A 144179-nucleotide genomic window follows, 5' to 3' on the forward strand; every position below is an offset into this window, starting at 1 on the left:
CGGCCCCAGTTGCCTCTGCTGGATGTCGTGAGCATCTTGAACTGATGTTTTATTATCTGTTGCTTCTATCGCCTCCAGGCTATTTAATGTCTTACATTTGCTTATTGTATACTTAACAAACTCATTTGTGGCTACCGTAGATCACTCTCCAGACCTCCCTCACAGGTGTCTAGGTAGAAATTCACTTTCTGGGACAATTTTTCCTCCGCAAGGAATGTTTCTGGGAATCTAGGACTTTGGGTGATGATGAGGGTGTTGGAAGATTTAATTCAACATCTATATAGTAAATTTAAGTAAAAAGCAAAATAGACACTCTTGGTAGGAATGTAAAGTATTATAGCCATTGTGGAAAACAGTGTGGAGGTTCTCAAAAAATAAAATAAATACTGTAGTATTCACTTTGGGGTATTTATCCAAAGAATATTAAATCAGTATGTCAAACAGATACGTGTACGCATATATATGTATAGTATATATATATATATATAGTATATACATATCAAAACATCACATTGTGCAGCATACATATGATTTTGTCAATTAAACCTTAGTAATGCTAGACCAAATCTCATGCAGTTCATAAACTTCCAAATAGATGAAAATTTCCATGATTAATAAGAACATAATACACGAAATTTACATTTGGAAGAAAACCTAAAAAGTGCTGCCATTTCCGGCGAAAACTCAAGACTTTGAGATACTACTACTTTTCTACGTTTTTAGGAACTTAAAAGAAAAATGCGCCAATTTTGTGGTTGCCGTTCATTTCTTGCATTTGAAGTACTCTTCAATGAGATCTTTGGCCTGAGAGTCTTTCCCATAGTTCTTCACCACCACACAGCTGCAACCTATCACTTTACGGGGTCTCCCCTTCCGATCGATTTTGCAGAGGCCTGCCCATTCCCCTAGTTTCCGGCTGTCATCAACCTTCAGGAGGTGGATCCGGTGCTCCGCACAGAGGGACTCCACCAACTTGATGTACATCGGTTTATCACAATTGGTGGCGAGCACGCACAGACGGGCTTGGCCCTTGCCTAAGGCTTTGACAGCTTCGTGAATGCCTCGCGCGAGGCCATCGTGGACCAGGGCGGTCTTCAGCACCTCTCTCAAAGCCGTACTGACGTCCATTGCACTTGCAGCCGCCGCCGCCGCCGCTGCGGTGGTGCCTTCCTTGGCCATGGCGGTGGGTTACAGGTGGGTCCGGCCCCGGGACGCGCGCGAAGCCTCCGAGCCCGTGCGCAGAGGCAAGGCGCGTTGCGCGGGATGTCCGGGGCCACTCAATCCTTCCGAAACCACTCGACAGCTATCGAAAACGACGTTAACTTCCGACCTACGTCGCAGGAGGCAAGGAATTCCCAGTCCTGCGGAGGCGGGAAGGCGGTCAGGTGACCACCTAGGGGACAAAAAATTAGGAGACCTCGGGCAGAGGCTGCTCCGTGTGGGGGGCAGGTAGGGAGGATGGGTGGCTCGCGGGGAGCAAGGGTGAGCTTTCTCGTTATTATTACGTAACCTCGGCTGCTTCTGCGGGAAAGCATCTGCGGGGGGGGAAAAGTGGACGGCCTCCGCCGACCGCACCGGGACCCACAACCACCGCGACGCCGCAAGCTTGCGCCAGCATCCTGTGCCCTCGCTCCATCGATCTCTGCCTCTTCTTTTGCGTTGGCCGATTCGCCACGACTCGGTGTCAGAACTTAACACTAAAACGTGACGGTTTTAATATAGGAGAAGGGCTCACTGTTCAGAAAAGTGGCATCAGGAGACACTCCATTTTGGTTTCTAAAAAAAAAAAAATTTGAGGGGGGCGGGGGAGGACGGGGGTTATCGTTGTGGAGCCCACTTCGGCTCCGCTCAGCACGCTGAGGCTTTGCGTCGAAAACGCCGACGCGGACGCCCAGGCCCGTCGTGCCCCGGCGGCGCGCAGGCGCAGTAGCCTCTCGCCCCCCCCAGGTCCCGCCCCCCCTCCCCCCCTCCGGGTGGACGACGTGGAAGTTGCTGGCCGACCTGGCTCGGAGGCGTCCGCCTGGGAACCCGAGGCCCGGAGCGGCGGAGGTGGCGGCGCCCAGGCTCGACTAGGACTCGCTGCCGAGTCCCGGCCTGACTCTGGGGATCGGCGAGGGCGCGGCGGCGGCGGCTCATCATGGGTGAGGAGCGTGGGGGAGGGCGGCGGGCGGCCGCGGCGGGGGGGGGGGGACAGCCGCAGGCCACGGGCGACGGAGCCACCGTCACCTGCCCGGGGGACCCCGCCCCCCCCGGGGCCCGGGTCTCTCCCCGTCACCCCGCGCGTCCCCGGCTCGGGTGGCTGGGAGGAGCGGGGGCGTCGGGCGCCCGGCCCCTCGGGGGTGGCTTCTGCGTGGGCGTTGGGACTGCGTCACTTTGAGAAAAGCCCAGGCCAGGTGCTGTCGTGGCTCCGGGCGCTGCTCGCCTGCTCGCCGGCCGGCACGGTTGGTGGCATTGCGAAGTGGGAGGTCAAGAGCCGGCCAGTGCGTGGGTTTTTTTTTTTTTTTTTCCATCGCGATTCGCCCGATTTGCTGTTCCCCGGGTGAGGGAACGCCAGCAGCGGCCCCAGCGCACCCCTAAGGTGACGCCCCCAGGACAGCTGGAGCCTCTAGGGAGTTGCTGTCTTTCAGTCCTTCCGCAGTTTTCTCACCAGTGACCCCGAGCATCCTAATTCTGTTGGGTTGCCTGTCTGCCTTCAGTGTTGGTTTTCCGCCTCCCTTCTACGTGTAAAGGGTTGAAAGGACTTTGTCGGGTCACACCCATTCTTTCCCCAAGGTTCTGTGTACAGTGTGACATCTCTTCTTCCTGTCTTCGTCCCTTCTCCTTTTCCGTGTGTCCGTGTGCGTGTGCGCGCACGGGCTATGTGGATTGAAGTCTGCCTTGAGCATGCTAGGCAACGCCCTGCTGCTGAGCTGAAGGCCCAGCCCTTTTAAAACTTTGAGACAGGCTCTCACTAAATTGTTTAGCCTTGAATTCAACTCATGCTGTAGCCAACTCAAGACTCACGGTGCTTTAGCCTCCTTAAGTAGCTGGTACTATTACAGGCTTGGACCACTAGCCAAAGGCCTTGCCTTTTATTTTTAAGATTAAATATATCCTGTACGTATTGCATATTGAGCATATTCTCCTTTATATTCCTCCACTTTTCCCTTTTCTCACTTTATATTGTGAATCTTTTTTTTTTTTTCTTTAGTGACTTTTGAAGGCAAAGAGTTTGTGCCACAAATACTTTTATGTTGCAGGGTGACTTGGGTACATAATGTTTCCTGGAAATATTTCATAAAATATTGGATGAGTCTTACTGTCTCAAATGAGTTTTCTAATGCATTCAGGAAACAGAGGCAGGTGGATCTCTATGAGTTCAAGGCCAGCCTGGTCTACACACTGATTTCCAGGTCAGCCTGGGCAACAAAGTGAGACCCTGTCTCAAAAAATACTCCCCCCAAATAATAATAAAATGACTTTTCCACAGTAGCTGTTATTAGAAAAACAAATCAGCAACAAAATGTATTTTGTCTTGTGTGGCCATCAGAGTCTCTTGTGGTAGTTTTGTGGGTTAGTGGGAGTGCACCAAAGGCGCTGGTACTGCATGTCCTGCATGTCCTGCATGCCCTGCATGTCGGATTAGTGTATCTTCTGCCTCCTGACAGTACTTGGGACCTGAGAACATCACTTAGTACTTGTTTGCTGTTGAATAATGTATTTCATTGGAAGCAAAAGTGTCTACCTGTGCATCCAGGGAGATGTTTTGCTATTCGATTAGGCATGTAGCTTTCAAAAGGCAAGGTTAAATGTTCTATGGCCCTAATTTAAAAGATGACATTAAGTACGTTTTTGTTTTTATTCTCTTGTAGGTGGCTTTTTCTCAAGTATTTTTTCCAGTCTCTTTGGAACCAGGGAAATGAGGATTTTAATTTTGGGATTAGATGGTGCTGGGAAAACAACAATTTTGTACAGATTACAGGTTGGAGAAGTTGTTACTACTATTCCCAGTAAGTACTGGTTTGATAACTCATTATAGAACTTTTCTGGTTTCTGTCTAATACAATTTTCTGAATAGATTAGTCATATGATAGGTTGATAGGGGTTTGTAAATTTTTTGTTAAAAAATGATACTGACAAAACTTTTTTATGAAGTAAGAAGCATTTTGATGTACTTGGTTCCTATCCAGGCAGGCAAACATGTCTGTTTAGAGCTGTAGTTGGCTTAAGTCACTAAATCTTTATGCTTAATGAAGATACTAAATATCTACTGGCTTTGACCAGTAAGTAAATGAAATGTACAAGGTACTTTGCTAACTTTGTAATGAATATAGAGATGTTAAATTGGTGTTGTTGTATATAGAGTACATTTTTCTGCATCTTTTTTTTTTTTTTTTTTTTTTTTTTTTGGTTTTTCGAGACAGGGTTTCTCTGTGTAGCTTTGTGCCTGTCCTGGAACTCACTTGGTAGCCCAGGCTGGCCTCGAACTCACAGAGATCCGCCTGGCTCTGCCTCCCGAGTGCTGGGATTAAAGGCGTGCGCCACCACCGCCCGGCTATTTTTCTGCATCTTTTTATTACTTGAATCACAGTGTAGTTTCTCCTGAGTAATTCTGTAGATCACTTTTAAAGATGGGAATTGTAGAGGCTGAATGTTGAAATGACCGGGTTACCTGAAAACTAAGAAGAAACACCTGAACTTTAACTCTGTTCATAGCCTTGTTATTCTTGCTGTCTTAGAAAATTATTTGCAAATAGTCCTGTCTTACTACATAGGGATGCTGTTGATGTTTATACTTTTTCCGTTGTTGAACTAAATTTATAGAGTAATTCATTTAAATTAAATTGAGGAATCCATATAATTTGTTCAAGATTTTTTTTTTTTTAGATTTATTTATTGTGTATTATGCATACAGTGTTCAGCCTGTGTGCCAGATCTCATTACAGATGGTTGTGAGCCACCATGTGGTTGCTGGGAATTGAACTCAAGATCTCTGGAAGAGCAGCCAGTGCTCTTAACCTCTGAGCCATCTCTCCAGCCCATTTGCTCAAGATTTTAAACTGTGTTCTGAATGACTGTCGTTTTGTCAGTAACCCTTCCAGGATTGTTTGTTTTGCGTTTATGGAAGAAGGTTTGGGTTCTGTAGCATCCGTTATTTCCTTTTGCAGTTTTCTCTGCCCATTTCATTTCCTTTGACTCGCATTTCTCAGACTCTCCCCTCTCTGTCTGGGTAGCTTTTGGTGACGTCACTTTGCAATCCCAGTCCACACAGTGGGTGGACTGCAGTGTAGGCTGCTGTCACCCCTGCCCTTTGCACATGAACACTGCTCTTGATGGTGAGGAACAGAGCTGCGTCCGTCCAGTTCTGAAGGAGAAGGAACTTGGTTTTCAGTGTGTTACGTTTGCTGTGGTTTTATTTTTCCGTTGTAATGTGCATACTTGCCCACCAAATACATCATCTACCAACACAACGTTAATAGGGAACAAAAATCAGTGGTTACTGGAAGTCGTTTTTCACTCTGACTTTTTTTTTTTTAAAGCTTAGGAAATGTGAGCAAACTTTGTACATGTCCAGGCTAAGTCTTTTAAGCATCATTTTCTCCCTCGTTTAGACTCCTTTTCTCTGAAAGTAGTATCTGGTCTCAGCCGTGTGGTGCCAGAGCTATACCGAGGAAGGATGGTAGACAGAAGGGGTGAGATATAGACCATCCCAGTTGTGACCTTGTTACAAGTGAGCTGTTGAGATGTCTGCAGAGGGTCTGTAAGGTTGCCACCCACAGAGAACGTGGCTCCTATAAAGTCATTGCTGTGTCCTCATTGAATTTTAGTTTTTAATTATAAGTCTTTCATTATAATTTTAGTTTTTACTATCTTCCAGAACTTCAGCTCTTATATCTATAACTGTACTTTTCAAATAAAACTTTCTGAAGATGCTGGGCGGTAGTGGCGCACGTCTTTAATCCCAGCACTTAGGAGGCAGAGGCAGATGAATCCCTGTGAGTTTGAGGCCAAACCTGGTCTAAAGAGTAAGTTCGAGGACAGCCAGAGCTGTTATATACAGAGACCCTGTTTCAAATAAACAAACAAGCAAAAACCTTTCTGAACACTTGTATGCTAGTACTCAGGGAAGTTTAATAGACCGCTAGGACTGGGGAAATTGCTCAGTAGGTAAAATGCTAAGGACAAGAGTTCAGTCCCTAGGGCTTATATAAAAACAGACTGCATGTGGTGGATGCCCAGGGCTCGATGGCCAGCCGGCCTAGCCTCCTTGGCTAGCAAGAAACACTTGTCTCAAAAAAAAAAAAAAGGTGGGCAGTGACCGAGGAACAGCACAGTGTTGTCTTTGTCCCCTGGCTTACATACTCTCACACACATGGGTGCCAGCAGTTGTGTTAATAACATGCACAGAGTGGTCACGAGGTTTTTTTGTAACCTGAAGGTGGTGCTGATCTTGTTAATTTTGTGTGTGTGTGTGTGTGTGTGTGTGTGTGTGTGTGTGTGTGTGTGAATATGTGTATCATAGTATATTGTCTTAAATGTTATAATAACCCAGCCCATAATGTTTGAAAATTAACAGCAGTTGCTAAAACTCAGTGAAGTTGGAGACTTTGTAAAGGGAGAGTGTGTTAGTCTATAGTCTACATCTACTATTGATTTGATTTCTCTTTCAGCTATTGGATTTAATGTAGAGACGGTGACATACAAAAACCTCAAATTCCAAGTCTGGGACTTAGGAGGACAGACAAGTATCAGGTATGCTGTAAACACCAGGTCATTTGGTCGTGCTTAACATATACTGGCTCTTTTTAGTGCTGACAATACTAAACCAAAATACATCTCTGTTGCAGATTAGATAGGGGTCCGGTTGTTTAAATGAAGTGGGATTTGAAACTAGGAATTTCCTTAGAGCATCCAGTAATTAAAATCTAAGGAAGTCAGTTTTTCAGATAATCTCTTAAGTGAAAATCAGAAACCGGCCCCTGGTTTACGTTTTGTCTTGACCCTCCGAGGATGTTGGGCACCCATACACGGCCACGCAGCGGTGACATGAGTACAGGTGCCCCGTGAAATTCAGTGCTCGGCAACTGGACTGCGTGACTGACTGCCAGTGGCTTAGGGGACCGCTCAGAGCAGTAGTGAGGTTGCTGTTAAAAGATTGATAGTGTGGCGGGGCACACCTTTAATCCCAGAATCGGAGTCAGAGGCAGGAGGATCTCTGTGAGTTGGAGGCTGTTCTGGTCTACATATCTAGTTCCAGGCCAGCCAGGGCTACATAGTGAGACTGTCTCATAAAAAACAAAAGAAATATTTCTTTTGTCTTTGTAATGCATTCACTAAATACTCTCCCATTCAGTAACTCATTTAAGTCACTTTTGAGATTACTTCTGATTGTAGCCAATTCTACTTCTGGTTGTCATCAGTGATTAAGGACATATAAAGTCACATTAAAAATTCCAGGGAGTGGTGGCTTATGCCTTTAATCCCCGAACTCGGATGTGAGTTTGAGGCCAGCCTGGTCTACAGATGGTATTCCAGGCCAGCCTGGTCTACACAGAGAAACCCTGTGTCCAGGGGAAAAGGCAAACAAACAAAAGCCATCCTTTTCTTGTAAGGGGTTCCTGGTTAAAGACTTGTAAGTTACAGTCATCAGGTCTGTGTACAGTTTTCCTATCGGGGTAGTTAGTATTCTTTGTGGATTATATCTCTATCTTCTCAGCCTGAAATTCAAACTTACTTTGAAACTGTAATTTTGGGCCTATAATTTAATATTTATCACTCTTCTTTCAACCTAGTGATACCAAGTGTGATGCAAGATGCATTTCTATCAGAAACAGCAAATCATAAGGCATTATTCTGCATGGAGTGGAGCAGGGCTGGCATGTAATCACCATCTCCCTGTCCTTGACCCAAGTCCAACTTGGAAATTGACAGGTCAGGTTTTTTGCTCGGGATAACATGTTTTCCATTCTTGGACTCTTTAGGCCGTACTGGAGATGTTACTATTCAAACACAGATGCCGTCATCTATGTAGTTGACAGTTGTGACCGAGACCGAATTGGCATTTCCAAGTCAGAGTTAGTTGCCATGTTGGAGGTAAGCAAACATTTAAGTATTAACATTAAACATTTAAATGAGGAACTGGAGGAATCACTGACATTTGTTTACTTTTTCCTATATATATTATCATGTGAAATAATGGAAAAACACGCAAGGGTAGTTTTCCTCTATTCTTTTCCTATCTGTTTTATTTCTTATTTGTATGAATGTTTTCTTTGCATTGTTTGTGAGTACCATGTGCATGCTCGGTGTGATGGAGGTCAGAAGAGATTATCAGATTCCCTGGGAGTGGAGGTGTAGATGATTGAGCCAATATGTGGGTGCTAGGAATTGAACCTGGGTCCTCTGCAGAAGCAACAAGTGCTCTTAACCACTGGGCTAACTTTCCCCACCCCTTTAAAGATTTATTTTAAAAAAATGTGTGTGTGTGTGTGTGTGTGTGTGTGTGTGTGTGTGTGTGTGTGTGTCTGTGTGTCTGTGTGTCTGTGTGTCTGTGTCTGTGTCTGTACGAATGGTTCTCCACTATCTGTGTGTCTGAAGAGGCTGGAAGAAGGTGTGCCTGAAACTGGAATTATAGATGGTTGTAATCTACCATGTGTATCTGGGAACCAAACATGGGTTCCCTGCATGAGCAGCAAGTGCACTTAACCAGAGCCCTCCCTCTATCCCAGTCAGCCAGTCAGTCAGTCAGTCAGTCAGTTGGTTAGTCTGTCTGTCTCCCCCACTTTCTTTTCTTTTTAAAAAGTGCACATTACTTCCTATTCCAGAAGTACAGTTGGAAAGATGATGGATGGAATAAAAATCCAACCCTATAGCTTCCTGTAAGGTAGATTTCATGATTCCCTGAAAGTTCAGAGCTATTAGCTTGTGTGTGTGTGTGTGTGTGTGTGTGTGTGTGTGTGTGTGTTTGCATGTGTACACACTTGCACATTGAGGTCAGAGCACAACTTTGTAGAGCTGGTTCTCATCTACCTTTGTGTAGGTTCCAAAGATGTTTATCAGGTTGCCATACTTAGGCAACTTTTACCTGTTCAGCCGTCTTACTGCCCCAATAGTATGACTTCTAAAGGATTTATTTTTGTCTGTGGTTTGTGTCTGCGTGCACATATATGTGGGTGCATGCACATACATGTGGGTGCATACACATACATGTGGGTGCCTTCAGAGGCCAGGAGAGGGTGTCAGCTCCCCTCGGGCTGGAGTCCAGGCAGTGGGGAGCCACCTGTTGTGGGTGCTGGGAACCGAACTCTGGAGGAGGAGCAGTGCTTCTGGGCACTGAGCCATCTCTGCAGTTCCTTCTTTTAAGCTGTCTTACCTTTGGCCAGTTTGGAAACGTTGTGCACTGAGAAGTGCGTGTTTCTGGGTTGGCAGTTGCGGCTCTGCCCTGCGTTCCGTTCCGGAGTCTCCGTCACTGTTTGCAGCCCGGCAGCGCGCTGAGCGCCTCTCTGGACCTGCGCTTGCTGCACCCCAGCGCCAGCTCCTCGTTGCTCTGTCCCCATGTCTGCACTGGTGCCCTCTCTAGTGAGGCAGGTCTTGCTTTGCATCAGTTTTGTTTGCTTGAGACAAGGCTTTGCTCTGGAGCCCTGTCTGCCTTTGAACTCACGGACATCCATCCACCTGGCTCTGTCTTTTAAGTGCTGCGATTAAAGGCCATAAGGCCTTGCAGTTCATTTTTTTTTTTTAATGGTATTGGGGGTTGAACTCAGAGCCGTGTACATGCTAAGCAAGAGTTCTACCCCTGAGCTGTGTCTCTAGCTCAAAAACTCAATACATTTACTGAGATCATCAAATTTAGAGCATTCATTAAATAAAAGACTCAAGTAAATATGCTTCGATTCACTAATAACAGCCCAGTAACATTCGCTTTCAAAAATTAAATGGCTATTCCCTTTTCTACAGTTCTAACGCATCCAGCTATGGATGCTTAAATACCAGTTCTGGCTCCTTGGTCCCGAGGTGCATTAGTTACTGTTCTGCTGCTGTGGTGCGGCAGCACAGCGGAGGCCAGTACAGGAGGGTCAGTGGGCTCGTGGTTCCAGACGGTCAGATTAGAGTCCGTGACGCTGGGTGGGGTGAAGGCATGGCAGCAGAGGCAGGAAGCTGAGGGCTCACAGCCTCAAGTGCGCCTGGGAACCTGAGCGAACACACCTCACTTCCTCTCAAAGCCAGCCCCGTGACTTACCTTCGTCCATCAGGCCACACCCCTAAGCCTCCTCAAACACCCCCAGTGGGGGCCAGTGGATGCCTGAGACCCTCCTTACACTTCTTGCTCTCTTTAACTCTCATGACCGGTTTCCATTAATTAATTACTGTTACATATAATGGATTTTTAAAATAGCAGCTTTATTTAGGCCTGGTTCACATTATATAAAGTATTATTTTGGAGAAACTGATAATTAACTTTAATTTATAATTCTGGAGTTGTGCAAGATTGTTAGGAGTCATTTGCAACATTAGGATTTGGTTTATGAAATCTTACAGAGATGGGCCTGTAATTACAGGGACACGCTTCTGTTCTAGTACTTGGGAGGCAGAGGCAGAGGATCATGAGACAAGACCATCCTGGACTACACAGTTCAAAGACTTATTCAAAACCAAGGTGGGGAAGGTGGGGTGTAGCTCAGCAGAGTGCTTCCCTAGCTCACTCTGGAGAAAACAGAACCTTACAGAGCAAGAACTGGGAGTCACGTTGTTAGGAAGTAGCTTTTGTGTCCATCAGCAGACATTGTTATGTGAAGTGTAGGTCTAGTGCCAGTTTGTATTGTTCACATTAAAACATACACACAAAGCACTAAGTTCTTACCTTCTTTGTGTACATAAATACATTCCAAATGAAATAACTAATGTGTAAAATACGGAAATTAGCTACATGAATGTGTAGGTGGATAAGCCTGAGATACTTGGATTGAGAAAGACTTTCTGAAACAAGAGATTTACAAAATAAAAGATAGGTTTAATTGTAACTCACAACTCTCAAAGTTCAGGTGTGCTAAATACCAAAAAATAAAATAGGAAGTCAGGACTGACTGGAAATCAGTGAGGATTGATTAGTGGTCCTGTTTTTTTCTGAGATGAGATCTTGCTTTTAGCCTCCGCTGGCCTGAACTTGTTTGCCATGTCCCCAGGCTAGCCTCGGACTTGACTGATGCCGTCCTTTCTCTTTCTCTGTGTGGTTGGATGCGTCTGTCTCCTTAGCACGCGTCAGCTGTATCCAGCAGTGGGTTTCTTTACGTTGCCCTGCATGTACACACTGTGTGTGTTTATGTGCACTCCCTTTCTCTCCTCTGGTTCTCCTCTGACTCCACCAGCCCCTTCCTCCCAGCGGGCCTCCCTTCCATGTTCTTGTCTTTCTTCTGTGACCCAGTGCATTTCATTAGAGATGTTTACAGGAGTACGGATACACCAGCACACACACTCTTCAACACAATTTAATGTTGGTGTTTTTTCCCAATTCAAGGGTACAAACTGATGAAAGGATTTTTCCTCTATTTTATTTTTTATTATTTTTTTAATTTATTATTTCCTTCCATTTTGTTTAGGAGGAAGAGCTGAGAAAGGCCATTTTAGTGGTGTTTGCAAACAAGCAGGACATGGAGCAGGCCATGACACCCTCAGAAATGGCCAATGCACTTGGGTTACCTGCTCTGAAAGACCGGAAGTGGCAGATATTTAAAACATCCGCAACCAAAGGCACTGGCCTTGATGAGGCGATGGAATGGTAAGTGTCTGTGTTTGAAGGCAGCTGCTCGTGCATATGGTGAGCTGCCTATAGGGTAGTTTTTATTTTTTCCCTGCTTCAGCCTCCTTAGTGCCGGGACCAGACAGTGTGCGTTACCACACTGGCCTATGAGGCAGTGCTGGCTTTCTTGGGGATGCCATTTAGATAGCAGTGAATGAACACCTCTTCCAGCCTTTTCTCCCATTGTCTGCCTGAGCAAATGTCTTCATTCTAGCCACAGCCCCTCTGCTTTACGTCCCCTTCCAGTTCCGAGTCCTTCAAGAATTAGGATAAGGCTTGCTTCTTGTCAAGAAGATTCTTGACAGGCATGGTGGTAGCTCATCGCTTTAATACCAGCACTCGGGAGGCACATGCAGGAGGATCACTATGGGTTTGAGGCCAGCCTGGTCTACTTAGACCAGCTGAGGCTACATAGTGGGACTGTGCTGCAATCCTCTTCCTTCCCCCCGAAAAGATCCTCAAGTGCATCTGTGATCCCACTGTCTTACCACACAAGTGAAGTTATATGCCCTTGTCACAGACATGCTTGCTCCGTTAGTATGTGTGTCTACTCCAGATGCTTGAGACTAGAGGTCAGTTTTTACCTCTGAACTGTGCATGTACACATCCCAGCAGTAATAGCAGACTATAGATACCTGAGATCTATATCAAATCAAATTTGGTGGTGCCTGCCTATGATATCAACACTTTGGAGGCAGAGGCAAGAGGGTCAGGAATTTAAGGCCATCTTTGGCTATGTGGTGAGTTCAAGGTTAGCCTGGGGCTACTTGAGACTCTGTCTCAAAAAAGAAAAAAATAAATAGAAAGAACAGAAAGAAAAATTAATAGATACTTGGGCTTTTTCTTTAATCTGTGTTAATATTTGTAATCTCAATTGTGAAGTTTATATTGTAAAGTTCATGTTTTATATCTGGAAGTTAGTTTTGTTAAACTATTGCATTTTCTCTGTGCAGGTTAGTTGAAACATTGAAAAGCAGACAGTAAGTTCACTCACATCAGTTCCTGTGAACCAAACGCTACATCACATACTCATTGGAATCAGCCGGATGTGCTTCTGTGACTGTTAGGACTGTGATTGCTGGCTGTACAGAACTGACTCCACTATTTGTAATAAATATAAAAAACAAGTATTTGGCAAGAGGGTTAGCTTGATTGAATCACCCAAATGGTTTATGTAATGTAAAATAGTCTTCCTTGCTTTCTTGTGTTAAGGTATATATTCTATTTGTATGGAATTCTTACACAAATACAATTCTATTAAAGAATGTACACTCTCGGGGGGAACCCTCCTATTTTTAAATTAGTGGTTGCATTTTGTTTATATGAACACTACTATTTAGCTCAGACTTTTTCTCCCTTAAAATGAATTAAGGCTTTCCAAAGATTAGTCTTAGCAAAGTAGATTAGAAATATAGTGTGTATAATATAATCATCACTTGCCTAACTGACTAGTTTATATAAGCTATTCCACTTAAGAGTTTTTGGTTATAGGCATGAGAATTATTTTGTTGGCTCACTTTACTGACGTCATTATTTTACAATACTTTATACTTGTCAAAGAATTTTATATATGTTGACCTGAACATTGTATCAGACACCCTGTGAGAAAGGCAAGGTTCTGCTGTGTTGCTTTCCCAGGCCCTATGTGACGTGGGGTAGAGTCCAGAGTCAGGCTTCTGGGTCAGAAATTTGTGTTATAAATCATACTGTATCTGGAAGTACCAATATGGGAATGCAGACACCCAGGTGTGGTGGCACACACCTGTAATCCTAGGACTCAGGAGACAGAGGCAGGAGGACCAAGAGTTCAAGGCTAGCCTCAGCTTTGTGGTGAATCTGAGGCCAGCCTGGGCGCTTGAGACAATGTCCAAAACAAAAATAACAACCAACCAACCAAATTATGCTAAAGTAGTTACAGACATTCAAAGTAATGTTTATATAAACTCTTGTCTATGCTAGTAAAATGATAAATGATACAGTCAAAATGATCCCAAATGGCTGTATTTCATGAGTTCACAACACAATAAAAAACTTAACATGAAAGGAAATAAAAAGTAATTTTAATAAGTATTAACAAGATGTCTTTACTGTCTTCCATTCATTTACCTTTTTCAGTATTAAATTGGTTAAAAATAAGGATCTTACTGGTTCTATAGCAAAAATTAAATATTCCTAGCTTTAAAAATTAGACATAACTGCAGACTTAAAATTGTCTTCAGAGGAGGTTTCCCAAGCTGATAATCTAGCACGAACTTAGCAGCAGTGTGACAGTAATAAAATAACATAGTATTACTAACATTGGGAGTTCTTTCAAACATGGACAACTGGCATTTGAAAATCAGATATTGCTAGAGACATGGGCTCTAGCCTCCCTCCCATATACGGTCGTTTTTGTGGAGGTAAGTGGAGGAATGTACTTTGCTCCTGAGGGATTTTTATTCTTTGGAGCTAGCCCAGGCTGGCCTCAAACTCCTGGCAGTGCTGAGGTTGTGACTGCCTACTGTCATGGCCAGCTAGGAATTCATAACCTTTTTGTTCCTGCTTCTGTTTAGTTTGATTTCTTTGAAGTCTTTTTAGGGACCCTCTTCCTCCAGGCACAGTTATTTCCAATACAGCAAAACAAAAACAAGGCTTTTGTTTTCCCTTGAATTCTAGTACCCATATACATGGACATCCGCTTCCACTGGAATATAGTCATACTTAAGGCTGGGGAGGTGGCTTAACTGTTCGCTATGCAAGCGTGAGGATCATCGTTGGATACCCAGCAAGCATGTAAAAAGCCAGGCATGTCTTGAACCTCAGTGCTGGGGGCCAGTCTAGTGAAACGGCAAGGTCCAGCACTGAGACCTTTATCTCAGAAACAAGACGGAGTACTAGATGAAACTCAAGTCACCCTCTGACCTTCACATCTGCACACGCAGACAAGTGCATCCCTCACACCCCTTACACATATACCACGCAAAAACGTCTAAAGTTGACATAGGATTATATTTGTCAGCTAGACAAGAGGTGCTGCAATGTGTAGTTTCCTTCTGGTCAATGGCAATAGCACATACGCTGAGTTACTAGGTTTATTCTTAAGGTGTTAAGTACTCCCCTATGATTCTGGAACACTGGAAAAATGGTGTGGCAGGCACCTAATGCCTGGCACACAGGCCCCCCCCCCCCCACCTCAATCTGATCATGATTCTGCTGATTTATCACATATAGGCTAGGATATATCCTGAGTTCCGATGCTGATGTTTACAAAGTCTATCTGAATACTAGAGTGTCTGTGTGTATGTGTGTGTGCACAAATCTGTGTAAGAAGCTTGGCAGTGTGTGTGTGTGTGTGTGTGTGTGTGTGTGTGTGTGTGTGTGTAAGAAGCTCGGTAAGGGAAGTATTTTGAATCTTGGTTCTACATTCCACATCTCCTTAGGTTATTTACTGAATGTTTCATCTATAAAATAGAAACAATTTTGAATCTCAGAGATAGTATCAGAATTTAGATGTTTGCCAAGTACCTAACACACAGGGTGGACTGTTTTACAAATACACTGGGCACTGAAGAATATCTCGACAACGTTGAGTGTGATGAGCAAATGATGTGGCTGGACAACTAAAAAGTTTCCTTCAAATGTGAGTCACTGCAGACTTATGTATATTCGACCTTAGAATCAACTGGTAGTTTCAGTGAAAGCACATATTAATATTTGTTTCTTGTTTGCCCCCATTTAAATTGAGGCATTTGCATATAAGCAAAATACGAAAACCTGGAACTCTAAATCTTATGAGTATTGCTAGTACAATTTAAGACCTCTGCCACCAACACTATGGGTTTAAATCGTGTTCCTTCTCAGGACTATCTTTAAACACTGACATCATTCTCGTTATCCATATGTGTGTGTGTGTATGTCACACACACACACACACACACACACACACACACACACACACACACACACACGTATATATGGATAACAAGAATGGCTTCATCATATAGTGTATGTGCACATGTCCAGATTCTTAAGTTTATTATAACACAGTGGTATTCTATTTTGCTATGATTCGCTTTCCCCGCTAACAGTTTCTAAGACTCGCCCATATTGATGTAACTAGCTCATTTTCTCTACTGCATTTCTGTGAACAAATATACCTCTATTCATCTATTCTCTTGTGTAACTCCTGTCTGTGGTACCGTGGTTCTAAGTTTCTCTAAATAGTGGATTACTGGGCTGGAAGCCCACTCATCTTCAAGTTCATAGTTAATGCCAAGCTGTTTTCCAATGCGCTGACTTCTATTGCTCCACTAGGTACCTAACACCTAATGGTCAACCTTATCAAATATAGGTTCATAACAGAATTTCCTCCTACCAGTTTGGCTAGGAAATACTCCTTTATTATATGGGGAGTAGCGGGTGAAGGAACTCACTCATGACCCAGGGTGGCAGTTGGTGGTGGTGAGGCTAAAGGCAATGATTACTTACCAACTAGCATGTAAGTTCTAAGGCACTGGTACAGCCATTATCAGCTGACAGTTAATGGTAAAGATCATTTCTGCTTCTTTTCTGTGGACCCATTCTTTTGCCACGTTTTCTATAGGATCACCAGCTGATCCATAGAAATCCACTACTCATTACATATTCTGGAAGCAAATCCTTGAACAGTGGTATATGGAATATGCCATACCCCAGTGTGCACCTCTTTAGAAGCACCTTTAAAACAAAAACTTTTATTTTTGTGTATGTGCGTATGCCATGTTAGTGCAGGGGTCCTCAGGGACCAGGAGAGGGCATCAGATGCCCTGGAGCTGGAGTGGCATGGCTGTGAGCTGTCCGCCATGGGTGCTGGGAACTGAACTGGAGTCCTGGGAAGAGCAGCAACTGCTCATAACCACTGAGCCACCGGAAGGAAAGCTCCTTATCCATACAGTAGAAATGACCACGTTCCGATACCGATAGCATTTTTATGTCTTTGAGACATACAGGCCAAGTCCTTATTTCATCCTTTTCTAAAGGCACCTTGCTTTGTTGGTTCATTGTCTTGTTTTCCATGTAGATCTTAGAATTGGCTTTATTAATTAGCTTAACATGAATTTTTGGAGTTTTGCTCCCCTGTGTAGTCAACCAATGGGATGAGTTTGGGAAAACAGCATTTTATACTAATCCATCAGCATGGCTGTATCTTTCTGTTTCCACAGACTTCTCAATGCCTTCTGATAGTATTACAAATACTTTGTTTTACTTATTTATTCCTAATATCTCCTTTTTTGCATATAGATATGTGTGTGTGTGTGTGTTTTCCCCATTTTAAATGATCTTTTTGTAAAAAAGCTAAGCTTTAAACCATGTCATTTAGTATCATATACTTTTTAGACAATGAAGATACAGGAGTAGCATATTAAACATTTTAATTTAAAAAATACAAGCATGATTACATTAAAATATACATTACATATCTATGCCAAAGTTGAACTCATTTTCTTTTCGTTGAGACCTGTTCTCAGTAGTCCAGCTGGCCTGAAACTCACAGGCAGGCCTCAAACATGCAGCAATCCTCCTGCCTCAGCCTTCCAAGTGCAGAGATTACAGGTGTGAAGCCACAGCCACCTTCCAAAGTTTAACTTAGAAAACAATCTGCTGGGTATTCAGTCCAGGAGAATGAAGCCGGAAGTTCAGGTTTTCACCCCAGTTGAGACAGTGTGAGTTTCTGGTATGCACACAGGGAGACCTCACTCCACGATTGCTAAATCTCTCAGGCTGTGGGATTTTTGTCTCTTGGCCTTATAGCCTGGGCGCAGGAACTCTATCTTTCTTTTCTTTGCTTCACTTTTATTTTTATGTTTCTTCAACTTTTTCTTGGCAGCGATATCAGGATTGGTTACAAACTACAAAGAGAAAGCAGAGATCTTTCATTACTTTTCCGGTACACATTAAAAGATTCCAAGACAAATGCAGAAGATGTCATTACTGACAATCCTTCTCCTCTCCAGCCCTCCTCCTTCCCCGGGGAACAGCAGCACACGTGTGCGCACAGCACTCCTAGCACTAATGCTACCTGTGGCCCAGCCAGTCACAACAGCAGCCTCACTCACCTCCAGGGCCTTCCTCTTCTTCCGGAGTGCCCTCTTTTCACTAGCCTGCTTCTGCACAGAGGCAAAGGCCAATGAGAAGCTCTCGAGCCCCACCAGCTTTCTGAGTAATTCTATGATTTCCTGGGATAGATTCTTCAGCAGAGGATCTAGTCACACAGAAAAAAGATGAGAAGCAGTCACACGTCACAACATTTAAACTCTTGTGGCACCATGACTGTTACCATTCAACACAAATCCACTGGCCTCTGAGCTCCTGAAACGGGAGGGTGTGGCACCTGTAGTGCCCACCTCAGGCAGAAGGCAACAGAGAGCCGACTCTAGGGGCCCACCTCCCAGCAGGAAGCTGCCTTCGAAGAACTTGGCAGCATTTGGGTTTGGGTTTCCTCTGCGAGCCCGCTCAGCTCTGCAGATGTGGAAGAGGTAAGACAAGATGTTTCTCTAGCCTCCAGGGCACAGGTCAGAGCCCAGCTGTGCGAGGGACACCCCCCCCCCCCGCCCCCGCCCCCCCCCCCCCCCCCCCCCCCCCCCGTCTCCTTCTCTTTATAAAATGCAAATCAGCCACACAGTTGCTTATTCCTCAAATACCGTGGGAATTAAGATGTATACCCAGTGCCTAACACACAGACAGGACCTTTCCAAATACCCTGGGCATTAAAGACTATCACTGCAAGACTAAGCGCAGTGAGCATAAGATGAATGGGGCTGAACAGCTAAAAACAGCCTCCTCAGCTGGGTGGGGACAAGCACACGCCTTTAATTCCAGCACTCAGGAGGCAGAGGCAGGCGGATCTCTGTGAGTTCGAGGCCAGCCTAGTCTACACAAGTTCCAAGATAACCAGGTCTACAGAGAGAAACCCTGTCCTGAAAAACCAAAGCAACTCCACAGCAACAACAAAACTCCAGCGTCTTCTAAGTGTTACTTACTAGAGCATCAGGAATATCAACCTCAGGACCAACTGCTAAGGTCTCATGAAATCATGGACTGTTTCCTTTCTATACTTAAGCCACATATTAAAAAAAATTAAATTATGAGGTATTTGTGAATAAGCAAGATATGAAAACCGGGGAATCTAATGCCAAATCTAACACAATTGCTCCATTTCCAACCTAACACCACATCTGCTCCATTTGTCTTATTTTTAAACTGTTTAAAACTTTTTTTTTTGTTTTTTGTTGAGATACTCTCCCCATGTAGCCCAGGCAAACCCCAAACTCCCAATTCTGCCAGCACCTCCAGGTGCGCACGGCCTGTCCAGCTCACTGTGAGGTTTAGGAATACCTTAAACTTGCCCCTGGGAGTAGAAGTAAAGCATTCTCTCTCTTTTTAGATAGCGTTTTACTGTGTAGTCGTGGCTGGCCTTGAAGTTATCAAGATCTACCTGCCTCATTCGGCACACCCAACAGAAGGTTTGTTGAATAAACGGAAAATAAATGTTTTCTTCCTTAAACTCTAGGAGGGAAGGGGTCATGCAGCAGTGTTCAGGAGAGAAGCCAGGGGTTCCATTGTGCACTCAGAGGACGGGGTCACCTTGCTCTGCATAGGTGCTGTTGAGTTCCCGGAACAGCGGGGCGATGATCACTGGGAGGTAGGGCTTTACCCCGGTCCACCCCGAGGTCCACGGCCACTGCGCCCAGGAACTTAAAGATGCAGGTCCTCTGCAAGGAGAGACTGGTCACTGCAAACGCCTCTGCTCAACATCCAGCCATGCCAACAGTGTGCATGTGAAAAGCAGAGTTCTCGATTGTGAGACAGATATTGATGCTGTTTTAGGTTCAAATTACAAAATAACGGGGACCTGAAAAGTCTCACCCATAACATAAAAACATTCAACAAGAAACCTCAAGCCCCCCAACACCCCAAATCAAAACTCCCAAATAAACAAAACATCAGAGTTATTATTACTCCCATAATAAATCTAGCACTTGGGAGGGTGAGGCAGGAGGATTATTACAAGTTTCAGACCAGCCTAAGATATATAAAGTGAGCACCAGGCAAATGAGTTAGAACCTATGTCAAGAAATCCTGTCTCTAAACACTGGAAAACAAAAACAAAAAACAGACCCACGTCAAAAAACAAGAGCCAGCCTTAGTGGCACACACCTCTGACTCTCCAGCATTTGGGAGGTAGAGGCAGACAGATCTTTGTTGATTCCAGGCCTTCCTGGCCTAGCAGAGCTCCAGGTCAGCCTGGGCTACACAGTGAGCTGAGACCCTGCCTCAGACAGCAACAACAAAACAACAAAGCTTGAGTCGCCCTGCTGCACCTTTAAGGGGTTTCTAGGCGTGTAAGCAGCTTCCAGCTTAGCCGTCCGGGACAGCTTCTGGATCAGCCACAGCAGTGTGGCTGGCCTGCTGGGTTCTTCCTTCTCTTCTCTGTCAGGCTCCGTCTTTCCATCTGCACCAGCCTCGTCTCCTGCCGCCTCTCTGGCCAGAGCATCTTCCAAGTCTTTCAACTCTCCTCGTTTGTTCCCAGAATCGGGTTCCAGTAAATACAAGACTTTGGCTATGAACAGTAAGTTCTTAACAACCTTAAAGGGGGAGAGGGAGGAGGTTAGATTTTGAACAAGCAAGGTTTCTGGGCTCTAACGCAGCGTGCGGGAGCCATGGTGGGCACCCAGCACCATGACACTGATGGCTGTGTTCCTTCAACTCTTAAGTTCCTCCATAAAGTATCCAGATTCATTCTCACGTAACTGTTAGCATCCGGCCTAGTTCTGTCTTTAAAGTCACGGAAGCAGAAAACCTTTTCCCATGGAATAAGCATTGTCATTTATCTTGCACTAATTCTTTGAACCTAATTAGGCAGAAATAATCTGAACTGATTAGCTGTTTTCTATCCATGTTGATTCACCTGTGGAAGATCTCTCTGAGGTACTATTTCTAGGAGGGAAACAGTTGCTGTAAGTTACACTAATATAAAACATCACTAGTGGTCAACCAGGATCCAACAGTCTTTAGAATTCAATGCCAAGTACTTAATTCGGCCATCCACCGAATGGCTGTCCACTCCTTCCCTGACCCTGCCATATGCAAAGCATGTTACCATTTACTTTTTAAAGATAGAGACCCTGTAGCCCAGGCTAGCCTCACACCGATGGCAACCCTCTCGCCTCAGCCTCCCACGTGCAGGGATTACAGGCCCAGCTGTAGTTGTGCTTCATCTATGGAGTATATAAACTGTTTTTAATCATGGAATGACGTATCTGCTTTTAGGGACAGCCAGTTTGTAGGTCAGACTGTGAATGATATTCTTTCTTTTAACTTCCAGGGATATGGGAAGAAGAGTCAATACCAGGTTTTACTAGAGTACTTAACCCATCAACCAATCCCTTTAAAGCTTTAGTCACAAAGTAGAACTGGTATTTTAAGGTTAAAGGCCAACAGGTAAACAGTTTCCCTACCCTATCATCTTTATTGGGAATGGTGATGAAGCCACAGTTATTCCAATATTGACCCCAGAGTCAACTAGACACATATGTATAATAACACACATACTGCAGTGGATGTTTACATTTTACCAAATATTAAAGCTGGTTGAAAGCAGAAGAAAGCAAGTAACAGTCAGGTGGTGGAGGTACACGCCTTTTATCCCAGCATTCAGGCAGCGGAGGCAGGTGGATCCCTGAGTTCAAGACCAGCCTAGTCTATAGAGTGAGTTCCAGGACAGTCAGGGCTACACAGAGAAACCCTGTCTTGAAAAACCAAAACCAAATAAAACAACAACAAAACCCAAAAGAAAGTGAATAACAAATGTAAGCCGATTTAGTGTGTTGGTAGAACCGTCTGTCGGCTGTTTCTCTTATACTGGAGACTACACACACTCTTACCTGTTCTCCTAGGGACTCGTCTAAGAATTTGGAATGCAGCTGATGGCATGAAGCCAGAGCGATGCTCTTCATCTGTGAAAGAAATGGACATCAGCAGACAGACAGCACACCTGCTGGTCATACACAACAGCTGGGTGTGGTGGTGCACATCTGAAATCAGGAGCACACCCGGAGCCTGAGCCAGAGGAGCCCTGTGAACCTGGGCTACACGATGAGTTCCCGAACAACGTTATGTCACACAGTGGGATCATGTCTTATACTCCTACTGATGACATATGCAAGTCATCAGCTGGTGCGTCTCCCACCCCACGACAGCCGCACAGACCAGAGGACACCTCACACAGGTCAGCAGGGAGGGACAAGGTTTAGAGACACTTCTTACGGACACACAGGCAACAGCAACCAAACCCAAGCCAGGCACGGAGGAGTTCAAGTCCTAGGACTTGGGAGGCCGAGGCAGAAGGATCCCAGTACATTTCAGGTCAGCTGGATTTTAGTCTAGCCAGGGCTACACAGTGAGACTCCGTCTTAAACAAACAAACAACAAAAACAACAAAAAACCAGAAGCAAACGGTACCTTTTGGTCAAGGTCACTTGTTAGGAACCTGATTGCTACAGGCTCCGTGGGTTTCTTTTTGCTTTTCCATTTTTGAATGAGTTCTTCTGGTTGGCAAGATGCAAAGAGCAATCCAAAAATCTGGGCTGCTGTGAGCCACACCCAGCTGTGCGGATGTCTGAGGTGAGAGTGTACATGACCTGAAAGAGCAGAATGCATCCTCAGACGCCTGCCTCACACTGTCTGATTCCGAGGTAGACGTGGTGAGTGCAGGCGGCCAGGGAGCCTCTCGGTGTGCTTGGACCGAGGGACCAAAGAGGAAAACAACCGCCCCTGCTTTCCAGGCCACAGAAGCCAGGGACAGTGCGGTAGAAAGACACAGGAAACAATTATAAACTGTCTGATGCTGAGGAAATAGTGAAATGCCCACAGTTCCCTATGAGCTGGTGCCACCCGAGCTAGTTTCAGAATCCAGTGAGGCAAGATGCTGTGAACGACACGTTTTTTAAGGTCAGCAGTGTAAACATGTACACAGGCACCAGCTTAATCCTAATGGTGAATTGGTGGTCGGAAAACGATCGTTTCCGTACTGACTTCTTTCTACGAAGTGTGTGCTACAGTCACCTCCTCAGACCTCCCAACGGTGAAGCAGAACCGCAGAACCAGGCGAAGAGAGAGAGATGCTCCTGGGAGGCTGCTGTCACCTCACCCGGAACTCAGGCTTCAGCAAGAGCAGACAAGGTCACTCTCCATGCCCACAGGTGGCAGGTAAAGTGACAGGTCTGATGTGACTTGTCATTTACCCACAGCATTCTATGTAAAGACCCACGGACCGACTACTCTAAACTCACACGCTAAATTACATCTTATTACCCCCTCTCTCCCTCTACTTCTTTTATCAATAAGGTCCCAAAGATAGTTCTTGTCTGTAAGTCACATCTTAACAGAGCCCTGGGGAGACAGGGAGGAAAGGGGAGGAAGAAGGAAGGGAGAGCTGGTGGAGGGGGGGTGGGTGCCAAGCAAATCGTCACGCAGCAGCCGGACTTCTGTAACGTCTGCCTTTTCAAAAATTTACCCCCAATGAATACCCTTTGTCTCATAAATGAAATGTATTAGTGGTGAAGAAATACACCCCCCAATAACACTGCAGTGTAATAATCTGATGGGGTCCTTTTTTTCCTTACAGACTTTAAAAAAAAATAACGTTTATTTTCTGTAGTGTTCTTATTCAAATTTCAAGCATTTTCAATAATTCTATCACAGCTACTTTGTCGTTAAATAAAATACTTACTCCAGATTTTATTCAGAGTCTCGGAGGGCTTGGTAAAGCGAATAATGTTACATTCCTTGATGAGTTTACTTATCAGTGTGAGAAAAGCAAAGAGCAGGCGATCCGCAGCCTTTTCTTCCGTCTCCTCTATGATCTAAACACAAGGTGAATGCATGCAGTTAACGTCATGGCCTGGAAGCGCCCAATGAACGTGTCTTTCCAGCACGCATGTCTCCACCAGGCTTCCCAACCACAGCAACAGTGATTACCCCACTCTCTACCACGATGCCAGTGCAAACCACCCCTCGGCTGTGATAACCAAAAATGTTTTGGGATACCACCAACCGTACCCTGTGAGGTAAGACGCCTTAGCTGAGTCTCTGATCTTCACATACCATGGAAGATAACTTACTTTAGAGACAGCATCTCACTGCGCATCACCACAGCAGGCTGCCCCTTGGGATTATGGGTGTGCATCACCACAGCAGGCTGCCCTTGCCTGTTTTGGCAGTGCTGGGGCTTGGGCATGCTGGGTAAGCACTCTATCACTGAAATAGTCCCTTAACCCCTAGGCCCCATTTATAAAAGCTCCAGCTGCACTGAATTCTCCTTTTCACTAATGAAAACTGCACTTCAGTACTAGCTATACCAACTTGACCAAGTGTTCTCATAAACACTTCCCAAGTTTTAACCTAGCAATTTACTTACATCTTTAAAGTTTTCAGGATCAATCTCCTTTTCAATCACAGGAAGAAGAGTCCCAAGCCTTCTCTCAAAATCAACTCCTTCACTTTCCACGAATAAGCCACAGGTCAGGGCAGCTAGCTGCCTGTTTAATCGCTACGAAAACAAAGCACACCACGCCGCAGAATGACGGAAAGGCCGGCGTGGTCAAACCAGAGGCAGCTGATAAACACCACGTGCCACCCCTTCTACGCAGCCCTAGCTTTACCCGTGTGTTTACCTGGGAGTGAGTGTGTGTGGATGGCAGGGAACCAGAAAAGGGAGAAGAGGTAAGGGAGAGGGACAGGAGGGGAATGAAACGTCGGAGGAGTGCAAGGGGAGCTGCTGGGGTGGGAGGTTCACCTCAGCTCGGGGCCAGAGGGGGCACCAAACCAAGCACGGATGAAACTGTTTTTCAAAAAAGAGAAGAACTAAGTGAAGTCACCGCTGAACTCAGCAGGGACGGTGACAGATCAAGTGGGAAGATAATGAGAAGTGCGTTCCGGAAGCCGACGAACCAAAGTGGAAGCAGAAGCGTTGCTGGGTGCTGTGCTTGGTCAACACTAATAACATCTGCGCACAGCTGGGTTTCCTGTTACTTTCTGTAGCGCCTCATGCTCTGTGAGACTTTAGGAGCATACTGTTTACAGAACCACACACCAGGGCTGGCTGGGGTATGTGGTTTCAACAGTATATCTATCTATCTAGCAGGTACTCTGATATAAACTATGTGCCAAAGCCAAAACGTGTCCCTGAACTATGACCAGGAGCAACACCAACCTTTTTTGCTTTGAACCAGGAGGTGACCAGACCAAATAGCCAGTCCTTCTTCTCAAGGCTGACCTTGCTGAGCAGGGATTTGATGGCCATGGACGCCATCTTCTTGCACATGGCAGAGTCATCGTTGACCATCATCAGGCAAAGGGGGATGAAGAACATGCCGCAGTTGTCATGGAGCAGTCCCTAGGGGAAGGCAGGCACCAGTGAGAACAGCCAGGACGGAACTGTGATGGGTGTGTAACGGCGCAGAGGCGGGGCAGCCGGGGCCTGGGTAAGCAGTACCTGAGGGAAGGTGTCAAAGAGATAGGCAATCATTTCCAAGGTGGACTCTCTTCCAGTCTCATGTTCGTAACTAGGGCGAGAATGATAGGTAGACTCAGTATCCTGTGACTGTTTTTAAACGAAAACATCAGTTTGTCGACTCATTTCTTAACACACTGGGCCTGCTCCATCCCCCAATGTCAGTGATGGTGTGGACCATCGGGGGCAGCAGCACCCTTGAGGAACCGCCACCACGCTCAGGCCTTCTTTTCAAGACGGCCACCACATCCAAGGCAAAGATGAAGCCAGCCCTTTGCGGCTATAGTCATGGTTGCGCTTACTTCAGTTGAGCGAGCATGAATTCCAAGTTTGGTCTCAATTTCTCACCGAGAGGATAGTCAAGAATGTATTTCAGAAAAACCTAGAACAAAACACACAGCTGATTATATGGATCCTGTCTGTCCACTCAGGAAATGTGGCCCCTTCCCACCTCTCCCTTGTTTCCTTATGAGGCAGGAGACTGACGCAGGCTCACTGGGCAAACACTACCACTGAGCCATGTCTCCAGGACTCCTGCCTGCTAAGGTGCTTTCTGGGACTCACAGCAGGGTAAACCTTCCCCGGGGAAGAAGTCAGGCTTTCCCACCAACTCCAGACTGACCTGTCTACTGACCTAGATCTGTGCCTCTTTCGGCAGTCATGGCACTCATTGATGCCAGGCTCCATGGAAGGTCCTGCCTGTCACCACAAGGTCAAGCTCCAAACCTAAGCCTACATATCCAGAGCTTCTCTGACAGGTGGCGTGGTGACTGAGCTGGTTCAACCTTCTATCTTCCCTTGGGTATAATAAGCTAACACTGGGAGTGTTAACGACTGCACCAACCAAATACCACCTACGTGCCCAGCATCGTTAACCCTTGGTCAGTTCTTTTCACTTCCTTGGGCAGCAGGTGATATAACAAAGCGACGGCACAGACAGATTAAGTAGTTTACTGGTCCAGACTTGAAATTGTTTTTAAACATTTATCCATTTAGTACGTGTGTACTTGCTCACGCATGGAGGGAGGAGGCTAACTTGTGGGAGTTCTTGCCTTCCACCATGTGGGTCCCAGGGATCAAACTCAGTCATCAGGGCTGGCAGCAAGTGCTCTCCTTGATGAGCCTCCCAGCCTGCTAGGCTTCATCTTTAAACCGCTAGAATAGAGCCTTAGTTGAATCCATGGTGAGAATGAAGGCATGGCCTTAAACTTTCAGAGACTGCTTTTTCCTAATGCTAAAATGGAGATCCTACATGCCTACACCAGGCTGTGCAGACTGTGTAAGTGGCTGAGTTGAGTAAAAAATGTGCTGTGCACAGCCCACTTTGGAATTACTGTGTACTCCTTATCACAGCAAATAAGGGCAGACCAGAAGCCAAACTGAAGATCAGAGATCATGTATGTCAAGTCCTGTCTCCTGGTAAGGAGTCACAAGAAACGGATCTTAGGCTTTGTACACAGTAATTCCAAAGTGGACTGTACACAGCACATTATTTATTAAACTCAACCACTTAACAGCAGCTGGCCCTCCATTCTGCGGTCAAGCAATCTTTTGTTTCTAGGGACTTGCTTTCTCTCTACCACGTTGGCCTCTGGCAGCAGCCTAAACCATCCCTGTGCAAAGCTGCAACTCTGACGTCCATCTCTTAGGTATGGTATGTAGTGTTCCTAAGATTAGAGATGGACAGATGTATAAGCAAATATAATCCTGTCACTCCTCTGCCTAAGGATTACAATGACTGCTTACTGTTCTTAGAACAAAGACCTACATTACAAATTATATATAATTAGAAAGAGAGAGAGAGTGTGTGTGTGTCACAGAATTGTATGGAGGTCAAAGGATAACTTGCAGGAGTTGGTTCTGGGGGTCAGACACAGGTCATCAGGTGTGGCAGCCAGTGCCTTTACCCACTGAGCTCCCACGAGCCTCAAGGCCCTCCATCTTTAACCAGATCACAGGTTCTGCCTAGGCACCAGTGCTTTGCTCTGAAGTAAGCTTGGCTCCAGATCAGCCTGAAGGTTACTTTCTGAAGGCATCTACTGCCCTTCACCTGAAGATTAAGCCTACTTTTCTTCAGATTTCGGTTTACATGGCAATCCTTAGGAAGGCCTTCCCGACCTTCTGCCCTAGAAGCTTGAACTCAGACCACAGCAACATCACACAAAGCAGTCTTCAGAATCCAGTCAGAGGTGACCTCTCTAGCTAGAAAAGCCAAAGCTGGCAGCTGTGGCCCAACCTACACTGCAGTAAGAAGTCCTCTCTACGCACCTGTCTGCACTGTACCCTGGCAGGTTCATTTTGTGCAGAAATTGCCAACTTGGATACTTTCCGCATGATATCATCAATTTCTGGGACCAATAATTTCCTTGATAAAATAGCCTGAAATATAAAGGGGAAAGACATATAAATTTCATCCACAGATGATCTCAGTAGGCATGACATTAAAGCGTCACAGGCAGCTTTCAAACACAATGAAAATAACCAAAAGAAAAAGTACGCACTTTGATTTTACCACAGAAATCGTGTGGTATTCATCCAAAGTAAGCACAACAATGAAAGACCCTCCACCATGATAACCCAGAGCAAGGCATCTGTCCAGGACTCCCCGGGCTTAGGTAAGCATGTATGTACATATGTGCAGACGTATGTAGGCATACATGCAATGCTAGGGATCGAACCCAGGGCCTTTCCTAGTCTGGGTAAGTGTTTCAACACTGAGACAATCCCCAGCCCCTCTGGGAAGATTATCACAGACCTCATGTTTCAGTACTATATTAGGGCTGGAGAGATGGCTCAGAGGTTAAGAGCACTGGCTATTCTTCCAGAGGTCTTGAGTACAATTCCCAACACCCACATGGCGGCTCACAATGGGATCCAATGTCCTCTTGTGGTGTGCAGACATACATGTAGACAAAGTAGCCATATATGGAAACAAATAATTCCTTTTAGAAAATACTCCATTAGCTTGTATCTGACTATCAAAATCATAATAACCTTTATCAATTACTTAATTTCAGAAGTTAAAGTAGTATGCTCCATTTGGATCTGATGTGCATACATAACCATCCAAATCCAACATCTGGCAACATCATACCTTGAGAAGACCAAATGCAGTGGCTTGTCTTGTGGTATCATAAATGTCTTCCTCAGCATATGCCAGGAGAACCTGAAGTTGTTTCTCAGTTATCTTATAGGACTTGACCTTCTTGACAACGATGGTCACACACTGTAAGTCACAACAGTGAATCAGCAGCAGCCACCCCAACGTGAGGGTCTAATGAAATGAAAAGGCCTTAACAACAACCCAGGAAACCCATCTGACCAAGGATGGGATGTGGATCCCGGTCCTGGCTTTCTCTCTCAGGGTAACTGTTTCTTCTCACCTTGAAACAATTCACTACCAGGTGGAAGTTCTGGCCCCGGGCAGCCCCCAGTCTTGCATAGTTCTTCAGCAAGAGGAAAAGGTGCTTCGTCAGCTGTCCTGCTTTGCTTTCTATGGAAGGCAGAGGGAACCGCAAGACCCAGATCAGGCACTGCAAAGCCCCTGTGATGACCTGAGAAAACAGAAGCAGAGCTATGACCCAGGACGGGGCGGGGAGGTGAGGAAGTAATGGGCTGTGTTGGGCCAGCTTTGGGAGAACTCCCACAGACCAGAGTTTCTCACTTCTTAAAAAAAAAAGTTTTTTATATTTATTTCTGTTATTATGTGTATACGTGAAGAGCATCAGACCCTCTAGAGCTGGAGATACAGCGGGTTGTGAGCTATGTGGGTGCAGGGACGGAACCTGGGTCCTCTGGAAGAGCAGTGCTCGTAACTGCTGAGCCATCTCTCCAGCCCCAAGCCACTTATTTCTTGCTGTAGAAGAAATGACTCCCTGTCACAGCAAGTGAAAGCAGATCATAAGTAAAAACAAAGGTGCTCACTTACCACGTTCTTAAGGATTTGTATAGACTGGACAATTGTATGACTTTTGTCCTAAAATTCATTTAAAATAGCTCCCTGTTTTCTAGAAGGACATTTCAATGTAACCCATCTTTGCTAAGTTTGTTTTCTATATACAAAGCACTCTACTGGGTATCATTAGAGCTGCCACCAACACTACCACCTTTTTTGAAGTCTTATGTGTGGGAATTTTGATCTTACTGTGACACTCAGAGACTGTTAATAAAGTTTACCTTGAGTCAGGGGGCGAAGCTAGCAACTAGCTGACCAGAACTGGCCATAGAGATGCCAGCCATCTGGATAGAGAAGATGCACAGGGAGCAAAGGGGGGCGGGGGCGGGGGAAGAAACGTGAGTTTGGGCTTCCTTTTTGGTTTTGGCCAGAGACTCTTGCTGGGTCTCTGGCCAAAAATCAAGGTCAGATGATTGCTTTTTGGCTTCTCTGATCTAGGTTTTCACCCTCACATCTGACTTCGAGTCTTTGTTGGTAAATAGAAGGATAGAGACTTAGTTTAAACCTACATAATCAGGCAGCGGCAGAGCTGTGGCTGTGGGACCAGAAGGCCTTCCAGGCCGTGGCCAGAGTGGCTAGTGGGTGCTAACTGCGGGGTCGTGGGGTTGCAGACATAATTAAAATATCAGTAGATTCATGTGCAGCAGCTACTAAGCTGTCAGAAAAACATCAGTCCTAGGATCAAATCCAGGGCCCTTCACATGCTGGGTAAATGTTTGGCCACTGATCTACATTCCCAGTACATTACTGGGCATGATAAATACCCAGTAATAATATTTTAAAAATAAAGATAGCGAGGCATGGTAGTGAAAGCCTGTAATCCCAGCACTTGGGAGGCTGAGGCAGGAAGATCTTGAGTTTGTGGCCAACCTGGGCTACACAGTTAAAGAGTCTGTTTCAAAAACCCCAAATAAACACACATATAACCTCTTGTTAAGAAGAGACAACTGGCTCAAAATCAGGCTGAAGAACAAGTACCATTTAATACAGTGAAGTGCAGGAAGAGAGAGAGTGTCGGTGCTGTGATGGCAGACAGAATGCCTAAGTTCCCGGGCTCAGACAGCTCTGCAATTCCCGACACACTCCCTCTAGCACAATGCACCCTTACTGGGCTGGATTGTGAAGAGAGAAGGAGCCCGGGCGCTGGGTGGCGGTGGTGGTGGTACTCGCCTTTAATCCCAGCACTTAGGAGGCAGAAGCAGACAGATTTCTATGAGTTTGAGGCTAGTCTGGTTTACTGAGCGAGTTCCAGGAGAGGCTACAAAGCTACACAGAGAAACCCTGTCTCAAAAAACCAAAAACCAGCCTGGTCATCTGAAAGTTCTGGGCTTAAATCTGAGCTTTTGAAATGATGGCCCGTGTGACTCTGGAGATGTGGAGGCTCTGGAGTCTGGCAGACAGAGGTTCATCATCTAGATCATGAGTAGTTGCCAGCCGTACCTTCCTCATTACAATCTGCCTCGGGCTGGGAAGAAAACTCAGTGGTACGGCACTTGTCTAGGTGCATAAAGACCTAGGGTCATTACAACAGAAACTGGGAGCTGGAGACAGAGTCTGCTGCTCTTCAGAGGACCCAAGTTTGGTTCCTAGAACCTGCATCAAACAGCTCACAGCTTTAACTCGAGTGTTTCAGGGGATCCAATGTCCTCCTCTGAGTTCCTTGAGCATTCACATGCATATATGCAGACATATATACAATACAAATAAAACTAAGATGAATCTTTACAAAGAAAAAAAGTCTGCCTCAGGAATTTGGAGGGTGGGCGGTGAAGTCATTACGATAATGGCAAAAGTGACCACGATGCAGATGAAGCTCACTGGCCTGGGGGCACCACTGAAGCTGTTTTGAGAATCAACGAGATCACGTACCTATAAGGACTTTCCAAGATGTGAAGGGCTATCCAAACAAAGGACTTTGTGTGCTGTGGCTGTTGTGTGCATGTTGGGACCCAAACTCAGGTCCGCATGCTCACACACCATCACTCTTCTTACTGAGTCTTCTTCCTAGCCCCAGTGGTTATTTTCAATGAGGTGGACGGTGATGGTTGTACCAAAAATCCCTTTATAAATCTGGTCATCTCAGAAGCGATAGCTCCTGAGGTAAGTTCCAGTATTCCACAGTGCAGCCCTTGTGAAGGAAGGGATGATCCAGTACGGACCAGTACTCACCTTCACATCCCTGGCACCCAGGCAGTTTATGAGGACCGACACAAAAGGGTCCAACATTTCCAGCACATGCTCATTCGAAGACTGGATCTTGGAAGTCTTTAGACTCAGATGCAGCAGCTAAAAGGGTTGAAGAAGATATTTTACATTATTTCCCATAATGCCAGGCGGGTGACCTGCAGAGATGAATGTGACATTTCAAAATGCTCCTATTCAAAATAATCAAAGAAAATGAAGGAAATCTAAGAAGTGAGTCTCAGAAAGTGCGTGGGAGCTCAGCCTGCGGCTGACATGCTATTCACAAATGACCACTTAGCATCTCCTGGGATTCCAGGCACTGGCCCAGTGCACAGGGCACAGCAATGACCAGGACAGCCCTGGTCCCTGTCCTGAGGGCTCTTAGAGACTCAAAGAGAGTGAGGTGACTTTAGAACCGAAGGGAAGCTTGGCTCACTGCAATGTAGGTTGGGATGGCGCAGTAGGAGCCTGCAGCCTTGCAGTCCAAAAGGACCAGGAAGACTGTGAGCCACAGGAACTAAAATCATCAGATTTAAAGAAGAATCTCATCAGCTTAAGAAAAAAAAGACAGTGAAACTCTAATAAACAGAAGACTCAGAACAGTAGCTGAGTCAACTCTATCATCGAGGAAGGGGCCAAGAGTGGTGGTGCATGCCTATTACCCCAGCACTTAGGAGGCAGAGGCACGTGGGTCGCTCAAAGTCTCAGGCCAGCCAGGGAAGCCTAGGACTGAAAGTAGGTAGAGACAAACAGTCACTTAACAAATGCACCCCTCAACACCTCTGTAATGACTTCACAGCGCAGCATTTCTACGGAGGCGAGAGGCACCTGAGGTTCTGCAGATGATTTAACAGGAAACAGGATGTAAGGAAAGAAAGGCTCACCCGAAGCCCAGACTCGATGAATATGTGCATGTTGGTTTTCTTGCTCACAACAGCTTTTGGCCCACCTCGAACTGGAGTTGGGGGGAGCAAAAGGCAGCTCTGGGGTGGCAGTCGTGCCTCAGGTCCTGGGGCTGCTGGCTTTCTGTCAATCACAATGGAAGAGAAAGAGCATTGTCATGCGCTTCAGAGACATCCCGTCCTGTGGCCTGTGGAGACCTGAGCAGCACTGAGAGGCCCGGCTGCTCTAGAATGGTCTTCTCCTGTCCTGCAGATGACTGAAGGCTGCCCAGAGCTATGGCAACCCCTAGCAACGGAGGCCAAACTAAAGAACGGACTGAACGGAGACGGACACAAGAGGACACTTGGGCTTGCAATCTGAAAATAAATGCCAAGGTCTCTTCAGAACACAGAGCAAAATCCAAAGGATGTGCATGCAGTATTTTCAGATCACTTAAGTTCTACACCTGTTTTTATCAGAACAGGAACACATTTCAAATCTATCCTTCCATTCAGTAAATATTTAAAATAAACTGGCACCAGAGAATGGTATGAAAATAACCGACTGCTGTCTTTCTTTTTTTTTTTTTGTTTTTTCGAGACAGGGTTTCTCTGTGTAGCTTTGCGCCTTTTCCTGGAACTCACTTGGTAGCCCAGGCTGGCCTCGAACTCACAGAGATCCGCCTGGCTCTGCCTCCCGAGTGCTGGGATTAAAGGCGTGCACCACCACCGCCTGGCCCGACTGCTGTCTTTCAAGCTAACTCAGAAAGAGAAAAATAATCTTTCAAAAATTTATTTTATTTTCTGAGACAGGGTCTGTATAGCCTTGGCTGTCCTGGTACTCACTATGTGTGTAGCCCAGGCTGGCCTTGAATTCAGAGATCCCCTGCCTCTGATTCCTGAGTGCTGGGGTTAAAGATATGCACAACTACACACGACAAAAAACAATCTCAGGTTGAAATGATCACTTGGAAGGGTCTCAGCCCAAACAGCACAGAGCTAAGAAGAATTCTGCTATCTAACCTGGGCCAGCATCAAACTCCATTCTCCTGCCTCTGCCTTCCGAGTACTAGGATTACAGGCATCCACTGACGGGCTTAGCTAACTTTTTGTTTCACATTACATCCGATTATTAATTAACGCACTTGAGAGACAACGACCGAGGGCTTGCTGGAAAAAAGCACAGGGCCCATGTTTATCTTAAGGTCCCCCTACTAACTTACTTTTCCTTTTCTCTTAGCAGTGGCAGATTTTCACTGACCAAACCATAACTGAGCAGTAGAAGAGATTCTGCTGTCATGTCTGGATTCACAATTAATCCTGCTATAATCCGGCGTAAGGTTTCGTGAACTTTCCGGGCAAGTTTTAAACTCGTGGTGTTTTGCAGGATCTGAATTAGCAAAGAGAACAGCACACAGATGAACAGAGCCACACTTTCATTTGCTGTAATGGCTCTTACACAGACTTGCTTCCTAGTGTGTTCTTTTTCCAATTAAAGAATGTATGTACTGCATCTTCAAATAGCTACAACACATACAGAAAAGTTAGGCACCACCTTGTGAACCGAAGTTTCCGAAGGAAAACAGTCTACAAGGCTGACTGGATAATTAAATCCCCAGTGACTGTGGAGAGCCGGAATGCTGCAGGCCCAGAAACAAATGATCTCAGGCTATCTTTAGCCCACAAATGGTCATGCACTGTGAACCTCTGCGTTTGACCTCACATCTCTGGGGCTATCTAGTAAACCCTCTGGGGAATGCAGGACAAACCTCCAGCTTCCACCAAGACAAGGCTAAGATAACATGACAGGGCTACTACAGAGACTCTCGCTTTACTGTAACTGACCTACCCAATGTTTCCACAATGTATTTCACTCATTCATTCATTTTTGTTTTTTAAGACAGGCTTTCTCTCTGTAGTCCTGGCTGTCCTGGAACTCACTCTATAAACCAGGCTGGCCTCGAACTCACAGAGAACCACCTGCCTCTGCCTTCTGAGTGCCGGGATTAAATCCGTACACCACCACCGCCTAGCCTATTCTACAATGCACTTTTAAAATGCCTTCATTTATTTCTTTGTTTCTTCTGCTACTATAAAAACTTCATAAATCTGTTACCATGTTGGAACATAGTATTTGGGGTGATATGAATTCATGGTCACTCATGTTTGGCTTCAGAATAATAAAAAGCATAAAAATCTCGTACTCCCTTTGAGGGGAGAGCTGTGTTTTCCCGACAGTCTCAGCTCTAGAGACAATCACTGTGATTGGTTTCTGTGCTTCTGATTTCTTCCATTCCTGCAACCTCTTTTCCTGTTGGTGAGGCTCAGGGCACAAACGTGAAGGTATCATCTGCCAAGTGCACTGATAGGGGTGACTGGTAGGCGTGTGTGTGTGTGCATGCACACACTCACACCCCACACCCACCTATCAATAATAAAATGCACAGCTGCTATTTAAAAGGAACCATGTGAATTGAGGACTTCGATGGTCAGGCTTTAGGACAAATTCAAAGAACTTGGTGAGAACTTGGGATCATCATCAACCTCAGCCAAAGCTCAGCACTTCACTGTGTGAGACCCTTTCCATCTCAAAGCAGACCCACCATTCTTAGGTCCGTGCACTCTAGTGACAGCGTGACCTCCCACCGAGACACCTGGGACTAAAAGTAACCTGTCACTCCACAGAGCGCGTGTTGCTCTAGTTTTACTACCCAATATGCTGTAATAAAGTGATCACTGACGTTACTGAGTGACTGTCACTGAAATGGGCATGGAAAACAAGAAAGAGGGTGACTTAGAGTCCCTATTCTCTAGCAGCGAAAACAAAACAAAACAAAACAAACAGCAGAAAGCATGTGAGCTCTGGATCAGAGTGGACTAGAACTAAATCCGGAGTTCTTGTAACCACGTTCCTTCCTTTCTCCCAAGCCTGTAACAGTGTTGAGAACATTTTTATTTCTTTTTATGTGCATGAGTGTTTGGCCTGCATGCATGCTTGTGCCTTCAGAGGCCAGAAAAAGGTGTCAGATCCCTTGGAACTGGAGTTACAGAAGGCTGTGAGCTGCCATGTGGGAGCTGGGAATTGAGAAGAGCAGCCAGTGTTCTTAACCACTCAGCCATCTCCCATCTAAGCCCCATGCTTAGAACATTTAACAGCAGCATTCTTCTGCTTGTCAATATGGGAGTTGTCTTACCTCCAAAGACAGAGCTGTAAAATGCACTCACACTCCAACTCTTCCTGCCTTTCCTTTCACCCCTTGTCTCTGTCAGGGACCGTGACTGGCTGATCATAGCACCTAAGTCAAGGCCGCAACCCAGGCCCATCCGGGACTTGTCTGTTTAGCACAAAAGGCAACCCTGGGTGACCACAGACAGTGTTTCCCAGTAAGACTTTCAGGAGCTCAGAGACAGAACGCTGGGTATTCCTGGATCTCACTCAAGTCCTTACCTCTTTTAACGGAAGAATAAGTTTTGTAACCTGATCTTTTCCGACAAACTTGCCCAGGATTTCATAAGAATCATAACTCTTGCTCCTTCGTGCCTCCATGACTTTGGACAGAATCTGCTTTACTTCCTTTTCTTCAGCAAGGGCACCAAACAATTCATGGTTAAAAATCTTTGAAAGAAAGAAAGGACAAATGGTAGAGATGAGCACTCAGCAAGACACGCCCACCTAGCAGTCCGTGACGGGCACCACAGGACCCAGTCAAAGTCAGACTGGGCTGGAATGGAAGGAGAGGAAGTTCTGTTAGATCTCCCACCTCCTCAGTGCACTTTAGAAACCAGTCTAGAAACACAAGGAACAACACAGAGCAGCACACTGAGATCCATAAAGCCTCATATTTGCAACTTAATGATTGAAATGAATATAAATTTTGAAAATGAGCTCAAAACTTAGAGCCCACATTCTAAAAATAAGCAAACAAAAGGTGTGTCAAGTTTATTATACTCCTAATCCTACCTCCCAATCATTTGAGTTATTTAACTTGAAAAGTTAAGTATTTCTTCATTATTATAAAGCTCTGATTGAACATACTTTTAGCTTTTTCAACAAATCCACGACATATCTCTGATTATTCCTTTAACCAAGATTATTGGAGATAACTGGAAATTTTTGTTCAAAAATTTCAATTTTGTTTCAAAAGCTGTTGACATGAAATGCCAACCCTCTTTTGAAAAATAAGGTTAAACTAACTTTGAGATACTGGCAACGACAGAATGCCATGGCAACGGAGTCGTAGCTTTTCTAACATCTGCTAATCTAAAACATGAAGATAGTAAATTCTTTCTGTGTGTGTGCATGTGTGCTGAGGGTTAAACCTAGGGGTCTTCTACATACTAAGAACCCACCACCACCGAGTGAAACCTGACCTTCTACTTTCACTTTTATAGTCTATTTTTATTTCTTATTTGTGAACTGTTAAAATGATCATTACCCACTTAGGGAAAGCAGAATTGCATTCTATGAATCTTACCTCAGTCATTATTGGTAGACAAGGGTCTAAATCCCCAACTTGCAGCTTGCTGCTGAGGCCTTGTAGCAATGTGTAAACGGTGAATGTGAGCACGTGGACCTAAGATGAGATACACAGTCAGAATGCAAATGGCTAAGAGCCCTACACTTGAGGGTGCTGCCCACAACTCAAAAGAGTCCGTGAGTTAGTTACTGCCCAGAGCAGCGTTGAGACATGCTACCACATGTCACCATTTAAGGTCCTTTGACAGAAGCATGGCTTGTACAAAATACAGTGTGTTCAGAAATCCAATGGTATGCTTAGGTACTATGATGATTTATGAAGGAAAGGCACTCACACACACACGTAAACTACTGAGAAACACACCAAAGTCTTTTAAGCAGCCAGGAAAGACATGTTACTTGGAAGGGAACCAACAGAACAGCTCACCACAAAGGGTGTCCAATGCTTTTGTCAAGGTAGAAGTCCGTATTTAGGAGTGATGTCCCTTTCAGGAAGGAAGGTGAGATAAAGGCCTCCCAGAAAAAGGGAAGTGAGACCCCCACTGCCTCCAGCCCCACATTCACTAGATGTTATTACTAGAGAAGTTCTTCAGACTGAAGGGGAATATTAGCAGACACACCCAAAGAAGAAAGAAGCAATGGTAACTCCCCAGGGCAGGACTACTTTCCACCTTGGACTATTAAAGTTACAACATTACCCTATGAAGTTCCCACTCCTCAAACACAGAAGCAACTATAATACAGCAGGGGGAGGGGAAAGAACCCACACGGCAGTGAGTTTTCACATTTCACTCGAAGTAGTAAAATACTGACCTTCATACACTGTTAAAACATATATGCTGGCAACAAAAGCCACATAAAGAAGGAAGACTGGAATTGTACTTAGAACATGTTCCTTACACATCAGTAAGTTAAGACATGCAAGGAACGGTAGCTACTGAACTTTAAATGTATCTGAACACGCTGTAAAGCTTCCTAAACTTGACCCAAGGATCCTGGTAGATGCAGGTTCTTTAGGCAAGTGCGGGTGGGCTCTAGTTTGCACCTATCAGCTCCTGCGTGCTGCTGTCCAGGCCCACACCTGGAGCTGTGGCAGGTTAGACCACCATGCAACTGCTATTGTTTCATTTCCTGGTAGCCTTACTAATTTTATTTATGCCAAGTTTACAAAGTTAAACACATACATATCTTCTTTTTTATTCACTCAGTTGGCAATGCCTTCAAATAAACATGACCATAAAATTTTATGAAGATCTACAGACTATGAAACAATGTTAAACAATGTGAAAGAAAGAAGACCATGTAATGTAGCCTATGAGGAAAGTAAAGTAAGTTGGAAGGTCTTTTGACCTAATGGATCCTGATGAGAAACTTTGGTTTTGCTGTTAGTTTGAGATAGGGCCTCATGGAGCCGGAACTGCCTTTGACTTGCTGGCGCTCTTTTTCTCAACTCCCCAATACTGGGAGGAGAGACATGGGTCCCCAAACTTGGCTGTGACTGGAAACGTGACTGTTGTTGACTGCTCGCTCAGTCGGCTTCACTGAAGAGAGACACAAAGTACTACAACTCCCGTGTGATCAAACACTAGCTCACCTGATACCCACGGACAAGGGTCGTCTGTAATTCTTTGAGAACATACTGCAGAAAGTGCACCCCCAGATCTTCGATTATTTTGGTGAGAGTACTGCGTGCAATGTCTCTGATTTCCTGTGCTCTGTTCTTGAGGAGGACACACACTTTCAGCAAAACACTAGAAAATGCGAAGTTGAAAAATAATCAAGAGGCAGCAACATAAAAACACGCCCGTCTGTTTGTCTCTTACTTAATAATCAAGAGGCAGCAACATAAAAACACGCCCGTCTGTTTGTCTCTCACTTATTCACAACCCGAATTCCCAGTTAGGATTTGGAACTACAGCAAACCATGGCAGTAGTTCTCTTCCTGACAAAAGAAATTCCCAAGCCAGGGGGCAAAGGAGCAAGTCCTGAGTTTCTCTGAACTCCTCTCATGTCTTACGCCATACCTGGGCAGATTTGCCTCCATCACCTCCTGTGGGAGGGACCGCATCAGCTTCACCATGGCAAAAGCCAGGGGGACTCGGACCACTTCCTCCTCATTCACGACCTTTGACTTGACCAGCTTGTGCTCTTCTTCCCTTTTGGTCTGCAAGCAAAGTTTAGGGGAAATTTAAACACTAAGGACCACAAAGGCCTGCTAATGCTGCATCCTGCATCTGATTGTCCCCTTTTCTCCTGACTCGATCCTGGCCAGTGACTGGTCTTGGGGCTTGCTACACTGAACTTTCTTGACCCCCTAACTTTACATTTGAAAGACAATTATTCTATTTTAAGCCTATTGCTAGTTTACGTGTGTGTGTGTGTGTGTGTGTGTGTATACACACTGGGAAGTCAGAGGTGGGAGCCCGATGTCCTATTGCTCTGTCTTATTCCTTTGAGACAGTCTCACACTGGATCTGGAGCGAGGTGGACAGCCAGCAAACCTCAGCCATCTTCCTGTATCTGCCCATGCCACCCTCCCCACAGCACTGGTGTAATGGCATGTGGCACAGCCATTCCCAGGTGTTGAGGTGGAGGCCAGGGGTCCTCATGCTTGCACAGCAAGTGCTCTTACTCTGCTTGTCTCTGTTAGAGCTAGTTAACTCTGCTGCTATAATGCAAAACAATGGCTGTGTTCTAATAAAACTTTATTTATTAAAAAGCCCAAGCTGTTTTATACCAAGAAAGAAAGGCCCTGGGTATGTGAGAATGCGCTGTTAAAGGTTACCCTTGTCACCCAGGAGAAAGACGGACCTGTCTGACCACACTGCCTGCCCAAGATGACATTTACATAGTACAGAAGCAGCCCAAGAGCAGAAAGGGAAATAGCTTCTAGTGTTTAGTTAGTTTTCTTTGGCTGCAGCATGTGCTGGCCCAGTCCTTACCGCAGATGCCAGGCACTTGTGGAGCCTGGGGAGGATGTCCCCAGTTATGGCTCCCTGGATGGTTTTAATGGTTCTTTCCAACTCTTCCTTAGTCCGAGGAAGGAAAGAGACGGACTTTGAGCTGCACTCTTGCTCCGTAGCTGCTGCCCCACCAGACTCCGCTGCCTCGGGGGCTTCCAGCGGCTCCCTGCCATCTGACAAACTCTTACAGGTTTGTTCCTTCTCTTCCTCCTCCACGGGCTCCAATTCCATGGCTTCATGTTCCAGTAACTCAGTCATTTCAACTGTGTCTGTAACAAAAGTCACCTTTAATTACATAAAGAAATGTCACAGCCAGCTGTGGGGCTCACACCTGTCTACAATCTTCACCAAGCTAACAATCCTAACAGTGGTACTCTCAAGAGGCCGAGAGAGGAGGATTAAAGTTTGAGGCCAGTCAGAGCTACATAGTCAGCTTCTGTCTGAAGAGGAGGAGGAGGTGGGGGTGGAAGAGGAGGTGACGATGATGACGATGACAATGATGATGATGAAGCTGTGCAGCTGTGACAGGCTGCCTGCTCTTTCCATCAAGATCTATCGTTCAGTAGCTAATACTCACTTCCAATTACAGGCAGGTAAGGTAAGAGCGGAGGAAGAGTTGAGAGTCCAGTGAGGGACAGAGACAAGGAAAGGGTGATGACAGACACATGTGTCTTGGCCAGGACGGGGTTATTTTCCAACAGTCGGGAGGAGCACACTGCAATTAGGATTCTTAGCCAAGAGAAGGTTTCCTAAACAGAGTGGCTAAAGTTTCCTTACAGCAGAAACTCCCATTTACAAGAACGAGAAACAGTTATCAGCTGCTGGCTCTCACGTAGAAAAGGGCCTTCTGGGATTCAGCTTATTTATGTACGTTTGCTGTGGTGGGTAGAACCCAGGGCCCAGTGCTTGAGTGCTGCCCCACTAAGCTACAGCACATTAGAGAACGGAGACAGGGAAGGACTGTGAGGCAGGCCAGTCATGACCCTGCTAACACACTATCTCAGTGAATCATCTCACCCCTGTGCGCTTCCAACTCACCAGTGACAGGGAAGCGGCACCCATCCTGCAAAACTACTGTGAGAAATAAATTCTATAACTATCTAAAACACGTTTGTTATTCCACCAACTACCAAAAAAAACCGAAGTCCCTTCTTTTGTCATTTATTGACTGTGAAACTTGGTTATCTTATGAGCCAAAGCTCAGATTCTATTATGAAAATCCAGGTAACTAGTGGGTTCTTGAGGGGTGCCTATCAGATGACAAGATATATCTGCTCACAAAATTCCATTTACCATTTCATTGTTGTTGAGCATTTTTTTTAAATTTCAAGACAAGGTTGCTCTGTAGACCAGGCTGGCCTTGAACTCACAGAGATCCGCCTGCCTCTGCCTCCCCAGTGCTGGGATTAAAGGCGTGCACCACCGCTGCCAGTCTTATTGAGCACTTTAAACTAACATATAGAATTAAGAACTAGAAAATGAAAACTCTTGGCTCAGCATCATAAGGGACTGTAAGTCAAAGATGCTCTTCATCCTCAACCTGGATGTGAAGCCCCCTCCACCTTGGGCTGGTCCAGTGCTGATTCAGGCTACCCTGGGGAGATAGACAGCTAGTAGGTCAAGAGTTTTGCTGTGTCTCAGTGGGATGCTGCTCTGTCACAGTCTGATGACAGTACAGAGGAGGCTGCCGCAGAGGAGACAGAAGGAAGAAGGCTGTCCTGAGCTGACTGGGCCCAGGATCTCACTGCTGGTACCCACAGATAGACTGCCATACATAGGGAATCAGACCTCTAGGACAGAAACAGCAGCCCAGGTGTTTGCATTATACAACTGTAGATGTGTCTTCTATACAGGTAAGGAAGATTTCCTAAGAATAAGCCTTTCATTTATTTCAGTTTCTTTCTGACTCAATAACTGGTCCTTACTACAAAGAGAAGAAAAATCAGTGCATTTTGCCATCTTTAATTATCACAAATTATCCAGGAATAAAATGAGAATCTAATTTAAGAAGTTTCAAAACGTACTTTCTTCATTCTTAACACTTCCCATTTGTTCTTCAAGAGTTTTGTAGTCAAAATGGAACGCTTCCAACACTATCACCAGCAAACTGTCAAGAAAGATAAAGACATGCCCTTTGATTAGCACTATCATCGATGACGGGGAGAGGGACTGTGAGGATAGCAACAGTATGACTGTTTACCACGTGACACTACCGAGCATGACTGTAACCACACTCCTACAGTGAGCATATGAGCAATCTCAGAAAGACCCCCTTTAGGAAGCAATGCTTAGGTTACACGTTAAAGACAAAAAACAATTGACTATACCTGACGCCCAGTTTCTGGTTGATCTGGCCTGTCTGCAAGACGTGAATGAAATGTTTCAAGTAATACACATAGGCTGGCCAAGACAGGTGTCTGCAAATAGCTCCAATAACCTCTGTGGCAGCAATGGTTATGTTTTCATGCTGTAAACAAACCGAGAGCATCAATGTACAAGTAACGCTAATAAAACACAAGGTTAATTTAGTAAAGGCCATAGGGCAATAGGCCGCTGGGAATTACAGAAGGAAAGAGACTATCCATTCTTTCACAAGGAAGTTTACCAACCACTGTCACAAATACTGATTTGGACATTGTGTATGCTTGTCAAAAGGATGGTATCAACTTCTTTAAATTCTTTAATTTTAATACACTCTGAACTCCTTGTTACCCAGATCTTCCAGATGGGTTCAAGACTCCTGGTAGTGAATGAGAAAGAAAAGCAGTTGTGACCAATGTCAAAAACTACATACTACTGCTCTTCAACTAGAAAAGTGGACAAAATAAACCCAGCTGTCAGGCTCTGGATGTTCAATACAGCAAGAGAACAGTGTTACCGAAGAGGAAGGACGGGAGTGAGCGTTGCCATGACCTGAATTTTCTGTACACACGGGAACTGTGGGGTTCCTGCACAGGAGAAGGACCCCCAAAGAGTCAACTGGTCTCTGAGTTAGAGACAGACGCTGCGCGTGGTAGTTGGTCTCCAGGGAGTAGTAGCCTATAGTCCATGGAGACGAGAGAGGCCTGCCTGAGGAAAGGCTCCTTGATTTGAACACGACACTGAGTTGGTTGTTCTTACTGGCTTTTAAAACTGGGATTTAAGGAAGCAACCTTTGAAGGCTGGGTATGGTGGTACATGACCACAGTCCTGCTACCAGGAAGGGAGGAGGGCTATAAGTTCAAGGCCAAACTGGGTAACACAATGAACCACCCCCACCCTCAAGAATATGGACAGAAGGAAGGAAGGATCTTGCTAGGCATGGTGACTCTGGCCTACAGTCCCAGCTCCTGGGGTCTGAAGCAATAGGATCGCTGTGCGTTTGAGACCAGCCTCTGCTACACAGTGAGTTCTAGGACAGCCTCAGTACAGAGTGAGTCTACAAACCAACCAACAAGAAAACCAATGAACCAAACACACCTGTAAGGACAGCAACTGGAGAGCTGAGATGGAAACTGAGAGTTCAAAGGCACCATGTGGCCACACAGTGAGATTCTTTCTCAAAGAACCAGAAACCATTTTAGAAATCTAGAAATTTCTAGAAAGGGGAATTTCATTTTTATTTTGGAGATTGGCCCATATGTGCAAATAATAATAAAAATAGAAAATATATTTACAATTTACACAGAATTTCCCATGTGCCAGGAGTGGTTCTAAAAAAACCGAACCACATTCATCTCAATCTAGTTATGATGATAAAATTAGTATGGTTACTAATGCTCATGCTTCCTATACCCAGTGGTTTACCTTGAGCAGTTTCTCATCAAGAATTGGAGTCATGGCGTAAGGCATGATGTAATTCTGAAGAGATTTAGAAGACAGCACAACCTGCCCTTCCAGGAGTTGTTTGGCCAGTTTCTTCAGGGCTCTCGCCCGTCTGTGGATCTAGATAAAACACGCAGTGGTCACTGCACACTCTCTGCTAAAACCACCTCCGCCTCAGCCCTATGTGCTTTTCTCTGAACCGCGTACAGGCGGGAATCCCTGGTCATGGACTAGGCGACCAAACACCCGGGCCTTGCTTTGTTTTCAGAAATGTAATGCATAGCACCTAAAAATGGACCTGAACACTTAGGAAAACCGGAGAAAGTCGACACTGTTACGATTTGTCTTTGGTGATGCCACCAAGAAACGAGACTCCCAGGAGATGATCGTCTCACATGCAAATTTGCCCGATGGCTATGCAGAGCAGGGAAAGGAGCTGGGGACCTCGGGCCGTCTTTGCCAGAAGAAGAGTTGTTTCAAGTGTTACTCTGAATGCATCTACCTGAATGTGCTTCATGTTCTCAAAGAAGTCCATTTCTGGGTCAGTGTAATGAGTGAGCTGCACCAAGTCCTTAAACTCCAGTTGATTGGGAAAAGTTTGAATCAAACAGGAAAGGATCAGAGTATAATCATGTTGAACACTCTGCAAACATCAAGATGAGACAACAAGAGGATTTTAAACGTACCTGCTTCCTAGATAATATAAGGTAGATGAAAAAGCTATTGCGATTTTAAGTAAATCATTTCTTCCCCGGTAAGAAAAAAAATTATAAAATAAAAAACCAAGTCACGTCACTCCCACCCACCTTCTCCTCAAAAGACTCGGTAACTCTGAATTATTTACACTGAACCTGACTGCTTTTCAGCAGCAGAAGAGGGGAAGCACTGCAGACAGTGGTAAGGAAAGGATAAAGTCACAATACCTCTGTCTGGCTCTTCAGTCCTTTCCTCAGTCTCTCCAGGAGAGTGCGGTGAATGACCTCCTTATAGTCTTTCTCTGTGACATTCAAAGCAGCTAGCCTTTTGATGATACTTGTCAAGCACATGCAGGCATTGTCACTTAAAGACATGTCTCCTAACTGAAAGTAAGAAAAAGCCCAAGTTTCTACTGTTAATAACTGTTATCTTTTGAAACAATACAGACTATTATTTCCCCAAGAAAGCGAAACCCTATCAAAGCTACCTGCAAAACCCTACTAACAAATGCCTGTGGCCAGGTGGTGGCGGCACACGCCTTTAATCCCAGCAAAGGAGGCAGAGACAGGAGGATCTCTGTGAGTGTGAGGCTAGCGTGGCCTACAAAACAAGTTCCAGGACAGCTAGAGTTACACAGACAACCCTGTCTCAATGCCCTCCTCGAACTCCAAAAAAGTCAAAAGAACTTAGTGAGTCCAGAGAAGGTTTTCCCAACTCAGCTAGCAGGCAGATGCAGCCTCCTTGTGCTGAAATTTAACATGAAGAAATAAATGAAAAAATAAGCCCTGAATAGAAACTCCCTTGTCCACATCCCAGATAAACTCTTAACCTCAGACAGAGTAAGAAATGCCAGTTACTTGAGGCCACTGCAGGTTAAAAATGGTCATTGTCTTCATTTCCTGTTTCAGATTTCATTCCATCAAGTAATATGGCACTTACTACAAACAGCCTTTACCTCTAGTAAAATCTTTAATAAAAGCAGATAAACCTTCTGTAAAGTAACAGTTAACCCAGAGATCAACATATTGAAATGCCATAAAATTTATCCTTTTAAAGTTCAACCGTTTTAAAATGTTTACTTGTGCGCGTGTGCGTGTGTGCACACACATGTGTGGAGGAGGGCAGAGGACAGCTTTTAGGAGTCAGTCCTGCCTTCCACCCTGGCAAGGCAGAATTTCTACTGCTGCGAGTACTTCAGGTTAGCTAGCTATCAAGCTTTGGGGATTTTTTAGTCTCCCTCTTCCATCTTGCTGGAATTACAGATGTGCAATACCACATTTGGTTTTTCACATGTGTTCTGGGGACTGAACTCAGGTCATCAGTCTTGACTGGCCCTCGTGGGTTTTAGAATATTAAGAAGGCTGTGCAACCACCATTGGAACCTCCTTCCCGGAGGTTTTCATCACTGTTGTTCCCTCCCTATAGCTCTTGGCAACATTCAGCTCTTCTTTAAGACGGGCCAGTTGTGGTGTTCCATGATGGTAGGACGTGCTGAAGAGGTGGAGGCAGGAATATCTGTGAATATGACGTCCGCCTGGTCTACAGAGTTCCAGTTCAGACAGGACCCCACAGTGAGACTCTGTCTATATGCAAACACTAACCAAACCAAATAACAAACCGACAGAAGACAGGGGCCTGCCCTGTAGACCAGGCTGGCATCAAACCTACGATCCCCTGTCCCGCCTCCCCAGGGATGAGACTGTGGAAGTAAGTGTGCCACCACTCAGGCAATCCAGAACTTGTTGATTTGATCCCAACTGCTTCCATGTATTTACTACATATTTACTACATTACTTCAAATCATGAGAGTAGCAGAAAGTGGTTCACAAAACAAAAAGTCAGCATTTCAAAGAAAAATCTGCCCTAAAAACACCTGTCCTCGCTCTGACACAAATTCAGGAATTAAGTCACTGTATTTAGTGGTGTCCTACCCAAACAGTCTCAACGTCTGCCATGAGCACCCACCTCCATATTATAGAAGCAGTTGTGCATCACAGGGACCAGGTAGTCAGCATCCACCGTCTGCATCTCCTTTATGGTAGAGGTGATGGTCTGGAATGCTGAGAAGCGGATGTCAAAGTTGATGTCATCCAGATGCCTTTTGTCAAAGGCATTAAGCTACAAGAAATGATGGTAAAACCATATAAACAGATAGATATTAGGGTTAATAAACCAAAATGATAATACTTTTGAAGCCAAAAAAAAAAAAAAAAAAAAGAGCTTGCTTTCTTTCTTACCTTTACAACGTCTGTAATATATTTTAGTCCACTTTCAAAATCAGACAGACTCTGAAAGGAAAGGGCAATACATTTATTCTTTGAGTTTTAGGAGACAGTTTCTCACTGTGTAGCCCAGGTTGGCCTTACCCTCCCAATACTGGGCTTGCAAGGCTGTGGCACCATTCCTGGCTCTGAGCATCATTAGTAATGGATAAAACTAACTTTTCTGCTCTAAACGCCTTCGTCCTCCAAGCCATTCAACTTCATGTATCGTCACACTAGAACAAAGGTGGCTTGCCCCGATAATTTAGGGGACAGAAGGAAAGGGCGATCTGGGATAAAAATGCCTATCACATACCTGGAAAACGGTACACAGCAACTGTCTTGACAACTTGTTCTTAATAACTGAAAAGAGTTTGGCCAGAGGTCTGAGGAAGCTAGTGGGGTCCAGACAATGCTGTAACAAGTTCTGTACTGTCACCAGGATATCAAGCTCTGTATCCTGAGAATCAGGAGAAACTGCATTTCAGTATTTCAGAGAACTGTATTTACACACACGCACGCACGCACGCACGCACGCACGCGCGCGCACACACACAGTGTTTATATATTTTGAGATCTGGCTTTGATACTTGCAACAATCTTCCTGCATCTGCCTCCTAAAGTGCGGGGATTACAGGTGTGTACTACCACATCTAGTTCAGTTTCTATTTTATGATAGCATTGGAAATAGTCTAAGAATTGGAAAAGATTATTTCATGGCATTTAAAAAATTAGCATTTTAACTTAACACAAAATCTATGGTTACAGTTTTTTCCTTCAATTCTAATAGAGATTGTATGTGAGTTTGAAGCTCTCTCTTCGGTTGGTTAATCAGAGTGGAGCCAACAGCATGAGCATGCTGAGAAAAATGGATACAGATTTGTGGTCTTACAGCTGAATGACTGTCTGGTCATTCCTGATACCTGATAAATGAGCCACGAGAAGACCTCTTAACTGGACTTAGTTAGGGTTTTAGAATTTGATCAGAAACTCTTGGTTGAATATTAAAAGAGAGATTTTTCACTCAATTTTGCCAGTGTGATCTATACTCATGACTCCACAATGCACAATGAACTTCTTGGGCTCTATCTGTTGTTAAAGAGGGAAGAATCCAGGAATGGACAGAAGTAATAGGAGGGGGTAGCAGGTGATGACTTCTCTCCCATCTATTCTAGCCCAATCCCCCTCTACTTCAAATGTTTGACTTCTATACAGCCTTAGGTTTTCTGGAACAACTACATCACAGAGGTTAACCAGTAAAATCACCCACACAAACAACCGAAGAGGACAGCAACCCTCTGTGGACAAAGTAACTGTCCTGTGAACTGTACCTGAGCAACACTGCCCCGGAGGAGGAAGGGAAGGAGAAGTGTAATGAGGAGAGAACTCTGCTCTTTGTCTTTCATAAACTTGCTTATCCTAAAGAAGACAATGGACACGTTAGGAAGATGCACCAGGAAGAAGAATCGCTAAGCCTTAAGGGGCAGGTAACCGTCAGTTGGGCAGCGGGCACTCTCACTCCCAGCTACTGTTGTGTCGTTTTCACAGTATCTGGTTGTCTGGTGGGTTCGGATGTCAGTGCTGTAATCAGGCAACTCATGCTTCCTTATTTTGCAAGGAAATAACATTCTTAAGCACCACCACTAAGGTTTTACACACACTATTTCAATGCAATTCCATTAACAATGCCACAGCAGAGGAATTATTCAGCCCCATGTTGCTTAGAGAAAACCCGACACTAAGAGGAGCGGCTGTAGCGTGGCTGGGAAGCATCAGTGAGGCTGGAACTCTGGCCTCCTGCAGCCTAAGGGCTCATCATCTTTCCACTGCCACATCGATGACCCGGGATAACTTAGCCAACACTTAGAAAAACTTAGAAACGTAAATAAAAAATTCTAGCTTCTATCCTAATCATTTTTATATTGTTGAAAGTAATATTAAAAAGTTGTCAATGTTTCATAATGCTTACATTAAAATTTAAGATAAAATCATTTCTTATTAACTTTGCCTTTAGAGAACCCGATTATATATTATTACTTTTACTGCCCAAGTCTTTGAAAAAACAGGCTTGAGCCTTCAAACAGTTTGCTCTTTCTGGTATTTTTAGTGATCTAACAAAACTTGAGACTGATTAAGCAGCTTTGCAAAGGAGTAGCAAGCAAGTCTGACCAGGGCCTGGAAGCCTCAGCAGGTGCTCGGCCCCTCTCCCCCCTCCCCTTCTTCTGTTTGATGTTTAGTGCTGGAGATTCAACCCAGCATCTTGCACATGCCTTGCACATGTTTGTTTTTTCTTTCCTAATTTGTTCTTTTTTTCCTCATTTGTTCAGTTAAAGGTTTTAAAAACTTTAAGCCTATGAATGTTCACTGTACCTTTTAAGGACGGAGACGTCACTTACTTTGAAAGAATGCCGAGCTCCTTACTGACTTGTGCCCTGTTCTTCTTCTTCTTCACCTTCTCTGCACTTATTGTGCTTTTGCTGAGATACTGAAGAATGGCAGGCACATGAGGCAGAATCAGTCTCCCTCCCACAGTGACAGGCTCTGAAACAGTTATTGCTTCAATTAACTCTCCTTCATCATTATATATTATCCTCTTGATGACAGATAAGGAAAGTATTCAACTATTAATGAGCATTTAAATTTCAACTCTAATCATTAAATAACCTTTTCTTCCTTAAAAGAGACACCAGTAGCTAAATCACACTTATTTATTTATTTATTTATGGTTTTTCTTTCTTTCTTTTTTTTAAAGATTTATTTATTTATTATGTATACAGAAGAGGGCACCAGATCTCATTACAGATGGTTGTGAGCCACCATGCGGGTGCTGGGAATTGAACTCAGAACCTCTGGAAGAGCAGTCAGTGCTCTTAACCTCTGAGCTATCTCTCCAGCCCTATTTATGGTTTTTCGAGGCAGGGTTTCTCTGTGCAGCCCTGGCTGTCCCCAAACTCTCTCTGTAGACCAGGCTGGCCTTGAACTTACAGAGATTCGCCTGCCTCTGCCTTCCAAGTGCTGAGATTAAAGGTGTACACCACTACTGCCTGGCTCTTAAACTACCAATTCATGTAAGACCTTAGGGTACATAACTCATCGCTTATAACAGTGCAGGAACTGTTGGGATAGTGAAACAGAAGAATTCAGGTACAACAGCGGAAAACATTTCCCGGTGTCCCGGAAGACAGCTAAGAACTTCCTGGGAAGAAGTAATCTACATGTGCAAAGAATTTCTGATTACACACTTCTCTGGGACAAGAAACCTTTCCACACGGACTGTTAAGAAAGTCAAATGCTACTGATTCTTTTCTGAGAGTGACAGCTACTTTGAAGTCTGTGAACCACCCGCTTTGCACAGCGCACACACCTGTGCTGTCTGCCACCTCGGCGTACACACAGCCAGTAACCGGCAAGCTCGGCACTGTTTCTGTGGGCTCAAAATCTGGAAGGTTGAGAAGATCATCGACTATGTCCATTATAATGCTAGCTGTGGCATCGGACAGATTCTTTGCGGAGAGAACTGCAAAGACATTGGTCAGGATATCACATTCTGGGTGTCCAGGTTTCTGTTTAGCCAGAAGAGGGAAATATCTGCAAGGAGAAAGGCATTGTAACAATTACCTTATTTCTCAGTATCTTTATGTCTAAAACATTCCATAAGAGTTTCTGCATGGACTTTAACAGGTGTATGTGTATATGAAGAGAAATTACTTTAAAATCTAGAACCCAATGGCTCATTCTAAGCACTCTATAAACATTCTATTACATATATAGTCTTCATGCTATCTCTATGAGGTACCACTATTTCACATCACAGATGAAGAAGGGCTGACCTGCTAAAGCCACTGAGCTATCCTATGAAACAGCAGAGCTGAGACTCCAGTCACTGCTGGACTTCCAGTCTCAAGCCCTTTCTAACGAGCCTAGGAAGGTTCGGTTTTCAGTGATAAGGTTTCTAAAATGCAATGTCTACAAACTTATATAGAGATCTATGGACGACAACATAGTGTTGTATTATGTATGTGGATATATAGAACTCAGAGAACATGATCACTTGGAGAGGACAAAGCCATCCTAATAATAAAGCACCCAGGAAGAAGTAGAATATTCCTCCGTGTAGAAACATATCAAATACTTTTTAGGAAAAAAACCATGGGTAGATTAACTTTATCATTGGAAAGAGTTCAAGTACTTGGCACCGGCAAACTAACAGAAGTTCTAAGGAGTTCTGTTTCTGTACCTTTTGGTCCAATTAATATCAGACACGGTATGGACAGGCTTCAACCCTTCACACACATATCATCATCACCATCAGCAGTTATTCTGTCATGTCTATTACGTCAGCTACGTCTGTTATTTCTGCCTGTGCTAACGTGCGGTCACATGTGCGGGAGGGAGCGTGTGGAGGTCGGAGGACAACCGCGGTGTCTTCTTCCACTTTTGTTTGCAAACAGATTCTCACTGGCACGACCTTCGCTAAGCGGGCTAGGCCGGCGGCAGTGAGTGTCCACACATCTGCCTGCCTTTACACGGTCCTGCAAACAGAACTCCGGCTCTCACCTTGCCCAGTCAGCTTCACTGACTGATCCATCTCCCAGCCCTAGGCTGTTACGTCTGTCTTACAGTGAACAAGCGGAGGATCCGAGACCCACGGTGCAACGCACATGCCCATGCTGAAGGGTGTGGCTTAACCAGAAACTTCAACCACCCTCTGGACACGCAAGGAACTGTGGAGGGGACACACCAGGAAGGAGAAGCGGTCTCTGCCCTGATATTTCAGGTAGACAACTAGAGAGTACAAGCCAGGAGTGACGGCAGAGACTGGCAGGGCCGACAAAGCTCAACGGCAGAGGTGAGTACCATGGGGACATGGGTGGATGTGGTGACTAGAATCAGCGCAGCTAAGTCAGTGTCACGGCTCCCAGACCACAGTGCCTGTCCTGGCTCATCATTACTTTTTTAAAATTGCATGTCTCCATCCACAGTAATGTTTAGTTTGTACAACCAGACAGCAAACAAGTGTTAGCTGGCTTGAGTCCCCCGAAGTTTTCAGACAATTTACTCTTCCTTGTAAGATTAAGGACAGTGATACAGTTCAGCTCTAACTGTATTAATGCAAAAGCCAACTGTTAAACTTTTCTATAGTTGGAAAAATCAATTTTAACATCTGACTGATACTATGTAAGTGGCAGCTTTACTTTACATTTTTTTACATTGATTTATTTTTGTGTGTGCACATGTGTGTGAGTGAGTGTATGCTACTGAGCAGTCCATGTGGAAATCCAGAGGGCAGCTTGTTGGAACCGGTTCTCTCCTTCCACTATCCTTGTGGCCCTAAGGGATCAAACTCAGGCCCCGTGCCTTTGCCGATGAACCACACCGCTGGCACTAGGTCTATGCTAACGCTAGTTATTCTGCCCTCGAAAAGAGTACCATCCATCCTCATGAAGTAGTTTTTGACACATTTATTCATTAATTCTTTCACATACAGCTTCCTATGTGTGTCTGTGTTTACTGGGATTCTACAGTCAGTCAGGCCTCCTGGAAATACTTCTCAGGTGAGTATACACAGGAAAGGAAACAGCTGGAGTTGCAGCACTGGACGAGCATTCTGGGAAGCAAGCCTAGGTCCTCGGAAAGAGCAGCAAGTGCTTGTAACTGCTGAGCTACCCCTTGAGCCCATCATCTACTTCTCAGCAAAGAAAGAGCAAGAAATTTCAGGATTCATGAAGAGATGTCCAATGTGGATGTGCCTTGACTAAGGAACCAAATAAAGAAAGACCAAGCTACCCTGCGGCACCTTCCTGGACTAAAGCCTTGAGTGGCCTGTTTGTATATGTGGAAATCCTTACACACAAAATGGAGTGGGAATAAGTTCCACTACAGAACTTGTCTTAAATACGACTACAGAACACTGCTTATGCTGCTCAAGAGTAAGACACAAAATCGCCATATCAAATGAGGAAATAAGTGAAGTGAGGCCTTCTCCTACCAACCAACAGGTGAAGAAACGATGTTTCTGGGTTTTAGGGAAATCTATTTAACAACAAGAAAATACTCATGCCATAATTGTAAACGATGAAAAACTGATTATACAATATGGTCCCAATTTTGTAAAAACCAATGCCATGTAAATACACCACCAGATCAATGTCAAAGCATTCCCTGACACAGAAGCTGCATGTTTATTTAGACAGGAGTTTTAATTCTCCATTTTAAGTAAGAACTGGAAAACAGATACAATCGACTATCAATGAACAAATAAATGAGCATTTATTTTTTTGGGAGAGCAGGTCAAAACATAGTAAGTTATGTGACAATGCCACTCCTTACACGATCTACATTCCTCTCCCTTGGCCAGGTCAGATCAAATGACTGATGCAATTATCACACAGTGGAGGAAGGTACCCATCGACTGCCATGCCTGGGCATTGCTTTGGACTTTATATACAATTTTCATTTATATCACATTGCAAGATGTAATTTTACCATTTTTGTTGTGAATGACTCAAATATTACAAAGGACACAAGCAGTCCAGAAAGGTTGGTGATGTAGAGGCTGAGAGCGAAATAGTAGTTACTAGAGGCCAGGAAGGGCAGGACAGAGGAGGGACAGAGAAACACTGGGCAGCAGGGACTGCTGAGCTTTGGACTCTACTGCACTGTAGGGTGACAACAGGCAAGGTTAAGTGCACTGCATATTTCTAAAGGATGGAAGAAAGGATACTGAATGTTTTTACAAGAAAGAAAAAATATTTGAGGACATATGTTCATCCTGATTTTTACACTATACAATGTACATAATATACTTCACAAACATGTAAATTTTATATATTTATTTTTTAAAGTTTCTCACATATCCTAGGTATTTTTGTTTTATTTCATATTCATAGACAAATATATCTATGAACATTTTTCTTGGGGATACATCACGCACATTGTTTCAGTCCATTAGTTTTCTTAAATTATGTATTTTGAGTTCTTCCCATGTTTTTATTCAAATGCTTTATCTGTTTTGACTGTACTTAAGTAACTCCCTACACAGCAGACGGCCTTAGACCAGTTCTGACTAGACTAAAACACTGCTCTTTTTCAAAGGAAGGAAAGTCTTACCTTGCATTTCTGCTCCAGATACTAATTAGCTTCAGCAGAGGAGTAGGCGAATATTGACTCTCAGATCCAAGCCTGCAGATCTAGGAGATCAAATAAAGGCAGTATAAAACAGACTTAGAGAAGAAACAAAAGCAGCCACTAAACAGAAGAAGCACCACAGGGGAGGATGGACAGACCAGGGCAGAGAGCACACAGAAAGGGCAGAAGCAGGCAAAGAGAAGGGCAGCCAGGATGCCAGCAGAAAATGGGAGCAGTGGTGCACGGAGCATCTAGATACCAGGAGCAGCTGCTTGGGGTTCAATGATCAGAAATGAATGAGTTCACAAAGCCAGAAACTGTTCTCAGGATCACGTCCCCCACAGTCCTCTTGGCTAACTACACCAGTTACCATAACAACTGGTCACCAGCAGAGAAATCAGGAAAGCAATGCTGGGAAACACATGCACCTCCCCTGTGTTTGTTAGTACACGGTGCTATGGAAGTCAGATCCCATTTCTTTAAGGCATACAGTCACAGTCAAGTGAACCTTCAGTATAAATGCCACGACATTTAAAAACTGACTTTTGATCTTTAGGTCTAAACGTTCTATCAACTTGCAGAAATAAAGAGTCTTGATGCAAGAAAAAAGAGCAGATAGCATCCATGTCTGGGTGGTGGGTTATGCTGGTGAATTAAGAATTAAGTAGAAGTCGTCAGGTAGGATGTAGAAATCAAATCAAGGTTTACCTGGGGCCAGACTGCACCATGAAACACAGCATCGATTTCTTCTGCTCTGAACTGATAGGATTCCCAATCCAAAAAGATATCGCTCACCATTTTGATTCCCAGACGTCTTAAATTTTTCAGTGGGTTAATAAACCGTAGCTGTATCTGCAAACAAAGGTCTTTTTCAGACAGACAGACAGACAGACAGACAGACAGACACACACACACACACACACACACACACACACACACACACACACACACATACACACACACAATTCCTTAGAGGCACTCTTGCTCATGTGGCAGGGGAAAAAGACTCAGGGCTGGAGAGGTGCTCAGTGTTTAACAGCACTGGCTGCTCTTGTGGAGGACCCAGGCTCAGTTCCCAGCACCCACAGGGCAGCTCACAACTCCAGTTCCCCAGGATCTGATGCCCTCTTCTGGCCTTCAAGGGCACTGCATGCACAGGCATACAGTGAAAACACTTAAATGCATAGAGCAATTATGTCTGCTTGGAGGCACAGAGGCTAGAGAGTCACAGCAAACACTAAACAGACATCACATCTCCTTCTCTACATGGTGTGAAACCGTAACAATGCAGGCCATCTGTTCAGGCTCAAAGCAGACTTATTTATTGAGTCTCCATCAATGGCATTATAGCCATAGTCCGTATTTACATGAGGGACTGACAATTCTGAAGAGTTCAGTATGTGGGGGATTTTATAAACCTGGGAATGACAAACATTATGCAGAATTCCCACTGATATTAAAGAATGAATGGGTTTAGCCCCAGAGAGGAGAGACAAGGGCTTTGGAGTGATGTTCTCCAAGCAAATAATGTTAAAACCATCAGATCAGAGATGACTCAAACCCTCACCACCTTTCTACCTGATCAATATATTGGGGGTGTTAGCATTTATATATATGGCCTTATTTTCCTACAGCTTCACCTAAAAACCATCCTGAAACATAGGGCAACAAGGGAAACCCTCTTATGTAGTGAACGTCAACTCTATGTCCAGAACACAATGAATAAAACCACGAGGGAAGTTCCTTGCCATGAAAAGCCAATACTCTGACCAACAGAGAGGTCTAAATCTGAAATCGCTCATTTTAAATTCAAGCGCCTATGAACAAGGATGCTCTTCATCTGCCACATGAGCTCAAGGAAGCCTGGATCTCACACATCACCCGCCTTTATCTGATCACCTCCTTAGTCAAGGTACAGAGGAAATCATGCAAACACAAGAAGGTGACACAGTGACAAGCCACTCTGATCTGCTTCCAGTCCACTGGGAGCATCTGGGCTGTCCCTGGAGTCAGGTTTGTAGAAGACAGAAAAGATCACAAGGCATTGTGATGGTCTAGAGCAAATGACAAACCAGCGTTAGGAATCAAGACCTCAAATAAGACGCCCCACCATTCTCCATCCCCGCTTCTCCCCATGGGCAGGGTAGGCACATGCTACCATTTCTACAACTATAGTTCCAGCTGTCCAGTTTACTCCAGTACTGTTGACCAAGTCAGAGGAAAACCCGGAAAATAAGCCTTTGTAGACTTTATGTGTATTTATACACGGCCACTGCTTTAATGTACAAACACCACAAAACCATTTACTGCCTTAACAATACACACTCATGACAGCCAACACCCCAAAGGCTATCAAAGTCATAAAGAGCAAGTGTGTAACTGAGCTCAAACACATATTAGGACAAATCACCATGGCGTGATTCATGCCTCTTAGGGGAACTCCTTGGACCTGTGTAAAAGAGCAAGAGGCTCCACATCCGTGAGCAAGCCTAACACCTCAGGAACTAATGAACCATGAAATTGCACAAATGATCCTTTGAGTTACCAAATGTTGGCTTGGGAGCAAGGCCCATTACTGAGTAACTTCTTAGTTAATCAAAAGTCCAAAGGATACCTCTTTATGAAACTTGTCACCTTAGTGATTTAACACCAGTGGAGACACTGACTTCGGTTTGCTCTGAAGCACCAAAGGAAACGCTTATATTCGCCTTTAAGCTTGCACATAACAGAGAATTTCCCAAAACATTTTTTGGCTTCTCCAAGCCTCTTTCCTACAAAGCAACCAAGGCAATATTTTTCCGTTTTTTTTTCCTTTTTTTTTTGAGACAGGTCTCACTATGTAGTTAGTCACTTGCTGTCCTGGATTGCACTATGTAGACTAGGCTGGCCTCCAACTCAACAGAGATCAACCTGCCTCTGCTTCCAGAGTGCTGGTACTAATGGTGTGTGCCAGCACACCTAGATAAAACAGCATCTTTTTTTTTTTAACGTGTAGCCCAGGCTGGCCTCAAACTCGTGATCCCGTTGCTTCTGCTTCCTTCAGCAAATCGTAGCTACTGGTGTGCCCACCACACCCGGAATGACTCCCCTGCTTACGGTTCGTCAGGAATCTCCCAGGAGGAAGGAAGTTTCCATCCTTTCAAACAAACACACGTCCTATCACCAACCTCACTTACTGGGCACTTCCACTCACTGGGACACTCTCTCGACACCCTGCCTTGTCTCTTCTGAGAACACACTGCAGATGTGCCACTGCAGGGGGTCAGCTCTGGTGACTCACTTCATCATCAAGGCCAACCTATGTCTATCTTAAAAAGTAACCAACTTGTACTTAAGACTGAATTCGAACGGCAGTTCACTGGGTGTGTTATGAATCAACAGAGACAATTTCTTTTCTTTTCTTTTTTAAAAATTTACTTTTATTTCATATGTGTTGGTGTTCTGCCTGCACACACATCTGCAAGAGACTGTTGGATCCCCTGGAGTTGAAGTTAGAGATAGCTATGAGCTGCCATGAGGGTGCTAGGAATTGAACCCAGGTCCTCTGGAAGAACAACCCATGCTCTTAACTGCTGAGCCAACTCTCTAAGCCCCAGAGACAATTTCTTGACAAACTGAAATTTTTGCCCATTTGCCAGAGTTCAAAAGACAGAATCGGAGCCTGGGTCTTTACTTCAAATCCAATTGCTCTCAGGAGCCTTCTGTACATCTAATGTACAAACTATTCCCCTAGGTTCCTGAACGTAAGCTCAAGGCCATGTTCCTACTGCAACAGAACAGGTCTGGAATACAACTCAGAGAAAAATCTGCAGGCTCCCCTTCCGGCAGTGGACCAGCTAACTAACCAGTCCTGCTCATCACACGGCTTACTTCCTCAGAGCACTGACTGCACTGGCTTCAGCATGTATTTCCGAAAGTCTATGCGACTCTCAACATAACAAGGGATACAGACGGAGGTTTAACCTTGAAAGTCACTAGTGATCAGATGACAACCCAGCTCCCAAGAAGAACACTCTTTCAGTTGAGAAGAAAGCATCTCTGAGGCTCTCACCTTCTCTCGCTGGTTGAGGATGCGTGAGACGGTCGCTGTCATACACAGCAAGATCTGCAGAATCTTTGGAAGGTACTCGCTGATGAGATGACTGATGTTCTTCAATACAACCTCCATGCTATTTAAGATGCCATGCTGACGACCCACGGGAAGAACCTTAGACAAATCCAAGTCCTCTACTGCCCGAAGGACTGCAGAATGGCACTCCCCTAGTCAGAGAGAGGATGTGGTGTTCAGAGAAGTGCTAGTCTGTTGGGATCACCGTGTGCCTCCCACCTCCCTAAATGATGCAGCTTGCCCAGTGCTGTGTTACTTATAGGTGTCAATGCACTTTTCTCATATATCATCTCCCAATTTTTACAAAATGCTCAGTGAGCTGATTAAGTAGGGTTTGCTACTCACATTTCAGATAGGGAAACTGAGGGATAAAGAAAGATAAGGTGGCAGTTGGAGGGCTGACTCTTAAGTGTAAATCTCATCCAACTTTATTTTATTATTATTTTCTTTTTTGAGATAGTCTCTCTATTATGTAGCTCTGGCTGTCCTGGAACTCACTCTGTAGCCCAGGCTGGCCTCAAACTATCAGAGATCCACCTGCCTCTGCTTCCCAAGTGCTGGAACTAAAGGTGTGCACCACCACACCTGGCTTACCCAATGTAATAAAAATACCATTCCTGAACACTGGACTTACTGAGCGATGCTGAGTTTGGCAGAGTCATGAAACTGCTAGAAGACTAAGAATAAAATGTCCTCTTTCTCATATAATTTCAGGTTAATAAATAAAAACGACTCTATAAACAACTGCTACAATACTGATTGTAGAACTTGCTAAAAAGATCTGAACTGGGTACTGCTTAAGCTTTGCATAGCCATCTGAAATCAGATGATGAACTTACTGATGCACACATTTAACTACAGCACCTATAACTGTATTGTTTGTATCCACCCACCCAACAAAACCTTAGTACTCACTAGTGCCATTCTCCTATAAAGGACAAGAATATACTAGATGGAAATCGATCTGGAACAAAACAAACTGTACTACAAAATGAATATTTATGTTGGGCTAAAGCCAATCTATTTTGGAACTAGAACAAAGGATTTTATAATCTGAAAGGTCTGAGTTCAAATCCTATCTCTACCAGTTTTCTCATCTGTAAAATGGGCAATTACATGAGAGTGCCTGTGTTTGTGCAAAGGGCTTTTATAATGTTATGTGCAGAGTAAGTGCTCCACACATCTAGTCATGGCAGTGATCACCATGACAAACTTCACACGCTATGACAGAAGAGAGCACCGACCTTAGCCTGTACTATTACACTTCTCCACAGCTCTTCAACTGAGCCCAGCATCTGGGCCACAGGAAAGACGGACAAGCTACTACTCACTGCTCAACAGGTAAATGATTCTGTGAATAAATACATGACTAAACAGCAAGAATTCCAGTTAATTCCTGCAACTTGTTCTTAATCTCTCTCTCTCTCTCTCTCTCTCTCTCTCTCTCTCTCTCTCTCTCTCTCTCTCTCTCTCTCTCGTGTGTGTGTGTGTGTGTGTGTGTGTGTGTGTGTATTCTAAAATACAGTCTCAGTATGTAGCCCTGGCTGACCTGGAACTTGTTATGTAGACTATAGTCTGGCACGTTTTTTGTATAAGGAGTAGTATTGGACATTTTTCATTGGTAGAAATGCACACCAACAAAATGCACAGTTTCTAAGCAGTCTTCTAACACAAGGTACTGACAACCCGGGGTCAACTGAGATCAGCAGTTTACAGTGGACTGCATTCCAGCAAACAGACATCAGTGAGGTGGGAAGAACGAGCCCCATTGGGAAGCCTTCTGCCCTGGAATGTCAAGGGTCACCACAGGGTGTGCACTGGTCAGAGAGGCAGTGGGTGGCTACCGTTTTTGAAGTGCTTCACAGGTTCAGACAGCAGGTCTAAGAACAAGTGGATCTCTCCAGGTTCGGTCCCAGCGAGGAACCGCAGGACAATGGCCATGCGGGTGCCGGAAGCGGATTTCCCCTGGGTTTTACTCCCTGTCTTATTCTTCATCCGCCCATACAAAATTCTGAAACGTCAAAACAGCATTATCCATAAGCATGGTACACGTATCACTAGCTGCCTGCTCTGCTACAGGCTTAAGGGGCTGATCCAAAGACTTCAACGGCTGGATTATAAAGTGAGGAGGGAAGGAAAACAGGGGCCACGGAAAACAATGAGACAAGGCCAGCAGGAAGCAGGAAACAGAAAATAGAAAGGCTCGAAGGGAATTCACCTTATGACAGAGGGAAAAAAGCAATAAAACAGGCAAGTCAAGGGTAAGTTAAACCAAGGATAAATGAAAACAATAATATAGATGCTAAAAGGAAGTGAAATAAGGGTCTATAAGGAAAAAAAAAACATATAAACCAGCAAAAGGTATTTAGAAAGAAAAAATATATCCTAGGCCAGCCAGAGCTATACATGAGACCCTATCTCAAATCAAACAAACAAAATAAACAGAACAAAAATCACATGGAACTTATCTAGTTTTATATGCAAATTTTTAAAAGCCTTTAAGGAAAAACATAATTCCTATGCTACAGTTTCACAGCACAGAGAGAAAAGGGAAAAGTATTTTTTTCCTTTATGGAAAGTGATAGAAGTAATACATGGATGAGTTAAAGAGTAAAAATGAAAACCAACAGGAATTTTGCTTCTAAACATAAACCACCATTTCCCACTCCCCTCCCTCCCAATAAACCCATACACTAGACTAACCCACAAACATAAAACACGGCATTTGTCCCCTCTCCCTTCCTTGTACTGCCGACACTGGCCTCGAACCCGGCTTCTAGGATCACATGCATGCAAAACCACACTAGACTCAAATACATTTCTCTTTTATTTTTAAAAGATTATCATTTATTTTATATGTGTGTTTTGCTTGCAAATATGTGCACCACATGTGTGCCTGGTGGCCAGAGGTCAGAAGTTACAGACAGTTGTGAACATCTGGTAACTGAAGAGGGTCCTCTGCAAGAGCACCACATGTTCTTAGCCACGGAGCCATCTCTCAGCCTTCACATCACATTTCTAAACATAGTATCAACTGATGCTTTCAAATTGAGTAAGGATCACCCCAGGAAATGCAGCAAAGAGCAATCAGTACATGTATGGGGATAAAAAGTTAGCATGACCATTTTAATACATGCTTAGTAACAGTATTCAACATCCATCTCTCATAAGCCTTTAGATACTTAATAAAAGCTATTTTGTTTGTTTGGGGTAAGGTCTCACTGTGTAGCTCTGTCTGGCCTGGAATTTGCTACATAGACCAGGCTGGCCTGGAACTTGCTATGTAGACCAGGCTGGCTTGTAACTCACGACATCAGCATCCTCTTCTTTCCTGAGTGCTGGGATAAAAGGCATGCAACCCAGCTAACAGCTTCTTTGTAGTATAATAAAATTTACTGACAACACTCAAAACTTGAATATATGGTTTAAAAAAATATTAAGACACCTTTAAACTATTAGAGGCCTAAAGAACTTTTGTGTGAGTTTACCTATGGTAGTTATGATTTTTAGAAATTAAAATAGACCAATTTTTAAAATATTGTTTTCTGAATTCACTTAAGCAAAACATGTTTATTACATGTTAATATAAATAACTTTTTAATGAAAAAATAATTATATCTCAATACTCGTGAGACTGAAGGCTGTTTTATTTTCTGACTGGTTTAACAAATGATGACCAGATGTTCACATTGCTTTTGTATCTAACCCACTGGAGTGGAAGAAAAGCCCTCCATGTTACAATAATTGTGTCTACTCCGTTTTGATACTAAACAAATGACAATTGGCTGCAACATGGAATATGAAAATCTATCAACAGACTCTATAAACTGTTTACTAAAGTCTATTCCTCTTGAGCTTTGTACACGCTGATTTTGTGACATCCATCCGTTACTTGGGAAATAATGGCTGACCAAGTCACGCAGAAATGTCAAAGGCTGACACATCCCACTGTCAACCAAAAGAGGAGGCATACTAACCAACTTTTCAAAGTACCCTTATCCACCTCATCAGACGTGTTTTCAGGTTACTGGGAAGTTATAAGTTCACAGGAACAGATAGAAGTTTTCCAAAATTCTAATTTTCATTTGATTGTTAAAATTTAGTAATTTGAAACCAATTCTGTCATTTGTTTTCTTTGATTTGTCAAACTTACTGCATTTGTGTTTAAGAAAATTCTTGTGAAATACCAAGTATAAAAAGAATGATGCTTCATTATTTAGGCTTTCAAATAAAAATGGTGTTGCAGTGGGGGTGTGTGTGGCGGGGAGAGGCATCTGGTACAGCTTGTAATGCACTGGCACAGATGTCATCCCCGAGATAAGCAGTGTGCAGCAGGAGTATCTCATGATATGTCTAATTCAGCACCTAAAACAGTAAACAGAGCCATAGCCAGAGCATTCGAAGGACACTGATGGAGTCCTTTGTTTTCACCTCGTTCTCCAACTATGTGTCCATGACGAGTGACTAGTGCAGTTTGCTGCCACTGTCCAAAAGAGCCCACTAAAGAAGAGAAAAAGCAGGACTGCAGGTACGGCTCAGCAGGCGGAGCGCTTGCCCAGCACACACAAGCCCTTTGTGTCATCTCCAGCACTGCTGAAACTGAGCATGGTGATGCATGCCTGCAATCCCAGCGGGAGCTCAAGGCCATCCTCAGCTACACAGCAAGTTCGAGGCCAGCCTGGGCTACATGAGATCCCATTTAAAGAAAAAAAAAAAAAAAAAAAGGAAAAGACTCACATGACTGTATTAAAACTGTTTTTTGTTTGTTTTTTTATTTTTGTTTTTCAAGACAGGGTTTCTCTGTGTAGCCCTGGCTGTCCTGGAACTTGTTCTGTAGACCAGGCTGGCCTGGTCAGAGAATCCGCCTGCCTCTGCCTCCCAAGTGCTGGAATTAAAGGTGTGCACTACCACCGCCCAGCTTAGAACTGTTTTGATTCACATTTTTTTTTTTTTTTTTTTTGGTTTTTCGAGACAGGGTTTCTCTGTGTAGCTTTGCGCCTTTCCTGGAACTCGCTTTGGAGACCAGGCTGGCCTCGAACTCACAGAGATCCGCCTGGCTCTGCCTCCCGAGTGCTGGGATTAAAGGCGTGCGCCACCACCGCCCGGCTTGATTCACATTTTTAAAGAGTATAAATACCTCATCAGAATTGGAAACAAATCTGCCCGGTGTGCAGTTTTCACTATGGTGTTGTCTTCTGAAATGCTGAAATGCACGATCTCTTCTTTAAAGCTCCTGTCCTCCAGCAGCCTCTGTAAGTTCTCCCTTTAAACAGAGCCACACAATCGTCAGTCCACAGCACTTTCCAAAGACGGCAAGAGCAATATCTGCAGGTACAACTAAATAAAGTAACACACTGAGGAGTTCATGAGGCTCACACCCAGTAAGCCATCCTCACAAAAATATCTTCAAATTTCAAGAGGTAAATGGGTTAGAAGGGACTAGAGATGCTCCATAACCCCATGCTTAAAAGCACATGACACAAAAGCTTTACTCCTTAGGCATTCCCATTCCCTAGGTAATCACAAAAGTTTTATGGAATTACATTAACAGAGAAATGTTACCACTTTCCAAGACATATTTTAAATTAATAATCTCTTTTCCACTTTGTTATCTACAGAGAATAATTCAACAAATACACTACTGGTTTTCATTTCTTCCCTGGAAATGGTTATGATTACTTTGGAAGAGGAAAATTTCTCAGGCCTTTAAGACATTATTTCAGAAGTGGCTCTAGGTAAAAGGAAGTAACGTTTCTTATGCCTCCATAGCTCACCTGTATGGGAGGATATGAGGGTGTTTGTAGGTCATTATGCAATCCAAGGCTATTTTTTGCACGGTTTGATCTTGGTGTAGCAGTAACTAGAAAAGAGGTTTTACAGAATAATTTAATAAGTAACATATACACAAACCATGAGATAGAAACTTGTTTAATAAACCAAATAACAAGACTCTACCTAGGCGGAAAAAAAGAAAGAAAAGGAAATGAAACTCTGACCTGAATACTGTGGGTGACCTGGATTTTAACCAACTGGGTTGGTCTTGTGACAAGGACACCCTATACTATAAAGTTAATGGTCAGTCAGCTGTCAGGAGAGGACTTGGCTGTGGTCCCACTGTTACCTGTGGCAGGAGACTTCTGAGCTCAGTCTTTCTAATAAGGTCTATGTGAATTATGTGCAGAGCATGGACAAAGTCTGCTGAACAGATCAAGTTTCACCAAGACCACCCACATATGAGAAAACTTCATTTCCCCAGTGGGTTTAGAACGACAACCCAATTGCATTTCTGTCATCTCTTCTGGGGTTGGGGATATACATTATAATTACAGCACTTCACCTGTCTGTTCTCATTCCATCTAACCGACGCAGAAGCCCAAGTCCCCACCCACCATGCTGAAGTTAAGCAGCGAAGGCGGCCAGTCATCCTCTCCTCTGATATAACATGATTTCACTGTCCTTACTTCTAATCCAGCTGCTCGGTGTTAGTCACTCTGTACTGAAGTTGACTTTAAAGTTAACTCAATTAGTGCAATCTAAAATGGTACATTAAGATGATTTTTAAAAGTATGCCTACTAACAAAAACAGCACTTAAAATGTAGAAATGGACCCCATCCACGGTTACCAAAAACCTAAGTTACTCTGGTAAAAAAAATGAGAGGAAAGTTTGCAAGGATTAAAGCACCGAGGATTTATTTGACTTACCTGAAGATATAGTTCATATAATTTAGATTCTAGATACAAGGCCCGTGGGTTTGAAAACTTAGAGAAGACTTGCAAATGAGCAATTAACTGCCTAAACAAAACAAGAGGTTATTGTAGTAGTAAAGAATAAAGAACATCTTCAAAGAGCATTGTCCACAATTTTATTCTTTGACAAGTATTCCAAACACCCCCCGCCCCTGCTCCCATAAGTCTGATGTTAATTACCCAAGCAAATTTTAATGATTAGGAAATTATCTTCTGGAAACTCTGAATCTCAGGGAGGCTTTCCACACTAGAAAAACCTTCAAGATATGCTTAGAAAGGCTTAAGCTAAACCAAAACTGGAAAGAAGGTGGTTAAAAGATTGCTCTCAAAATGTGAGTACAGGTGACCTGGGGACTTATTCCTTTGCTAGGTTCCAAAGGGCAGGCAAGAAGTGGCAGGATTCACTCTTCCTCTCACTCGAGAGAACACAAACACTTGATGGCATGCAACAGAGGTCCAAGTTTAGGTGACAATGGCTCATGCTTATACGACTGACCAGAAAAAGCAGCGATGCTCTGTGATTAAAAGTTAACATGAAGACAGGGCTGTCCAGAGCAAACGACACCATCTACTACAACAGACTGAGAAGGATGTGTCTACCTCATTTGCCCATCTGATTTCCTAATTAACACATGGACCCTAGGAAGAAAGATTATGAGGCTGGGCTATGCATATACTGAGACAGCACCAAGGTCATTCACTCACCCCCCTCAACCCTCTCCCAAGGGTCTCATGATCTCAGTATGTAGCTCTGCTCACCTGGAACTTGCTATGTAGATCAGGCTATCTTTGAACTGAGAGATCTGCTTGTTTCTGCCTCCTGAGTGCTAAGATTAAAGATGTGGGTGTGTGCCACACATTCAGAACAATTAATTCACATTTTAAATTTATTTATTTTTAATATTATGTGCATGTTTTACCATGGGTGTCGGGTTCCCTGGAACTGGAGTTACAGACAGTTGTGAGTTGCCATGTGGGTGTTGGGAATTGCACCCAGGTCCTTTGGAAGAGTAGTCAGTGTTTTTAACCACTGAGCCATCTCTCTAGCCCCTTAATTCACATTTTAAATGATGGTATGTGGTAGCAATATTCTAGGTTATTCTTGGATATAGGTGGTAGATGAATTACAACAGAGACCTAACCCTCATAGAATTTCTCCTTCCTTCCTTCCTTCCTTCCTTCCTTCCTTCCTTCCTTCCTTCCTTCCTTCCATCCATCGATCCACCCACCTATCTATCTAGATTGCCCCTGAACTATGCAGATGAGGATAACTTTCAACTTCTGACCCTCCTACCTCCACTCCCAAGTTAAGATTACAGGTGTGTACTACCAGGCCTGGCATATGAAGTGCTGCCTGAACCTAGGGCCACATGCACTCTAGGCAAGCACTCTACCCACTAAGCCCAGCACATCTTCATGTTTAGTATTTTACGTAATTTTCTTTAGAACACTTCAAAGTGCAGGGAGGCAGGCAGTTATTAGTGAGAATACCACTTGCAGCCCATAGGGAATTTCTGATTTTCATAAGAGCTGTAAAGAGCTAATATCCAAAGCAAGCAGGGATTCCATTCTACAAGTATAATCAATCGGTTATGAGAGTTTGAATCATGTAAGATAATTTCTACTCTAAAAGACAAGAAAAACTTCAGTGAGGGAACTATGGCTAGAAGTACATCTTGAAGTATGAACAGATTCTCTCAGTGGGTAGAAATGAGGCCAGGGCATTTGGACAGAGGCAAGAGCACGTGTGCAGGTCTTGGGGGTGAGAAAGGTCAAGATGTGACTGGAGAAATGGCTTATTCATTTATTCAGCAAACACATACCTAGAACTAATCTTTTGCTAGGGATTATGCTGATGGAAAGAGAAGAGACTAGAGTTTCAGGCAGCTTGGCTGTGGGCCCATGCTTTACACACCATTTCCATTGGTTGATAGGTCTTTTCCCTGTCCAAGGCTGGAGCTTTCATCTCTCAGCAGCAAAGGATCCTTTCCTCTGCAGAAGGCCTTCTCTGAGTCTCTGCCTCCTTCTTTGCAGTAGACGGGAGTAATTCTTTCCAGTGCTCCCGTAAACCCTATCAAAGTATCTGACACATCTATCCCTACACTACAGGTGTTTGCGGTTCAGCTTTGCAGTCTTACACTCAGCACAGGGCACTGGCTGCAGTTATCAAGTGGATACATTTATAAATGGCTAGTGTGGAAATACACAACAAGTAATATCTAGTTTAAGTTTAAGAGCAACACCAGCCTTGCGGATCAGACCCTCAATCCAGACAATCTTTGGGTAAGTTCAAAAAGCCTCTGAGAGAGGGTTTTTTAAAACAGTTTGGAACAATTTAAGTAAATGAGTAACCAGGGGAACTAGAAAGTGTCATAGCATAAGAAAAAAGTAACCAGCAGGGCTAAGTCAAAGGGAAGGCAAGTGCTGACCAGAGACTCTGGTGCCTGTGACCCTGGCACACAACCACGCCTGAGGTACTCAGCACTCTAGGCTGCAATGCTCTCATCTTTAAAAGGACCCATGACAAAAACGAGCCACATCAAAGTTCCTCGGCTCCTAAGATTCTGTGCTGAAGCAGGAAAAACTAGTCAGTATCTGTTGCCAAACAAACCAGCAGTCCCCACGGTGCCAAGAGACTCAAGAAAGAGTCTCTGAGACTCTGAGAGAGGCAGGATTGCAACACCCGTTTACCAGGGCATACTGACAGAAGTGTGGTCCTGGGCAGCACCGAGGCCAGCAGATCCCAATGAAGGTCCCGTGTGTAATCTGGGCCTTCCTCTAGCTTTGGTGTCACAGAACACTACAGCCAGTTCTCAATGCCCAGCACCAGCATGTTTCAGAGGAAGAACCCTCAAAGACGGACAAAACTATCAGGAAAATCCAGGAAGATGCACCACGGCATGCCAATAATGATCGGAGGAGTTCATTTTCACGAAGCTGCTTCCCACGGACACAGAGGCCTGCACTGCCCCCCCACAACCATAGCTCCCTGATCATCGGCCGGGGATGGGGAACTCACTTGGCTGCGGCCCTTCTTGTCTTCTTCTTCTGGGGGGCTTCATCTGCGGGCACTGCCTCTTCCTCCAACTCCTCATCTTCCCCCACAGCAGGCTCCTCTTCCACTTCCTCAGCCTCTGCTCCTCTGCCTTTTCTGCGTAGATCCTGGGTTGGAGCAACTTGCAGATCAGCTGGATAATACTCATTGCTGTTAGAGGAAGCATGTGATAACAACGCAAGTGAGGAGTACGCTTCATTGGAAAAGTATCCATAGTACGCAGGCACGTGCGCGCGCGCACACACAGTGTCTTAGGCAAGGTGCCTTTATACTAGCATTCTTAAATTATTTTATTCTACATGATGGGTGCTTTGCCTGCATGTGTATCTGTGTACCAGGCATGTGCCTGGCACCAACATAGGTCAGAAGAGGGCGCTGGATCCCCTGGCTAATGATATAGATGGTTGTGAACCACTGTATGTGCTAGGAATTGCACCTTGGTCCTTTAAAAGAGTAGCCAGTGCTCTTAACCAAAGATCCATCTCTCTAGCCCCTCCACCAGTATTCTCTTTCCTTTAATCTCTCTCAATGACAAGTCGATCACTAACTGTAAGAGACAGTCTGCTCCATTACTACATTGTCGAAAATTGAAACGTCTACTCTAGACTGGAGTGAAATCAGCCTCTGTCTCGGGAAGCACAGCTGGTCAGAGTGGACTATAGAGTAAAGGATTAATGTGAGCATTAGGACTGGATTTCTTTCCTACTTTGCCAATGTCCTTTCAAAAACATAGCATTACAATCTCAAATAGTCAAAGCAATAGCAAGCAAAAAGTAAAGTCAGAAACATTACCTAATTTCCTAACAGACTAAAAAGCTGCTTGATTAAAACAGCATCGCATTAGCATACAAGCTGGCCAGTGCTGGCCTTCCACCGACACACTGAGAACTCTGGAGAAAGGGCAATCTTCCTGATAAATGGTGCAGGGGGCAAATGGATAACCATATGCAAAAGAATGTACCTAGACCTGTGTCCCTCACCACTTACAGGACTCAACAGAAAAGTGCATCTAAGGTAAGAGGCCCACAACTATGAAACTACTAAGGAAAAGAGACAAGAAGGAAAGCTTCCATTTCAGTCAGGGCTAAGGCTTTTTTTAATGTAACCAAAAGCACATAAAACAAAGAATGCCACCTATTCTTAAACATGAGCACTAGTTTCTATCAGAGCGTCTAAGTCTCCCCTTCTACTACAGGCCTCTCTGTCCCTTTACCACCTAGTATCTTTACAGGAAGGTCTTTAGTCTTAGATGAAAGGGACGTGCACAGCCCACTGACACGGTCCTTGCTACCTTACAATCAGCTGACACATCCTCGAAGACACACACGAAGTGAGAGAAAAGCCAGATACCTCTTTTCTCATTCCACGAACGACCATCCCACAGACAATTCTGGGCTGGGGACATTATTTCCCCACTGCTGACCTGTTGCATGGTTTGTATGCTCTACCCTTTCCTGGTTCCTATTCTCCTCCCTGTAGTCCCCATTTTTTAAAAAACAGGCTCTCACTGTGCAGCCTTAATTGACCTGGAACCTGATATGTAGACCAGGCTGGCCTCCAACTCACAGAAACTCACCCGCTCCTGTCTCCAGGTGCTGGGATTAAAGATGTGCACTAACCACCTAGCTTCTCTGCTCTTCTTGATCTTTTGAAACAACAATATTCAGTAAGCTGTTTCAACTTTGAATAACAAAACCATCACCAGACACGCCCTCTCCGCCCCCACCCCCCATCCCCTTCAGTCTCCATCTTACTACGAGAACTCACAGGTTCCACTCTTCTTTCTCCAGAGCTCGTATCATCAGACTTCCGTACAGATTAAACAAAGCAACTCATTACGGTCTCTGTGTATCTTTCTGGGTAAGGTCTCCCTTAAGCCAAAGGCCAAGTCTAATTCTAACACAGGACTGACTGCTCAGAAATATCTAATTTTCTGATTCAGCTGACTATCCCTCCCCAAGACACTGCTCTTTAAACTAAGAGGTGATGTTATTTCTTGAGGGAAACCACAGACAATAACACACTAGGAAGTTCAGATCCATGTCGTGTTTCCTTTCCAATGACTTCCATGGCCTCCTTTGCTGGTTCCCGACTTCCTCTCTCTAAACACTGGTCAGCAGCGGCCCCTGCAGGTCTTCACTTTCTGGTCTCTCTAGGAGACTCCATTCTGTCAGGTGACTTTCAACACTGCTCATCTGCTCATAATTCTCAATATATTATCTCCAGATCAACCCTTTTCCTTGAACTCAATCTTTCTAAACTTAATACCTACTTGGGTATCTCCTTGGTTTCCCCCACAAACCAGCACGTCCGTGTCCCTTTACCCTAAGGTGGTGGCCTGCCTTTCCTAGCTGCTCAGGCTAAAACACCTTGAGAGAGATACTCACTTTCCCCACTCCCTTCTGTTCCCTACAACCACCACCACCTCCAATCACACATCTGACCCGGGTAGAATCTTTTCAGGTTTTTTTTTTTTCAAATTGGAATTCTTTTTTGAAAAAATCAGTCCACCAGCTAACCCTGCTCACACCTGGAATCTCCTTCTGACTGACCTCTCCCCACCCACCACTGCATTCTACAGTCTATTCTCAAAACAGCATCTCCAAGGTCGTGGCGCTTCTGCTTCAACTCCCTCTTCTCTGACAGCAAAGGCCGATTTCCCTCAGAAGGCCCCGCTGCTAACTTCCTGCTCCATCTCCACCGCTTCCTCTGGGATCACGCTGCAGTGCTCACCCCCCACCCCCCACCCCACTGTTCCCGGGACTAGCCAGACATGCCGTGGCTTACATCCTGCCCAGCCTGACCCCATACCTTCCTCCCATGTAATGAGGCACACCGGAGCACACACTTACTGTTTACTTCTAGTCTGTACAACACATCCTTGTTAGATTTTCAAAGCCATCAAGACTCTCATACTCAGATAACAAACCAGGCTCCAGAAAGCTCTGGACATTCCTTGACATCAAGAGGTTCAAAACAGCAGCTGTGCTTAGGTCACTGGAAAACAGCTTTTACTCCCAGGCAAGTAATAAGACAATGAACAGGGCAAGAAATAGTAAGGCCTTTGTAACTGCAACACGGCCCTTCTTCTGTGGTAACCTGACCTATTTTTATTCACACCATTTGTATGTTGAGTCAAACATAAAACTAAATGGGGAACAAAACTAGTTTAGTATTTACCTGAGGAGGCAGTGCTTTGTAAACATGACAGATGTGCAAAGTTCTCAGTCGCCGGGGGAGGCTGATACCCCTACTCTCACACTGTGCCTGGGACATCATCCTGGGTACTTACTTGATGAACCTCAAGAACAGTGGGGAGAGTTCCCTGGACCTTGGCTCTACTCTCTCTGGAAATTTGGCCAAAGCTCGCCAGAGCAAGAATCGGAAGTTGGTGTGGTCCAGTCGTTCCCGACAGTCGGTTTTGGATGCTAGCTGCTGCTGGTAAAGTGCGCCAACGTCTCCCTCTTGGGTTTGCTCCCAGCCTCCAGCTGCAGTGGGCTGTTCGTCTCTCCTATCCTTCTGCAGTTCTTTCTCTGCAAGAGAAAACTGTCATCCTAATGCCTGTAGAGGATTACTCTTATCCCCAAGACTGGACACTTGCTTTCTAGGAACACAAAGGAAACAGTGACCTATCTCACAGCTTTCTCAAAGAGAACGTATTTCTCATGTTCCCCAGTTTCATGCATAAAACACAGTAAAAATTAAACAATTCAATAAACACTGGTGTCCCCAGCCCTTGAGACTCCTGCTCATACCAGCATGTGCAGCTGCTTTCTCTAGATGTTCATAGCAGACATTCCAGAATTGCTTGTTTTCCATTCCATGGGCATGAGAACTGAGAAAAGATCATAAAATACATGATACAGCATGGTCTTTAGTGTGAGATATCCCACTAGAAAAATGTACAAGAATTAACTAAATGCTAATCCGATTAGCCTTCAACATGAGGCTAAAATAAATTTCACACTTTTCTGTTGTTTTTACACTGCCTACATTACATCAACTCTTTATTTTACTTTATCATTATATGTGACTGTGCGTGTGATATCCATGAGTGAGTGTGGGTGTACATGTACCAGTGTGTGCGCAGACATTAGAGGAGTCACATAATTGGGGGAATTTCTCCTTCTCCTGTGGGATCCAAGGACTGAACTCAGGTCATCAGGCTTGTGCAAGTCCTTCTTTCTACCCGTTGAACCTTCTTGCCAACCCACAGAAATTATTTCTATAGTCATAAACAACTACAGAATATTTTTTTAAACTATAAATAGACTCATGTAAGACTATTCAGCTTTGCTGTTGAAGGTGCTTTGAATCTTTCTATGCAGTCTAAGATGGCCTAGAAGCCATTATGAAGCCCCAAACTCCCAACCCACTGGCCCCACCACTGGGTGCTAGGATGCAGGCATGAATTTCCATATCCAGTTAGAAAGACATAGTAATGAAAATGAAGCATGATATACTCTCTGCTTTTTCCTCTGTTGGTGTGACAGACTCCATAAACAAAAGCAACTTGGGGAGGAAAATGTTTACTTGAGTTATACTTCCAGGTCACAATTCACTGATGGAAGTCAGAGTGGGATCTCAAAGTAGGAACCTGGAGGTAGGAACCATGGAGGAAAGCTGCTTGCTGCCTTACTTTCAAGCTTAAGTTCAGCTAGCTTTCTTACACAGTTCAAGTCTACCTACCTAGGAACTGTGCTGCCCAGAGCCTTCCCACATTAATGATCAATCAAGACAAGTCCTTGGACCAACCTGACAAAGAAAACCACTCAATGACTATCTTCACATGACTCTATATTTGAAATATACTTTTCAGCTGAGTGTGGTGGTACACGCCTCTAACCCCATCACTTGGGATCTGTATTTGTCTGAGACCAGCCTACTCCTCAGAGCTTGTTCCAGGCCAGCCAGGGCTACATATTTAGATCTGTCTCAAACACAGACTTTCCAGAACTTAATGATGAGACATGAAATGAATTGTCTAGGGTTATTTTTGGTTTTGTTTATTTGTTTTGTTTTTATAGACCTTGCAATAATATTTTCAAGTTTTCTCTACTCTTTGTCATTAATTTCCCTTTTCTCTTCTCTCCTTCTTATCTTCCTCCCCATTCCCTTCACTCTCATCCTCCTCTTTCATGAGACATATAGTGATGTAGCCCAGGCTAGCTTCAAATTGTGATCCTCTCTGCCTTAGCCTCCTGAATGCTGTCATTAAAAGTGTGCATCATCACATTTGGCTTCTCCTTAACTTTCTAATATACATAAACTTTACACTAGATATGAGAACTACATATGTTGTATATTATACATTGAGAACAGTCCCCAACGGTAAAATAGCCCAGCCACTATGGAGAGACTTTAAAAGCACTTAGGAGCCAACATTTGTGATAATGGACCACTGATTACAAATATGTCACTTCTTATCTTTTGAAGGTACCAAAAAAAGAAAGAAGAAAAAAGCAACCCAGGGTGAAGTCAAAAGCCATTTATCTTCACTACACTTGTTTGACGGCTCTGAGAGGAAGTAAAAGCAGGCAAAGTGGTTTAAAATTGGAAAGGGATTTGTTTATTCTGCTTCTGTCAAGTAAGAACTAATAGGATCCGGAAAGACATGACACATGACATATTTCCAGTCTGACAAAAAACCAGAGTAAAGTCTCAAGGACAAACATTTGTAAAAGGACAGATTTCTACATCTCAGCACAGCATATGCTATTTTCTGTGACTATTAAAATTATTTGTTAGAGCTAAAGGGATTTGTGTGTGTGTGTGTGTGTATGCTAGACAGCAAGGGTTTTGAAAAGTCCTTATTTTTAAAGTATGGTTCAGTGATCTAATATGTAAAAATAAAAGTATGTAATTATGCCGGGTGGTGGTGGCGCACGCCTTTAATCCCAGCACTCGGGAGGCAGAGGCAGGAGGATCTCTGTGAGTTTGAGGCCAGCCTGGTCTACAAAGTGAGTTCCAGGAAAGGCGCAAAACTACAGAGAAACCCTGTCTCGAAAAACCAAAAAGTATGTAATTATGATAATGTATCTTTTCATCATACAAATAGTATCATATAAAATAAACAGAAAATTCTCCAGTCATTTAAATGCATAGAAATATTCATACACCTAAACTACTGAAAAACAGGCACCAAAGAGAAAGCATATTTTTCTTCTTTGTGTTGTTTCCCAAAGAATTCAGATACCCACGCACTTAAATCATACCCAGCTGGAACAAGCCCTGGCATCATGATTCTACATCAGTTAATGTGAATGGTCCCATCCACTCAGCCCATGCTTACCTTATGAGCTCAATCACAGGGTCCCAGAGGGCGCTGAAGTTGACATACAGCATGCCTAACAGGTAACGGAGTGGCACCTGCAAGTCCAAGAGACTGGTTTAGTGAGCGCAGACAGGCTGCAGTAGAAGGGCAGAAGGGAAGTGCTCAGATGCACACACCCCCGGGACAAAGTGAAGTCTGGAAGACGCTTGCACTTAAGAGCAAAGGTTCTTGGTATTAACCCAGAATTCAGTGTGTAATAATTTTTCTCCATCTCCTAAAATCTCACTCGTTTTCATTAGAACACAGAATTCAAGATCCTAATCCAGGCGTTCACTCACAAAGTCTAATCCCACTGGGGACAAAATTCCATCATAACCAACACTGCCACCACCTGAAGAGCATCATTAGTGAGAGCAGACACTAAAGAAGGACAACAGTAAAACAACAACGACAACACTGTGACAACACTGTGGGAACGGGTGCGCAAGCCTCCTGCACAGCACATGTCGGAGTTCTTTTTGGGGGTCTCTTCATAGCACTGGCTGTCCTGGAACTCACTCTGTAGATCAGGCTGGCCCCAAACTCTCAGAGATCTGTCTCTGATTCTAAGTGCTGGGATTAAAAGCATGCACCACCATGCCTGGCCAGATGTCTGAATTCTTGAAACTGAACTTTCAGAGAGTCCAGTTCAGGGGGCCGAAAGCTTTCTCAGTCAACTTTTGAACAGCATTCATTATTACCAACGCCTGATTTTCTAGGAAGACATAATGGAGAACGGCAGATTTTTTTTAAATCTGGGGGTGGGATGTTGGTAGAGGTTCCAGCTGCAATCTCTGTTCCAAATGAAATGCAGGACACTAACATTTAAAACAGCAAAGAACAAAAGCAAATGAAAGAGGAATGCCTTCCTCCACCTTGCTCCTAGTGAGTCCATAATGGATTTCAAAGCCAGCCAATATCCAGCAGCAGTGAATGCCTGTGGTAAAGAACACTGGCTTTAAACCTGACGCAGTGTCCTCCCCATCAGGAGTCAATGAGAAAGGGACTAATGCTGCCCACACTTGGCTGTGAGGACTGAAGGAGAGCCGGATGGGAAGGATTAGGAATGGAAAGGCATGCTGTGAACCTCCAAGTACAGTAAGGAAAGCGGCTCTTTCCAGGCGGACTGGGCTTTGTGCATACACCGCTTCACTCACATAAACTTGCTTCTGAAGTGCTGAATTGTCACCAACTGAGGGAGGCAGCAGGGCGCAGCAGTTGACGGCATGGCCAAGATCCGGATACCTCAGCTCCACCCCACCCCACCAACTGGACACTACACGACCCTGAGTAAACGTGAAGCTCACGGCTTTCTTCTCTGTAGAGCATCCTGGTCTGCCTCCCACTCATTCCCTAGCCTCTGGGCAGTGCCTAAATCCAACGAGAAACAACACGGGGCTTTCCCACGTTCCTTCTCAGGGAAGACACTTCCGGAGACAGCGGCGACTTGTCCTTTCTTGACCGGCAAGGACAGAAATCAGGATCAACTACGACAACTATTTTAGTCTTACAGTTTTCCCTGTGTTTTACGGGCAATGCAAAGTGTGACTGCTCTGAGTGTTAACCATCTCATGGCCCTTCTCTGAATCCTAAAAGCCAGCCACCACCCATTTTGAAAAGCAGTGGCCACAGAGATCATTATACCATGAAATGTTCTTGATATGGGAGGACCATGTTTTCCTAGTCTACTTTCAATGGACTTAACAGGCATTTGCCTTTTTAGGACAATGTCTAGAATAAAATGAAAAGAAAAAAAAAAGAAAAAAAGAGAAAAAAGCTTTCCTATGTTTTTAGTCACCCTGATGTAATGACATAGGATAAAGAAAATGATAAGATTATGTCCCCAGTATGGATCACACAGAACACATTCTCACTGAAAGCCGACTCCATGGAGCAGGGCACTGTGCTCAGATGATTAAAAGACCTAAATCCCTCAAGGAATGGACTAGGGAATTCCTTCCAGAGGGAAAAAAAGGCCAGTCTTGTGACCCACAGTTAATCAACAAGCAGGATAATCAAAGCCAGCAGGACGGCTGGGGAGAAGGAGAGCACATGTGTGACATCAAAGAGACATCAAAGATGTAGCAGTATCCTCCGAGCCTGGGGACCACGCCTACCTGCAGTGTCCCTGAATGACCTACGATGTGCTCTCAGATCTTGCTTCCTTTGCACGCTCTTCCTCTACACTGGGACATTATCGCCTCTTTCAAGATGCCACCAAACCTAACCCTTCTAGAAATCCTAGGAACTTACACACTCTTGAGCAGGTACCAGAGGGCATGCTCACTCTAGATGGCAGGCTCCCTAGTCCTTGCCCTTGACATCATCTCTTTGAAGGCAGAGGCTGGGCTTTTGCTGTGATCTTTATCACCAGCACCCGGTCATTACTAGCCGACATGTTTGATGGAAGGTTAACATAATTATTGTTAATAACAGTTACCATAAAGTGCTTGGATGGTAGCATATTTTGTAGTGGGATTTTAGACTTATCTCATGCAATTCCTATAGCAACAGTGGAATATGGACTATTGTTTTCCTAATTCACAAACAAGGAAATGGTGGTGCCAATCCTTCACCTTGGTAATCTTGAATACTCTACTTAAGCTGTTGTGGGGACGCCAGGGGCCAGCAGTTAGCTCTGCTTCTCATTTCTGCACCCTAAGCCCACATCCACCAATCATACTCCACCATTTATAGCCACATCCACCATTCATACTCCACCCTTTATAGCGTCTTTTAGGACAGAACCCACATTTTAGAACTATTCTGTCAACAAAACCGGTTTCTTTCTTTCTTTGTTTGTAAGGCCCTTGAAGCCAGACGACTGTTGAAAAGTGAAGTATCACATTTTAAAGTGCTCGCGTGCTATACCCAGGTAGGAAACACAGGAGAAGCCCAGGTGAAATGAGCTGCTGTGGCCGCCAAGGCGTCCTTTCTAGGCAAAGCAACACAAGATGAGGTCCCTGTGTCCCACCTCACACACACAAAAGAACACCAGCTTATTTAACAGGCTGAAAGAGCGAGTGAACTTGAAGCACGGAAGAGAAGCAGGGTTCGCCTCACTTATAAGAAGAACATTTTCATTGTTGACAACTCTGTGACCCAATCTCCAAACTAAGATTTCAAAGATAATTGAAGAAACGATTTTCGAGGGAGACAGACAGACACCACGGTTACCTCCTGCAGCGGCCCCGGAGGGGTTGCATCCTGCACCACATCATGCCTCAGCTTTCTCAGGTGGAGGAGCTTCTCTCTGTAGTCACTCACAGTGGCCGGCACCAGCTCTGCCTGGCGTAGGACAGCCAAGGCCGACTGCCGCTCCGAGAGCCCGTCATCCTGAACAGCCAGACAAAACCCAGGGTAGCTCAGAACCCTGACTCCAAAAGGGATGTGAAGCAAGACTGAAGGTCTTTGTTTTTTGAGATAAGGCCTTACTATATAGTCCTTATTGGCCTGGACCTCGCTATGTGGTCCAGGCGACCCCAAACTTACAGAGATCCACCTGCTTCTTGCCTCCCGAGGGCTAGGATTAAATGTGTGCACCATTATGCTCAGCTTAAAGGTTTTCAAAAAGAAAAACAAAACAAAACAAACAAAAAACTCAACCTAGAATATGTTAGAGAAGGGCGGACTCCTGGAGTTCAGGGTCAGTAGGCCTAGCTGATTCAGTGGGAGACTTGTGTCTCAAAAGATAATGATCAGGGCTGGCTCAGCAGTTAAGAGCTGGTTGCTCTTCCAAAGGACCCTGGCTCAATTCCCAGTGCCTACATGGTAGCTCATAACCTATCTGTAATTCCAGTCCAGGAAATCTGATGCCCTCTGCTGGCCTCCTTGGGTACCAGGCATGTACACAGTACACAGATATACATGAAGGTAAAACATCCATACACATAAAAATAAAATACAATAATTTAAAATGAGAACAATAGAAAACATCCAACGTCACCCTCTGGCCTCCACATTCATGTGCACTAAATGTATGTGCATGTGCCTGTATGCACACTTGCACAAATGCGTGTGGGTGCACACAAAAACACACCACACACACAGAGTAAACGGGAAACTGTCAAAGGATTCCAAATGACTAACAGCATCTACTCAAATGAAAAATAATACACACACACACACACACACACACACACACACACAGAATATATATATAGTCTCACTGTGCAAGTCTACTTCTAGTATTTGTATTGTGGAAACAGTTCTATGCATGAAAATATCCATCTAAGGGAGTTCACTGTGGTGCTGTTGAAGATACTGGAAAACGGTAACTAAAACTCCACTTAACCTTCCATTAACAGAGGAAGCAGTAAGATTTTAAACTGTGGGGTACTATTAACTTCTAAAGAAAGAGGTAAAACCAGAGGCACTGATTCGGAAGAGTCCCATGATAACATGAGCTCCCATTATGTCTGCTACCCGCAAGATTTGAAAGAACATTTAGGAGACTTAGTGGTAGGCAAGAATTCGATTTCCAAAAATAACAATTTTTAACATACATGTTTATATAGCTTAGCTACATAGCAAAGATATAATTTTGAAAATTAATTTTGTTTTATTTATCTTTTTTTTTTGAGACAGGATTTCTCTGTGTAGTCTTGGTGCCTGTCCTGGATCTTGCTCTATAGATCAGGCTGGCCTCAGAGATCCACCTGGCTCTGCCTCCCAAGTGCTGGGATTAAAGGCCTTCGCCACCACCACCCAACAAATTACGCTTTTTTTAAACTATACACTCTAATAATTACAATACCTCCACTGATGCTGGAAGCCGGATGTCAAAATGATTTAGGATCCTTATTGTCAAGAGCCGAATCTAGAGAGAGCACAAGGGAGATTTCCAATGCAGATTTAGGTGAAGGAAGAAACTGATGTGCAGCCAGGGAGACCCACGTCTCACCAGATCTCAGAGGTACTATTGGTCAGAGTAAAACTCGGCCTTTTCTAGTCCTTGTCTCATATCCAACAATGACCAATACCTAATCAAACAGTCAATGAATTACAGATGGCATGATACTGAGTGGGGAAGGCTGCTGACACACTGTAACTTCGTTTTAGCTATGGCAGGAAGTGCGAGGACCTGGCTAAGCTTGTCCAACATTCAGCTAAGATCAGCAGCTCCACACTTAGTCACATGGGTATGTTCACACACTTGAATGAGTAGGTAAACCATCTCAATTTTTTTTTCCCTTTTCTTCCTTTTTTATTTTTCAAAACAGGGTCTTACTCTGCAGCCCTGGCTGTCCTGGAACTCACTATGAGGACCAGGCTAGCCTCACAGAGATCCATCTCCTGACTACTGGAGTTATGGGTGTGCACAACTATGCTTGGCTTAAGTTTTCTTTTTATGAAATTTGAAAACTGTTTGCAAGCAGCAATGTATCACAAGAACACATTCTTCTAGTTTTAAGTTGTAAGACATGGATAGGTTGTTCACCTATTAGTAGAAGCACAATTATGTAGTCCATAAAATGTGCACTATGCAAGGCTGTTATAATGGAGATTTAGTCAAACAACTACCAACTATGAGTACATAAATTAAAGAAAAATGATTTTATTTCTCTAGCTTTTTTCTACCCCAGTCCTACTGAACCGGAATCTTTGGAGGCAGAACCCGAGGATTTGTAATCTGACCACCCTAAGCTGTGATTAGTCTGTGGCCAGGGTTTAACAACCACTGTTCCAACAGAAATCCCCCAGCAGTGCCCTCTGCTGGGGGACCACGTGGTCACAGGCCGCCCACACATGCAGTATTACCTTGGAGACACCAGTTGAAATGTTTGTCTGTAACTTGGGAAATAACTCCATTAAAGCTTTCTCAGACAGCGGCCCTTTGCATCCACATAAGGCCAGCCTCTGATAATAGAGATCAGCCAACAGCAGCACAGATGGCTCCGTCGGAAATGTTCTGCAACAAGACATTTACGAGATTCAAACTGCATCACACCGCTAAGTTACCAAGAAATGTCCGCAGAGGAGGGAAATATAAAATGCTTTAAGTGAGCTTTAAGTTTTATAGAGCTTGCCAACATCATTTTATAGTTACAGCAGAAGACTAGGCCTGCCACGTGAGTGCTGTGCTTAGCTACAACCAGGTGGTGAGAGGCAGAGGGGGGACTAAAACAGCCAGTGCTGCTCCCCCAACCCACAGCTGCATAAGAAGGGGACATGTGAAATGTGTGAAGTGTGTACTGCATGCAAGGCACTGAGCTGGTGAGGAAAAGTGCAGCCATTTCTAAACCGTCCCCTGTGACAAGCTACAGACCCTCCATGCCAACTTCATTCACATTTGGACTGAGAGCCTAGCATATGCCAGTGGTTTTTCTAGACACTGAGAGAAAGTCAACCAAAGACAAAGTTCTTCTTTTCCTGAAAATTTCTAGGAAAAGGGAGCCATAGCACACTAAAAGATAGTCAGTAGAGCAGTGATAAATGCCGGGGAGAAAAGGATTCAGGGGAAGGAGGCCAGGGGCAAGCAGGGGCAGAGCAGTTGGCAGGGACCAGTGGGCAAAGTGGAGCACATCTGATACAGGACGGTCACGGAATGCAGAACTGGAAGAAATGGAAATGTGGGCTCAAGGGTATCTGAAGGAAAAGCATTCTAGGCAGAAGAGTGAAGCCAAGGCCCATGCCGATGCATTCTAACCTACAAGAGCATTAGAGACCAGTGTAGCTGGGGCCAAGTAAACAAGGAAATATGGGTGATGTCAGCAGTCACAGGGGTTAGATCATAAAAAGCCAGAGGGGCTTGGTGAGGACTTGAGATTTTATTCCCCGTCGTTCAGGGCAGGAACACTTTGCTAGGGGCTGCCTCATGCTGTACATTGCTTAGCCACAGCCTTGGCCTCAACCTACCTGAACCAGAACAGGCCTAGTGTGTGTGAGGCCTTGGGATCCATTCTCAGCACTACCAAATAAAGTAACTTTTTTCCCTTTTAAATCCAACTGGGCAGAGCATGGTGACAAATGCCTTTAATCTTAGCAGTTGGGAGGCAGAAGCAGATGCATTTCTGGGAGTTCAAGGCCACCCTGGTCAACCTATTGAGTTTTAGGGCTGTGTAGAGAGACTGTTTTAAAAAAAAAAAAAAATCCAGCTGGCATTTTAACTTTATAACCTAAAACCTAGGCATATAATGAAGTATTCCTTTGCAAAGATGACTTTATACTTAAAATACTTAAAATCTGTCAAAAATTACTTATTTTAGTTGAAGGATCTAATGTCAACATTTAATTTCCCCATGTGACTGTATTCGGGTATAAAACAGATTAGAAAGATTTCTGTTATATCCAAAACTACACAAAAATGGGAGCTTTTGATATTTTGTTTATTATTAAGATTAACAGAAGTCGCTTACTTACAGCACTAAATTCTTCACCCGCTCCACAGGAACCAGATGAAGAAGTTCTGAAGACTCTTCTAAACTTAGCAGGGTACTTACAGCTTGACAGAGAACAAATAAGTTTCCTAAGGACAGAAAGACAGGAAAAGCACATATTTCTTTCTCAGCTGTGAAACACCTCATTACCAACAGTCCTTACAGAAAGCTCATTTAAAGGGAATCTGTGCCCTCCGATGCAGTACTGCATGTCAAATGCCTAATGGAACACACCTGTGCTCTCTGATGCAGTACTGCATGTCAAATGCCTAATGGAACACACCTGTGCTCTCTGATGCAGTACTGCATGTCAAATGTCTAATGGAACACACCTGTGCTCTCTGATGCAGTACTGCATGTCAAATGTCTAATGGAACACACCTGTGCTCTCTGATGCAGTACTGCATGTCAAATGTCTAATGGAACAGAAAGCAACAGAGAGTCTAGTCTCTAAGTCGGATACTGTCTCTTTGTTACAGTGAACACATGTCTGAGGCAGAGAATAAAAGTTCATGCCATTGACTTAGACAAGAAGCAAGCTGAGGTCAAGAGATCTACTCCAAACCTGAATGTCTGAGCCCTGCTGTGCTGTGTGCTTAGTTTCAGAGTCAAATGTTATTAGATCTGGGATTTTCAGGGGGGCTCCTCAACCAGTGAAATACATGTACATATTTCAAAATCTGAGGGACTCAAAAATCTGAAGCATTTCTTAGTCCTGAGCATTTCAAGGGAGGAGGAATACAGTCCACCCTCCAGCATCACTCGGACTAGAACTTTCCATAATAGTAGACCTGGACTTTCAAAAGCTGTTATCTTTACACAAAATTCCTCATGCTGAAATTTTTCTTCAGTTTATATTAAGTCACATGTGCGATAGACTGGAAATTCAGAAACTCAGTTAACACTAATTAAAGAGTGCCTTGGAGCATGGCACCCACTCCTGCCTACAGGAGGCAGGTAGGCCTTCCTAGTGATGCACCTGTGGAGTCTGGATGAGACTGAGCAAGTCCCCGCCATAGACTTCTGTATGTGGACACCTGGTCCCCAGCGGGTGGTGCTATTTGGAGGAGGTTCTAGAACTCCTAGGACACAGAGCCTTGCTGATGGAAGTCAACTCTCAGCTTCCTTCTCTGGCTGCCTGCTGCCATGCCTCCCCCGCCAATATGTACTCTCCTGGAACTGTATGATAACACAAACTCTTTCTTCCTAAGTCACGTTTGGGTGTGGTGTTCTATCACAGCAATAACAAGCAACCAGCCTGAGTGGTGTTTGGAAGGAAAAGAGTGCATTAAATAAGGAACTTAGGAAGGTCCTCGCACAGAGGGTACACGCATATACAGAAGAGCATTAGACTGTGTCCTGGGGACTAAATGATGCAGCTTGGAGCAGGTGTCTCTAAGGGTAGGAGGACCCAGAGACAGTAGGGCTCAAGTGTCCCAAGTTATAACAGCCTCTTGACACTTGACTTTCCTTGTGCTCACGCAACTTGGACCCGGTCACCACACTATGGGGTACAAGTAAACACATATCCCTGCCACACATGCATTTTTCATACAGGGAGTCAGAGCAGAATAGTGTTAGTACTATTCTCTGGCATGACACGTGTTTACATTTCCTTTGGGTGTGCCAGAAAAGACCAGGCAGAGAACAAGTGCTCATTGTCACTGACCTTTCCCAAAGCTCCCCTTGTCACCAGCCATGAAGAGGGACTCTATGAAGCATGACACGAGAGCTAGCACCTTCTCCTTCTCAAGAGGTCTGTTCAAGAGATGCGGAAAAAAAGGGAAGTTTTCAAATTTCTAGTTAACGGTTTATTCACAGGAAGGCAAAGAATGGTTAACATTTTAATCGAAATGTTAGACACTTGTAAAACTAAAGTTTATTTTCTTACCTGATATGAGGTAATACCACCAGGGCTGCCCAAGACCGTGAAAGGAAAGTGGTATCATTATCTGGGGGCAACTGAACTGTGGATAAGAGACGGTCTAGTACGGGAAACTGTGCCTCTCTTCTCTTAGAGTCAGTCTTCCTCTGCTTTAAGTAGGATCTGAGGGGAAAACAATGCACAGACATTTACTAAATACAGGCACAAGTTTGAAAGGCTGCATCTTGAATGGAGGAGGAGGGACCTAGAGGGGAAGGCTGGACGCAGGTGAACAAGCTTGCAGGGACAGGCTCTTCAACTCCATGTGCTGACTTGCCTCTCCATTTCACCCCATCTGTCACCTAGACCGGGTCCTCTCTAGTTCTAGGCACTGCTGTGCATTTTGTGTTGCTGGGCAGATCTCTGATGGACCAGGACAAACTGACTTCCTCTATTCATTTCGTATTTACTTGAGACATGGTATAGTTATGAGCCCTGGCTAGCTTGGAACTTGGCTGGCCTTGAACTTGTGGCAATCCTCCCCACAAAGTGACCACGGTAAAATAGGCAAATACCACTTTTATTAATTATGATTGACAGTTCTGACTTTAACACGGTACAAGGTTATTCAGTGATATTTTCTGACTTAGCATTTGTTTGTGGGTATGTGTTAGACATATAGTTATAACTAACCCCTTTTCTATTCTTGCAAGCAAAGTCATAGAAATGATAGGTAATATGCCTTACAACTTGTCCTCCACACAGAGTTTAGTTAACTTGTATAACAGAAGTGGACTGTAACAATTTTTTTCTTAATTTAAATCAACAAAAAGTCACTTTTTTTTGTTTTATACTTTTCAGGACATAGAATATTTGGAAATACAGACAAGTAAGTTAATTTAACTTAACTATCAATTCATTAGTCATCACATCTTTTCTTTTCTAGACAGTGTTTCTCTGTGTAGCCCTGGCTGTCTTAGAACTCACTCTGTAGACCAGACTGGCCTGGAACTCAGAGATCCACCTGCCTCTGCACCCCCACTCCCTCCTCCAGTGCCCAAGTGCTGGGATTAAGGGCATGTGCCACCACCACCCAGCTAGTCATCAGATCTGGTTAGTCTTTTTGGCAATGAGCACGATTTGACCATCTATAAAAATGTAAGGTGCTGAGATGACGTTAAACAACAGTCATTGTCCGCCCCACCACTGTCCTATGGTTAACGTCCCTCCTCGCCTGGAGTCTTGACCTCAGACCTTGCAAGGCTCAGTCCTTTCCACAGTTACAGTAAGTCAAAAGGCCAACTCCACGAAGGACTGTTCCTCTCCCTGTCCTTGCTCCCCGCCTAACTGCCTCAGCAGGCCCTTCTCCACAGCAGCATTATCCTCTGAACTGTGGAGAGGCTGCTCTTATTCACAGTTACAGCCATTGTCTACAGTACATGAGGCTTAGGTGAGCACTTTCACATCAACGTTCTCTTCCTAGTCCTGTGAGATGGACAGCTGGGGTGGGACTAAAGCTATGAAGTTTTAGAGACAGGTCTACTGTGGATCCTAGGCTCACCTCAACTCACAATGCTCCTAAGCTTGCCTGTAATTGCAACACTCCTCCTGTTTGGATTCTAGCTGAGTGTACAAGACAAAAGTGACCATTCACACAGACTGTATGTGGTGGGGCGCGGGGAGGGGAAGGGATGCTTTCTCAGAGACAGACACTGAAGCTGTAGCACTAGCTTTGAGTTAAAAGATCTAGATCTTTTTTTACTATGTACTTTTCTAGGGAGGATGAAAGAACTGCGAGGTGTGAAAGACAGCCTCATCAATCCCCTGGGGAAGCCAAGAACAAAGCTCCATGGCACAGAACCCAGAGTTCTGGCCACTGGCAAGAATGTGCCTGCTGGAGACCGGCTCTGGGTTGTGAAATCGAGATAGAATGCCCAAGGCAATGATTCTCCAGGAGTTATTCATTACTCACTTCTCAAGAGCGAGACTCAGGTAAAGAGAGCAAGACTCTGCTCAGGCACATTTGACAGAGAAGCTACCTTCAGAGGAAGAGATGTACGCAGGCATTAAGGAGGCAAGGCTCCCCAGATCTCAAGCTCCTCTAATTCAAAAGTAAATGCCGTGTGACTGTGTGGACAATCCCTTCATCCCAGAGAAGGCAGCCAAGTTCAAACTCAGGGAACCCCATCCACTTACCCTAGTGTCTCAAAGCAAACCACAGACTGACAACAGGTGCAACCACTCCAACAAACACAAAGTATGGAAGCAAAGGAACGGGGCCAGTGGGATGGTCCAGCAGGTAAAGGCGCTTGCTGCCAAGCCCGAGGACCTGAGTTTGAGTCCCGGAACCCACAGAGCAGAAGGAAAGAACTTACAAAAGCTATCTTCTGACTTCCCAGACATGCCATTGCACCCACCCCACCTACCACAGAAGAAGAAAGTGAGCCGTGGCCTTTTTGAACAGCTGCAATACACAGGATAAATGGAGCAGACTATGGAGCACAGACAGACAGAAACGATGGCCAGGTGATTTATGACCCAAGTACAAGGGCAGCACATAGAACAGCTTCTCAACAAATGCTGCCAAAGCAAGTCAACAGCCCGTTGACCTAAACTGCAAATCGGACACAACAACGTTATGCATTCATAACGAGTTACATATGTCATATGACATGGGAGGGAGGATGGGGGAGGGGAGGGGGAGGGAAAGAACTACATAGTGAGGTCCTGTCTCAACATCAACAACAACAACAAAACCACTTTCAATTTTTTCAGTATGTTTGGCAGAACTGCTGTTTCTATCATGAATTCAATTGTCTCTGGCTCTTCAAAATGATGCCTTCACAAGTCACTATAATGGCTATTTACAAGAAGTAGGTTGCAATTCTTCACACTTATGATAAACCCCAAAATTCCACTTTGAAAACATGAATGTTCACAGTAGCTTAATGTGCAATGGCCAAGAAGCAGAAATAACTAAAAGTTCTCCCACATGTGAATGATTAAACAAGTGTTACGTTTACTGAGTGAGTTTACTGATATAGCAACTTGGGTGAATCTCAAAGGAATTGTGCTAGGTAAAAAAGCCAACCAATCACAAAAGATACACTGCACAATTCTTACACAACACTCTCACAGTGACATACTTATAAAAGTGGGAGGGCTGACTCTGAGCACAAGGGTTAGGAATGCAAGTGTGCGTGCAGCTATTAAAAGGCGTACAAGTGAATTGTGGAGTGGGGGGGGAGCACAGAAGAGGCTGGCGGGAGAAGAGAAACGATGGAATTGTCTTTGGATTTTTAAAAACTGGAGGACAAAAAGGGACATGCTTCTGTGGAGGAATACTTCTGTGCCTTCAGGTGGTGGTGATAGATGTGCTGAGTGATCGCCTGTACAGACCACTGATCTACATATGGGCAGTGCTCAGGTGAGTGATCATCTGCACAGACCCACTGATCTACATATGTCAGTGCTCAGGTGAGTGATCACCTGCACAGACCCACTGATCTACATATGTCAGTGCTCAGGTGAGTGATCACCTGCACAGACCCACTGATCTACACATGGTCAGTGCTCAGGTGAGTGATCACCTGCACAGACCCACTGATCTACATATATCAGTGCTCAAGTTAGTGATCATCTGCACAGACCCACTGATCTACATATGGACAGTGCTCAGGTAAGTGCACACTAACTGAGGAAGTCTGAGTGAGGCTGCTAAGCTGTATCTAGTTCCAATACTACAGCAAGATTATGTAAGATGGCACCAGTGGGAAACACACACACAGAACCTCTCTATACTAGTTCTTAAAATTACACATGAATCCAAAACGATCTTTAAAAGGTTAAAAAATTAATAATCACCTCTTGTTTTTCTTTTTTGGTTTTTTTGAGACAGGGTTTCTCTGTTTAACAGCCCTGGCAGTCCTGGAACTTGGTTGTAGACCAGGCTGGCCACCTGCCTCTGCCTCCTAAGTGCTGGGTGGGATTAAAGGCATGTACCATCACTGTCCAGCTAATCACCTCTTTTCTTAACCACCTTCTGAGATAAACAAAGCTAACAGGTTTATGTCTCCATCCACATTTTTCTACATTTGCACGCACAACTTTTGTTTGAAACACTGCAAACTGCAATCTTACGAATCACTATGTGCAGAGGCACGACACTTTATCATGGACATCTTTCTGGAGACTATATAAGACCATCATTTTGGGCAGTATACTTGAACATTCAATGAGAAATGGATAACCTTACCATCACCATAGGGAGTGAATTTAGAACTTACCCCACAGTCTGTTGTGAGAAAACCAGAGGGTATTTTTCAATGGCCATAGAGCCAGCAGAGGGCGGAGCAGCTTTTTTCAGAATGAGCTTGGCTAAAATGGCCAGGGCTTCATCGCAGACCACAGAGTCGCCCATCAAGAAGCAATTCTCAATGTACCAGAGAAAGCTTGGTAGAAACAGCTGAAGACAAAAAAGGAAATTAACGTTCATTACCAGAAGGAGATTCCAGAACACCCAGGAAAGAGACCATAACACTTCAACAGAGTTCCTAGCAAAAGATCAGCATTAAAGCTCTCCAGGTGAAGAACAGAAGCTGGACGACAACGTGGCAACACTCTGAACACTGTGAGGGAAAAATGACCAACAACCTAGAATTGGATGCCTAGCCTACTGTCAATGTGGTGCAAGAGGGAATAAACGTATTTTCAGATATAAGAAATCTTATGTTCCTGTCCTTTACCTTCCCCAGGAACCTGAAGGAGCTATGACACTGAGATAAAAGAGTAAGGTAGAAACAAGAGGGAAATGCAGAGCCCAGGAAACAGAAGAGAAATACAGGGCCAGCCTTATGGAACATCTGTCCAATGGGCTGAAAGCAAGACCCAACAGGAAGTCCTCCAGGAGCAATCTAAGAAGTGGAAAAAAGCAGTTGCTATGTGGGTCCTCATAATGCTACTGGAGAAGGAAGTAGATGCCATGTGGGTCCTCATAGTGCTACTGGAGAAGGAAGTAGATGCCATGTGGGTCCTCATAGAGAAACTGGAGAAGGAAGTAGATGCCATGTGGGTCCTCATAATGCTACTGGACACAAACCCACAGACAAGGTACTCAACCTACGTGAAGAATGAGGCAATTGCTAATTCAAGGAAAGATAAGGCGGCATACACAAAATACATGTAACTCTAAGTTCCCCCTGCTTATAAACAGAAGTGGTAAATATGGATTCAATCAAATCCTGACACAGATCTGTCCTGGGTGAGGAGACAAAGGAACTGAAATTAACCTACCAGAGGAGGAAGACTATAGACAAGACCAAAACCAACACACCAAGGAAAGAACACTCAGTGAGTTCAGAGTAAACACCAGGGAAAGCAAGGGCATGGTTAGTGTTCTGTGGTTGCTGCTGGTAACATGGGAAAACAAATGATTTGTCTTTTAGCCTTGTGTGACTGGCTCAAACCAAGGCATGTGTGCACACGAATACATGCATGCATACGCGAGTGTACACACACACACACACACACACACACTTTTAGCTTTTTTGATACAAGGTCTCCTGATCCTTCTGTCTTCATTTTCCAAGTGTTGGGATCGTAGGTATATACCATGAAATCCAGGTAAGATTTATTTTTTACTTTTGTGTGGGGGTGTGGGGGTTGAGATGCGTCTCATGCAACACAGGGTGGCCTAAGACTTGCTATGGAGCTGAGGCTAAAACTATTCTCTACACTTTTAATTTAAATCCAAGTTCTCTGAACTGACTTTTCAATTTTACCAGTTTTCTAAATAATTCAATTACTGCTAAAAGCACAGTGGCTACTGGCTATCATTTGGTGTGTGTGTGTGTGTGTGTGTGTGTGTGTGTGTGTGTGTGTGTATGTGTGTGTGTGTGTGTGTGTGTGTGTGTGTGTGTGTGTGTGTGTATGTGTGTGCGTGCGCGCGCACGCGCTTTAAGACAGAATCTCACTCTAACACTGGCTAGTTTGGCTCCTGTTACACAGTCCTTGTAGGCCTTGAACTCACAGTAATCCACTTGCCTCGGCCTCTGAAGTGCTGGAAGTATAAGCATGCCCCACACTGGCTTCATTTTGGGCTTTGCTGGTGCTGGAGACAGGGTCTAAACAGCCTGGATGGGCCTTAAACACCCTGTCAAGTCTCCCTGCCTCCACCCGCCAAGAGCTGGGATTACAGTCCAACCTGGACATTTTATATGACTTAGCATATAAAGTATCCCATATAACCTATGATTGAATATAATTGCTTTAAAATTATACTAGCTAAACAGCAATCATTAATTCTGTTTCTCTCAAAAAGCAACAACAACAAAAGAAGTCACAGAATCTCAAAAGTGATTATATCATGACATACTTAAAAAGTACCCTAAAATGAATGTCCTGCTTACCTGTTCAAACTGCTTCATAGGAAACATGACTTCAGAAAAATCCAAAATCAAACGTCTCTCAAATTTGCTTTCAAATATCTGTGAAGCAAAGATCAAAAGTATTTATAAATGTATACAGCAGTTCTCCCCTCACCCCCAATGTAACTGCAGTCAGGGATGGCAGGCACACCACACGCCGATCAGCAGCATTCCATCCAAAGGCTTAACCTGCTACGAAGAAACGTAGACGCAGAGTACAGTATCTCAGTGACTACTGCAGGCCCTAAAGGCTGCTTGGCTCTGCCCAGGTACAGACAATCACAACAGGAAAAGCAGCAGGGGCCACAGAAGCTCCGTTTTTTATTTTCAGTCCTATTTCAACATACTCTGGAAACCCACGAAATGCAAACAGCAGATATGACCCTGCTTAGCATTCTTCTGGGGCCTTCCCTACTTGCAGGATAGAGCCTAACTTTGCAAAGCCAAGACAGCTCTACTGCTATGGAGTCACACTTTCTCCAGGGCCTGTGTGCCCAGACTACACGCATGATGAACACAAGTCAGTCACTAAAGTTCCTTTGTCAGGTGTTTTTTCCCCTGTTGGCAAACTGTTAAGAAACCTTTAAAGACTACTCCAAGTCTATGTCCTTTGAAAAGCTTTCTCTGTTCCCCCAGTAAGTAGAATTAACAATTATAATTCAAGCCACTCCCAGGCTCCTTTATCCAGACAGAATGGGAGGCATCATAGCTACCCTGGAATATGCAGTACACACCCACTGCACAGCAAACTACACACATTCACTCATGTTTGCCTTGAGATTTAGCTGCTTGCTTCCATGATGGCATGCAGCTCCCATCTCCCAACAAGCTCAATCCCTTGGGGCAGAGTCTTTGCCATGCTTCATCTCTATTTCTCAGCAGTATACTCAACGCTAAACACATTATTAACTACACAAATAACATCTGGTGAAGTAAATTACTTTGTCTATGGTTTCTTTGATGAGGGTCTCTGGCAAGGAAACATTTTCAGCTAGGAGCAAAGCAGAAACCACATCCAAGAGGGTCTTCCGGCAAGATGTGGAAAGGTCGGCTGTCTGTAATGCTTCAGACAATACCTGTAATAATGAAAGAAAAGACAAGGCACATATAGCAATCTACATCCGGCCCCACCCTCCAGTGCCGGGGACCATCAGTCCTTTGCACATGCCAGGGGAGTGCACAACCTTTAACAAACTCTTAAGCACATCAGACTTGGAAACTCACCCTACAGATGTCAGCAGGCTTTGTTATTTTTGACCCACTTCCGTGTTTCACGAGGATCAGCAATGTTTCCAGCAGCCGACTGATCTGTTCAGAGTTTTCACAGCAGTTTGTTTTCGTCCCTTTGTTGTGTAGCTCCAGGAGTGATTCCTTCAAATCAAGAATTTGAGAGAGTAAGTAACTACAAAACACCAAACCCGTTTGCTCACGCAATAATGAGATGTCCTGTGACAGCTCACCTCTCACACCCTTGCTTTCTAAAGAAGAGTGCCTATTTCGGACATCACTAGACAGTGGCAGCCAGTATTGACTGAGTACTCTGTCTTCGTTCTTTGGAAGTCTTTACTCAACACCCTCACAGCAACCTGGACATAGGTAACATGAGCCCCATTTTACCATATGAAAATACTGAGCAACAGACGCTCTACATAACTTCTCCAAATCACACTTGTAGTACCAAGATGCAAACAGGAAATCTGGCATTTCTCTCAGCCACTATGCTCCACTGCAGCACATCACACACACACACACACACACACACACACACACACACACACACACACACACACACACGATCAATGTGTAGATATTCAAATGAGGAAATGATGATAAAATATAATCTCCAACAGTGCTCAGCTCAGCAATAACAAAAGGTATGCAGACTGTCCTGTTACACACCCATTCCTAAAAATTAGAACTTACTTGCAAACAGTCAAAAAATACACCAAAATGTTCCTTATAGATATAGCCGACAGTGGATTTGGCCATGTTTTTCAGGGTTTCCCCAACTAAAGTCCATGGCAGTTGAGTTTCTGTTTCAGTAACAGGTCCCAGTTTTTGCAAAATGAGCTTCAGTGCCTGTGGGAATGCAAGAGAAAGCAATTTAAACAGTTTTGGATAGCAATTTTTAAAAGAAAGTCTTAATTTGTGGCTTATCACTCTGATTTTATTAAAAACTTAGCATGGAATAATTGAGGATATGGCAGCTCTGACTGTTAACTCTGTGGCCCAGGTTGTACGTAAATTTACGATCCATCTGCCTCAACATCCCGGATACTGGGATTACAAGTGAGTATAAACCACATTGCCTAGCCTTAGGATGTGGAATTTATCATAGAACAGTGTCTCCCCCCTCTATCCATGACCATCAATTGATGTTACAGCCTCCAAGTACTCAGGACCAAGAAGACCAATGTGATTTTGTAGGTCAAAGTACCCAAAGTCCACGTTCAGAAGCACATTCTTAGCCTTGACACCTCCCAGTATGTGCTTCCTATGTATTCTAGGACTTCTACCCACCCCCCACCATTTCCTTTATTCCCTCTGTTTAACCCTTCTACACAGACTCAAGTGTCTCCCCCACTCTTTACCTGGCCTGCACAGGAATGAAACATATTTCTGACTCCTTTGCACATTTCAAAGAGCAACTGTCCAACTCCTTCCACTTTTTCTGGATGTTCATTAAGATCAAGAAACATTAAATTGAAAAGTGCATTTTTATCAGAGACCTAAAATGAGAAATGGAAAATTGCATTTACAAGTATGTCTAAATAAGAAACCATACTTTCTATTTCATATATTCATATTTAAATAGACTTTGTACATTTCTGAAAGGAACAGACATGTGTACTGATTTCAAACTACTGGAATCATGTACTTGCCCTTGTAACTGTCACGGGAGGTGATGAATTCATTGGTATGATAGGAAGGTACGTGCTAAGAAAAACAACCTAAGGCAACATGCTATCTTCTAAATTGAGTCAAGAATTTAAATTTTATAGCACAAAAGAAACTTAATATCAACGTTTTATTTTATTACCAAAACCTAAAATTCACCAGGAAAAATTCAGACAAACATAAATGATACTATGCTATTGCTTCCTTGTAAGAAATCATTACAGAAATCCCTCAGTGACTTCAATCAAAGGGCACTTTATATTATGTACACTGAAAGCTGTAAAAACCTAAGTAACAGAATGACTCAAATTACAGCTCACTGATTAGTGAACAGAGACTAAATCTTACTAAACCTTAGGGTGACATGAGGTGAAAACAGTAACAAGCTTCTGCTTATGGATTTAAAGTTACTTCATAATCACATTAACAAAGACATCTATCCTGGCCATCAGTCTTGACAATTTACTACCAATAAGCACTAAAATATCAGACTAACCTTTCTCATCAAAAAAGTAAAACTTTCGGCAGCAAAATTTCTTATGTGTAGTTTTTTATGAGCCAAGAGGGTACTGTACATGCTGTAAAAGGAGAGAAACAGGGCAGTTCAGTTAACAGTATCAGTTTAGTACAGATGTGCTACATGTCAGCAATGTGGTCACCAGTGCTAGCGAGGCAGATGATCACAGAGACAGCCAAATGTCAAACAGAGGCTGAGACCACAGATAGCAGTGTAGGCTAATGGTGTTGGTCTTCAAGGAAAAACTTCATGAAACAGTGAAATTCACAGTGAATTCGGAAAGGAGGTATGAATTTGGGTGTGAAACGTAGAGCTTTTTATTAGGAAGAGCAAAGATGGGGTAAGTAGAAATAAATAACACACTCAGGAAATAATAAGGAGGCAAGGCGTACATCTCAAAGAGAGTGGTGATATGGCTAGAGGGGAGCAATGGGTAAAGCTGCCCTGGTAAACGTGCACTCTGAGCTCCAAGCAGAGGAACCTGGGCACTAGTTTACATTTCTGCAAGTACTTCCTCTGCACTACTTCATTTAACCAGCACAGCTCTATAAGCTGGGTACTCTTATTCCCGCCATTATTTAGATAGTGAGCTGAGGGAAAGGCTAAACAGTCTGTTCATTGTTATAACTGTTCAACAGCTATAACTAATTATGTAACCACAAGGTTAGCCTGCCTAATGATGGAAAAACACCGAATATGGCTAGCCTACTTTCATCATGTACCTAGTATCTGACAGCTCCTTACTAATAGCAGGTGCAAATAAATAGTGGCTGGATATTATATTTTAGTAGATTAATTTGATGCAACATATAGGATAAAGGAAGAAAAAAGAGGCTAATGATCTAGTTGAAATACAGCTCAGTGGTAGAGTGCTTGCCTAGCAAGCACAAGACCCTGGGTTCAGTCCTCAGCTCTGGAAAAAAAGAAAGAAAAACTAGTCAATAATGGAAAGTTGGGGCACCAAGGCATAAAAGAGGCAGGTATCAGAGAGAAAGGGCAAAGGGTAGACCCAGAAGAAATTTCAGGAGTTCCTGCAATGGAGCTGAAGACCTTCCAGTGATCCAAGACCCTCTGTGATCTGTCCTTTTCCTACTGTTCCTTGGCTGTTACCTAATTACGCTCGTCCTTATACATGCCAGTGTGCGCCCAGGAAACCTAATACAAACATTCTAATATAAACATAGAACAAGGACTTCTATCTGTTTTATTTGTGACTATCCCAAGTAACTTAACAGCAAACAGCAGTCACTACAAGTTCACTGAGCTGTATGAATGACAGAAAAGATCTGGAATCCTGAATAACTAGATCAAAGATGCCTCTAAGGAGCCAAGACAGGAAGAATGCTGGTGTCACTGTCCTCCACATCCACAACTTCTACTGGGATGCACAGAACTGATCTTTGATCCCACACTAATTACAGTAGAAATAATCAGAAAACCAAAGGTGAGTTCTATTAAGTCTGACAGATTTAAACAGATAGGAATCTTTTCTTTTCTTTAGACAAAAAGCTACCAAGGAATTTATTCTCCCTCCACAACCCCGTGTATTTAAAAATGGTTATCTCTTTTAGCTGTGGAATTTAAACAGGGTTCTTACACAGTTCAGGGCTTTGCAGAGGACAGGATTATATTACAAAGAACTATAATAAAGCCTGTGTGATCTAAGCGAAGAAATGGAACAAAACACAGCCAAAGAGGTACAGAATTTAAAGCTATCATGGCTACATAGGGGCAGGGGTTGCTAGTATGATGAATTCCGAGTCAAGCTTGGATGGGTGGGAGTCATTTTAAGAGTTGATGAGTAAAGTAAGTAGGTATGATATACACAGCAGCCTGCAGACTAACATTAGATCAGTGACTAGCAAATCAACTCTGAACAAGGAAATAATTAGCACTGGACCGGGAAGGTATTCTGGAGTCAGGGAGAGGTCAGGGCAAAGGAAGAAGGCAATCAAACATACTCCAGGGGAAAGGATCACCTGTAGATCTTGGCCATGTCCTTCACCATCAGTCTCCACAGGTACTTGTAAAGATACGACAGCGAGGTGAAAGCCCATTCTAACAGCTCTGTGTCCTGAGTCTCCAGGATGGAGGTCACTGTCAGGAAGAAGTCTTCAAAGTGTGGATAGAAATCAGTCTGCAGGTCTCGTGCCAACTGCACTACTAAACTGGATTGAAAAAGAGGCGACCAATTTAAAAAAGAAAAAAAAGGCCATTTAATGATGTAGATAACCTGTGACTGTTTCCTGAACTAAACGAAGTCAGTTTAGTTCTAAATCATCTCTGTTGTTGCTGTTTTAGTTTTTGAGACAAGATCGTGTCTTGCTATGTAGCCCAGGCTGGTCAAGATCCACCTGCGTCTACCTCCTGAGTGCAAGGATTATGGAGTGTACCATCACTCACAGCTCAAATCTTTTTTCTTTTCTTTCTTTCTATTTTTTGGTTTTTTGAGACAGCTTTTCTCAGTGTGTCCCTGGTTGTCCTAGAACTCACAGAGATCCGCCTGTCTCTGCCTCCCAAGTGCTGGGATTAAAGGCGTGTGCCACCACCACCCAGCAGCTCAAATCTTAGGAGATACAAAAATCTTCAAATCTTAACTGACGAGTGGAGAAATCAATTCGAAACAGTTACTGCGGGACTCGGGCGCCCACCCCTAGTGTCTGTCAGAGAAGCACACAGCTCGGCAGGAGCCACGTCTGTAATCTACAGACTACAGAGCAGGTGTCACCCTGCTTTACGGCAGCACGTCTTTTTCTGATACAGTAAACTAACAGGGAAGGCAGATTCATCTTGGTTCTAGATCATAAACACTACTTAAAGCCAGTGATGAAACATGACCTTTCTTAAAACTCAGATAAACACCATCAAGCCTTCATTTGAGATGTGACTTACTCCAAAAGAGGTTGGTAGGCAAAACTGTTCCTAATTTGCAGGTGAGTCTTCAAGCTCTGAACTATTTCATTTTGATGATAGACCAACTGGTTAAAAGATTGGCATTTGTCAATGACTTCTTTGTAAAATTTCCCTGGATTAGCAAAAGAAGAAAGAAAGCAAAAAGGATTACATTCTGTTTCTCCATTACATCATTAGTTGTTGCAAACATAAAATGTGTCAATTATGGCCATGAGAAGAAAATACAAACAAATTAAAAATACCGAAGTGCTCTGTAAGGTTCAGTTCTCTCCACTTCAGCAGAGCCTCGAAGAAGTAGGTTTCAACCTCCTGCAATAACAAGGGAGCTCATTAGTGAAGCAACTCCAAGACCACTGAGCAAGCTTGAGTACAAACCACACCCCGGCACCTCAAGACAAGGACTAAGGGGTTAAAATCTCCTCTTTGTGTTTTGAAATGTAACAGCCACAAATGAATTACAACAATGCTTGCTGCTTTGGGTGAAGCAAGGGACTGTCTTAAGACCAGGTAATAATCATAGGAAAAGCTGCCTACACAGAAATGTGTGGCCTCTCACGGTTCTCTCATTCTGTTTTAGACATACGGACTGCTACAACCTTGTGGGAAGGGAATCTGGACTTTATAAAGACATAAAAGTAAATATTCTCTTACACACACCATTTCTACTTTTAAGCTATAGCTTGTAAAATTTACACACATAAAGGTGTTTATGCAGCTTTATTACAATGAGAGGGATCAAAACAGCCTAAAAACCCAACAGTAAGGCAAGAGTCATAGTAACGTATGGTCTATACACACTGAGTGTACTATGTGGAGATTAAAAATTCTATTAGGAGCTGGGCTGTGGTGGTGCACATCTTTAACCCCAGGACTCAGGAGGCAGAGGCAAGCTGAGCTCTGATTTCGAGGTCAGAGTTCCAGGACAGCCAGGGCTAAGAAAAACCCTGTCTCAAACCACCCCTCCAAAAATATTAGGGATGGGTATATAGATCAGTGGTAGATAGCACATCTAGCATGCGTGAGGCCCTGGGGTCAATTCCCAGTAATAAAACAAAAACTTAAAATAATTTTATCATCATTAAGTAGAAGGAAATTGATGGCACACCCCAGTGTAAAAAAGCACATGTAAAGTATACACTGGTTGATATCTTATTCTTCTTATGAAAAGCAAAAAAAGTTCTAAAGAAAGTTTAAAGAGACTTTTACAAATAGCTATACATATTAGTTTAATACAGTATATATTATCTTGCACCTTGGACAAGTAAAACATAATGGTTTAATTACAGAAAGTAAAGACTTTTTAATATTTTCCTACTGTCATTCTTTAGCATGTAACAAATTAGTGTATCTTTTGATTGTACTGTGTTGGAATGGCTGGTTTAAAAATTACTACCTGAGTTGCTGAATAAAGCAAGTTGGACATAGAGAGTTTAATGAGTCCCTCTATGAACAACAGACATACGATGGAAATGACTCTGTCACACCCACAACAAGGCTTTATGAGGGGGTGCCCTTCCTGTTATCACTGTCTTAGAAAGATTCTTACATGATGGAAAGAAGGCCAGTCTAGCTGTACAGGAGAAAGAATGATATGAAGAGTGTCCTGGTTAATTCTATGTCAACTTGACATAAGCTAGAGTCATTTTGGAAAAAGGAACCTCAACTGAAAAATGCTCCCACTAGATCTGCCTTGGAGGAAAGTTTGTGGGGCATTTTCTTGATTGATGATTGATGTGAAAGGGCCCAGCTCACTGGGGACCAGGCCACCCCTGAGTAGGTGGTGCTGCGTGGTATAAGAAAGTGAGCTGAGGGCCGGGCGGTGGTGGCGCACGCCTTTAATCCCAGCACTCGGGAGGCAGAGCCAGGCGGATCTCTGTGAGTTCGAGGCCAGCCTGGGCTACCAAGTGAGTCCCAGGAAAGGCGCAAAGCTACACAGAGAAACCCTGTCTCGAAAAACCAAAAAAAAAAAAAGAAAGTGAGCTGAGCAAGCCATGGAGAGCAAGCTAGTAAGCAGCACCCCTCCATGGTGTTTGCTTCAGTTTGTGTCTCCAGGCTCCTGCCTTGAGTTCCTGCCCTGATTTCCTTACTTGATGGATAAACGGTAAGTTAAAATAAATCTTTTCCTTCCCAAGTTGCTTCTGGTCATGGTCTTTACCATAGCAATGGAAACCTCACTAAGACAACGAGAATGGAGACCAACAAGCCCCAAATGCTACATACATACTAAGGTCATTTTGGACCATTCAGCCTAAGAATTTTGTAAGAAAAATTAGATGCCAATATACACTCATTATGTAATTTGTTTTATTGTACATGCTCATCTTTAACATTTTACTGCTTGGTACTTTCGACCTCTCCTGTAGCTTCTACTAAAACCACCTGCTGAACCCAAGGCTATAATCTATCTCTGCTATAATCTATCTCCACAAACTTTTTGAGACAGGGTCTTACTATGTAGCTTAACTGGTCTGAAGCAAGATATGTGAACCAGGCTGGCCTCCACCTCAGAGACCCACCTGCCTCTGTTTCCCAAGTGCTGGATTAAAGACATAACAACACACCCTGCTAGTCAAATGTCTTTTAATATTTTCCCTGGTGGTCTAGTAGTTAGGATTCAGTATGCTTTCTGGTACTGTCCTTTTCTTTCAAATATCCTACAGACACTGTAATTTTCATGGTCACAGGTACTACACAGCAAATTCAGAAAGTTTCCAGTACAACTAATTATCTTCCTCTAAGAATTGTGCTCTCTCATTAGCATTTAATGTATATCATATTGAGAGAGAGAGAGACAGAGAGACAGAGAGCGAGCGCACACGTGAATAGCAGGGTCTTACTATGTAGTCCAAGCTGGCCTAAAATTGGCAATCTTCCTGCTTCAGCCTCCCCTGGAATCACAAGTATGTGTCGCCACACACAACCCTTCACAAATCTATATTGCTGAGTGGTATCTTCAACCGTCCTGCAATTATTACCAAAAACCTTAACCCCATTCCCTTCCTCTCCACATACCCAGTAGGTCCCAGTTCCTATCCACTCTACTTACTATCCCTGAAACTTTTCTTCTGTTTTAGGTGCCATTACCATAATCATCTCTCATTTAGACGACCATCAGATCTTCACAGCTGGTTTAGACAGGCAGGCCCAAAATCTTAAGCCTGATCATGTCACTTATTCCTCTGTTTACGATTTTGGAAGAACATCCTCTAGCTCCAGGATAAAATCCAAACTTGCTTGGCACATGAAACTCTTTACGATCTTTCCCATCTCTCCAGCCACCCTCCTCTCCCATTCCAGTCACCACACACACATGCACCCTTCTGTAGTATCTTAAAGGTGACACAAATGTCCTAGCTTCTGCTGCTTTGTGTAGACTTTTCCCTCGGCTTGGAAGAGCCAGTCTTGACCTCTTGCCACACTAAAACCTGCACAAACAGCAAACTCAATTCCGGTACCATTGTATACAGATCCTCTTTTGACATCCTTTCTGATCCCCTCAAAGAGCTGAGGAAGGGCTCCCTTCACTGTGAGTTCTCAAAGCATTTGATGCTGAGCTACACGATACCACGTAATACACTAAAGTGCTGGGGGGCAATGCACGCCAAGACTCAGGACGGAATCTGATTTGTAACAGATGAAGATGACCTGAGGTTAAAACCCCAGTTAAAGGTGTCTACATCAACAAGACCTTCAAAGGCTAGCAGAAGCATGCAGCAAAAAGGAAGACAATTCTTCATAGAAGAACGAGAGTGAGGAATGTGCTTAGAACGGGGAAAATCGTGCAGCCTAGCAAAATTTCCAAGAGGAAGAAACTAAACCCTAAGAAACTGACTTCATTAAAATCACTTTGAAATCAGAGCTGGAAAAAAAAAATTACAGGACTGTAGACCCGCTTGCAGTGTACATGAGAAAAGAATTTCCAAATCAAGTCAAGCTTGTTTAACACTGCATCACCCAACTGAACTTGTAGCAAGGATGGAAATGTCCCACCGCGGTATGGCACTTCTCCAGTATGCTAGCTACACACAGCTATTGAAGACTTTTTTTTTTTTTTTTTGTTTTTCGAGACAGGGTTTCTCTGTGTAGCTTTGCGCCTTTCCTGGATCTCGCTCTGTAGACCAGGCTGGCCTCGAACTCACAAAGATCCACCTGGCTCTGCCTCCCGAGTGCTGGGATTAAAGGCGTGCGCCACCACCGCCCGGCCCTATTGAAGACTTTTTAAAGTGAATTAAAAATGTATTTGTTTTGGGCAGCGTGCGGCACACGCCTTTAATCCCAGCACTTGGGAGGCAGAGCCAGGCGGGATCTCTGTGAGTTCGAGGCCAGCCTGGTCTACAGAGCATGATCCAGGATAGGGCACCAAAACTACACAGAGAAACCCTGTCTCAAACAAACAAACAAAAATGTATTTGCTATGTGTGCTTTCTTTACTAGACAACACAGGTCTAAATGACTGCATGTATACATTAAAGATGTCTTGAAAAACAACTTACTAAGTGGTCTGAGGGTTGCTAATATCACAGCCTCTTACCTCATCATAGCTTGCAGTTCTATCGATACGGTGAATAATATCGATGTTCACATTGCCCAGTCTTTCAGCAAATGTAAGAAACTGCAAAGAAAAGCACATTTAAGACACATTAGCATTTATGCTTATCATATCTTGATATTGACTGGAGTACACTATACCATAATCACATCAGACTCTGAAGGTAGAATGTTTAGAGCTTCAGTAGGCTTTCTATGAGCTGTCACCACAAATAACAGTGCCCTTGGCTATCACTGATGAAACACAGAAGGTAAATGTAAGAACTACGGTGTTAATACTTGACAATAATAAATACAGCTATATTTCCGTATTACTTGTTTTTGTCTTTTTTTTTTTTTTTTTTTTTGACTTATGCATCCCAGGTTGGCCTGGAACTATGTAGCCAAGGGTGACCTTTAAATTTAACTTCAGATGCTCCTGCCTCTACATCCCCAGTTCTGGGACAACTAGACACTAGCCACCACACCTTTATTTATTCGTTTGTTTGTTTTTGATGGGGTGTAGGTGTGCTGAGAGCCAGCCTAGGGTTTCTTGCACGCCAGAGCACTATACCAATTCTACCTCCTAAGCTATGGTTTTCAAATACAATTTCCATACAGACGGAGGGAGCTGGATGAACGCTGACAAGCAGACCTGCTGAGTCTTTCAGATTCCATACGGGACCAAAAGCACAGGGATCTCGCTAAATCATGGCAACAAGTGTGTTCTTTAAAACGCAGGCGGACTCAGTTACAATAGGATCTGGAAAGACTAGAAAGTATTACAGTAGCTAGCTAGCTGGAAGTCACTCACCGCTTGCCCGCCCGCTCCACGCCCCTCAGTGCAGTCTTTAAAGTTACAAGGCGGGAGACGAGTTTGCACGAAATCTCCCAGGGCAATACATTTGACCCTGAACTTCGGAAGGGAATCCCCGAGACAGACCAGATCTCACCGTGGAAAGGCGAAATCTGCTGTTCACACTTCCTAACTTCCCCGGGAACTCATGTTCACTACAGCAGCATAGTCTCCCACCTTTCGCCAGGGCCCGGGGCGAGTGGGCCCAGCTTTGCCCCGACTCTGCAGGCCCAGGAGTGACGCTATCAGCCCGTCAGGCAGAGGCAGGAGGACCGGCGGGGCTCCCGGCCCGAACTCCCGCGCTCACCCGGTAGGTGTTCTCCGTCTTGTGGGGGGAAAGCGGCTTCGTCTTCATGGTCGGCCGAGGGGCGGCGGCGCCGCGAGGGGCTTCAGGGAGGCAGGAAGGGATCCGCGGGCTCGACGCGGGGGGGGGGGAAAGCGGCGCACACACGCTACTCTCCGACGCGGGCTTGGCCTGCTCTTCCTCACGTGCAGCTCGGGGCCGCTGGGGCGCCGCCATGTTGGGGGAGCCGAGACGTGCCGGTCACGTGGGCGGAAGAGGCAGACCGAGCATGCGCGCTCTTCCTGGCCGCCCGTTGTCCCGGTTTGTAGGTGCGCCAGTTTTCTTTCCCTTGAGAAGTGGGCCGACACGAAACGAACTCGGTGGCAGTTTTGCGGACCTTTTTGTTTGTTTGGGGGCAGTTTTTCTTTGCCTTGTCGGTCATTTGCCTGTTGGTTTTGATTTTCTTTTCTATGGATTTTTTTGTTTCTTCCTTTTTTTTTTTTTAAAGATTATTTATTTATTTATTATGTATACAGAAGAGGGTGCCAGATCTCATTACAGATGGTTTGTGAGCCACCATGTGGGTGCTGGGAATTGAAATCAGGACCTCTGGAAGAGCAGTCAGTGCTCTTAACCTCTCAGCCATCTCTCCAGCCCCAACTTTTTTTTTCTTCCCCCCGAGACAGGGTTTCTTCTGTGTAGTTTTGCGCCTTTCCTGGCACGCCCTCTGTAGTCTAGGCTGGCCTCGAACTCACAGAGATCCGCCTGCCTTTGCTTCCCGAGTGCTGGGATTAAAGTCGCGTGTGCCACCACCGCCCGGCTTGTTTTCTTCCTTTTATTTATTTTTTTAGAGTCCAACATAACATTGAGTAGGTGGGGAGGATCTAGTAGGAGACAGAAAAACATGATAAAAGTATATTGCATGAAAAAATTTAATAAAAAGATGTATTTATTTTAAGAGAAGACATAACAGTCATCATCCGCTAACATTGCTGCTCGCTATATACCCTACAGTGTCAAAAGCCCTTCTCACCCATAATTTACAGTAATGCTGGTTATACTCCTAAATGTGAGGTGTATGTATTTTTAAGACTCCTTGGCATGCAAGGAAACCCAGATTGTGCAGCTTGTAAGTGTGGTCTTTCACACTCAAATTCTGAGGTTCTGGTTTTAGTTTGTGTTTGTTGGTCCTGGAATCAAAGCTAGGGCTTTATGCATGCCAAGAACAACTCTACCACTGAGCTATTAGATCCTACAGCTCCTAATTATGATTTTATTAATTTGAAAAAAGAATGAGAATTTAATGAAAATTCTTTAATTTCATTCACTACTTTTTTCCTTTGGTATTTTCCCTAACAGTTTAATGTTGTTATGTGTAGCATGTTGTTAAACATAATTGTTCAGTTATATAGAATGTGTATATATGTATGTATATGTATGTACAGTTTTAAATATTTAATACCTTCTCTCCATTTCATGTTTGTTTGATCAAATATTTCCTGAGAGTCTACAAAGACTCATATCTTACAGAGTCAAGACAAGCTATAAGTAGACAGTTGGATACATTGCCTCGTAAACTTGGGGTATCTATAAGGTGATCTGGGCTTGTGTGTGCAGGAAATTTGAGGGGAGAAAACATTGTGAAGCTTGACATATACTTTTGGATATTTCTATTAATCAAATACTGTATTCAAAAAAAAATCTGCCTAAGAGGACTTATTTTGCAGAGATCCAATGGGTAGTCGACCTCAGTGACCAGCTCTCTTTATGCTCAGAAGTATGTCTGCCACAAGATACATAGTCACAGAGTTACAAAAATTTGCAGAAACATTGCATATATAACATTCAAGCAGAAGCCTAAGGGGTGAGGAGAGAGAGAGAGAGAGAGAGAGAGAGAGGAGAGAGAGAGAGAGAGAATGAATGAGCATGAGCCATGGAGCTATTTGCACAAAAATAGGATTGAGTTCCAGCCTGGAATAATAGCAGCCAGAAGCCCCTCGTGCATAGAATACAGTAAGTGGAGAGGAACTCAAAGGGCTATAGACACACTTCTATCATTTTTTCAGACCATGGAAGCACAGATTAAAGAGAATGAATCATCCAAGATGATACAGGAAATTAGCAGTAGAACTGGGAACTAAGTGCCCTCACCCCCATTTAGAACCCTTCTCAATGTAATCAACTTTTAAAACTATTGGAATGCTGGGTATTTCAAATCATGAAACAATTCCAGTGACTTCGGAACTGAGCTTGATTGGCCAATCCATCATTATTTCATGAAGGAGTCGATTTTTCTTTCCTCATGATATTTTTGTTTGTTTGTCAAGACATGGTTTCTCTGTGTAGCCCTTGCTGTCCTGGAACTTGTTCTGTAGACCAGGCTGGCCTTGAACTCATAGAGAGCCACCTGTCTTGGCCTCCCACGTGCTGGGACTAAAGACGTGCGCCACCACCATCCAGCTTTTCCCCCTCAAGCGTCTTTGTGTTAAAGTGTAAGGTGTGAAACTGCACTGATTATACACAAACCAAATAATCCAAAGGGAAATAATAAGACTCGTTATTTGAGCTTCTCAAGAATTCAGCATCCATTACTTCCACTGGTCTTTATGACAGCCCTGTAAAGCAGAGGAGGATATAATTACCATCATATCATACAGAAAGAAATGAAACAATTCCAGAGAAAATAAGCAATTCTACCAAGGTCATGTGCTTTGCTTGCCAGTGCCGGAATTTCTTACTCTGGCTTCAAAGGCCCTGGCACCACGTTCATCTTTCTGGGTGATGAGTAGTTGGCACCGTATAGCTCTTACTATGCCCCAGGCACTGTTCCAAGTGTTTTGCATATAATGACTCATTTACTCTTCCTACGAAGTTAGTTCTATTATTATCTTTATTTGCCAATGGGAAAGAAAAGCTAAGAGACAGGGAGATTGAGGGACTTGGCAAAGACTGGCTAATCCCATAATTCAGTCGGAGCCAGGACCTAACATTTTTAGGCAGTGTTCAGAATCTGTTCTCTCAGCCCATGCACTACGCTGCCTCTCCAATCCAGAGGATTTGGAAACAGTTTGTGGTTCAGGTGATTCCAAGGCACAACTCTAGAGCCTTTGAGATCAAGTCCAGAGATACTTTTGCTCCTGGGATTGTTGCAAGCCCTTCCTTTAATGTCTACAGCCACTTGGTCTTATTATCCACTTAATGTGATAGAGAGATGTAATTAAATTTTGGTCCTTCAATCATTCATCTGGGTGGGGTGGAAGAAACCATGCTGAGCAGTCATCATTCCGTTGTTTAGCTCTAACTCATTACGGAAATGGAGTAGACAGTACACATGTACATGTGTAATTTTTTATCTAGTTTGCTTGTATTGGTTACACAATCTTTATTCTCTATTTTCTTCTGGGATCTCCGCCTGCATTTGTTTATTCGCAACCCATGCAGTTACAATGACAACAAGGTTGCCCTGTCTCCAGGGTTTGATACATGGCCCAGGTAGACACAATCGGAGTATAAAAGTCAGATGTGATCAGTTCAGGGATGTGTGTGTGTGTGTGTGTGTGTGTGTGTGTGTTCCCAGTCAGTTCAGTGAAAGTTGTTCCTAGAACTTGTTGGTTGAATTATTGGGGAACAAGGCTCTTTCTGCTTAGTAACTAATACAGTTGGTGATAAACTTGGGATTACTGGTAGCCATTTTACCTTACAGGGACAGCCAGCAAGAGAATGAGTGATTGAGGATAAACAAATGTAGACCCCATAAAGGAAGAGATCAAGTCCCAGATGACAAATTTGGGGCATTTAGTTCTCTCTGCATCTGCCCATGAACTTTTCAGTATGTGAGCCTGTGTGCTCAAGCAAGTGTAAGTTGGAGTTCCATCACTTGCAACCTAGATCAATTCTTTCCAATTAATTCATTGCTCTGATCAATATAGCCATTTATATACTAGTGTTCTCGGCAAGTAAGACAGAAACTTCATGGCCTTTTATGAACTGACCCTACTCCATGACAGTCAGAGCTCACTAGATTTAAGAACAGACATAGATCATGCCCCTTGAGGAAAAGAATGTGAGGTATATAGGTGGCTACATTCCTTTGCATGTATATATATGTATGCAGTGTAAAGCATGCGTTGGGCATGGGTGTGTGTACACCAAAGTATGGAAGCCAGAAGTTGATGTAGGGTGTCTTCTTGATCACTTTCCACCTTATGTGCTGCAGTAGAATCAAGTGAAGCTATAGCTCACTGATTCAGCTAGTCTAGTAGCCAACTTACTCTGGGGATCTCCTATCTCTGTTCCCTGAGTGCTAAAATTATAGACAGACTGCTGTCTGGCTGGCATTTATGTGGATGCTGGGGATCCAAACTCCAGTCTTCATGCTTGCCCTGTGTGGTTGCTATTCTTGGTTGTCAACTTGACTCCATCTGGAATTAACTAAAATTCAAAAAGGGAGGGTTCACTGCTCTGAAGCAATGCAACCGAAAGCTAGTGGGAAGTGCCCTGAAGTTTGCCTTCCCACCAGTTCTATCAGCACTTTAATAGAATAGGTTCCTTAAGTGCTCAGCCTGTTCCCCCACAGCTTGGCCACCTGCCCACACAGCCAGCACCCTTTCAGGAAGATGATGCTGCTTCATGTGACTCAGAAAAAAAACCAATATACTAGCAATATGACCCCCACCTATCCTCGCTACTGAATCCAAACTGTACACACCTGCCGTTTCTATTTTGTTCACCTTTCCTTTCTATTCTTTTTTTTTTCCCTGACAGGGTTTACATATATAGCCCAGAATGGCCTCAGACTCACAATCCTTCCACCTCAGAATCCCTCATACTGCGGTTACAGGTCGACACTATCATACTCATGTTAAAAGAAGAATTTACCAGATCTTCTGAAGACAGGGAAAAAATAAGCTTTTTTTGCATGTGTATATATGTGTGGGGGTACATGCATGTGTGTACCTATTTGCATGTGTGAGCTCATGTGTCTGCCGGTGGGGGTGCATATAAACATGTGTCTATGTGCTTTCATAGTGGTTGTCATCCAGTGGCTTCCTCAGTTGCTAGCTACTGAGGCATGAGTCAGTCTCTCCCTCTCCCTCTCGCCCCTCCCTATGCCCCCCTCCCCTCTCTCTCCATGATGGGGGTTTCTCTGTGTAACCCTGGCTGTCCTCGAACTTGCTCTGTAGATGGGGCTGGCCTCTGAGATCCACCTGTCTCTGCCTCCAGAGTGCTGGGATGAAAGGCGTGTGCCACCATGTCTGGCTTGAGTTGTGGTCTCTGGTCTAGCTAACTAGCTTGCCCTAGGATCCTCTGTCTATGCTCACCTGCTTTTACATTTATACCTGGGATCCGAATTCCAGTGCTCATGTGTGCAAAGCAAGAGATTTATCCACTGAGCCATAGCCCCAGTACTTAATAAACTTTATCCTTTTTTTGGAGCTCAAGGACTTTTATTTATTTATTTATTTATTTATTTATTTATTTATTTATTTATTTAGTTTAGCATTTAAGAGAAAAATAACAGGGTGTGGTGGTGAATGCCTTTAATCCCAGCACTCAGGAGGCAGAGACAAATAGGTCTCTTTGAGTTCAAGACCTACCTCAACAGTGAGACCCTATCTCAAAAAGAGATGGGGAACAGAGTGGGAAGAAGAGAGGGAGTGTATGAGAGAGAGAAACAGAAACGTAGTACTAGTTATGTGAAAAGTCTGGCAGCGACCTGGAGGAGAGATGGAGAAAAAGTCTTTTCTTTTCAGTTAGGTATGGACCAGAAATAGACAGATTTTTAGGAAAGGAAAATGGATGCCCAAGAATAGAAGTTGTCTAGTGAACCAAGGAAAGAGCCCCCAAAGCCCCAATAAACTTTTTTTTAATATGTATAGGACGTCCTTTATCTACCTAGTAATCTGCTACTTCTTCATGTGTACACATAACAATCACAGTAGAATACTTTAAAAATATATTCCTAAACCAGGTGTGGTGGTGAGTGCCTTTAATCCCAGCACTTGAGAGGTTGAGGCAGTCAGATCTCTGTGAGTTTGGGGCCAGCCTGGTCTATAGACTGAGTTCCAGGACAGCATTGGAAACAAAAAATAGAATAGAATGAAAATATATCCCTAAAGATGTAGAATCATTGCTATAATTTAAAAAGACACAAAGGTTTTTACCAGTTCACACATGATAAAAATTTGTTTCTTGCCGGGCGGTGGTGGCGCACGCCTTTAATCCCAGCACTCGGGAGGCAGAGCCAGGCGGATCTCTGTGAGTTCGAGGCCAGCCTGGACTACCAAGTGAGTTCCAGGAAAGGCGCAAAGCTACACAGAGAAACCCTGTCTCGAAAAACAAAAAAAAACAAACAAACAAACAAAAAAATTTGTTTCTTGCTTAACTGGCAGTTTTGCACAATTATTTTGGACAAGCAAATAACCAGGTACACCCTCCTTTAGCTAGAAGCCCAACTCAGTGGAGAGTCAACCATTTTCAACATGTGCTTCCAGAGACACAGAAGGGCAGGCATGTAGATAGGAACAAGGATTTAATGGGTCATTCGAAGGGGACATTCGAAAGGCGCTGCTCATCAGCTGGAATTCAGCCTCACTTGGCTCCGCCTAACTGCAAGGGAGTCTGGGAAATGCAGTTCAGCTGTGTGCTCAAGAAGAAGAGAAAGACTCTGGTGACTGAATAGACAGCAGTCTAGGCCATTTCCCTCAAACCCCAACGAACGCTTAGTTTTTTACTGGTTGAATTTTGTTGTTTCTACAGTTGTCTCATGGGGTTGTTGTAAAGATCCTCTCAACAACAGGATACATCCTTCAAAATATATCATTCGGGGTTTTTGTTGTTGTTGTTTTTGTTATTGTGCAAATGTCACAGAATGGACTCATAAAAGCCTGGGTAATATAGGTCAGCTGCTTACTTGGCTTCTTTCATGGCTTTTAAACTTTTTATTACATTCTGATTTATTATATGTGCATATGCATGCCCATGTGTTTGTGTGCCACTCTGCACACGTGGACAACTTGCTGGAGTTGGCTCTCTCCTTCCACTATGAACCCAAGAATCAATCTCAGGTCATCTTGCCAGCATGCACCTTTATCTGCTAAGCCATCTTGCTGGCCCTTGACATAGCCTCTTGATGCATTCGAGATACAGTAATCATGAGACATAGGAGGCTACGATATGAATGAGGTCGCTCCCAGACTAGCAAAGCAAACAATGTCATGGTATGTTATCTATTCATTCATTCATTCATTTTACTAAGTTGAAGACATTTTACAAGTATAAATATGCATTCTAAAATAATGATCAAAGTATTATAATAAATAGATGAGTCGGATGTAGTTTAGTGGTGGAGCTTTTACTTCAAATACATGAGACCTTGGGTTCAATACCCAGCCAGGCAGAAAAATAAACCAAAGCAAAGGTGTACTATAAATCCACAAAGCAGTGACATAGACCTTTATTATCATCGTTGATTGCTGTACATAGTCATGTGTGCTTGTGCTTTCATACAGCAGGAAGTGTGGTGGGCTGGTTTACACCAACATCACCATAAATACAAAGTGATGTCTCATTCTACAATGTAACAGCAGTCTCCATGTCCATAGGATACAGCTCCACTGTAATCTCATGAGATCACGGTCCTAAGCATGGTCACATGGAAGGAAACACTGCTGTGTGGTACATGAATGTATTATGAAGACCTAGAACGTTGCCTGGCGTACAGTAGGCATCTCATCAGAAGTTTCCGATTTTTTATTGTATGCTAGAGCCTCAGGTTAAAGGTGAATTCCTTAGGTGAATCTTTCTCTTCTCCCGCTATACTCCCCACCAGAGTTTACTTATTGAAATGATTTATTTACTGTCTGGCTCCTCCTCAACATTCTCCTTGCTTCTTGAAGGAAATATTTGTTTTTTTTCCCTTGCAACCCCCCTTTTCAATTCTTTGCCATTTTCAGGCATGGATGTAAAGACTTTAATTATTTTCACAGCCCCCCCCCCCATCCTCTCTCCTCGGCTCCACTCTCCCATTGAAGTCTCCCTTGTGTTTAGTTTCTTAAAATATTTTAAGTGCCTCGTGTGACCTCCGGCACATTGTGGGTTAGCTCTAGTAGTTGGTGGAGGAAAGAGAAGTGGTGGGGGAGGGAAGGGAGGAAGGGGGAGGGGTGGGAAGGGAGGAAGGGAGAGGGGGTGGGAAGGGAGGAAGAGAGAGGGGAGGGAAGGGAGGAAGGGAGAGGGGTGGGAAAGGAGGAAGAGAGAGGGGTGGGAAGGGAGGGAAGGGAGGAAGGGAGAGGGGTGGGAAGGGAGGAAGGGAGAGGGGTGGGAAGGGAGGAAGGGAGAGGGGTGGGAAGGGAGGAAGGGAGAGGGGTGGGAAGGGAGGAAGGGAGAGGGGTGGGAAGGGAGGAAGGGAGAGGGGTGGGAAAGGAGGAAGAGAGAGGGGTGGGAAGGGAGGGAAGGGAGGAAGGGAGAGGGGAGGGAAGGGAGGAAGGGAGAGGGGTGGGAAGGGAGGAAGAGAGAGGGATGGGAAGGGAGGGAAGGGAGGAAGGGAGAGGGGTGGGAAAGGAGGAAGGGAGAGGGGTGGGAAGGGAGGGAAGGGAGAGGGGTGGGAAGGGAGGGAAGGGAGGAAGGGAGAGGGATGGGAAGGGAGGAAGAGAGAGGGGTGGGAAGGGAGGAAGGGAGAGGGGTGGGAAGGGAGGAAGGGAGGAGGGGAGAGGGATGGGAAGGGAAGAAGGGAGAGGGATGGGAAGGGAGGAAGGGAGAGGGATGGGAAGGGAGGAAGGGAGAGGGATGGGAAGGGAGGAAGGGAGGAGGGGAGAGGGATGGGAAGGGAAGAAGGGAGGAAGGGAGAGGGATGGGAAAGGGGGAGGGGAGAGGGAATGGGAAGGGAATAGGAAGGGGGGAGGAGAGGGAGGGAAGAAGTGTAGACACCTCGAGGTTGAGGTCTTCTCATGGAACATTCTGAAAGAACAACCTGGTAAACTGAATAACAGCTTCAGTAGTCTCTCTGTTCCAGGTCCTGGAAGGTCACTTCACACCCAATACCAGTGTAGGGCGAAGGCGCCATACATCTAGTGCCCTGTGTTGGACACCTCTTCAGTGTACTGCCTCCAGCCACTGCTGCAGACCCAGCCGCAGGAGGAAAGAGTCCAGTCCCTTGCCTCTGCTGGGCTGTATCTCGTGTCTTCAGGTTGCTCTTAGGCCAGTTCTTTGGGCATCTGCTGAGATGTGTTTCGTCTCTTACATAAACAAACATGCAAGTGTTAGGAAGTTGATGTCCTGTCAACCTCGAGAACAGCAGAGGAGAGAAGAAAGGCAAGGAGAGGCCGGGGGAAGAGAGAAAGGGTGAATAATTGCAATTTATTTGGGAATAAGCAGGAGGCACTGCAGTGACATGTCTTCAAAGATTAAACCACATGTGTTCAAAGAGCTGGAGGCCAGGGGACAGTTTAAGGGCTAATTGAGGAATATTTCCAAAATTGTTTTGAATCAATTATGCTTGGCTACAGAATGAACTAGAAGGGTGGCATCTCTTCAAAGCTAGTCAAACAGTTAATGAGCAGACATCCTTGTAGGAGTGTCTTAGTAAGGGTTTCTATTGCTGCGAAGAGACACCATGACCATGGCAACTCTCTTAAAGGAAAACATTTAATTGGGGTTGGCTTACATTTTCAGAGATTTACTCCATTGTCATCATACTGTGACATGGTGGTATGCAGGCAGACATGGTGTTGGAGAAATAACCAAGAGTCCTACATTTTGACCAGCAGGCAACCGAAAGTGGTCTAAGACACTGGGTGTGGCTTGAGCATAAGTGACCTCAAAGCCCACCTCCACAGTGCCACACTTCCTCCAACAAGACCACACCTATTCCAACAAAGCCACACTTCCTAATAGTGCCACTCCCTGTGAACTTATGGGGGTCAATTACATTCAAACTACCACAATAAGTATTTCCTGTATAAAGTTGTGGTGGTCTTTGTGCAAGGCTGTGTTTCCAACAGCCTGTTGCATAGTTCATGTTGTCAGATATGTGTACGTGAGATTCCTTCCTTCACATCCTCATGGCTTTATTATTTTGTTGCTAGGTTTGACAAAACTGACCCCATGTTGATTTTGACAACTTTTAGTGCTTTTTTTGTTTTCCACCTCAAGAACTCAGATTAATTCCATTTTTTATTTCTTAGATTTTCTTTTTTTCCTTAAAGTTTTCATTATGTGTATTCGTTTTACATGGTTCTGTGTTACATAAGGATGTGTTTGCTTCTACAGCCACTTTGGAAATCAATATGGCAGTTTCTCAGAAAATTGGGAATCAATCTACCTAAAGACCCAGATATAACACTCTTTGGCATATTCCCAAAGGATGCACAGTAATACCACAAGGACACTTGCTCAGCTATAATCATAGCAGCATTATTCATAACAGCCAGAACCTAGAAACAACCTAGATGCCCTTCAACCGAAGAATGAATAAAGAAAATGTGGCACTGTAAAAAACAATGACCTCGTGAAATTTGCAGACAAATGGATAAAACTAGAAAAAAAAAATCATTCTGAGTAAGGTAACCCAGACCCAGAAAGACAAACATGGTATGTACTCACTTATGTATATTAGGAGTAAGGTATAGGACAGCCCCAAAGAGGCTAGTTTACAAGGAGGGTCCAAGAGGGTGCATGGATTTCCCTGGGCAGGGGAAATAGAGGAGATCTCCCCTGGGTAAACTGGGGGTGGGGGGCGGGGGTAGAAACATGAGGGATCAGGTTGGGTGGGCTGGGTGTGGGAGGGGGAGGGTAATAAGAGAGACACCTTGATGAGGGGGCCATTTTGGGGTTAGGGAGAAACCTGGTGCCAGGGAAACTCCCAGGAATCCACAAGGATGACCCCAGCTAAGACTCCTAGCTGTAGTGGAGAGGGTGCCTGAACTGGCCATCTACTGTAATCAGATTGGTGACTACCCCAATTGTCATCACAGAGCCTTCATCCAGTAACTGATGGAAGCAGATGCAGAGATCCACAGCCAAGCACTGGACTGAGCTCCTGGAGTCCTGCTGAAGAGAGGGAGGAGGGATTGTATGAGCCAGGGGGGGTCCAGATCATGATGGGGAAATCCACAGAGACAGCTGACCTGAGCTTGTTGGGACCTCATGGACTCTGGACTTAGGGAGCCTGCATGGTACTGACCTAGGCCCTCTGCATGTGTGTGACAGTTGTGTAGCTTGGTCTGACTGTGAGGCTCCTAGCAGTAAGATCATGACCTGCCCCTGGCGCACTTAGCTGGCCCTTGGGAACCTGTTCCCCATGCTGGATTGCCTCACCCAGCCTTGATTCTGGGGAGGAGCTTGGTCCTGTTTCAACTTGATATGCCATGCTTTGTTCATGCCCATGGTAGTCTGAATGCAGACTACCAAAGAGGAGTGGATGGGGGGGGGGGGAATAGATGGGAGGAGGTGAGGAGGGGGGGGAGGAAACAGGAGGAGAGGAGGGAGGGGAAACTGTGGTCAGTGTGTAAAATAAATGAAAAAAAAACTTAATTAGTAAAAGAATGAAAAAAGAATATGTTTGCATATGTAGAATATACATTGAGCCTACCTCCCACATCCCCCATCCCTTTGCTCACTCTCTATGGTGGTATTTTATTTGTACTGAAATGTGATTTTTTTTTTTTTTTTTTTTTTTTGGTTTTTTCGAGACAGGGTTTCTCTGTGTAGCTTTGTGCCTTTCCTGGAACTCACTTGGTAGCCCAGGCTGGCCTCGAACTCACAGAGATCCGCCTGGCTCTGCCTCCCGAGTGCTGGGATTAAAGGTGTGCGCCACCACCGCCCGGCTGAAATGTGATTTTAATTGTATGTTAATAAATAAAGTTGCGGGGGGGGGGGGGGGGGGGGGGGGGGGTCAGAGCTATTAGAGCCATAGCAAGAGCATGGCGGTGGTGGCGCACGCCTTTAATCTCAGCACTTGGTAGACAGAGCTAGGTAGATCTCTGTGTGTAAAAAGATACAGCCAGCATTGGAGACACACGCCTTTAATCTCAGTCCCAACCATGGAAGTCTTTACAGACAGGCAGTGACGAGGCATGGGTTTACAACCAATGAGAAGACAGAACTGAAAGTCTTTATAAAGACAAACACACAGGAAGTAGCTCCCTTTCAGAGAGCTCTCTTGGCTGAAGCAGGAGGAGTAGCTCCCTTTCGGAGAGCTCTCTTGGCTGAAGCAGGAAGGGTGAGGCCCTTAGTTCTGACCTCTTGGCTTTCTTCTCTGAATCGGCTCTGTGTTTCTTATTTAATAAGACGGTTGGTTACATCTACAACTCTCCCCCTCATGCTGGCCCCCTCTTGTTTTCCTAAACAGTTTTGCTCTTACTTCCATGTCATATATACATACGTGGTTTAATATTATTTCCAGTGGCACTCATTTTCCTGCAAATAACTTTATTCTTCTTTATTGATGAAAAACATTCTCTTGTGTATATGTACCTTTTTTTTTTTTTTAAAGGGTCTCACTAGGTAGCCCTGGCTGGCCTGGAACTCCCTATGTAGATCACTTTGGCCTTGAACTCACTGAGATCTGCCGCTGCCTCCTGAGTGCTGGGATTAAAGGTGTGCGCCATCACACCCCGTCTTACCAGAGTTTCTCTGTCCATTCCTGTGTTGCTGGAACCAATGTACATTGATTGGTCCATGGCTTAGCTATTGTGAGTTGTGCTGCGTTCGCCACTGATGTCTGAGTACCTCAGTGGTATGTTGACCTGGAGTTCTTTAGATGAATATCCCGAAGTGGTATAGTTGAGTAACATGGTAGATCTGCTTTAACTTTATGTGGAACCTCCGTAGTGATTTCCATAGTGGCCTGACTGGTTTACATTCCCACCAGCAGTATATGTGGATCTTTTTAAATCATAGCCTCATCATTTATTGCTTATTTATTTATTTATTTATTTTTCTTCTTCTTACTGTTGTTATTATTATTATTTTAGTTTTTAGCTTTTTGAGGCAGAGTCTCACTATGTAGCCCTGGCTATCTTGGAACTTGCTCTGTAGACCAGGCTGGCCTCGAACTCCCAGAGATCTGCCTGCCTCTTCCCCCACTGTTTGTTTTCTTAATGACTGCTATTCTGAATAGAGTGAGATGGAATCTTAATGTAGTCTCACTTTACATTTCTCTGATGGCTAGTGAAGGTAAGCATTTTTCATGTGTTTATTGTGCATTTGTCTGTTGAGAAAGCTTTGTTCATTCCATTTGCCCATTTATTGATTGGGTGTTTGATTTCTTCTTCTTTCTCTGAGTTCTTGGAATACTTTAGATATCAATCCTCTGTCTATACAGCTAGCAAAGATTTTCTTTCATTCTCAGCATCTTTTTTTTTTTTCTTCGAGACAGGGTTTTTCTGTGTAGCTTTGTGCCTTTCCTGGATCTCACTCTGTAGACCAGGCTGGCCTCGAACTCACAAAGATCCGCCTGCCTCTTTCTCCCGAGTGCTGGGATTAAAGGTGTGTGCCACCACCGCCCAGCTCTTTTTTAAACTTTTAACCTTTTATTTTTACTTTATGTGTATGAGTGTTTGCCTGCCTGTGTCTGTGCACTATATGCATACAGTGCCCTTGGAGGTCAGAAGAGGTTGTCTGATTCCCTGGGACCTGGAGTTATAGACAGTTGTGGGCCACTGTGTGGGTGCTGGGAATTGAACCTGGGTCCTCTGGAAGAACAACCAGTGCTCTTAACCACAGAGCCATCTCACCAGCCTCATTCTCAGCATCTTTGAGAGGATCATTAAAGCCTGTCTAATCCCCATTTCAACAGAAGATTTCCTTTACCAATTCTTAGGATCAGAAAGATGCAAATTCCTACCCAGGTTTTGGCAAGACTCCTTACCCCCAAGCTCTGGGGGTTCCAACAGTGTCTGGCCTCTGCCCCGAACCTAGAGAACCACCCCAATGTGTTCGTGCTGCTGTTTTGAGGGAATCTGTCCTGTGGCAGTGAGGAGTTTGTCTATTTGGGGCCTCTGAGAAGCTTCTTGAAGGGTTTCGGAAGCCTGATTAGAATCTTTGCTCTATGAATGGACAAGTTCCCTGGCCTTGCAGAGAGTCCTTACACACAAAATTGATAAAAGCGCACTTAGAGTGTTCATGGTTGGCCCATGGAGTTCAGAGAGATTTTCCCCGAAGGTCACCTTACCTGTGCTTGACTCTCACAGAACTTTGTGTGTGTTGTGTTTGTAACCCACCCCCGCTCAACCTTGGATCAGCTCCTGCTTGTGAGAATGAATCCCTTAACGCGTGTAAAAGCCTGTAGTCGGGGGCTGGCCGCCAGTGAGTGCTTCACAAATAGCGCTCCCGTTGTTAGTATAGGCTTCCCGTTCCCTTCATTACTGCCTCTCCCACAAATCTGTGCTCCACTCCCACAGTCACTGCATGTCCATATCTGCTCCGGTTCCTTCTCCTCTTGTAATGCTGGCTCCTTGCCACTTGTCACTCAGCCAGACTCACTCTGTAAGGTGAAGCATGTAAGTCCTCGCCGCCGTGTCCCTTCATGGTGGGACAACAATGTCTGGCAGTTGTGTTCTTCGCAGAAGTAATGTGACCGCAAGGAGATATTGCGGATAAAAATTAGCTGAAGCTCCTGGGTGTAATGGTGAATCAAAGTCCTATTAATACCTAACTAAACATCCAAGAGGACAAGAAAACAAAGGGCAGTTGAGGCAAAGCCTTGATGTGTTACAAGTTATTATTAGAACAAGAGGCCAGTTGTCAGCCAGATGTGAGGTAGAAACTCTTTCCTTGAGAGAGTTGTGTCTCAGAAGGGCTTCCTACTTGCTCTCACAAAGAGCCTTTATCACAGGCAGCAGGAGCGCCCATGTTTAGTTTTAAAACGACAACAACAGTCTCATTGGCATTGCTGGGAACTGAATCTTTTGCCTTGACTCAGGATGAGGAAAAGAGGCTAGTGGAGTGTCCGTGTGCCTGAGAAGGCACTCCCTTCATAACCTATAAGAAAGGAACTTGGGCCGGCGGTGGTAGCGCACGCCTTTAGTCCTAGCACTCGGGAGGCAGAGCCAGGTGGATCTCTGTGAGTTCGAGGCCAGCCTGGTCTACAGAGCGAGATCCAGGACAACCAGGGCTACACAGAGAAACCTGTCTCAAAAAACCAAAAAAAAAAAAAAAAAAACCCAAAAACCAACCAAACAAAAAAAACCCCCAAACCCCCAGAACAAACAAACAACCCCCAAAACAAAACAACAAAAAAAAAAAACAAGTGTCTAAGTGTTCTTACTCTCTTGTTGAGGCATGGTCTATAAGAACAATTATGATGTTCTCAGATCACAGAGTTTCTGTGTGTATGTGTGTGTGTGTGTGTGTGTGTGTACATGTTTGTGTGTGTGCACATGTGCAAGCCATCTTCCTCTTTCAGTCTCCACCCCTCCCCCCTTTTTTAAAAATGTTTTTGAGACAAGTCTGCCTTCGAACCTGAAGGTCCCTGATTTGGTGAGACTTGCTGGCCGATAAGCTCTCAGCATCCGCCAGTGTCGGCTTCCCCCAGCACTGGGGTCACAGATGCCCATTTCCACACCTGGCTTTTTACCCGAGACCCTGAGGATCTGAACTCTGGTTTTTCTGTTTGTACAGCAAGCACTTGACCAACTGAACAAGCTCCCCGCCATCGGTTGTCTGATTCTTGCATTACTTTAGTGGTTGAAACATTTTTGTCTAATTAAAATTCAAAATATTTTTGTGGCATAAAAATTAGAATATTTAGATAAACAAAAAGAAAATTTAGATTTTCATAAAATTCTAGTAGAGCCCCTGGGATATAGTGTTCCAGCACTTTCTTGTGATTGTACATACAGATACATTACTTTAAAAATATTGTTGTGTAATATATATTAAATATTTTATAACCTGGTCTTTAAAATTTTCAGCATATTATTATCGTGGGAAACTCTGGTTGTTTGAATGAGATTGGCCTGAGTAGGCTTACAGATTTGAATGCTTGGTCATCAGGGAGTGTCACTATTTGAAAGGGTTAGGTGATAGGGCCTTGTTAGAGGAAGTGTGTCACTGGAGGTGGGCTTTGGAGTTTCAAAAGCTCAAGCCAGGCCTAGCCTCTCTCTTTTCCTGTTGCCTGTGGATCAGGATGTAGAACTCTCAGCTACTTCTCTAGCACAGTGTCTGCCTGCATGCCACCAGCCATAATGATAGTGAACTAAACCTCTGAACTGTCAGCAAGCCCCAGTTAAATGCTTTCTTTTATATGAGTTGCTGTGGTCAAGGTATCTATTCACAGCAATAGAACACTTGCTAAGACAGAAACTCAAAAAAATCGCTTTTGTGACAGGACTGGTTATTTCTTGTCTTAGGAATCAGTACAAATTAGTGCACTGTGGTAATTGTCTATTGTTTAAGTGAGTTACACCTAAAATTTGGTGTCCTCTCCTGGAGAAAGGCCACATAACTTCTGCATACAACGTCTTCCAATCCTCTTCTTGAAGCAACACTGTTTTCCAAAAACAGGAGAAAACGTATCCCTTTGTACTGAAAAAAGCAAAAAGATTTGTCACTAGATATTGTTGTGGATCATGACTCCTCCTCTAGCAAAAAGGCCAAAGATGTCCATCCACTTCCATCCACCTTTCTGAAGCAAACAAAAGTGGATGGACTCTTCAGGCACTTAAGCAGGTAACCATGTCAGTGTTATAGTGGAATGTCACCCCTGAATGAGAGCAGGGACTCTGCTGGTCATGTCAGTGTGTTGCTTAGTGAGGAATGTGATAGGGAGCCAAGAAGGGAAACTTCCTTTTGATCTATGTGCTATGCCTTTTGTCCTCAATGTCCTTGTCACTGAAATAAGAAAAGAACCTTCTACCCAAACTTCCTAATAGAGCATTTCACCCTGTCTTTTCCAGTTCATAGAATGCTAATATAATGCAGCTGGGCAGAATCTTCCTCTGCTTCTTAGGTGGAACTGGAATCTTCTTCTGTTTATAGGAAACTCATATTCTCATTATCATCAAATAAATATTTCACATCACATCATCAAATTAATATATATTTTTGTTCTAGATACTATTTTAAATGTACAGGTACTGTGGTATATAAGATCAGCATATTTTGTCTTTCTGTACAACTTATAACTTCTTATTAACTGGGACAAATTATCATCAATAATTTATTATTGGTGACTGTGGTGGTTTAAATAAAAATGGTCCCCATAGGCCCATAGGGAGTGGCACTGTTAGAAGGTGTGGCCTTGTTGGAGTAGATGTGGCCTTGTTGGAAGAATTGTGTCACCATTAGAGGTGGGCTTTGAGGTCTCGGTTGCTCAAGCTAGGCCTACTGGGACATTCATTTCTGCAGCTTGTGGATCAAGATGTACAATTCTCAGCTCCTTCTCCAGCACCATGTCTGCCTGCATGCCTCTATACTTCCCACCATGATGATAATGGACTAAACCTCTGAAACTGTAAGCCAGCCCCAGTTAAATGTTTTCCTTTATAAGTGTTGCTATGGTCATGGCATAGAAATAGCAACAGAAATTCACAGCAATAGAAACCCTAACTAAAACAATGGCCCTAAACTTTTCCCTCAAAAGAAATGTAATGGGAGCCACAGACTAAACAGGGACAATCTTTCTGTAATATCAATTTACTTAAAGATTAAAATGAGGGAGAAAACTTTATTGTGTTAGTTTTAGATCTCAAATGAGGAATTGCCTCTATCGGATTGGCCTATAGGTAAGTATGTGGGGGCATTTTTCTTCTGTGTCTATGCCTCTGTCTCTGTCTCTCTGTCTCTGTCTGTTTGTCTGTCTGTCTGTCTGTCTGTCTCTGTCTCTCTCTCTATTTTTTTAAGACAGGGTCTCACTATGTAGCCCTGGCTGGCCTGGAACTTGATATGTAGACCAGAGTGGGCTTGAACTTGCAGAGATACATCTGTCTCTGCCTCTCAGAGGGCTGGTGTTAAAAGCTGGCTTCGAGGGCATTTTCTTGACTAATGATTAATATGGTAAGGTTCACTGTGGGTGGTTCTTCCCCAGGTAAGGTGATCCTGGGTTGCATAAGAAAGCAGACTATGCAAGCCATGGAGAGTAAACCTGGAAACAGCACCCCTCCATAGTCTCTGCTTGAGTTCCTGCCTTGGCGTCCCTCAATAATGGATATGTAAGCCAAATAAGCCCTTTCCTCCCCAGACTGATTTTGGTCACAGTATTTATCATAGCAACAGGAAAGCAAACTAAGACACTTGGTTAAAAGACACTGTATAGAGACAAAGCCCAACTTTCTTCGCTTTGTTTTGTTTTCAAGACTGTGTAGCTCAGGCTATTCTGGAACTCACTATGTGAACCTCAAACTTAGAGAGCTCTGCCTGTCTCTGCCTCCTACGTTCTGGGGTAAAAGACATGGTTTTGGTGAAATTATTAAGGCCACTCCATGTAGTTATAAGGAGATTTTTTTTAATGGCGTAACTTACAAATGAAGGGATAGGTAGGTCGCGGGATCTGGGGGAAGGTGTATCGCAGTCCAGTGGTGTTCTCTAGAGCTCTGCTTGGCCCACCTCCACTGTCCAGGGTCCCGGAACAGAGAGCGAGCGCTGGCCCATCCAGATCTCCGGTCTCCAGGCGCCTCCCTTGGCCCCGCCTTGTAGGCGTGACAGTTGCCGAAGTCTCAATGGGGGTTGGAACTTCCAGATCAAAGCTGGAATGGCTACCCACTACATCATGGGGCCACCATGCCTGACTCAAAGCCTAAATTTCTCTTTATTTATTTTATTATTGTATGCATATATGTGTTTTGCCTACACGTGTGTAGGTATACCACCTTTATGCCTAGTGACTGCGGAGACCAGAAGACAGTGTCAGATTTCCTGTGATTGAAGTTAGAGATGGTTGTGAACCATCATGTGGGTGCTGGGAATCAAACCTGGGTCCTCAGCAAGAGCAACAAGTGCTCTCAACCTCTGAGCCAACTCTCCAGACCCCTCAAAGCCTACATTTTTCATCGAATTTAAAGGTGATGCCCAAATATTTCTTGTTTGCACATCAGGTCCCATGTATGTACACACCCAGTCACACAGGGGCGAGAGCCTCTCACAGCCTCTTTTGTCTCTTGAAGATACTCCAGAGGAACTGTTTGAGAAACATTGCTCTTGAATTCACAATTCCTTCATGGAGTTGTTGGGAGAATGAGATAAGGTAACCCTTATAAGGAATCTAACCAGAGGCTGGAATTTAGACAGGCTCCTCCCTTGCCCTTATTCCTCATGACAGAGAAAAAGCCATGGGCCATAGAGTCACACAGGTTAAGGCTTTGAAAACTCAATAACCTCACCTGCCATGAGACATTTCTAAGTCTCATTTTGAATGCACATGTGTGCATATGTGTTTGTGCACGTGTATGTACGGGTCTGTGTGGAAGCCTGAGGACACGCTCAGACGTCATTCCTTAGGTGCTGTCCCCTTCCTTTGAGACAAGGCCTGCCATTAGCTTAGCTGTCACGAGTTAGGCTAGACCAACTGGCTAGCATGTTTCAGAGGCCCCCTTGCATCTGTTTCTTCAGTGCTGGGATTACAGGTGTATACATGCCTGGCATTTTTTACATGGGTTCTGGGCATTGAACTCAAGTTCTTCTGCATGCAAGACATGCTTTATTGACTGAGCTACCTGTTGAGCCCATCCAATTCTCATTTTTCAAATTTTTGTTGACTTTTACAATTTTTTGTTTTGTTTGTGTATGCACACTGTGTATGCAGTGTGTGTGTGTGTGTGTGTGTGTGTGTGTGTGTGTACACGTGTGTGTGTGTATGTGTGTGCGCGCACGCATGTGTGCGTGTGTGTTTATGTGGTGCATGTGTGTACTCAAAGATGGCTCTGACGTGGGTCCTGGGGATCAGAACTCCAGTCCTCACACTGATGTAGCAGCAGCTTTACTCACTTAGCCATCTCCTTAACCCCTCAGCTATCTTTTTATAAATGTGACATGTCTTTGTTGTTGTTGTTTGAGACAGGGTTTCTCTGAATAGCCCTGGCTGTCCTGGAACTTACTATGTAGGCCAGGCTGGCCTCGAACTCACAGAGATCTGCCTGCCTCTGCCTTCAGAGTGCTGGGATTAAAGGCACACACTGCTATGCCCGGGCTACATATGATATTTTTTGAGTTAAGGAAATGTCTAAGAAGTGCCATTAGCTGCAGAGCAAATTTAAAATAAGTGTACAACAACAACAAAAACCAATGACACTGAAATAATGTGCCCCTTATTTAACTTTTACAAATTAGAGCTTCAGCTACTAACATGCTTCCACTCTTGATCCTGAAGTTAATGAGCATAGTTCCTTGTGCAGGAAGCTGGCCTCACTGTTATTGATCGCTCTCTTGAAATACAAAAGTTTTTGCTTACTTTCCCTGCCTGAGGTCCTAGGTTCACTCCCCAGTACTGAAAACAAAACAAAAACCAAACAAAAACAAAAAAGGTTTTAAACTTAAAGATGGCATTAGTTACCTAGGATGGTCTCATAAATGGTCACAGACGAGGCCTATTAAGCCATAGAAATGTATTTCCTTATGGTCCTAGAGGCTGGGAGCCCAAGACTAGGGTGCCAGTGAGTTTGGATTCTTCTGAGGTTTTCTCCTGGACTTGTGACAGCCGCACCTTTTCCCTGAGTCCTTGTTCAATCCTTTCCCCAAAGGCATGCATTTCTGGTGCGTCTAAATTTTCTCATCCTCTGAGGACCCCAGCCAGGTAGGTCAGGGCCCACCTGCGCGGCCTCAGTTAATTCAACAGCTTTGAACATCAAAATATGACTTCAAAACCTGTCTTATTTTGAGGTGCCGGTAGTTGGGGTTGCAACATACAAATCTGGGGAAGAAAGACCTCAGCCTGCAACGGACGACAGGGAACAAAACAAAGAAGTACTGTCCGCGCGTTTAGAAATGCAGGTTCTTTGTTAAGGGCAGTGACATGTCAACGGGTGGTGACAGACCACAGAGAGTTAGACCCAGTTTCTGTCCTTAAATATTTGGAAGAGTTCGATTGACATCATTTTCCTTGACCCGGAATCTCAGCCGTATTCTCACAAACAAGTTAGGAACTGTTGCCAAAAATAACACGCCCTTTGTTTAAGGCATTGGGTGCTAAATATTAAGTTTTCACAAGTGTCTCAGGACTTCCAGGGTCAACAGGGGCCTCTTAGATTTATGGGTTCAATCTTGTTCTTCCCCAACTTCAGATGCTGAAGTCCTGATGCCTAGAACTTCAGCTCTCCAGCACGGGCTCTCACGTGGTATGATGGAGGAGCTTTGAGGGACCTGTGGCTGGCAGTCATCATTGGCATTCCTTGTCTGGTACCTACGTCACTTCAGCTTCTGATGATGTCTGTACCTGGGGCTCTCCTCCGTGTGTTTGTCTCCCATGTCTTTCTGTGTCCAAATTTCCCTTCTCTTACAAGGACACCAGGCTTTGGATGAGTGTCCTCCCTAAGCAGTATGACGTCATCTTGGTGTGGTTGCTTTTGCAAAGACCCTAAGTACAGACTTCCTGCTTCTATAACAAAATACCACAGAGCAGGTGGTTTGTTAACGACTGGAGTTTATTTCTCTTTGTTCTAGAGTCTGGAAGTCAAAGATTGTGGCGCCAGAAGAACTGATGCCCGGTTACTTAGCTGTCATTTTCTTATGACATCCTCATGTTGCAGAAAGAGGCAGAAGGACACTAGGGACAATCCAGTTCCTTCCAGCCTGTTTATAATGCTTCAGTCCCATTCTGGACAGCCAAACTTTCAAAGCCTAATCCCCTCCTAAAAGCCTGACCTCTTCATACGATTGTATTGGGGATTAAGTCGTGCCCAACCCCAAATGGAGTCAGAGCCACAGTTAGGGCCTGAGCATATCTGTTCGGTGGGATACAAGTCGACACGTAATAGATAATCCATTCAGTATCCACTACACCAACTTCTAACACCTAAACCTAACGAGTCTAGGCCTGCTTCAACTTTACTACTTCCTAAATCAACAGCCTACCTTTCCAACACTTTATTCATGTGACCAGCCATCTATCTCTACATTCATTTCTCCTAATTTGGAGGTGTATGGCCCACGTATTTCATGAGAGTCCTAGATTTCCATCTGCTAAATTCTGGCCACCTAACTTCTGCATCTTGTTCAAAGATCTGGAAGTGTTTTAGATAAAGCAAGTGTTTCTAGTTTGCCACCATGCTATAATACCCACACTGGGCCTATCAGTTATGCCACTTGATACTCGGAAGTTTTGGTTTACAGTGCTTTGTCTGGAGTTAGAAGGAAGAAGTAAGGATAATGATGGCTAGAAACTCAATTAAAGCAAATATATGCTTGTGAAGAAGATAGGGAAGGACTTGAAATCAATTAAGATGCCAAATAAAGTATATAGTATCTGTAAATCATTATAGTTTTATCACCAAGACTACTAAGTGAAGCCAGCAACTGAGAAAGGAATATAGGAGGAGATTGTGGGTGGAGCTGTGTCTTGGCATGCTGAATTCAATATGTCCTTTAGGTGGCTGAGTGGCTGGTACTCAGAAAAGAGGTGACGGCTGAAATTAATAATTGAGATATGAATGTGGTTCCACATGTGTGAACATGGAGGCCAGAGGTCAATGCTGAGTCTCTTCCTCAATCATTCTCCACTTTTTTTTTTTGACATGGGGGTCTCTCAGTGAACCTAGAACTCACTCATTTAGCTAGACTGGCTGTCCATCAAGCTCCAGGATCCCCCATCCCCATTTTCCAAGTGCTAGGATTGCAGGCTCATTCAACTGTTCCAGCTGTTTTATGTAGATGTCAGAGATCAAACCCAGGTCCCCATGCTTGTGCATCAAGCCTTTTACCAACTGATCCATCTCCCCAGTCCCAGGAACCATTACCCTTCCTAGAACAGCAGAGAACTGTGGTGAACGTTACTCGTGGCTGTCGATGATGATTGGCGCTAAACTGAATTTTTTCCCCATGGGATCATGGATAACTGTTAGCTTCATTTGACTAAAGTCATAATAACAAATGCTGCCCTCAGAGTGGCAGAGTTGGATAAAAGTCAAGAGCCGAGATTAAAACCAATGCCAAGGAAAATAAAACCAATAGAATGCTAAGGGTAAGTTGGTCATTTATTTTTCCAGCGATCATTGTTAGATGTCTCTCATACATTAACTTGGAACTTGTGAACTGGCTGAACTGTAAATCAGTTTATGTGGAATTAAAAACCTTGTGTAAACACCATAACCTGAGACTAACAGGATATGGCTCAGAGTTCAGGGATATATTTCACTTCCCTTAAAGTCACAACAGAACAGTAAGAGGGAAACTAGCTTTCACTGGATTTAAAATAAATGTCCTAAGGATTCAAATGAGGGAGAGGGAGGTGATGCCTCTAATAGATTAAGGACTTGGTGGTTATAGTGGGACTTGCTATCATGGGTAATTTAGTGTGTACATGAATAGGAAGTGGATAAGCAGGACCAGTATATTAGTTACTTTTCTCATTGCTGTGATAAAAACCTTGACCGCTTGAGGGAGGATGGGTTTCTCTGGGCTCATAGCTCTAGGTTACAGTCCATCGTACTGAGGATGGCATGCTGGAAGGAGCATGGGACTGTTGACATCATTGTATCTGCAGCCGGAAAGCAGGGAGAGGTGAATGCTAGATAGACTTCTTTTTGTGTGGTTCGGGATCCTAAGACCATGGAAGGGGTTGCCCACATTTAGGGTGGGTCTTCTCTATTAGCCTAATTTAGGTGATCCCTCATACCCATGTCCAGAGACTTGTCTCTTCTGGTGATTGCAGATCCTGTCAAGCTGATAATCAATTACTAGCCCATCATAGAAGGAAATGCCTACAGTCCAGATTCTCAGGCCCCTTGAAATGCTGATTCATCACCTATGTGGTGGACTCCAGAAATCCACTTTTCCTCACATGTAGGTGATTCTTATATATTTATTCTGTAGAGTACATTTTAAGAGTGAATAAATTGAATAGAAAAATGGTCCTTAGAGGGTTTTGGATCACAGAATCCTTTAATAGTATCAAGCTCCTTATATAGGATCAAAGAGAATTCTTTGTTGGAATAGAGGTATTTGCTTATGAGTCATTACTGTACTATTTTCATGGACTTTTATACCTCAGTTGCTATGTAATGGTGTGTATGCACAGACCATTATTACTCACTTTCTGCTGTGAAGTTTTATCCAAATCCAATTGAAATGGACTGTATTGTTTTTAGCTCTATGGTCCTAACTAGATAGAAAAGAGTTCACTATTTCCAATTGTACTAAGTTTACAGCATGAAGGTACATATTTACCCAAACACACATGGCTGTGCACACGTTTGTATATTTGTTTATGAGAAGGGAACAGTTTAAATGGGGATTTTCCCCCCACCACTTGTAGGAGGCAGTGTTACCCAAGGATTAGCAACACTGACCCTCTAGCAAGATTGCCTGGACTTGATTAAGTTGTGCCAAATGAGAGTTGGACAATATTACACATATTAGTTATCCAAGTCTTTATTTTCCCACCTTTCCAATGGGAGTATTTTTTTCCTATGAATCATTGTATCCATCTTATATGATGTAAGATTAAGTCTTTTTTTTGTAACTTAAAAGATTAAATATAATTATATAATTTCCCACTTCCTCTCTTACCATGTTTCCCCGATTTCCTTTTAAGTTCATGACCTCTTTTCCCTTAATTATTATTGTTACATATATGTATAAATGCATAAATACATAAATATAACGCAATGAGTCCATTTAGTGTTGCTTGTGTATATATTTTTAGGACTGATTACTTGGTGTTGGAAAACCAATTAGGGGGCTCATCACTGGGGAAGACTAAGTCTCTCTCTCTCAGCAGTCATTAATTGCCTGTAGTTCTTCATCTAGGGATGGGAGCCCATGGGATTTTCTCCTTCCATGGTAACACATCTCTTGGTGTTGTCATTTTCAGGTCTTGTTTAGGCAGCCATACTGTGGAGGTTTCATGGATGCAGCTTCCCTGTCATTTCTAGAAGACACAAAAGGCAGCAGATGTTGTGTTTCTCTGGCTCTTAACAGTCTTTCTCTTCCTTCATCTTGATGTTCTCTGAACCTCAGATTTGTGGATTGTGGTTTACATGTATCAGTTGGGCTGGACACCCCACAATTAGTTGTTCTCTATATTTTGACTAGTTGTGGCTTTCTGCAGTGGTGTCCCACAGCTGGAAAGAGAAGCTTCCTTGATGAGGGATGAGAGCTGCACTTACCTGTGGGTAGAAGGAGAAGTATTTAGAATGCAGCTAGGAATTATACTGGTTTAATAAAATGGCCATGGTAGGTTCTCCTCTAAGACCATTGACCACACTAGCCCTGGGTAGTTGGCTCTGTTTCCAGTACCAGGCATGATTTTCATTCTGTTGAGCAGGCCTTAAGTCAAATTAGACAACTGTTGGTTACTACCAAGATATGAGTGCTACTATTGTATCTTTAAAAAAAAATTATTTATCATGCATACAGTGTTCTCCCCACATGTATGCCTGCACACCAGAAGAGGGCACCAGATCTCATTATAGTTGTGAGCCACCATGTGGTTGCTGGGAATTGAACTCAGGACCTGTGGAAGAGGAGCCAGTGCTCTTGACCTCTGAGCTATCTCTCTAGACCCATACTATTGCATCTTTATCCCTAAAGATATCACTAACTATCTTGTCATGATAGTTAGGCACTTGGTTTAAAGGTGTGCACCACCACACCTGGATATATATAGATAGATAGATAGATAGATAGATAGATAGATAGATAGATAGATAGATATAGATATAGATATAGATATAGATATATAGATATATTTAAGTTCTTTGAACAGTGCCTCATCTGTAATAGGGACTATACGTGTTCACTGTTGCAGTTCTATCTGAGTTTAATCTCGGTCAAACATGGTGATTTCATGAGTGACTGTTCTTAGTTCTCTCATTATCCAACAACAGAGAGACACCCTAAGTATCTAAATGTGTCAGCCAGTGTGCAGATTATGAGAAACTAGAAATTGCCAGTGTACCCTCACCTTAAAAACAAAAGAATTCATGTCTTTGCAGGAACTGTCACGATGGTCAAAGCACTCTTTGGATCTCCAATTCCTCTGGGTCATTTTTTATCTAGAGGAAGACCATCCTCTGTGGCTTATGTGCAAAGAGTTCTGTCACTCAGTGTCTCTCCCTATGGGCCTATGGGAGCCATTTTCATTCAAACCACCACATTCCATTCGCCGGCCCTCGTAGGCTTGTGGCCATATCATAATGCAAAATGCGTTTAGTTCAACTTCAAAAGTCCCCATAGTCTACCACTGTATCAGCAATGTTTAAAAGTCGAAAGTTCAACGTCTCTTCTGAAACTCGTGCAATGTCTTAACCATAATCTCCTTAAAATCAAAATCAAAAAGCAGATCACATACTTCCAACATATAATGGCACAGGATATACATTACTGTAGCATGAATCCTAATTGGATAATTAAAAACCTTGAGCCAGATAATTGGGGTAAATGCTGAAAGATCAGAGGAAATAAGCCACAGCCACTTCTCATTTGGCCAACTGCTCACCTGAAAGGGGAAGAAGATCCTGTCTCCATGAATCCTCAGACTGAATGCCCCTGAGCACTCAGTGAAAGGACTGAGTTCCTGTCTCCTGCCTTAAATGCCTTTCATTGCCCAGCCATATCATTTCCTCCCTCAACCTTCCTAGTGCAGGGATTAATGGCCTGTGTGCTTCCCAAATACTGGGAACAAAGGAATGATATCCCAAGTCCTGGGATTAAAGATGTGTGCTACCACTGTTTCTCTTTCAGACTGGATTAATCTTGTGTAGTCCAGGGTGGCTTTGAACTCACAGAGATCCAGGTGGATCTCTGCCTCCCAAGTGCTAGGATTAAAGGTGTGAGCCACCACTGCCTGGCCTCTATGTTTAATCTAGTGGCTGGCTCCGTCCTCTGATCTTCAGGCCAATTTTATTTGTTAGAGTACAAAAAAAATATCACTACACATTACCATTCCAAAAGGAAGGAGAGGGAGCATAATGAGAAAATACTGGACCAAAGCAAGACCAGAAACCTGTAACGGTAATGCCCGCATTACCGTCACCCGTTCACCATGTCTGAGCGAGGGGCTGCGGATTAAAAAATAAGGGACAAGAGACAGCGAGTCATTCGCCACTGCTGAATGCCGTGTGCCAGCAGAATGCCGTTTATTGAAAGAGGGAGGAAACCTTAAATACAGGCTTACAGCACAATGGCGGATCCCCAGAGGGCAGAAGTTTGCTACTGAATGTTCTACATTCTTGCATCTAAGCTGTTAACACCCAATATGCAGGATACACAAACAAGGAACTTCCCTAAAGCATTCAGGAGGGTGGATACTGGCAGGAAATTAGCATAGGGAGGACACCTGGTCAAGGTCAGCAAGCAGGCAATGACTTTACTCAATATGGGAGACCAGGGTCCTACAGAAACCAGCTTTGCAAAAGTCAAACTCTGCACCTCCATATCTGGTGTCAAAGCACTCTTCAGATCTCCAACTCGTTTCAGCTTTGTTGACTGCAACACATATATTTCTCTTGGGCTGGTTCTACTTCCTGTTAGCAGCTTTCCTTGGCAGGTATCCCACGGCTCTGGCATCTCGGCTCTGGCATCTCCAACATCTTGGGATCTCCAAGACAGTCTAGGCTTCACCTTCACAGCTTCACACAATGGCCTCTCTTGGTTTCCATGCAGGGACACCCCTGACAGATGCCTGGACTCAGCAATTTTCTTTAGTCTTAGAGGAAGACTTCATAACTCCTTTCTTGTATCTTTGACTCTAAAGCCAGAACCATGTGGCTGAAGCTGCCAAGTTCTGCTGCTTGCTGGGGCTGGAGCATGGCCCCCTCATTCAATTACATCTTTACTAGCTTTGTGTTTTTGAGGGTTTCCTTCACTGGCTAAACCTGGATGTCCTGGAACTCAATCTGTAGACCAGGCTAGCCTTGAATTTAGAAATCTACCAGCCTCCACCTTTCAAGTGCTGGGATTAAAGGTGTGTACTGCCATTCCTGGCCCTAAGCTTTTCTTTAATTCTTTTCACAGTAGAAGCTTAGCTGGGTAGATTCTTGCTTTGAGGTCACCACTCCCTTTATTCCACTTAGCATCAGGTTTTTCTTTAGTCTGTTTACACTTCCTGGTGCTCCTTTTCTCCTGAAACTGTACATTTTGTATTTTTCCTTGCTCAGCCTTCTCCTTTTCATTATAGATCTACGTAAGACTAGCTACTAATAACCACATGATACAGTCAACACTAGGCTGTTTTCACATCTCTCCTGGTCAGCACAATTAATCTAAAACTCTTCAACTTAGCCTTAGGTAAACTTTTCGGACAAGGGCAAAAAGCAGCCACATTCTTTGTCAAAATATCACAAGAATGATCTCTAGGCCACATACTGATATTCTTCTCCTCTGAAACATTTTGAGCCAGACCCCCACGGTTCAAATCAGCGCCACTATTTTCCATGCTCCTACTAAGATGGCTCATTAAGCCCCACTTAAAATGTTCAATCACTTTTCTAGTCCAAAGTCCCAAAACGTTCCATATTCCTCTGAACAAAAACATGGTCCAGCCTATCACATCAATGCCCCACTCCTGGTACCAACTGCTGCCTCAGAGTTTTTATTGCTGTGAGTAGACACCATGAGCACAGCAACTCTTATAAAGGAGAACATTTAGTTGGGGGCTGGCTTTAAGTTCAGAGGTTTAGTCCATTATCATCATGGCAGGAAGCATGGTGGAGTACAGGCAGACATGGTTCTGGAAAGAGGCCGTCAGTTCTACATCTGGATCCTTAGGGAGCAGGAAGAAAGAGTGAGTCACTGGGCCTAGGTTGAGCTTCTGAAACCTCAAAACTCACCCCCTGTGACAAACTTCCTCTAACAAGACCACACTTGCTCCAACAAGGCCACACCTCCTAATAGTGCCACTCCCTGTGGGCCTATGGGGGCTGTTTTCATTCATACCGCCACACTCAGCAAGAATAAATAATGGAGGTGTAAGGACTCCTCTATGAACACGAGTGTGTGCCAAGCCTGCCGTGGTCAGAGCTGCCCAAACTGCTAATGAATGGGGACAACAGGACACGACCTTGTGTGGGAACATGCAGTTCCTGGAATTTCCCTTGTTGGCCCCACATGGCATTACTCTATCCCAGTCTGCATTTCTCCCAGCTAGTCTAAGTCTAAAGCTAAGGTAATGAAGCTCTAAATTATTTACTTGGGAAATTCTGACTCTTTTCCAGCGTGAAATCTTATACATACTAAGTGATGCTTGTTTCCTGAAGGGCCAAAGGTTGCATTCAACTCACACAAAAGGAACTCTTGGGGATCTTTCATTTTGCTCTAAGGATAAGAACCTGGTTCTTAAATATAACACCAGTAGCACAGAACTGATAGCAACAATTAATAAACGGGACCTCCTGAAACTGAGAAGCTTCTGTAAGGCAAAGGACATGGTAAATAAGACAAAATGGCAGCCTACAGAATGGGAAAAGATCTTCACCAACTCCACATCTGACAGAGGGCTGATCTCCAAAATACATAAAGAACTCAAGAAACTAGACATCAAAATACTAAATAATCCAATTAAAAAATGAGGTACAGATCTAAACAGAGAATTCTCAACAGAAGAATCTCAAATCGCTGAAAGATGTTTAAGGAATTGCTCAACATCCCTAATCATCAGGGAAATGCAAATCAAAATGACTCTGAGATACCATCTTACACCTGTCAGAATGACTAAGATCAAAAACACTGATGACAGCTTATGTTGGAGAGGATGTGGAGTAAGGGGAACATTCCTCCATTGCTGGTGGGACTGCAAACTTGTACAGCCACTTTGGAAATCAGTGTGGTGGTTTCTCAGAAAATTGGGAATCAATCTACCTAAAAACTCAGCAATACCACTCTTGAGCATATACCCAAAGGATGCTCAATCATACCACAAGGATTCTTGCTCAACTATGTTCATAGGAGCATTATTCATAATAGCCAGAACCTGGAAGCCACCTAGATGCCCCTCAACTGAAGAATGGATAAAGAAAATGTGGTACATATACACAATGGAGTACTACTCAGCTGTAAAAAAAACAGTGACATCATGAAATTTGTAGGTAAGTAGATGGAACTAGAAAAAAAAATCCCGAGTGAGATAACCCAGATCCAGAAAGACAAACATAGTATGTGCTCACTCATAAATGGATATTAGATATAAAACAAAGGATAACCAGGCTATAATCTACAGCCCCAGAGAAGCTAGGTAACAAGGAGGACCCTAAGAGGGGCACACAAGGATTGCCCTGTGAGGGGGAAATAGATAAGATCTCCATGAGTAAACTGGAGATGAGGGGATAGGAAAGGGGATGGGGTATGAGAACATGAGGGAACAGAATGGTCAAGTTGGGGGAGAGACAGAGAGGGAGAGTAATGAAACAAGACATCTTGATAGAGGGAGACATTGTGGGTTAGGGAGAAACCTGGTGCCAGGGAAATTCCCAGGAATCCACAAGGATGACCCCAGCTAAGAATCCTAGCAATAATGGAGAGGGTTCCTGAGCTGGCCTTCTCCTGTAATCAGATTGGTGACTACCCTAATGGTCATCATAGAACCTACATCCAGTAACTGATGGAAGCAGATGCAGAGATCCACAGCCAAGTACTGGGCTGAGCTCCTGGAGTCCAGTCAAAGAGAAAGAGGAGGGATTATGTAAGCAGGGGGGTTCAAGATCATGATGGGGACAACCACAGAGAGAGCTGACCTGAGCTAGTGGGAGCTCCTGGACTCTGGACTGGCAGCTGGGGAGCCTGCATGGGACCGAACTAGGCCCTCTGAATGTGAGTGACAGTTGTGTGACTTGGTCTGTTTGTAGGACCCCTGGCAGCGGGGCCAGGATTTATCCCTGGTGCATAAACTGGCTCTTTGGAGCCCATTCCCTCTGGTCAGACACCTTGCTCAGCCTTGATGCAGCGGGGGAGAGGGCTTGGGCCTGCCTCAACTTGATATGCCAGGCTTTGTTGACCCCCCCCCCCCACCATGGGAGGCCTTACCATCTCTGAGGAGTGGATGGGGGTTAGAGTGGGAGGGGAGGGGAGGAGCAGCAGGAGAAGGGGAGGGAGGGGGAACTGTGGTTGGTATGTAAAATAAAAAAATTAAAAACCTGGAAGGGAAGCATAGTATAAGAACTGAGAGCTGCCGAGAGCTATGTGTATGCCGGAAAGTTTATGTATGCTGGGGTAACCTAAAGCGGACCAATTCCAAAGCCATGCTTGCATTTATCTCTGTCCATCACAGGAACTAGCACATCGCCTCAAACATAGAAATCTCTCTCTCCATGCTGTTGAATCAAATATATCTACATGTACATGTCATATGTCCACATGATCTATCTCTCCTTTGTTTATCTACTCTTAGCCAAGGTTTATACCACTGAACGTGATAGATTTGAGTGGAAAACGATGAAAGAGTTGTGACTGAGGAAGATCGTCCAGAAATCATCTCCTCACAGATGCAGATTTGAATATTCATGGGCTGAACTATCTTTGTAAGACTATTGGGTCTGGCCTTAGTCTAAGACTAAGCCGCATTGAAGAAGTCAAGAAAGAATCTGGGCACGATGGCCCGAATTTGAAATTCCACCACTCAGGAGAATGAGACAGGTGAATTGGGAGTTCAAGGCTAGATTGGGTTACACCTCTCGAGCTTGTCTCCAAAACCCTGAACTAACCAACTTGCCAACTAATCAACCCAAACTGCAGACAGCACAGCCCAGCACAACACAGCAAAATAACAGCAGAAAACAAACAAGTGAATAATACAAACAAAAACCAAACAACAACAAAATAACCACAAAAGAAAGCAGAAAGGAGCTGCCTGTGTTGTTCCTCCTGACTCACATGAAGAGGAACACCAGCCATTTGGAGGAGGTAGAAGGAATTAAGTCCAGGCCTTAGACTTGAAACCCAGCACCTGTCTCACTTCAGTGAAGTCAGATGCCAAGCCAAGTTCCATGACCCTGCCCCAAAGGCTATTGCCCACAGCGTGAACAACTGAAATGTGTTAGCCTAGTAGCCAAATTACTGCCCCTGCCATCCCTTGATGCAGCTAGGCAGGAATGTGGCCTACTTTCTCAGGAACAAGGTACAGAAGAAAACGAGGAACTTTGCCTTGGAGCTCAGAGCTAGGACTGCTCTGGTGAAACTCCAAAGCCAGGAAGAAAATAAAGGCCTTACTCAGGTAGAACTTTCATCAAGAGTCTCTAGACACGTCCTCACAGCAGATGGAGACCAGCAGCCCAGTGGGATAGGCTCAAGTTTCCTTTCTTTCTTTCTCTTTCTTTCTTTCTTTCTTTCTTTCTTTCTTTCTTTCTTTCTTTCTTTCTTTCTTTCTTTCTTTCTTTCTTTCTTTCTTTCTTCCTTCCTTCCTTCCTTCCTTCCTTCCTTCCTTCCTTCCTTCCTTTCTTTCTTTCTTTCTTTGTTTCTTTCTTTCTCTCTTTCTTAAATATTTTTCTTTTTTATTTTATTTGTACGAATGTTTTCCTGAATGTACGTATGGGCACCATGTTCATGCAGTGCCCAAAGAGGCTAGAAGATGGCATCAGATCTCATGCAACTGGACTTAGAGATGGTTTTGAGCTACTGTGTGGGTGCTGGGAATTAACACGATTCCTTTGGAAATCTCTGAATCATCTCTCCCTCATCTAGGCTCAAGTTCTCACTTGCATAATTGTTGGTCTTGGAGATGGACTTTGGGTCTGACTCTCTTCCCCACCTCCAGCCTCCAGCTTACACCATGTCCTTCCCAGTCACAGTGACACTCTGATGCTGCCCAGTTTTGTGGTTGATATATTGTGCACCCCAATAAATTACTTATCTGGGGATCAGAGAACAGAACAGCCACTATATTAAACATAGGTTTAAGCAGTGGTAGCACATGCCTTTAATCCTAGCATTCTGGAGGCAGAGATCTGTCTGGATCTCTGTGAGTTCAAAGCCACACTGGAAACAGTCAGGCATGGTGACACACGCCTTTAATCCCAGGAAGTGATGGCGGGAAGCAGAAAGGTATATAAGGTTTGAGGATCAAGAACTAAAGCCTCTTTAAGCTTTTAGCTTTTAGCAGCAGTTCAGCTGAGATTCATTCGGATGAGGACTCAGAGGATTTCAGTCCGAGGATTTGTGGAAATAGCATCAGCTGAGGAGTTGGCGAGGTGAGGCTGTGGCTTGTTCTGTTTCTCTGATCTTTCAGTGTTCACCCCAATATCTGGCTCCCGAGTTTTTTATTAATAAGACCTTTTAGAAATTCGTGCTACATAGCTTAGCTTCAGAGTTGGTGTTCAGGAGCGTCTCCTCTGCTCCTCTAACTCTGAGTTATCCCAGGTCAGTGTTCACACACAGAGCTCTCCACCTGTCTCAGTGTGAGGCAGAAACCTGTGCCTCAGTGAGATGCATTCATGCATTTCCCCTGTAGCGTGTGTTGACTTCCAACTCAGACTGTGCAGGCCCTTATGGCTGTGGGACCTGAGTGTAGCCTAGTGTAGTATTAGCCTTAGTGGCTAAAAGATTATGCAGGCCTCCACTAACAGTGTTTGCATCTGCTACTAGTCTAGTTGCTGTGATGGAAGACCTACCAGAAAGCAAATTAAGAGTAAGAGCACTTGTCTGGTTTACCGTTTGAGAGCGGACAGTTCATCATGATAGTGTCAGTGCTAGGCTGCTCACTCCCTTGTGGGCAGACCAGGGAAACAGGGAGATGAAGGCTGACATTTATCTAGCGTTTTCCATTTTTTACACTTTTATTCAGTTTGAGCAACAAGCCCAGGTGTGGTGTCCACTTCATGGTGACACTTTCCTCTTCAGTTAGTCTTCTCTGGAAATACCCTCACAGACAGGTCCCAAGGTGTGTCTCCTGGTTGGTTCTAATCCAGTCAGGTTGGTAATGGAGATTAACCATCACAGTTATGTTAAACATGATTTTATTTATGCGTCATAGAACTGGGTAGGAGTTACAAGACCCTGCCTTGAAATTCAGTGACAAGCTGGTGAAACCTAACAGTGGAAGGTTCATAATGGCCTCCATAAGACTATACTTTCAGGGATCATTTCTATAATTTGTTACTGATCAATTTCTATAATTTGTTACTAATGGCCTCCATACCCAGACTCTGGATTCTCTGTTATAGCCACTGTGCTAGGTAAAGACATATACTCTAGTCTCTCCATCTTACATTCTGGTCAGCATCATTTCTAGTTGCTGGTAGAAATTCTATTCTATTCTTATCTATCTATCTATCTATCTATCTATCTATCTATCTATCTATCCATTCATCCATCCAGCCTACCTATCATTTATCATCTATCTCTTAATAGCTTCAACCATGTAGTGATTTATTATAAAGAATTCAATCAGCCGGGCGATGCCTTTAATCCCAGCACTTGGGAGGCAGAGCCAGGCTTATCTCTGTGAGTTTGAGCAGCTTGGTCTACAGAGCGAGATCCAGGACAGGTACCAAAACTACACAGAGAAACCCTGTCTCGAAAAACCAAAAAAAAAAAAAAAAAAAAAAAGAAAGGGAAGAAGTCCAATATTTTTAGTTTTTAAGCTGAAGACCCTTGATAGTCAATAGTAAAACTTAAAGACAGAAAATTGATATTCCAGCTTAAAGACATAGGGAAGAAAGAATTCTTTCTTATTTCCTTTTATTTTATTCAGGTCTTCAGCAGATGGATGAGCCTGTTCACATAAGGGAAGACAATCTACTCTACTCAGTCTACCTATTCAAATGTTAATTTGAAAGAAACTCTCTCTCTCTCTCTCTCTCTCTCTCTCTCTCTCTCTCTCTCTCTCTCTCTCTCTCACACACACACACACACACACACACACACACACACACACACACACACACGAATAATGTTTAAATATCTAAACACTCCATAGCCTAGACAAGTTATACATGAAGTTAACCATCACAGTATCTATCTGGAAGTTATATACCCCTGATCACTGATAGGAGAACAGAGGAGAACCAAAACATCAGTGTAGGTCTACCTGTACTAGACAACATGGTGGAAGGCACACAGCGTTCCTGATCAGGCGGGTTTCATTATAATTTGGTTTTGCCATTTACTAGTCATCTTAGTAACCATGGCATCACTGCGACCCCCAAAACTAATGGAAACTTGTTGGAGGAGAGCTTTACTTTGGCTTGTGGATTCAAAGGATTTCAGTGTATTATGGCAGGGAAGATGTGAGGAACGATGTGGTGTGGTGAATTGTGGCATGAGCATGTGGTAGAGAAGATGTGAGGAACGGTGTGGTGTGGTGAATTGTGGCATGAGCATGTGGTAGAGAAGAACAGTGTGGTGCGGGGCATGTGGTAGAGAAGATGTGAGGAACAGTGTGATTCGGGGCATGCAGCATGAATGTGGTAGAGGCTGTTCATGTTCTAGTGGAACAGAAAGTAGAGAGCATGGTAGGGGGATAACCTTCAAAATGACCTTCAAACCTCTAGTGACATACTTCTAGGTAGGCCCCACTTTATGACAGTATCCCAGCTTCCAAATAATGCTGCCATTCAGAGAACAAGCATTCAAAACATGAGCCCGTGAGTGATGGTTCACGTCCAAGCCATGATCTTCTGCCCCCAGATCCCAAAGGCTCATAGCCATCTCATAACAAAAATGCATTAGTCAAACTTCAAGAATTCACTGAAGTCCTAACAGTTTAAGCACTGTTTAAAAGTCCAAAGTTCAAAGTTTCTCCTGAGATTTGAAGCAAAATCTTTTTTTCTCCTCCTTCTCCTCCTCGTTTCTTGAGATAGGGTTTTTCTGTGTAACCACCCTGGCTGTCCTGGAACTTGCTCTGTAGACCAGGCTGATCTTGAACTCACTGAGATCTGCCTGCCTCTACCTCCCTAGTGCTGGGATTAAAGACATGCACCACCATGCCCGGCTCTACTTTTTAATAATATGCTTTATTTATTCATTGAAATTTGCATATATGTATACAATGCATTTTGAACATTTTATACCCGAATGACTCCCTCTGAGACCACCCCCCCAACCTGTCTTCCTCCCAACTTCATTCCCCCTTCTCCTCTTCCTTCTTCTCCTCGGTCTTCTTCTCCTTCTTACCACAGAGTCTAATTAGAATTGTCCATATACAAAGGCATGTGGGGCCATCCACTGGGCTAGGGGATGCCTACCAATGGTCACTCTTCCAAAGAAAAGTGACTGACCCTTCCTCAGTAGCCATTAAGTGCCAACAGCTCTTCCACTAGAGTGGGGCCTCATGAACTCCTCTCTCAGACATGTTGGAATTTTGACTGGCTTGATCTTGTGTGGGTCTTGTGCAGGCATCTACCAGCTTGGCTTTTTTAAAAAATGACATTATTATCTTTAACAATTAAAATCTCTTTTGTCCACAGACTAATGTGTTCTCTTTCTGACAAACTGCGTATTTTCACTTCTATATGCTTTTGCTTTTTGCTCAAGATTATTTTTAAAATGTTTATTTATTGGTGTATGTATATGTATGTGTGTGGCATGTGTGTGTGTGTGTGCAGGCATGTGCATACCGTAGCATGTGTGTGCAGGCCAGGACAACTTTGCGGAGTCAGTTCCTTCTTGTTACCTTGCGGGATCTAGGGTTTGGACCAAGTCATCGAGTCTTCACTCCAGCGTCTCTGGCTCCTGCTTCATATTCTTACTGTGACTGTGGATGAAAGTAGGCAGCAGTAACCATGGTGTGCCTTGAAATTTATGCTGTGTTTCAATTTACTCTACCCACTTAATTAGTCCATTACTTTTGAATTCACATTACTCGGATTTTCAGGGCACAGGGAAGTCATACACAAAGTCTTTCCCAGAATGAGATGGGAATGGCCACTAGTCTAATTCCCGTTAGAGTTCTTGATCCCATATAAACCCCTTGAGTCTAGCCTTCACTGTCTGAATTTCTATGAGCACTCTGATCTTCTGCACTCCCACTGACCCTCCAGCTGATCTCTGCTGATAGCATCCTAGGGTTTCTCCAGTTTATATCTCTAAATTCTTGAAGTTCCTCCCCAAACCAGTTACAAAAGCTTAACAACCACACGGTTGGGTTTGGTTCCAGCAGTGATCCCATTTCTCTGCTACTAGATTTCTGTATTAGTTACTTTTCTCTCACCGTGAATACAGTACCCAAGAGAGATCACCCAAGGGAAGAAACAATTACTTTGGCTATGTTAGGGGGTTTCAGTGTATCGTGGTAAGGCATGGCTTGGAAGCTCAATTTCTAGTGGGAAGAGCACCTGACAGAGACTAATCATATTATAACAGACCAAGGAACAGAATGAGGCCAGAACCAGGGGCAAGGCACTCAAAGGCATGCCACCTAGTGACCTGCTTCTACCAGCCAGGCTACACCTCCTAAAGGTTTCACTGATACCTGAATTAATGCCAGCATATGGGGAACACACATCCAAAGCATGATCTTGTGAGTCATGTTCAGATTTAAACCACAGCACTGTCTATGTTCCCAAGTCTCAGTGATACATCCTTAACTATGTAGATAGAGCTTTGAAAAATGTTTCATTTCATTTTGGGGAGTCATTTTAGAATTTTTTTTTTAAAAATAATGTCATTTCCATACATTAAGCCTCATTTGTATACATACTCCCTGTATACTCTCATAGCTAAGGATTCATAACTCTAAGAGTATGCAACTATTCATCTGGAGAAGCTGAGGAGGACTTTGGGAAACAGAAGTTAGTTCAGGGACATAAAAGGTGAAGGCCATCTCCAGCTTTTCTGGGAATTTCAGGGACACTGGTATCTGTCACTCATGTTAGGAGACATTTGAAATACTTAGAATTTTTATTGACTACTGACCATAGGTTTTTTTTTTTTTTTTTGGATGAGGGGCACATTTGGATTTGTTGCTCAAATGCTGTTTCACCCCTCTCCCATGAGAACTCCATTCTCAGGGTGGCTCTGTATCCAGCCATCTTAGCACCCCCAAAGAATGTTTCTTTTGTCATTGTTCTAGAAAATGTCCCATAACTGATGTTCACTGATCCAATTTGGATGTCTTATTCATCCATGAGCCAATTACCCTGGCTCTTGACTATTTAGAACTGAGTGACTATCTACCTTAAGAGTCTTATGGTCAAATGACCTGGTTGCATGGGCTAAGTGGGACAGTAGATAACCAAGAAAAACGGAAGTGCTCTTACTAAGAGTGGGAAAATTGCTGGGCAATCAAAAAGAAAGCGTTCATTATAGGCAAGCCAAAGCAGCCCCTCCTTCAGTCTCTTATCTCTATAAGTATGTTGAGCTCACTGTCTGATCCAAGGGGAGTGCTCACATAGACTAGGCTGGGAAAGGAGACCCCGGGTGTGCGAAGTTCCCTAATCTTTCTCGCCATCTCAACTATTGTTATTTCTTCAGTTTCCTATCTCCCAAGCTTTCATCTAGGGCAGTGGCTCTCAACCTTCCTAATGCGCTGACCCTTTAAAACAGTTCTCCATGTTGTGGTGCCCCCCAGCCATAACGTTATTTCCTTGCTACTTCCTAACTATCATTTTGCTACTGTTATGAATCATAATGTTAACATCTGTTATGTGACCCCTTTGGGGGTTGTGACCCACAGGCTGAGCACCATGATCTAGTGGAGTGGGTAGGGTTCAAAGACTCTCACAGATCTTATACTGTTACTTAAGTTCCAACACATAGGACCTCATGCCAAGGTATGAGGAATCAAGAAAACCACTGACTCAAACCTTCCTGAACACAAATGTACAGCCCGTGGCAGAGGATACTGCTGCCAACCACATCTCCAGAATTACTTATATTTTTTTCATAGATCATGTATGCCCGTGATAACAGTCACAATATCATTTAGTGAATACTTACAAATGAGCTCTGGAACACTGTCTTTTTATAGTCTGAAATAGTATGATTTGAGGAATATATTCTAGAATTAAGTTGCCCAGACATACTTACTATCAACATGGTTTTGTGTCTTTATTCCTGTATTTGAGTGATGTGAATTCTTTTTATCTAAATGATTTGATTGTGGATATAGAAGTGTTTTATCCTTACAATAGCCTCAAAAGGTTCAATTTGAAAGGAATATTTTTATAAACTAAAGGAAAATAGTGTATAATATATGGTTTCTATATAATTCATATGCAATATTTATAGCTATGTTTTTCTTTCTTTGTTTTTTTATTTTATTTTATTTTATTTATTTATTTTTTTCGAGACAGGGTTTCTCTGTGTAGCTTTGCTCCTTACCTAGAACTCACTCTGTAGCCCAGGCTGGCCTCGAACTCACAGAGATCCACCTGTCTCTGCCCACCGAGTGCTGGGTTTAAAGGTGTGCACCACCACCGCCCAGCAGCTTTATGTGTTTATATTGATCTACAATACATTTCTATAGCAATATATAAAATCACATTATAAACAAAGTTATATGTATGTTTCTCTGTCTTTTCAAGCTTTCAATCTGGGGTTTGAGTAGTTGTGATCTCAACTCCTTTGTCTTGTCTTTTCCGAAGCATGTCTAAGAGCGATGACTAATGTGAAGACAATTTACTGGCAAGAAATGGCCCGCCGGACAGCATTCTCAAAGCAAAGCTCTCATAAAGTTTACGATGCTCCTTTGATTTCTCAAAGGCTTCAAGAGGACAAGGAATATCTTATTACAAAATGTTTTCCGCATTATGTGGGCAGGTTTGATTTAGTTCACTAATATTTGCAAGTTCTTTGACATCCTAGGCCCTGCCTCCAGCCTTATGCTTGTTTCTACTTCCTGTGAATATGCAGCAGGATAAAGCACATTGGCCAGGCAGACTGACCATATACTCTTTTCAGTGTGATATTAAAGTCGAGTTAAGTACTTGAACACTATGGTGGACAGACTCTGAAACAGTCTTCAGTGACTCAGGTCCCCTGTGCTAATTTCCTCTTCTTTCCATGTAGACTGGCTTTGAAATGTGCTTCCAGCTACTGTAATGGCCAGAGTGACAGGAGACCATCTCTATGGTTATGTTGCATAGGAGTCTTTTTTCTGTTTCACTAGCAGATCATTTCACTGCCTGCTCACTTTGTGTAGCTTGATAAAACAAAGCAGCCATGTTAGATCTATGTTGTCCAGAAACGACAGTGCTGTCTGTCAGCCGGAATCTGAGCTTGTGAGCTTGGAAGCAGGATTTCCATATTAGATCTTCACATGAGACCTCAGCCTTGGTCAACACCTGAGAGTCTTCTGGGAGATCCTGAAGCAAAGGTCCATCCTAAAATCTGCAGCTCTTGTCTCACAGAAGCCGAGGTAATGAAAGTCTTGTTTTGAAGCATTCCATCGATGGTAATTTACTGCAAGGTGATAGATTAAGTCCTGTGTGGGGGAAGGTTTGCGTACACCACCCAGCTGAACCTCACTGCTAAGTAGTGCTATGGTTAGGATGTGTCATTCACATTCATGCGTTGGAAGCCACATCCCCGGGGATGAGGTGGGCTGGGTGACAGAATGAGATATGACTGGACTGTGAGCTCAGAGCTCTTGGGCATGACTGGTGCCCTTACCGTGAGAGTGGGTTAGTTATTGAAAGAGTGGTTGCTGTAGAACAGCTCTGCCCCTTGTACTTTGTCTCTTCTCCATTCACTTGCATGTTTTTCTGCTTTTTTTTTTTACATGACATAGTACAGGACAGAAGTCCTCAGCAGGTGCTGCCACTATTCCTTGGCGTTCTAAGACTCTGCAATTGTGAGCCAAACGAACTGTTCTTTGTAAATTACTCAAGCCATGATATCCTGTTATAACAACAGAAAATGGATGGCGACACCTCAAATGGACTTCCTTACAAGACAAATTGGCAATCAATTTAATTAAGTACATGTACATTTTATTGGGCCCAGTTGCTGTGTCCTGATGCCTGAGGTTCTCAGAGTATTTGGCTGGAGTTTCATGCCTACCCCTGTAGTGGGGAAGGGAGGAAGGGTCTTATTAGTCTATACAATTGATAGGTAACCATATGAAAAAAATGGGATTTTATTTCTGAAAGAACAAGGAAGTATACAGGGCAGACAAAGCAACAGTTGTCTGTTATAACACATCCCTTAAGCATTGTAGGAAAATATTGTTTTCAATCATACACAAACTACTCTCCGAGTGAAATCTTGATAGCCATTGGACAATAGATCTTTTTATAGTTCTAATACTTGAAGTGAATATTGCATAATAATATACATTATAATTTGCACATAAGAGCACAAACAACTGATTACAATCTTGTCACCCACTCAGATGAATAAACATCACAAAGAGCACAGTAGCAGCTCTGTGGTTCTTTTCAGTCACTACCCACATTCCTCCACCCATACCAAGTAGAACCACCGACTTTCAAAATTGTCAAGTCTTTTGAATTTTTCACATAAAGGAAACAGATATCATCTGCTGTCTTTGGTGTTTGGCTGATTTGCTCAAGGTTATATTTCTGAGGCTCACCTACGCTGCTATAGGTTGGGGACACTTCTACACAGAACTCACTCACTGTGTGGTTACATCCTTTGTTTATCTATTCTACTGTAGATGGGCACTGGGGAAAGTTCATGTGGGGACTGTTACTTCTTGCAGTGACAAAACTATGTGATGAAACCAACTTAAGAAAGGAAGAGTCCATTATGGCTCGTGGTTTGAGGGGATATAATCCATCCTGGTGGGAAAATGTGTTAGCAGTGTTCTCTAAAGGAACCAAGAGTGGCTTACAGTATGTGGCCTGGTAGTCCAACAATGGCTGTATCCCAACTGAAAGGCCATGAATCCAGTAGTTGTCTGGTCCACAAGGCTGGATGTTGCAGCTGTCTCAGCTGGGTGTTGGAGTACTGGAGGATTCTTAAAGGGCCGGTGGTCTTCATTTTATGTTGGAATTGAAAAAGTAGGTTCTAATACCAGTGAAGGAATGACTTGGCAACAGGACAGATGAACTTACTAAAGAAATTGAGAATAAATAGGCAAAAAGCAAAAGCTTCCTTTTCCCATATCCTTTTATGTGGGCTGCCACCAGAAGGAGTGGCCTCGATTGGGGTGGGTCTTCACCTAGTTTTAGTTGATTCCAGATGTAGTCAAGGTTGACAATCAAGATTAGCCGCTGCAGAAGGCATGGCTGGTGGGAGTAGAAATGGCCGGTCACACTGTACTTGTGGCCAAGAAGCAGAGAGGGAGATGAGTGCTAATGTTCAGGTGACTCCCTCCTTATTATCTTCTCATCTAGTCTGGGACGTTGGTCCATAGGATGGTGCCCCCCATCTTCATGGTGGGTCTTCTCATTTAAACTTTTTTGGAAATACACACCCTGATGTGATTTCAAATCCAGTCAAGCTGACCACGAGTGTTAACCATTACAGGAGTAATTATTTGAAGTCCTTAAAAAATCCTGGTGCTTGTTTTGTGCTGAACCGATGCATGCATTTCTGCTGTGTATACACACAGGAGCAGATTTGCTGGCTCTGGAGATTGCATGTGTCAAGCTTTAATGGATACTGCCAAATTATTTTCCAAGAGATTGTATTAATTTATATTTCTATAAATAATGTGGTC

At 43.9% G+C, this 144179-nt stretch overlaps 3 protein-coding genes across 3 annotated transcripts in view; 1 reads left to right on the forward strand and 2 right to left on the reverse strand.

The window, feature by feature from the left end:
* Positions 1-1902, reverse strand: part of LOC128119654 (40S ribosomal protein S12-like) — an 8804-nt gene extending 6902 nt beyond the window's left edge. The window contains exon 1 of the mRNA XM_052753062.1: positions 1-1902. This exon is cut by the window's left edge and continues 6902 nt beyond it. Coding sequence (XP_052609022.1) covers positions 763-1179 — 417 coding nt within the window. The 5' untranslated portion in view covers positions 1180-1902 and the 3' untranslated portion in view covers positions 1-762.
* A 93-nt stretch (positions 1903-1995) lies between these two features.
* Arl1 (ADP ribosylation factor like GTPase 1) lies at positions 1996-13846 on the forward strand. Its single transcript, XM_052753061.1, has 6 exons — positions 1996-2141; positions 3852-3989; positions 6651-6732; positions 7962-8073; positions 11577-11755; positions 12730-13846. The coding sequence occupies exons 1-6, from the start codon at positions 2138-2140 to the stop codon at positions 12758-12760; spliced, it is 546 nt and encodes a 181-aa protein (XP_052609021.1). The 5' UTR covers positions 1996-2137; the 3' UTR covers positions 12761-13846.
* A 3303-nt stretch (positions 13847-17149) lies between these two features.
* On the reverse strand, positions 17150-101639 carry Utp20 (UTP20 small subunit processome component). Its single transcript, XM_052753059.1, is given in 63 exon segments — positions 17150-17643; positions 17851-17996; positions 19379-19448; positions 19450-19506; positions 20116-20379; positions 21679-21750; positions 22256-22434; positions 23526-23658; positions 24213-24344; positions 25008-25190; positions 25290-25359; positions 25610-25689; positions 27576-27686; positions 28402-28533; positions 28691-28861; positions 31432-31548; positions 32331-32472; positions 33551-33717; positions 35776-35943; positions 36803-36901; positions 38399-38555; positions 38829-38968; positions 39747-40036; positions 41792-41874; positions 42095-42234; positions 43554-43691; positions 44074-44214; positions 44495-44650; positions 46233-46385; positions 46505-46555; positions 46845-46988; positions 47860-47947; positions 48925-49069; positions 49893-50116; positions 53639-53718; positions 54365-54508; positions 57708-57916; positions 59609-59775; positions 62902-63027; positions 63539-63624; positions 64468-64558; positions 67532-67717; positions 70860-71100; positions 71323-71402; positions 73860-73936; positions 77058-77216; positions 78637-78699; positions 79641-79791; positions 81243-81348; positions 82929-83017; positions 83151-83306; positions 87410-87588; positions 89531-89608; positions 90490-90624; positions 90773-90919; positions 91472-91627; positions 92140-92277; positions 92943-93024; positions 94943-95131; positions 95856-95988; positions 96119-96185; positions 100408-100488; positions 101567-101639. Coding segments are annotated over 63 exon segments (8343 nt in total). The 5' UTR covers positions 101615-101639; the 3' UTR covers positions 17150-17487.
* Between the last annotated feature and the right edge of the window lie 42540 nt (positions 101640-144179).

This window comes from Peromyscus californicus, unplaced genomic scaffold (assembly GCF_007827085.1).
Source record: "Peromyscus californicus insignis strain IS unplaced genomic scaffold, ASM782708v3 Scaffold_24__1_contigs__length_46423439, whole genome shotgun sequence".
In the NCBI taxonomy this organism is placed as follows: domain Eukaryota; kingdom Metazoa; phylum Chordata; class Mammalia; order Rodentia; family Cricetidae; genus Peromyscus; species Peromyscus californicus.

Excerpts from the sequence above, each read along its gene's own strand:
- Arl1 (XM_052753061.1), top strand. Across the intron at positions 6,733-7,961 it reads GGAGGACAGACAAGTATCAG|GCCGTACTGGAGATGTTACT; the intron begins GTATGCTGTAAA and ends TGGACTCTTTAG. Across the intron at positions 8,074-11,576 it reads AGTTAGTTGCCATGTTGGAG|GAGGAAGAGCTGAGAAAGGC; the intron begins GTAAGCAAACAT and ends CATTTTGTTTAG.